The sequence below is a fragment of the Bidens hawaiensis genome, unplaced genomic scaffold, assembly GCF_021521415.1.
Source record: "Bidens hawaiensis isolate Kalapana, Puna unplaced genomic scaffold, B.hawaiensis_p1.1 tig00008566_1, whole genome shotgun sequence".
NCBI lineage: Eukaryota > Viridiplantae > Streptophyta > Magnoliopsida > Asterales > Asteraceae > Bidens > Bidens hawaiensis.
In genome coordinates, this window is record NW_027491617.1 from 636,371 (window position 1) to 780,549 (window position 144,179).

At 36.4% G+C, this 144,179-nt stretch overlaps 8 protein-coding genes, 1 non-coding gene and 1 pseudogene across 9 annotated transcripts; 7 read left to right on the forward strand and 3 right to left on the reverse strand.

Moving 5' to 3' along the window:
- The first annotated feature begins 1,467 nt into the window (after window positions 1-1,467).
- Window positions 1,468-2,457, forward strand: LOC143529563 (uncharacterized). The gene has a single exon (XM_077025331.1). The coding sequence runs from the start codon at window positions 1,468-1,470 to the stop codon at window positions 2,455-2,457; it is 990 nt and encodes a 329-aa protein (XP_076881446.1).
- Window positions 2,458-5,523: 3,066 nt separating this feature from the next.
- LOC143529527 (ribose-phosphate pyrophosphokinase 1-like) lies at window positions 5,524-7,283 on the forward strand. The gene is made up of 7 exons (XM_077025304.1): window positions 5,524-5,708; window positions 5,790-6,038; window positions 6,138-6,281; window positions 6,371-6,538; window positions 6,620-6,689; window positions 6,756-6,837; window positions 6,909-7,283. The coding sequence occupies exons 1-7, from the start codon at window positions 5,625-5,627 to the stop codon at window positions 7,087-7,089; spliced, it is 978 nt and encodes a 325-aa protein (XP_076881419.1). The 5' UTR covers window positions 5,524-5,624; the 3' UTR covers window positions 7,090-7,283.
- Window positions 7,284-27,466: 20,183 nt separating this feature from the next.
- LOC143529549 (type I inositol polyphosphate 5-phosphatase 2-like) lies at window positions 27,467-31,094 on the forward strand. The gene is made up of 11 exons (XM_077025322.1): window positions 27,467-27,623; window positions 27,710-27,815; window positions 27,967-28,063; window positions 28,157-28,261; window positions 28,405-28,968; window positions 29,046-29,181; window positions 29,299-29,326; window positions 29,605-29,761; window positions 29,838-29,946; window positions 30,034-30,182; window positions 30,832-31,094. Exons 1-11 carry the CDS (start codon window positions 27,594-27,596, stop codon window positions 31,046-31,048), a joined length of 1,698 nt encoding a protein of 565 aa, XP_076881437.1. The 5' UTR covers window positions 27,467-27,593; the 3' UTR covers window positions 31,049-31,094.
- Window positions 29,468-29,540, reverse strand: TRNAK-UUU (transfer RNA lysine (anticodon UUU)). Its single transcript has one exon. It is a non-coding gene; the product is annotated as a tRNA-Lys (tRNA).
- Window positions 31,095-42,084: 10,990 nt separating the features above from the next.
- Window positions 42,085-47,475, forward strand: LOC143529550 (AP-2 complex subunit mu). The gene is made up of 12 exons (XM_077025323.1): window positions 42,085-42,362; window positions 45,069-45,246; window positions 45,445-45,535; window positions 45,626-45,720; window positions 45,837-45,975; window positions 46,045-46,183; window positions 46,254-46,370; window positions 46,456-46,546; window positions 46,616-46,758; window positions 46,829-46,943; window positions 47,018-47,062; window positions 47,140-47,475. The coding sequence occupies exons 1-12, from the start codon at window positions 42,280-42,282 to the stop codon at window positions 47,218-47,220; spliced, it is 1,317 nt and encodes a 438-aa protein (XP_076881438.1). The 5' UTR covers window positions 42,085-42,279; the 3' UTR covers window positions 47,221-47,475.
- Window positions 47,476-65,344: 17,869 nt separating this feature from the next.
- Window positions 65,345-66,811, reverse strand: LOC143529528 (AT-hook motif nuclear-localized protein 23 pseudogene; annotated as a pseudogene).
- A 7,497-nt stretch (window positions 66,812-74,308) lies between these two features.
- Window positions 74,309-74,746, reverse strand: LOC143529564 (uncharacterized). The gene has a single exon (XM_077025332.1). It carries the CDS (start codon window positions 74,744-74,746, stop codon window positions 74,309-74,311), a length of 438 nt encoding a protein of 145 aa, XP_076881447.1.
- A 17,566-nt stretch (window positions 74,747-92,312) lies between these two features.
- LOC143529551 (mitochondrial carnitine/acylcarnitine carrier-like protein) lies at window positions 92,313-94,982 on the forward strand. Its single transcript, XM_077025324.1, has 3 exons — window positions 92,313-92,321; window positions 93,100-93,491; window positions 94,327-94,982. The coding sequence occupies exons 2-3, from the start codon at window positions 93,100-93,102 to the stop codon at window positions 94,898-94,900; spliced, it is 966 nt and encodes a 321-aa protein (XP_076881439.1). The 5' UTR covers window positions 92,313-92,321; the 3' UTR covers window positions 94,901-94,982.
- An 18,410-nt stretch (window positions 94,983-113,392) lies between these two features.
- LOC143529552 (abscisic acid receptor PYR1-like) lies at window positions 113,393-115,103 on the forward strand. The gene is made up of 2 exons (XM_077025325.1): window positions 113,393-113,875; window positions 114,590-115,103. The coding sequence occupies exons 1-2, from the start codon at window positions 113,443-113,445 to the stop codon at window positions 114,922-114,924; spliced, it is 768 nt and encodes a 255-aa protein (XP_076881440.1). The 5' UTR covers window positions 113,393-113,442; the 3' UTR covers window positions 114,925-115,103.
- Window positions 115,104-139,905: 24,802 nt separating this feature from the next.
- LOC143529565 (putative F-box protein At3g51171) lies at window positions 139,906-141,865 on the forward strand. The gene is made up of 5 exons (XM_077025335.1): window positions 139,906-140,882; window positions 140,999-141,128; window positions 141,226-141,261; window positions 141,680-141,714; window positions 141,796-141,865. Exons 1-5 carry the CDS (start codon window positions 139,906-139,908, stop codon window positions 141,863-141,865), a joined length of 1,248 nt encoding a protein of 415 aa, XP_076881450.1.
- The last annotated feature ends 2,314 nt before the right edge of the window (window positions 141,866-144,179 follow it).

Below are 144,179 nucleotides of genomic sequence, written 5' to 3' on the forward strand. Positions count from 1 at the left end.
CTCTTAGTTATGATAGAAATTCTAACTAATATTCTATCTAATACCGGACGAAAGATACTTCATACACAATCCTATTGAGCAATTCGTTTTGTTTTCATTCAAAAGTATTTTTAATCAAATATAAGATTCAGTTTTTTTAATCAAGCATTACATTATTCATTCAAAACAAAGTTTAGTGAACTTTTGACTCATGAATTTATGTTTTATATATATATATATATATATATATATATATATGGGATGGATCTTGCGAGAAGTGATATTACAGCGAGAAGTGCGAGAAGTGAATGTGTAACTCCATTAATCCCTAATTTTTCACTCTGTTGCTTATGATGTTACCTACATGTATGATTTCAGGTATTGGATCATTTCAGAAGTTTTTTAAAACAAGTAGGTAACATCATAAGCAACGGAGTGAAAAATTAGGGATTAATGAAGTTACACATTCACTTCTCGCACTTCTCGCTGTAATATCACTTCTCGCAAGATCCATTCCCTATATATATATATATAACTTGAATTTCAACAAATTAAATTTAAAACCTATCACAATGATTACATGTTTTTTTCTAAAAAAACAAAAATATACATGGTTATATCATAGAATAATTAATTTCGGTTTTTGTCCATGAGTGTTAACCAGTTCAACTACTTGAGTATCAAACCTATTCTTTTCTTAACGATTTAAGGCCTAAGGTTTCCAATTATATACCATGTACGTCCTTTTAGCTAACTTCGTCAGACTTCTCTATTGAATGGGGAGGTCGGTTTTTTTCCAACTTCGTTATATTTTTCTGTTAGGATTCAAATAGATAAAAATTGAAAACGTTAAGCCTTAAATAAATAAAAACATAAACATAAACAATTTTTTGTTAATTTAATGAATATTTACACATTAATCCATTATTTCAAACTAACTGCCCCTTCAATATTTAAAGGACTGTAATTTTTTCATACGTTAACATTTTCAAAAAACAATAACATCATAAAACGAGTATATTATTCTTTTTAATTTAAGTATGTTATTGCTACAGTTTTTAATTTTTAAAAAATTAACATGTTACCTCATTACCTGTTAGGAGTGCCAAACATGAATCATGAGTTAGAACTGGTCGATACAAAAAGGGTTAGTTTGGTTCGGGTCGAAAGAGGCCAAGTAAGAATGAGTTTTGAGTCGATGAACGTGTGTCCAGTGTCGCGTAACCCAACCTTGTTCCGCACGAGTAATCAGCATGAGTTACACATTAGATGTCGGGTTACATGCTTACACGTGTTTGAAACTGGGTTGCACACGTATTAGCATTGGTAACGCGTCTAATGTGATTAGCTCAACTCGAGTTTAATTTGAAGCGTAGCTGAGCCAGCTTGGAATGAAGTTCAAGTCGAGTTCGAGCTAGACTAATTAAAGTTCTTCTTCACCTTCAAATCAACAAAAGGCTTCAATTTTTATCCTTTGATCAAGTAACCATGAAAGTCTCTCTAAAACTCGACGAACAACAAAACCTAAACCCAATAATCTTCAAAGCCAAAATCCCAATCGCCGTCTTCAACCTCCCAGTTCTCTCCGCCGTCACCGCCACCCACCACCACCACTCCGCCGTCGCCGCCGCCGCCGCCGATACACTCTCCTTATCTCTGCGTACCCACTTCACCGCTGGCCCATCTCTCAAACTCTCCTACAACGCCGCCGCCGCCGTACCGGCGGCGGCGACGGCGGCACCACTCACCGTCACTTTTAAGTCAGGAATCAGTCTTTCCGGCTCACCCACCAATTCGCCGTTGATAATATCCGCTAATTTCTCGTTTTCGCCTCAAAACCCTAACCCTAACCCTAGCTTTTTAATTCAGTTTAAACCCAAATTGGGATCGTTTAGCTTTCGTAAATCAATATCTTCTGTAATTACTAACGGTGGTAAGAAAGTTAATGGTGAAGATTCGATTAATTTGAACGGGTTTGTGTCGTTGGATCGGGCGAGTATATGGAAGGGATTGACGGTGGAAGCTGGTGCGAAAGGTTCGATTTTGTCGGGGGCTTTGGTGGCAGCGGATACCGAGTTGCCGGTGGGTAGACGGGTGAAGGTGGGTTTGCGGTGGGGCGTGGGCGTTCCGTCGGGACACGATAAGCAATTGCCGTATTTGAGATTGAATAAGATTAAAGTTGAGAGGGTTGATGACGTGGACGATAATGTGGGTCGAAAAGAGGGGAGTGACGTGGAGTCGGGTGAGTTCGAGATGTTGAAGGGGATGTGTTCGTGGATGGGTCGAGAGTTGGGTGATTTACGGAATGAGAATCGAGAGATGAGACGTACGTTGGAGGAGGTTAAGTTGAATCGGAGCGGGAGGTCGGGTGGGTTTAAGAAGGGTGAGGCGAGTGTGAAGGAAACGAAGAAGAGTGGTGGTTTGACGGATGTGGAGAGTGAGTTGCAGAAGGCGATTAAGGCTGCATCGTCGGCTTAATGAGGTTTAGACTTTAGATTACTTGTTTGATTTTGTATGTGTATAGATGGTTTATGAATAATATTGTTTTGAGTTGAGTACATTTAGTTCTATAGAACAATATTCGACGACCTAAATGGGAACGATGGCGAGTAGTTTATTATGCATTGGTAGTTTGTTATTTGGTACGATAAACTTCATGTAATCGACAACCTAAATGAGAACGATGACGAGTTATCAACTTATTATGCATCGGTAGTTAAGTAACGATGAAAAGTAGAACTTATAAATCTTGTGGCTAAATCATTTTCCGCTTTCTGTTATAAGTTTTAAACCCAAATCGGTTTGGGTTGGTCAACTCTGGGTCAAAACCGGTTTGGGTTGGTCAACTCGGGGTCAAAACCGGTTTGGGATAGACCGAATCGGGTTGGAAACCAGCTTAGAGGCAAGAATGTTCAGCCTGGTTAGACCGGTTTAGATCGGGTTGAAACTAGTATAGGACAAAAAAAATCGGTTTGAGAGGAGATTATGAACTGGTATACGAATTGGCGGATTGGGTTAGGTCCTAACCGGTTTGAGCCAAACCGGTTTTTTTTAGTGTAGTGGGTCGATTTATAAACCGGGTTCACGGCCCCTTTGGCTCATTTATCACATAATTTACTATCAGATAACAATTTCGACCTCACTAGTTACTTCAACCTAAACGATTTTACTGGCTACGTTTGTTTGTTTTCATCTCGAGTCTAAATATTGAATCAATACTAAAACAACTTAATTACACACTTGGTAATTTGTTACTTAATACCATATATTTCATGTAATCGAATTTTTCGGTTAGAGAAAGGAGAGCTAAACATCACAATCTCTGCATGAATATATAGAAGCTAGAAGTTTGTCATGTCGTATTTTATGATTGGTGGAATTTGTGTCGATTAATCGTGTTACTCGTTTATGTTTAAAAAAACGAGGCCTATTGGAGATATGAACACAATTCTTCTCAAAAGCTATGGACCATTATGGTAGCCGTGGGTGTTTATATTTGACTCCGTCTTGACAGTTGATGCATACATGTTACAAAACACATGTTTCACATGTCTCTACTACCATTGTTATTTGAAATGATCTTCTGCATATAACACGAATGCCTTGTATGTATCGCGGTGTATTATGAATATATTTCTGTAGAAAATGATGTAAGCCTGGGCAAAAACCAGTTCAGACCATCGGATCGAAACTAACTTGAATATCGTTACTTGGTTTGGTCATTGGTATGCATATATATGATTTTCAGTTTTTGGATTAGTCCAGAAGCATATTAGCCTCGCTCTATTTAGCTGTCTCAGTGTCTTGTAATAAAATATCATTCTGACCATATACATTTCAAAACTACATTTACACTAAAATGCTAAATCGCTACCGGGCCATGTAGCCTTTATTGAGTGGACTAAAAGTTTGTTTTTTTTCCTCGTAAACCAATTTATGTTTCTTTGAGTTATCACTGAATTTTAATAGAGTTATCATACGACCCTAAATTTAAGTAACTTTTTTTCTTTAAACAATTTAAGTTACTGGTTTCCATCAGGATTCCAACACCATCTCCGTTTTCTTTGTTTTTTTCTTTAGGCTTATTTTTTCGAGTTTTTTTTGTGCAACGATTCCGACCAAATTCCAACATTCCCGTCGTAACATGTGGGTTCGCTACTGTTACATACAAAGCAACGATAACATTAACAACATAGCCTTTGTATAAAGACAAATTGCAAACTCAACAAATTCTATCCACAAACAAATCTCATCCTCAATTTGGTATTTTCCACTTCCAAGTAGGATATACATATCAAATACAAAACAGATAAAGTCATAAAACTATATATTATACTTTTGTGTATATACAAAATAAGATAATTTTGTTACTAAAAATATTATATAAAAACTTTGGAAAGTAATTTTACAATTTCAATAATTAAAATCATATTTTGATAAAGTTTTGAAAAACTTAGGGCTCTAAATAAAATTAGGGCTCGTTAAATACATAATGACCGGGTTAAACGATTTTACACTAACAACCCCCGAATTATAAACACCACTATATCTGGTTCCCAATGGTTGGTTAAGGTTGCTTGTCCACTTTTGTGCTTTTACTCTTTTAGAACCCAAAACGACATCGTTTGGTGGATGTCATTGCCACCTGGACTGATACCTACATATATTATAATATATCAATTTACAACTAACTTATCATCATAATCATCATCGTACTCAGTATATCTCACCAATAGCAAAGCTATGGTAGGGTCTGAGGAGGGTAAGATGTAGGCAGCCTTACCTCTACCCCATAGGGATAGAGAGGCTGCTTCCGGTGAGACCCCCGGCTCGATAGTAGTTTTGCATCAAGCCTTGGACATAAGGCACATAACACTCAATCATTGGGACACCGGCTGATCGGTGCATGTACCCTTATCTTTCAGCTATCAACGCCACTACATGATGCCTGATTAACCGTCCGTCACTTTTAACGTTATTTTCACGAGATTAGTAAAATAAAGTCAAAATTAGTGCAATTTCACTTTTGCCCACCCGAGAGTTCACACATACATACACGTCATACGTGAGCACCGCAAGCAGGGCTAACTTATAACAACAAAGTAGCGCCATACAAATTTCATTTCACAAACTCACAAAGTTTACTCTTCCATTCCATGTTTCTTCATTGGCGCCAGCCCAATGGGCCAATAAAACCCTAACCTTATTGGGCTAGGCCCGGTTAGGTGTTACCTCCACAATCCACCCAGCCCAATGGGCCAATAAAACCCTAACCTTATTGGGCTAGGCCCGGTTAGGTGTTACCTCCACAATCCACCCAGCCCAATGGGCCTTAGTTAGTAGACAATAATAATGTAATAAATATAATACCTAACTCAATAAGTAAAGGGTCGTACCAGAGATTTAGAACCCTATCTTCACAATATATGAACTGCTCGTTTAGTTTTTAAAACATAAACATGCCCATATTCTTAATGAAGGAACATGAACAAAAAAAAAATTGTACAATCATATGTTCGTTAAACAAAATTCTTTGTTTTTGCAATAATCTTCAATTTTTGTTTTCATAGAGATGTGAAATTTGTAAATCACTGAGTCGGAAACCATTTGTACCAATTATTAACGATGGAATCCTGCCCAACTTCATGCACCCCGGACACCTGAATCATACTGTTATTAACGGACAGCTTAAAATTTTCTCCGGCACTGCAAATACTGAACTTTCTCAGGTACTCGGTACTCCACATTTTTGTTCATAATCCTTATATGCATAATTTGCTTAAGTCTATTGTATTTTTATATCCTTTTAGGAAATCGCGAACTACATGGGCCTTGAACTTGGAATGATTAAAATAAAACGGTTTGCAGATGGTGAAATATACGTTCAGCTGCAAGAGAGTGTCCGAGGGTGTGACGTGTACCTTGTGCAGCCTACCAGTCCTCCTGCTAATGAAAATCTCATGGAGCTTTTAGTAACCATTGATGCTTGCAGACGAGCGTCAGCCAAGAACATCACAGCTGTTATCCCTTACTTCGGTTATGCTAGAGCCGATCGAAAAGTAAACTCAAATGTTTATTAATAATATTTAAGTTTATGTATGTATGTATGTATGTATGTATGTATGTATGTTATGCTAACATGTTTATGATTGATTTAGACTCAAGGGCGTGAATCGATTGCTGCAAAACTAGTAGCAAACTTAATTACAGAAGCAGGTGCAGATCGTGTTCTTGCGTGTGATCTTCATTCGGGGCAATCAATGGGCTATTTTGATATTCCAGTTGACCATGTTTACTGTCAGGTAATAATAAATAATACAATATATTGGTATGTTTGGAAACGTGTTTAACGTTTTAACTGATAATGATATGTTTTCTTATGTTCCACAAGCCTGTTATTCTTGATTATCTTGCCAGCAAGTCAATTTGCTCCAATGATTTGGTAGTTGTGTCACCTGATGTTGGTGGAGTTGCTAGAGCACGCGCGTTTGCCAAAAAGTTATCCGATGCGCCTTTAGCCATCGTTGACAAAAGGCGTCAAGGACACAATGTAGCCGAGGTAGTTAATTAGTTATAGTTTCTAACCACATATAACTATCTATTAAATGTTTTATTTTATTAAATCAAAATGTTATTTCAGGTAATGAATTTGATTGGTGATGTTAAAGGAAAAGTTGCAGTGATGTTGGATGACATGATCGATACCGCTGGTGAGTCATTTAATCGTGCAATATTATTATTTGTATCTTTTATAACATTTTTTTTTATTTTTTTAGGAACTATGTCTAAAGGTGCAGCATTACTTCATGAAGAGGGAGCTAGGGAAGTTTATGCATGTTGTACTCATGGTGTATTCAGGTAAAATATATACATAATATTATTGCAACTTTATGGAAATAAACAATGTTTTTGGAATATTATTATTGCAGCCCGCCTGCAATCGAGAGGTTGTCGAGTGGACTTTTCCAAGAAGTGATTGTTACAAACACGATCCCGTTAAAGGAAGAACATTACTTACCACAGTTAACAGTTCTGTCAGTAGCGAATCTTTTGGGCGAGACCATTTGGCGTGTTCATGATGATAGCTCTGTAAGCAGCATCTTTACATGAGTTTCGGCCTTTGGGAACGCGTATAGACAAACAAAATTGGAGATGAGGTTCATTTTGTTATGAGATATAGATTGGTTTCAGGATAAGTGAGCCTTGTGTAACATTGATGCATATTTTATTGAAATGCTCATGGTTGAGTTGAAACTAGCCTTGTAAACTTTGTGTGTCCATTTTTATTATTATGAAAGTTGGTACAAAGATGTGTATATCTACCAAGTTGAGGGTTGAAAGTGTAAATTGTAGTTGTTGTGGCTAAAGTCTAGATAAGAAGACTTGAAGGGTTATTTGTGATAATCTAAAAATCTTCAATTAACACCCTTGAGATTTATTATGTTCTTAAAGTAGGTTATAAGGATAACTGCATAACTAATAATGCAGAGGTGCTTGACATGATAAGAATAGTTCAAACAAAATAATAATGATTTCGGAGTTGGATTTTATTTCGCTACACACAACTTAAACACGTATCGTTCCAACTTTCATACGTTTGGATGTTGATTTCTTATTATATGGAGTGCTAACAAGTCGAGCTGCTCACGAACTACTTGTTGGGTTTCAACAGTGGTCCGAAACAAAAACGGATAAACTATTTGACCCGTTTTATCAATAATTTCGTTTCGATAATTATTAATCCATATTAATAATCAAACTCATAAACGAACAACAAAACGCAGCGGATATAAGACAAAATAAAACGAACCATAAACCGAAACCCGAAACCGGATCCAATTACAACAATACGAGTACGAATAAACGAGTAAATAAACAACCATAGTTAAGGTTTGTCGATATACCTCGGTTATACACAAACCGGGAAGACACCGAGGGATTAACGAAAATGCTAGACTTGGACACAAAAAACAACCCAGCAATCACTTCCGGCGGCGGAAGGCGGCAGCGGCTCAACCCAGCAATCACCTCCGGCGGCGGACAGCGGCGGAATGCGGGGGCGGCTCGTCGGATCTTGCAGCAACTAGCTTGTAACAACACAGAACGGCAGCACCGAATGCTATACACTAGCGGCGGTGGTGATTAGTGGTGACACAAGGTGGTGGCGGCCAAAAAGGTACTCGCCGGAAAACCGAGGTTGGCCGGAACCGTACTGTAAGAGGACGGATGGAAGCCGGGAACAGCACCAGTGGTCAATACGGTGGTGGTATGCTATTGAATGGCCGGAGAAGATGATTAATGCAAGATTCCGGCGGCCGGAATTTGTTGCCGGAAAAACGATTACCGGAATTCGGCGCCGGAAAACATGGCTGCTAGGGTTTAGATGTTTTTGGTATATCTCTAATATAATAATAATATCATATCTTATATATAGAAGCTTTATTAGGGTTTAATCAAATTAAACCAATTGGGCTTGAGCCCAATTAACCAAATAAAGCCTTTAACCATCTTCCGGTCCATCTAGTCTTTCGTGTCGAGCCCAATTAACATTTAAATGCGCTTATATATTTCGTTAACCCACGGTGTAACTCATACCGGGTCGTATTCGGGTTGGTCGCATTGACTTGACCCTAACCGACCATTAAGTCCAACAGTCTCCCACTTGGACGGATTTGGGTCAAGTATCACAACGCTGATAGCCAGAGGCGTTCTAGCTACACATAGCTGTCCCCAACCGAATATGACATTTTAAATTCATAACCAAAGTATCTTGGAATACCTTATTGCAAGATAATGAATTTATAGTAATCGTTGTCATCTATCCTTTCTGTATAAGACATCAATTGAACAATGAGACATGGATCATATCAATCTCATATAGTGTTCAATTATTGTAGTTCTCGATACAGAGTCAAAGTGGTCCAATCAAACACACAGTTAGTTTGGGTGAGGCCTCACACTTTACCAGTTTGAGTCAACGAGGGCGCTAATATGTCTAACTGTTACATTTTAATGTAAGAGTACAGAATCCTATCTTGACTACATACAACTCCCACTAAACTCCAGAACATTCCCAATCAATGCCTTTATGGCTGGCAGTTACGCAACGGCGGTTGACATGATCAAAGAATATCCCTCGGTAAACGAAAGTTCTAATATGTATCTCAGGTCTAAGGATACTAAATGAGCATACTATTATCAAAACATCTTATGATCAAGATCCATGAAGATGATTTGATGTGAGTTACATCCAACGTCATTCATAATGAGGTTTGTGAGTTTGGAAGTCAACTGCTTGAGTCCAAAGTCAGAATAGTCTTAATTCAGAATCGCTCCCACGAGTCTGACCGACTACAGATAGTTTAGAATATAATATTCATGGATTAAACGTATTAAAAGGAACACAGTTGTATCATTCGACGTTTGCATTTAACCATTAAATCAAAGGTGAACAGAAAAGTACAACTGTTTGAATGTTCATACATCCAAATACTAAATCAAAATAAATTACTAGCAAGTCTAAGCCCGATAGCATCTCTATGCTGATCATGTTTGTCCTGAGTCATTGGCTTAGTGAACGGGTCGGCTAAATTTTGATTTGTGTTTACTTTGCTTATCACGATGTCACCTCGTTCCAATATTTCCCGAATAAGATGGAACTTCCTTAGAATGTGCTTGGTCCTGTGATGAGACCTTGGCTCTTTGGCTTGAGCAATAGCACCTGTGTTATCACAGAATATCTCGATTGGTTTGTGGATACTCGGAACCACATCAAGATCGGTGATGAACTTCTTCATCCAAGCAGCCTCCTTAGCAGCATCAGATGCGGCTATATATTCAGATTCGGTGGTAGAATCCGCTACTACACTCTGCTTGGAGCTCTTCCAATAAACAGCCCTCCATTGAGAGTGAAAATGAAACCTGACTGTGAGCGAGAATCATCTCGGTCAGTCTGGAAGCTAGCATCAGTGTAACACTTTACAGTGAGCTCCTCTTCCACTCCCCCAAACAACAAGAACATATCTTTGGTCCTATTCAAGTACCTTAGAATGTTCTTCACAGCAGTCCAATGGGCAATGCCAGGACTCTGTTGAAAACGACTAGTCATGCTCAAGGCATACGAGACGTCAGGTCTAGTACATAACATAGCATACATGATAGAGCCAACCGTTGAAGCATATGGAATTGCTTGCATACGTTTAGATTCAATGTCCGTTGCCGGAGATTGCGATTTGCTCAACACGGTTCCCTTAGTCATTGGAACAGCTCCTTTCTTGGAGTTTTCCATTGAGAAGCGTGCCATTACTTTGTCTATGTAAGTACTTTGACTAAGCCCTAGAATCCGCTTAGATCTATCTCTATAGATCTTTATTCCCAGAATATAAGCGGCTTCTCCAAGATCTTTCATTGCAAAACAAGATTCCAACCATAGCTTAACTTGTTTAAGCATAGGAATGTCGTTTCCAATGATCAGTATATCATCCACATACAAAATGAGGAATGATATAGTGCTCCCACTAGCCTTTCTATAAACACAAGGTTCATCTTCGTTTTTGACAAAACCAAACTCTTTGATTTTCTTGTCAAAGTGAAGATTCCAGCTTCGAGATGCCTGCTTAAGTCCATAAATGGACTTGTTCAATTTGCAAACCTTATTAGGATATTTTGGATTGACAAAACCTTCAGGCTGAACCATATAGACATCTTCAGAAAGATGTCCATTAAGGAAAGCGGTTTTGACATCCATTTGCCATATCTCATAATCATAGTATGCAGCAATGGCAAGCAATATCCTAATTGACTTAGTCATAGCAACGGGCGAAAAAGTTTCCTCATAGTCAACACCTTGAGTTTGAGTGAAACCTTTCGCGACTAGCCGTGCTTTGTAGGTTTGCACATTTCCATGCATGTCGGTTTTCTTCTTGAAAATCCATTTGCTCCCTACTGCCCGACAATCGGGGGTAGCTCAACCAAGTTCCAAACTTGGTTATCATGCATGGACTGCATCTCAGCATTCATGGCATCTTGCCATTTCTTGGATTCCGGATCCAAGATAGCAGACTTGTAGTTAGTAGGCTCGTCCCCAGACTCGGCTACTAATAAGACTTCGGCACCATCTAGATGACATAAGTATCTAGCATTTGGTACGGGAGTCCTACTACTTCTGCGAACGCTTGTGTTCACGTCTGATGTATCAGCAACAACAACTTGTTGATCAGACTCTCCAACTTCCTCAGCAGTTGGTTGTGGTTCTTGAATTTCTTCAAGATCAACAATGTTACTTATAGTTCCTTGACTAAGAAATTCTTCTTCAAGAAAGTAGCCTTTCCTCCTGACAGAAATCGTATTTGTATCAGGATGAAAAAAGTAATAACCGCTCTTGTAGTAGTATCCGACGAAAATAACTTTTTCGCCGCGGGGATCAAGTTTGTCATCAGACTCACTTGTGATATAAGCATCACATCCCCATACTCTAAGATAAGACAACTTGGGTTTCTTTCCCTTATGCCATATCTCATATGGAGTCTTGTCTATCTTCTTAGTTGGAGCTAGATTGACAATGCGAGCGGCGGTCATAAGGGCGTAACCCCAAAAGGAGTGAGGCAAGTTGGTTCTACACATCATCGATCGAACCATGTTTAGCAAGGTTCGGTTTCTCCTCTCGCTCACGCCATTAAGTTGGGGTGTGCCAGGTGGAGTGAGCTGTGAAACAATTCCATGCTCTTTTAGACGAGTGATGAACTCTGTGCTGAGATACTCTCCACCTCGATCTGATCGAAGTATCTTAATGGTTTTGTCAAGTTGGTTTTCCACTTCGCTTTGAACCTCTTTGAACTTTTCAAAAGTTTCGTGCTTGTGTTTCATAAGATACACATAAGCGTATCGACTATAATCGTCGATAAAAGAAACGAAGTATCTTTCATGGTTTCTAGTCATTGTTCTAAAAGGTCCACATACATCAGTATGTATGAGTCCTAATAGATCACTTGCTCGTTCACTTTTATTAGTGAATGAGTCTTTGGCGAGTTTGCCAGCTAAGCAAGATTCACAAGTGTTAAAAGAGTCCGGTCCTGAGTGTTCAAGAATACCTTCGGATTGGAGTCTTTTAACTCTTGCCTTGCTTATGTGGCCAAGTCGGCAATGCCATAGAAAAGTATCGTTGACACTAGTCTTGATACGTTTTGAAAGATGATATACGTTATTGTCAGGTTGAACATCAATCTCATAAATACCATTTCGAGGTTTAGCCTCAAAATAAAAGATATCATTTAAGTAAGCATAAATAGCCATGCCATTAAGAACATACTTAAATCCTTGTTCAAATAACAACGAAACTGAAATGATGTTTCTGGTCAAGCCAGGAGCATACAAACAATTATTTAAAGGAAAAACTAGGCCAGATGGACAAGTAGAATGAAATACTACAGTTGCCAGAACTGGTACTCTCTTCCCATCTCCAACGATGAGTTCCATGCTGCCTTTATTCAGTTTCCTCCACTTCTCAGGCTCCTGCAAGACATTAACGATGTGGTAACCACATCCGGTATCAAATACCCATGTGTTGCTAGAGACAGTGAAAAGTTCAATAACGTATATGGAAATACCTCCAGAAGAGCCTTCACCATTGGCTCTCTTCTTTCTGATCTCAGCAAGGTGCTCGGGGCAGTTTCTCATCCAGTGCCCCATTTGGTTGCATTTGAAGCACTTGCGCTCCTCAAAGGGCGGCGGCTTTTTCTTTGCAACCACTTTGTTAGTGTTGGTGGCAACATGGGCAGCAACAGTAACTTTCTTCTTGCCTTTTCCCTTAAAACCCCGATTATTTGGTTTTGGCTTCTTGACACCAGCAGATCGAATCATCAGAACTTGATTGGTCCTAGAAGGAATGTTCATCTCAGCCGTCTTGAGCATGTTATGAAGCTCCGGCACTGTCTTCACCCAACCATTCATGTTGAAATTCATTACGAACTGGTCGTATGAGTTGGGGAGAGAGTTGAGAATGAAATCCGATGCCATCTCATCGGGCATGGGATAATCAAGTTTCTTGAGCTGATCGATGTGCCCCTTCATCTTTAGAACATGAGCACTGACGGGAGACCCCTCTGCCATCTTGCAACTGATGAGTTGTTTCATGGTGTCGAAACGTTCTTGACGGGCTTGTTTCTGGAACATGCCCTTGAGTTACTCAAGCATCTCATAGGCACCAAAGTCTTCCAAGCCTTTAGCAAGCTCAGAAGTCATGGTGGCTAGCATAATACAGGAGACCTCAGCCGAGTCATCCTTATGCTTGTCAAGAACCTTTCGTGCAGCGGCTGTGTTGTTTTCAGGCTCGGTTGGAACAGGTCCATCGAGAACATACAGGCGCTTTGCCATGGTTAGAACAAGTCTTAAGTTGCGGTGCCATTCGATGAAGTTGGTACCATTCAGTTTATCCTTCTCAAGGATAGTCTTAAGGGCGTAGGGTGAAATTTCGTTTGACGACATCTGATTAATTTAGCAAAAGTAAATTTAATTAGTATTTTCGATGTTGTAGTCCTATTATTAATGACCCAATAACATTAATTAATTAGGAGTATGAGAATCTGGCTTCCGGTTATTAAAGGCAGATGTAGCACACAACATTAATAAGTGGTTAGGCAGACTGACAACGATTGCCAATTGTGAATAGAGCACAACTCTCGGTTATGAGGCCTATAGAGACTAAGATTGTCTGTATAGATACGTTTAGCCTCATCTTTGTCCATTTTAAGTCTCCAGACAGCTTTAGCACGTAACAGGAGAGTAAAATAATAGTTGTCCTAGTACCGTGACGTGTGAAGGTGCCGGATGTGTCAACGAAGCACTTTCACCTTGATGGGATAGGCTAGAAAACAAGTGCGGTGCTGTAGCTCCAAATACTCGAAATTTCGCAGTATGCCTCAAGTGTGACTTGTAGTAGGATTGGCATAAACTATTGGTTTTAAATTGGGATAAATTTTAAAATTACCAAATAGAGTAAAAGTTAAATTTTACTGTATTTATTACCGCGACGCATAGATGAACCCTTTCATCTCTCAGGACACTTAGTTTTAAATAACCTATTAAAACTAAGTTTGTAGCGATACGACTAACCAATTTTAAGTTATAATAACTTATTAGTTTTGGAAATCAAAACGCTTTTAATTTGCAAAACAAAAATCGGTTAATAAAATGTTTATTTTCCAATTTATTTGGTATTAGGTTGGAGATATTATAATCCTATTATAAACAATCCAAGCAACCACAAATAGCAAATAACAATAATATGTAAATCCTTATGGCCAAAAGGTGATCGGTCTCGCTAGAGCCAATTAGGGAGACCGATCGGGTCAAGGGGTTCACAACACAAACAACCACAAGGATGGACTTCTCCGTGCATCCCGTCATCTTGTCCGAACTCCCACTAACTCCAAGGTGTCCATGAGCTCGTCCTCGGTTATCTTCGCGTCTTCTTAATTACAAATTTATAAACTAACAATAATATGTCCTATTACAAATTTGAACCATCTTTATGGCCAAAAAGAAAACCGAAATTAAATAATAACCTTTTTACAACTTTTGAAACAACCGTATGGCCAAAACAAGCTCAAACACCGAACACAACCAATCAATCACATAGGTCGGGGCCGGATTTACATATTCACAATAAACGAATTTCAGGTCGTTTTGACTTGGTCAAATAAAATAAACAAAACTTTGACCAATCCAAAATCACCCGAAAATAATTATAGATCTATAAACTTTAAACGATTTAAAGTTTAAGATGGAGATCCGGTTTTAAACGAACCGGTATTGACTCGTACGTTGTAACCGCGGCTCTGATACCACTGTTGGGTTTCAACAGTGGTCCAAAACAAAAACGGATAAACTATTTGACCCGTTTTATCAATAATTTTGTTTCGATAATTATTAATCCATATTAATAATCAAACTCATAAACGAACAACAAAACGCAGCGGATATAAGACAAAATAAAACGAACCATAAACCGAAACCCGAAACCGGATCCGATTACAACAATACGAGTACGAATAAACGAGTAAATAAACAACCACAATTAAGGTTTGTCGATATACCTCGGTTATACACAAACCGGGAAGACACCGAGGGATTAACGAAAATGCTAGACTTGGACACAAAAAACAACCCAGCAATCACTTCCGGCGGCGGAAGGCGGCAGCGGCTCAACCCAGCAATCACCTCCGGCGGCGGACAGCGGCGAAATGCGGGGGCGGCTCGTCGGATCTTGCAGCAACTAGCTTGTAACAACACAGAACGGCAGCACCGAATGCTATACACTAGCGGCTGTGGTGATTAGTGGTGACACAAGGTGGTGGCGGCCAAAAAGGTACTCGCCGGAAAACCGAGGTTGGCCGGAACCGTACTGTAAGAGGACGGATGGAAGCCGGGAACAGCACCAGTGGTCAATACGGTGGTGGTATGCTATTGAATGGCCGGAGAAGATGATTAATGCAAGATTCCGGCGGCCGGAATTTGTTGCCGGAAAAACGATTACCGGAATTCGGCGCCGGAAAACATGGCTGCTAGGGTTTAGATGTTTATGGTATATCTCTAATATAATAATAATATCATATCTTATATATAGAAGCTTTATTAGGGTTTAATCAAATTAAACCAATTGGGCTTGAGCCCAATTAACCAAATAAAGCCTTTAACCATCTTCCGGTCCATCTAGTCTTTCGTGTCGAGCCTAATTAACATTTAAATGCGCTTATATATTTCGTTAACCCACGGTGTAACTCATACCGGGTCGTATTCGGGTTGGCCGCGTTGACTTGACCCGAACCGACCATTAAGTCCAACACTACTTGAGATTTTATTGATAAAAAATTTGAAATGAGTCTGGGCCTCAAATAAAGTTCGTTTGGTTATCAAGCTCGAGCTCGATCCTTGTATGGAAAGCTTGTTCAGGCTCGTCTAGCCTTAACAAACCTTTTGTCTATTTTTTAAGTTTTACCTCTTTTGAACTTATTTATCAATTTGACACCGCACACCCAAGTTCGAACTGAGATTTGACTTGTTTAAGATACTACACGAGCGTAAACAAGTCGAGCATAAGCCGAGCTCAAGCTTAATAAAACGATGACTCACGAGCCAAGCTTGAGTTTTTATAAAAGGGATTAAAACCAGCTGAGCTCAAGCCCATGCACTCGTAAGTCAATACGAGCCAAGCTTGAGCTTGATAAAACAACTCACGAGCCGAGCTCGAGGCTTGTCAAGATCGACTTACACACTACAAAACATGTGGTTTTAAAAAGTTGAGTAAACTGCGGTTTTCGTCCATGTGGTTTGTCTAAATATCCAGTTTTAGTCTAATAGTTTCAGATTTGCGATTTTCATTCATGTGGTTTCATTTTACTTGCAATTAAACCCAAACTTATTAACTCTGTTAAGTCTGGTCGTTAAACCCATCAGCGTGCCCCTCACGTGAGGGGCAATTTTGTCCGTTTTCTCCTCAAATAAACCCAATCCTAATTCGCAAGCCCTCTCACGTGAGAGGCTGGGGTGTATTTAGAAAAAAAAGGGACAAAACGACCCCTCACGTGAAGGGTACACTGCTGGGTTTAACGACCAGACTTAACGGGATTAATGAATTCATGTTTAATTGCAAAAGAAATGAAACTATATGATAAAAATCACAAATTTAAAATTATTTGACTATAACCGCATATTTGGACAAATCACAAGAACGACTAATCCAGATCCCACTAAAAAGTTAGATGTGAGCAGATAGTTAAAGAAGGGACTATTAATGTAATTTTAATTTTTCTGGTAGCATTTTGGTGGTGTCATTTTCCCAAATTGATTTATAATAATAATAATTTCTGAAATCGGATATAAAATACATAGAAATAAATAAGGCTGAATCATCAGTCAGTAGTTGCTCAACTAATATCCATTCGGATTATTATCATCGTCGCCATCATCGTTCAATCCACAATTTTAACAAGGTTATTATTATTATTATTATTATTATTATTATTATTATTATTATTGCTATCCTCTGTTTGTTATAATTTATTTTACTTATCCAATATCCTTAGTTAGTTATTCATTCTATTCGCTTTAGAGTTTAATAATTTATGACACGGACCAGTTAACACGACACGAAGTTAATATAGTCTGTGTCGTGTTAACCGGTCCGTGTATGTAAATTAAATATATGCCTTAATTAGTTTTTATATGCCACTAGCCTTACTGTCTTCATCTTTAGTCTATACTCGATAAACAATATCTAAACCCTAGTGATTAGGTTTGTGCACGGTATGATTCGGTTTCGGTTATTAGCCTAATTCGTAACTGAAGTAGTCGTTTAGTTTAATTTGTTAAGCAATTGGTTTTCGGTTAATCGGTTCAGTTTATTCGGTTAGTTTGGTTCGGTTCGGTTAATAACCAAAACCAAACTTTGGCTAAAGTTTTTGCTTACGAAATACGTAAAATAGAGGAATATATGTGTGAAATGGAGATATAAATACATGAAGTGGAGGAATAAATGCGCGAAATGAGGATATCAAACAAGTAATGAAGGCATAAAAGCTAGAAATATAAGAAAATATGAATGGTTCAGTTCGGTTAATTTTAGTTAAGCTTGTGTAAAAAAAATAAAAAAAAATTGATAAACGATTTTTGGTTAATATCGGTTCGGTTTCGGTTAACGGTTCGATTATTGCACACCTTGACTTTTATTCAGTTAGTTTGGTTCGGTTAGTAACCAAACTAAACTCGGGCTAAAAATTTTGCTTAGAAATACGTGAAGTAGAGGTATATATACATGAAATGGAGATATAAATAGATAAAGTGGAGGAAGAAATACGCGTAATAGGGATATCAAACATGAAATGGAGGTATAAAAGCTACAAATATATGAAAATATGAATGGTTCGGTTCGGCTAATTTTAGCAACCCGAGTGTAAAAAAAAAATAAAAAAGTTGATAAACGATTTTTGCTTAATATCGGTTCGGTTTTGTCGGTTTTCGGTTGAGTTTTGGTTAACGGTTCGGTTATGGCACACCCTGCATAAACAGGTTGTGTCGTGTAACCTGTTCTCAACAGGTTCGTGATCATGTTTGTAAAAATGAAACGATTAGTTATCGTGTCGTGTTTGTGTCTAAAAGCACAGGTAATCGTGTCGTGTTGTATCCGACCTGTTATGCAAATCCTGAAATTTTGTAGGATGATTTGTCTCCCTAATATTTGCAGTTTCTAACATGTTATCTTGTTGTGTAACATTGGTGGTTTAATCTGCCTCAGGGTGAATAGTACAAGATGGCTTTTAAGGGGTTTTTGGAATGCTTGTTAAAGCTTCTGAACTTGCGGGTTTGGCCATGGTGGGCTATGGGATATACTTGTTTGTTATGTACAAACAGGAAACCGATCGTGTTCATACTGTACAGCCAAATGATGGGTTGATAGAGCTTGGACGCCCTTTGCTGTTGGCTGTGGCACTGCCTACCGCCAGCTTTTATGATAAGTTGCCTACTGCTTGGTAATTTGCTTACTCATTTGCGCTTGATGTTTTTGTATTTTGAGTATCATTCCTGCATGTGGTTTTCTGTATCTGTTTAAATAGTTTTTCGTATCATATTGTTATGTTTTATGTTAGGTATGGACTTTTGTGATGTGTTTAGTTAAAAGAGACGACTGTTAAAACTCTGTAAATATGTTACACGATAAGAATTTAGGTTATCATTGTTGAGTGAAAATGTATACTCAGTTTTCCTTAAGATGGAAATTAGTAAACAGAACGATGTGGGATTTGCCTAAGGTGTCACACATACTATATAAAACATGCAGCTTATTGCTAAATAATGAATTTAACGATAACTAAAGACTGACTAAGAAAGTTTGATCAGTTTGTTGATGCATGATGTGTTGAGTAAACGGTAGATTACGATTGAAAGGTTCAAGAAAAGAGCTTTAAGAAGCTCCTTGAACCAAACAAGCCACAAGCCGAGATTGAGTCTGAGCTCATTTAATTTAAACGAGTTGAGCTCAAGCTCGGCTCATTTACACCAGTCAATTCCTTGTAGGCGACTATCTCAGCAATGCTATCAATATTTCCCATGTTTATTACCTTGTTTTTTGTCCACATTTGCGCAACACACACATTGTTCGCTCGCCAGTAAATGTAGTTATTGACAATAACAAGTAGTTTGTTGTCCTTTTGTCTGCAGAGCTTCCCTTATATCATATATCTATGTTGAGTGAAAACATAATTTATTATTGTACAATGTGTATAAAAATAAATTTTTATGGAGCTGAAATTGGATTTATGTAATATTACTTAGTTTTTGAGTTCATTTGCAACTTTTAATGAGGATCTATAACTTTTATTAGTTTTCTTTTTTGGTCATTTTACATGTACGTTCGTTAAGAATTTATTGGATACATGGACGATTTACGAACACATAACAAAATGGAAATTCTTGTTCGTGTTTGCTTATTAAGGAAATGATCTTGTTCGTGTTCTTTCGTCTTTTTCATAAACGGGCACAGACAAATATACACAAACGAACATATATTAACTTGAAAAGCAAAAAATCAAGTAATCAACAACTCAACATTAGACATAATCACTCAAAATAAATATAAAGTTAAATTACTTGATATAATTATCTAAAAATACTTAACACAATAAACTGAAAAATATAAAATATCCTTTTATGACTAAACATGAACAAACACTAACGAACGTAATTGAACGGACATTAGCAAACATAAATGAACAATCATAAATAAACACAATACCGAGCATTCAGTGACACCATCACATAATGAACGAACACATACCCCTGTTTATGTTCATTCATTAAATCAACCGGATATAATTCCTTGTTCATATTCGTTTATTTATTAAATGAATGTGTGTAAACGAACTTTTCACATAACGGTTCGTTGAACATTCATTTCGTTTACAACCCTAAGTCTCAGCTCATAGATAGCTGAGTTGACTTATTTTTTTTTAATTCTATTTATCAGATAAGTTAACATCAATATCATATTTTATAAGTTTTAAATAATATAGAGTAGGAAGAATCTAGGCACCTAACTATAAATTTGCTATAGTTGAAAATATTTTAAATTAATTAATTTATTATCCTAATTATTGTGGCTATGATTTTTGGTTATGAACTTATGATTACCATATTATTAGCTAATTACGTATGTTACTAAAACAATATAAACAAAAAGATCAAGGGGCATATTTGGAAAGTTGGTTAGTGCAGTTCATTTTCAAAATTGATAAATCAAAATCAGGGGACATTATAATTATGTTACATGGGATACAAATCATTTTAAAAATATCTTTTTAAAGTTAAAAAGTTTTTAATTCTATAAACTACAGACTTGACACATGCATTTTTGGCTTTGGATTCTAATCTTTGGTTTCTTTTAAAGGGAGAATATGTTGATCATTTGACAAAAAAGCATTACAAATATACCCAATAACATTATTCAAGAACGAATTTATATAACTAAAAATCGTAAACAGTGAATTTTGATCGAATAACTCCCGATTTATAACCAAAAAGATATAACTCTATAGTTGATTATAAACTCTAAAACTCATAACCATTATCAAAGTTTTGACTAGGTTATATAGACCATGACCCAATACAATTAGAGATAGGCTCAAGCTCCTAATTAAACAAATAATAAAACCTACACGTTTATATACTATATAATCTAATTAGCTATTATAAATTCCTATAAATTAAATACAACTCGTTTAATTTATCCCTAACTAATTTAATTAATTGACCCAGTTTTATATCTCGAAACCGGCCCACTCGACCAAACCGGACATCGTCTTGAGTTCGAGAAGGAATTACGTCCAACATCACACGATAGCAAAGCTATTGGTAGGGTATGGGAATTGAGAAGGGTGGATATAGGCAAACGATACATCTATCTAGGGATGGCAATGGGTTGGGTTTGGGATGGGTTTAGGTATTCCCAAACCCATACCCGGTTATTAAAGTCCATCCCAAACCCGACCCAAACCCGCCGGGTTTTAATCGGGTAATTACCCGTCGGGTTTCGGGTTTTCCCATCGGGTTTCGGGTTTCCTATCGGGTTTTGATAAAATACCCGTCGGGTATATCCGGCTCAAAACTCGCCGGGTTTTGACAAAATATAACTAATCAATTACAAAGATTGTTACCATAAAGATAAAATATCTTAAATAATTAACATAAACAAGTTTCGACAAATAATATATTTGGAATATAGTGTGTATATATAATATAATAAGCTATATCGGGTACATCGGGTATAAAATCGGGTAAATGGGTTTATGTTATCGGGTAATCGGGTCGGGTAATCGGGTATATTAGAAATCCCAAACCCGTGAAAAATTTTAAAACTAATCCCAAACCCGTCCGAAACCCTAATGGGTCGGATATTACCCATCCCATTTATGTCGGGTTTCGGGTTTTCCCATCAAGTTCGGGTTTCATTGCCATCCCTACATCTATCTCAAGAGAGAGAGAGATTTTACTTCTAGTAAGACCCTCAACTCTAGATAAGACTTGCATACAAAGCAGACTACCAAAATATATAGTGCTAGAAATGTTTTATCCAAACTTCAGAATAAGAAAACTAACATTAACAGAAGATGTATAATAAAAGTAAAGGTAGTCATAGAGACACCTTAAAGGTCCTTATTCTAATCTTACGTCTTCATAAACTTCTAACTTAAACCATGTTCTCAGATAGACGCAACTCTATCAAATCTCAGCTAACCCTCTCATTCCAAGTGAGTCTAGGTTCACATATACTCTTCCTCCCCTCCAATTTCCGCTGCTTTAACTGCCGTTGTCACATTCCTCCTATTTACATGCCCAAACCATCTTAATATCTCATCTCTTATCTTATCCAATATGCTAGCCACTTATAGCCTCTCTTTAAAAACCTCATTTCATGTTAACTTTATGTGGCCACACATCCGCCTTAGCATCTCAAAACATTAAAAGTAACCATAGAAATTTAAAAGGGGGGGGGGGGGGTGTATGAGGCTGTATAATATGAATATAAAATTTATATAGTGAATATATAATAGAATATCAACTAAGTTTAAAAAATGTTCCAATTAGGTCATTCATACATATTTTTTTCCAAATCGGGTCACTAAATCTTCAAATAGAGTCTCCCCGATTTTTTTGTGCGTCAAGAAAGAAATGGAGGATAAGATGTGTGGGGTCGGAATTTGGTAGTTAAATTTAGAAAATTTTAAAAAACGTTAATTATATTAAAATTCAAAAATCAAAAATAAAATTCACGTCACCATTCAACGACAACATAAAAAGATTTCCTATGTAAAACAAAAAAGAAAAGGGCCAAAAAACATGTTAAAATTTTAATTAAATAAAATATGAAAGTTGAGTGACCTAATTAAAACGCTTTTGAAACTAAGTTACTATTATATGAAATTGCCCTTATATAATAATATAATAATAGATTACATCTTTTAACATATTAATTAGTTTTAACACTATAAATAGTCCATTTTGACGGATCAATCTTGATATAAAATGATGTGGCATCATTTACTATAGTTTTTTAATTTACAATTTTATGTTCTTTTTGGTAGGCATCATGTCATTCTATTAAATAAATAAATGTAACATAGAGATACAATAGTGCTATTCGTACAAAAATAATAATCTCATCCACTATGATCAAGATAATAATTATTCTATTGTTGACATTAAATTTTGTATTTTTCTTATCATGTTCATATCTTCAATATTACATGATATCATGGACCCATAGTGGCTTTTTATATTCACTGAGTCTGATTTTATTTTTTTAAACACTACTATTTACTCGAGATTGACTCGTTGAAAATTTACATTCTTAAACGAGCTCAAGTCTAAACTAACGAGGATGGACATGAGTTGCATACACTGAGTTTGATTAAGCTATGAGCTTAAGCGAGTATGTTACTTGTGTAAATATAATAATTTTGATATCACGTGATAAAAATATAACTGGATATGTCGAACTATAGTAAATACACAATGAATCGAGTGAGTTTGGGTGAAGCTCAAGCTTTTAAAATTACTAACAAAACGAGTTTGAGCTTTAGGCACGGTGTCATAGAACTTGAAAGTAGTAGATGTCAAATTTAGTCGAGCTTCACCCTAGCCCAACACTTTTGGGGAATTTCATGACAAACGGCTGGATAATCTGAGAGTTGTATAAGACATCTCCGGATCGATTTATTTAAGTAGTATACCCGAAAATTCAATTGAATAAATATCTGTGATTTGACAAGAACTTGGTATGTAAATTTTTGTTAATTTAGACACGACGAAGAAGACTCAATATGACCAATTGACCATGGAAAATTTTACGGGATCAGATTAGGTTAGAGAAACTATCGTAGACACTTAACTCTTTGAATTTTAAATTTTATTTAAATTGCACCTATTTTTACACTGTCAAAAATTTCAAAATTTTATTTTCTAATGAAATTTTAATGAAGCAACAATTACCAGCTAAGGCTCTGCCCCTTTGACCTGTTACCAGGGGAGGGGGCACTGCCACTGTTCCCTCGCCAAGGGACAATCCCCATTCGTTAGGAGCTTCGCCTCAACATCGTAATAAACTCAAACAAGTGTGCACTTCCATGGTCCCACCTCCTAACTTTTTAATGTATACTATGATTCAAATTAGTCAACAAGTCAATTCAACTACACTAAAATATCTAACATACACTTTTACTTACTTTCTAATATCTTATTCTATTGAGGATATATCATATATCTTAATCCACTAGGCATCATGTTTATGATATTTGATTGTCACTACTTTCCTATATATATGAGGCGAACTTCTAATGATGTCGACAAAGTTTATCGAATCAACTTGAGAGATTAAACGAAAATATAACATGACATGAAGTTACACAAATATTTATCGTTACATATGAGATGTAATTAATAACTTATGGTTTACGTTTTGTCTGAAGAATATAATCTTGATTTAACATATGAACAAGGGTTAAATATGAACAACTAAGAAGCAGAAGGGGGTGAGCAGAATTAAGAATTTAAAGATAAAAATTAGAGAATAAATTAAATAATTATTGTTAGAGATAAAGTTTATATTAATTAGTATATTTAGTTTCCTAAGGAGTTATGGTAAGCAAAATTATAAATAGATTGTTAAGGGTTATTGTATTTTATGTGGTTTTCGTTCTTAATAATATTGAACAAGTCGTCATGAGTTACCACAGGATTACCGATGTTGTTCGTGTTGCTCGATCCAGTAAAGTCCAACGTTTTCATTATTAGGGTTCCACAACGAGCTAAGATGATGTAAAATGAATAAGATATCATTAACTGATGCAATGAAGCGGGTCGGCCCTGGGGAGGCCAGCAGTCGCAGGCCCAATCATCCACGGAAATTTAAGCTTGTTTTTATTTTATTTTTTAAAAGTATGCACAACCTAAGCCATAACCCAATTACCCAATAAGCCTATTTAACAAGTTAATTGTTATCGAGTTTATATTTTACTTATGACCAAAAATTTTACTCTCCCTCGGCCCAAAAGTTTTTAATGGATCTCGGGGACGTACCTGCAACGAGGTAAAGTGGATCTAGAGTCGAAAGTTTATGTGTCAGTGCATATAATATATGGAGGTGTTACCTCTGTCGTATTAAGTGTCCGGTGGCGCTTACGGTCCTTTTGGTGGGCCCGGTAAAGTGTTACTTCTTTTAATCACTCGAACCCGTTTTGGCCCAACCGACCCGTTTAACAAGACTTGTTTGAAAGTACAACTTGGATGTATGCTATGAAAATATTATGACAATGCTATCTGGTACCTATTTTTCAATGTGATGTAAACAGTTGAGATGATAGATTTGGTCACTTAAAATAAATGTCAAAAGAAACATGCTGCAGACTAAAATTGCAGCTTGAATATGATGCTGAAAAGTGAAAATGGTTGTTTAGAAGTCTTGTTGGCGGTTTGAATTATCAACTGTTGTTTGCAATAGAAGTCTTGATGTTAAGTTTTGCGGCAGACACAAATTCTCTACGTCAAGTTACATAGGGTTGTGCACCAAACCAGAATAACTGAAGGAATTATAAGCAGGATAATCAGCGCAATCAAACCGAAATAACGGAAACCAATAATAAACTGACAGTTCGGTTTTATGTTTTTCAAAAAAACTGATTCTTAGGTTCGGTTTTGGTTTTGCAGCAACAAAAAACTGAGAAAACCTATCCGAACCAAACGAAAAAAAAAAACAATTTTAGTAATTTATAAGAAATTAATAGATGATCCTAAAAATTTTAGGTTTAAATGTGTAATCACTTAATCAATAATTAATAAACAAAATTTAGGCCCTTTAGGGCCAAATTCATTATTTGGCATTTTTTTAGCCCAAATGATAAAACTGAAAAAAAAAATATGAACCGAACTCGATATAAAAATTGAAATCAACGGTTTTTAAAAACCCCAAAACCGAAAATTTTGTTTTTTACTTCGGATTAAGCCCAAAGTAATCCAAGATTCCAAACTGACCGATACACACCCCTTATCTAATAGTAAGCGAATGACCTTGTTTACATCAAAAGACTGAAACCAAACCAAACCAAACCGAAACCAATTTTAAATTTTAAGTAATTTACATGCTTGGTTATAAATGAGGTGCCCAATATTGAGGCCCCTTAATTAGGCATTAATTAACAATCAAAATTTAAGTTCAAACTTTCAGGCCAATATTCATGAATGTGTTTTTTTTGTTTTTTTTTTTTTTTTGTGTCGTTTCAAAATTTTCAAGGCCAAATGGTAAAATCGAGCCTATCCCGACCGTTTTTAAAACCCAAAATTTTAAAAGCAAAATTTCCAGTTTTTGGTTCGGTTTAACCGACTTATGCGAAAACCCTCTTTTATTCAAGATTATATCAGAAAGGATTTCAATACTAAGAACCCTCTTTTATAACCTCCACATATAGTGCTCCTAGAACTTTCTTTTATTGATTCATTCATTTATGGGTCCATTTGCTTTTATATAATTCAAAGGGTCATTTTATGTGTTCATGGGTAATAAAACCAGCCAACCAAACACCATACAGCTGTGCAACCTGATATCTTTATAAACACCAAATTGACTTAAGCTTGTTATGATGATAATAAATATCAAGTTAGTTTTTTTTTTTTTATTTTTTATTATTTCTTACTTTGCCTAACTATGGTTGGTTCTGCAAGTGGGCTCTATAAATCTTTACTGTCATGCATTATTTTTATCAGTATTTATACTATTGGTCTATTTATGTCTATATTAGTCTATATTAATCTATATTAAATGTAGTTTAATCTAACTGATTACATTTTTAACGTTAATATAGACATTCTGTTAAACAAAGCCTAATTATGTTAGCTGGATGACCGGTGACATAACATAAGCTTCGATTGGGACCACGATCAAGATATCGTCGGTGTTTTGTTAATTCCGGCGGACCAATATGTGCCTAATGAAACTTAATTATTAGCTAATCAATACCAAGTTGATAACTTTTTTGGACTTTATTGTGTTTATGTTGATTAAATAAAAAGATTAAAAAAGTCAAGTGATTTATGTGAAAGTTAAGGGTTTGAGTTCCATCAATCATACAATTCAACTATTTATTAGTTGTAGTGAAAGTGATGTGTTCTTTTGTGGCTTGCTTTCTTCTTTGTGCTCAACAAGATCATGTTTTTTATTTATTTATAAAATGTTAGTAATGAAGGTTAGTTTTGACTTTTCATGCTAGTTTGAGATGATAACTAATGCACCATTTTGTTTAATCCAAATTTTTAAGAATAACTATCCTTCAAGAATCATAGATATTGACTTAGGGGTGTGCAAATAACTGAAAAATCCAATCCGAATTCGAAAAACCCGAGAAATCCAAACCGAACCGAAACAAAAACTGACGGTTTGGTTTTATGATTTCATAAAAATCGAACTAGCGGTTCGGTTTTGGTTTTGCATATAATAATAACCGAAAAAACTGAACCGAATACCTAAATTTTTGTTTTTTAATATTTTATATTAAGTAATTTATAAGAATTTAATAAACATGTAACTCAAGTATTTTTGGTAAAATATTTAATAGTCTATTATTTTACAATTAACAAAAATTTTTATACTTAAATTAATTATTTTTTGAAAACTTTCCTTTGACCTAAAATATTCAAGATCAAATAGCAAAAACCGAAAAAACCGAAAGCCGAACCGAAACCAAAAAAACGAAACCGAACGGTTTCAAATACTCCAAAAACCGAAGTTTTGGTTTTCGGTTAGGTTTTTACCAAAAATCGCACCGAACCGCACCACGCACACCCCTAGATATTGTTACAAGACATTAACCACCCAGGGGTATAATGGTCTTTTATGATTTATTATAAAATATGTGGTCAAGATGTGCATTAGAAAAAATGGTGGCCCCTCCTGATATTTTCAAGGAGTGACATCCTACATACATATATGCATATATATTTAGAGGGGTGTTCATACACCTTTCTTAGTTGCAAATCTACAACAGAAAAAAATTGTGTTCTTGTTTTTTTCGGAGACTATGAGAACCCGAAGAGGAAAGCGTTCTCAGGTACGTTTTTAGTAATCTTTTATCGCTTCTAAGGTGTAACAAGGCAAAAAGTTATGATCTTTTTTTATGGGTATGTTTATTTCTAGGCATTTTGGCCATCAATGGTGATGAAGAAATGGTTAAACATTCAGCCGAAAAATAATGACTTTAGTGAAGATGAAGTTGATACCGAGAATGAAAGCGAAGATGAAGGTAACAATTAACTATGCAAGTTGATATTATACGATTTCAAAGTCCTTGAAGTTGCAATAACCTATATGGCATCAGTAGCATTCGGTTTTGGTTCGTTTTGCTGGTTTTTTCGTCCATTTTAAATTATTTACGTTATTATTTTGTAAATTAGGGATGCCTGCAAAAGAGCCTGCAAAAGAGTTTGTAAAACGTAATAGAAGGAAATCGGAGACCATGCGTGTTGATTATATCAAAACAAAAGATGTGAGGTTTGGCTCTAGAATATCAGAAATACTAGTTTTCGCCTTTTCGGGCTTTCTTGTAATATAAGCTCTTAAAAAATGATTTTTTTACGTCTCCAGGATAACAATTGGCACATGGAATGTAGCTGGAAGGATCCCAGATGAAGATCTTGAGATTGATGAATGGCTTTGCATGGATCAACCAGCTGATATTTACATTCTCGGGTAAGAGTTTGACTTTAAAAGTCAAACTTACAAAATTTCTTAAAATTATACAGTTTGTTTTGAAAATAGAAACAAAGTCGGTTGATTTTGTAGAACCCGTATGAAAACGAGTGAATCAAAATTTATTTTTTAGTCTTTTACAGTTTTCAGGAAGTTGTTCCTTTAAGTGCTGGGAATGTTTTGGGAGCTGAAACTCGAAGGCCGGTATTAAAATGGGAAACGATCATTCGAAACGCTTTAAACAAATCACCCGAGGAAGTGGCGATACCTAAAAGCTACAGTGCACCAGCTTCTCCAAACAACAATATTATTGTGGGACCCACCAAGATAATCGTTCCAGAACTGGAAGTTATAGATGTATTAAACTGGCCCGAAAAGGCCTTGGATGTAAAACCGAAAGCTCTTTCTTCTGGTGGGAAACTAAGAAGGGTGTTAAGTTTAACTGGCTCTGCAAAAGTAGGTTCTGATTGGTTAGCGCCACTAGATGTTGGCAGTCGGTTAAAACGGGTGCACCATAGCTCGGGTGACTTGAGTCTGCTCTGGACCGAGCAGGGAAAGAGGTTGACCAGGGTCGACACACTTGATGATGTGGCAGAGCAAGTGTTGGAAGAAGTTAAAGAAGAAAAAGATGAGTTCTTTCAAGATCCGATAGAAATGGAGGACGAAAACTCGCTTTTTCTTGATGATCAAGAAAACTCAAATCATAAGTAAAGTTTGCAACTTTATTTTTTATTTTATTTTTTATTTTTGTTCTGTTGACTAATTTCTTGAGGTTATACAACAGGTATGTACGAATTGTTGGTAAGCAGATGGTGGGCATATATATTTCACTCTGGGTTCGAAAAAGGCTAAGAAAACATATAAACAACTTAAAAGTCTCCCCAGTCGGGGTCGGGCTAATGGGATACATGGGTAATAAGGTAATTTCACTCGGTTAGCATGTCCTATAGTCAAACAAGTCAACTTACCACCAGTGATGACGAGTTTGACTTGAAATGTAGTCAAAGTCAAGATTGATCAATATTTTTATGTTTCAGGGATCGGTTTCCATTAGCATGTCTCTATCAATCAAAAGATCCCTCACTGCACACTTTAGATATCTGTTTCCTTCCAATCAAAGACGGCGAAGCGCCTCTAATCTAAAGGCCAAAGAGTGCTCTTTGCGCTACTACGCATCCTTACTCATAGTATAGTGCAAGTTAGGTTTGGGTATAGCAGGACTTGAACCTGCGACCATTAGGTTAAAAGCCCAATGCTCTACCAACTGAGCTATACACCCCAAAAAATATGTAGTAGTAAATAAGGATTGGTGCGGAAAATCAAAGAGGGCGGGGCCCCTCTTCATCATATAAGGTTATGCTTCGTTTGTTCTCATTTGACATCGGGTCACAAGGTTGGGGATGACGAGAAACGAAACGCAAATGTGTCTGAGATCTTAAAACGCACTCGTTTCTCGTCTATTTTAAATCCTGATCAACCTCAAACAATCCCATGTCATGAGTAAGTATTTTTTTTCCCACCTTTAATGTTGTTTTCTTCTTTGATTCATGATTTAAGTTTCGGTTTTCTTAAACAGTCAGATATTCTGGTTTGGCGACTTGAATTATCGTATCAACAAGCCAGACGAAGAAGTCAGAAAACTAGTTGCCATGAAGCAGTGGGATGAACTGCTTTATAACGATCAGGTATTCGACTTGTAAAAGTTTTATAAACCTTTAATATGTTAAACAAGATTTAAAAAGTAACCAAATTCATGTAACTGTGTATTGTAGCTTTGTAAAGTATTGAGAAGTGGGCAAGTTTTCAACGGATGGAATGAAGGCGTTATCGACTTTCCACCAACATACAAGTATGAAGTCAATTCAGATCGATATGTAGGCGAAAATCCAAAAGAAGGAGAGAAGAGTAGAACACCGGCATGGTAAGTAGTTTGACTTTTGAGGTCAAAGGCAATATTTTTCTTAATACTAAATTGAAGTATATAATAGGATCAGGATCATGTGAGAACTATTTGAAAAATGAGAACCATGAGAACCATTTTAGACCACAAAAAACCCAAAAAAAAAATCATAAAACAAAAAAAAACGCAAAAACGAAAAAAGTAAAAAGACCAAAATTCTTATTTATCATCCCGGTTTCATAAAAAAAACGTATCGGTTTAGCTAAATTATACATATATGTATAATATGTACATACATGTTTTTTTATACATATATGTACGGTTTAAGGTAAATGATAATGTACGTATGTGTACATTACGTAACTAGAGATTAAATGAAATTATACACATGTGTATAATACGAAGTTTTTTTTTATGAAATTAGAATGAAATATAAGAATTTTGGTTTTTTTACTTTTTTAAAATTTTTGTTTTTTTTTTGTTTTATGGTTCTCTAAGGATCTTTACCCGTATATAATATATGTGATAAAAGGAAGCTTAGGAATAAGATTTCATCACTATTCACAAAGTTCATAAAGATTTGTGCTTAAAAGTAATATGTTTGACCTATAAAGTCAAAGTGTGTATCTATTTGATTTTCTTGTGTACTAAATCGACTCAAACTACGCAGGTGTGATAGCATACTATGGTTAGGGAAAGGCATAAAACAGCTTTGTTACAACCGAGCAGAGATACGGATGTCGGATCATAGACCAGTGAGTACGGTGTTTGCAATTGACGCTGAAGTCATTGACCCAAGAAAGCTGCGCAGAGCTCTCAATTTCACCAGTGCGGTGGTTCACCCGTTGATCATTTTGGATGAAAATGAACTGGAAGCCTGGAACTAATACATTCTTGATCTTCATTTTTTATAGAATTAGAATAATGGTTTTTCGATTTGTCAGCTTTCTTGAATTCTTGTTATACAAAAAGAGTGTCTTTTTGTGTAATCGGTTTGTATGGATATTATATGAAAATCAAGAGTGTTAAATGTCAATGCATTCTATTATACATTCTTGCTCTTTTATAGAATTAGAATAATGATTCTAGTCTTTTACAGTTAGCTTTCTTGCTATACAAAAAAAAAATATATGGTCTTTTTGTGTAACCGGTTATATGGATATTGAAGAGGTAGGTCCCAGCAGAGCCCAGTTGGACCCGCAAGACTCACCTTAAACAGGGACGTCTGCGCAGAGACCAACTGGATCCGCAGGACCAACCATGCTCAGAGACGTAACGTCCTTACGCGCAGTACGCAAGCTGGTCCCGCAGGAAATGCCTCCCAATGGTGAAGGACTCCGCCTGTCCCCGCAGCCTCGGATACAAGCCATTAGGGAAGGCCACCCGCGCAGCATGGCTACACGCACAAGGCACTTAACTCTCCCCAGTGTCACCTGAAGGAATGAGCAAAGGCGGGAGGGGGAAAACTCCCGCCTAAATGAGCCAGTCCGTATGATGGAGGATCTTTTGTGTGATACCTGACGAGGTACAGACAAAAGATCTGACCAAGAATGCGACAGCTCACTGACAGCAGCATGGCAGACAGCACGCCACAGCACTGTGACCAATAGCCGCCGCCTACCCACCAACTCCTGCCATACCACGTGCCTAGCCTGTAGTTGGCAGAAGAGGAAGAGTGCACGACACGCCTGCTCTGTGTCAGCCGCTACCTATCCACCACTCACAGGCAGGGCACGTGCATAGGTTACAGTTGGTAGCGTGTTGGGCCGGCTAAACCCCTTGGAAACCTACCTTCGGCTATAAATACCCCAATGGTATGATCATCTTACAACATCTTATCTTATCATATATACCTGATATCTGCTCTAGCAATCTCTTAATATACTTTTATATTTAAAGAGCAATCTAGTCTGATTCTCACGCCGGAGGGTGGTCACAAGGAGGAACCCCCCCTTCTCAGTGACGAGCTCACGGTGTCTGTTTTGCAGGTTATCAGAAGAACCATCTTCCAAGGGTCTAACCCCTCGTGGGAAACAGCTCTCCAACCCCCAGGTTACCAGTAATCTGCCCGGGGTCTGGTTAGTGTTTCTTCATTGGCGCCATCCGTGCATAAAGCTAGAACTTCATTTTTCTCCAGTTTTTCAAACTTCTAGAAAGATGGTTAAAGAAACTCCGGTAACCACAACCCCAGCTACTGGAGGGAATACCGGCAACACAGTTTTTACAAACACTACCCCGGTTACCCAAGCCGGGGCAAGTGAAGTAAATTTTACGAACACTACCCCAGTTACCCAAGCTGGGGCAAGTGCAGTAAATAATCGCCCACTGGGATTCACCGATACCCAGTTTAAAAAACGAACAAGACTCCCCCGCCAAACTCTCGATGAAGTTAAGGCATGGGCGGAGGCACGACAAAAGGAATTCCAAGCTGAGTTGGACGAACGCTTGCGTTCCGTCCAACAGGCCGACGAATTCGAAGAATACTTGGACAATGACTCGGAGGAATCCGACTCCGACGCGAACCCTCGCCATAGGGCAAAAGGGAAGCGTAAGGAAACGGACTCCCAACCGAGAAGGCATTTTGGACAAGCCTTCAAACCAAAAAGCACAGGTGGAAGTTCACGAGACTTCTCCAAAACGTTCAGACCGAACGTTGCAAATGCGGGAACGTCCAAATTTGCAAGGGACATTGCGGAAGCAATTGCCCCAAAAAGTGCCAAACAAATGCCCAACATAGGCACTTATGATGGTATGTCCGACCCAGACGACCATTTGAACAGGTTCATAGCAGGGGCAACCGTCAGCAACTGGACGGAACCCACGTGGTGTTACATGTTTCAAATGACGCTGGTGGGGGCTGCTAGGGTTTGGTTTGATCGTTTACCGGTTAACCACATTTACGACTGGGCAGACTTCCAGCAAAAGTTTAGCCAACACTTCAGCCAGCAGCGAAAGTATACCGAGGAGCAATGGACAATCCTCAAATGCATACGGGAAGAAGATGAATCTCTGCCAAACTTCATCACTCGCTTCAACTCAAAGAAGTTAAGTTTGGGCAATATCAGCGAGGATCTTGTTCGCGCAGCCTTCATCCAGGGCGCGCAGGACCCAGAGCTTATCCGCACCCTAACGGGTAAAGATGGAATGCCATCCACATGGGATGGCATCATGACAGCAGCCAAACGCTATGCGGAAACGGAGAAGCAACTGGGTAGAGACCATCCGCAGAGCACAAACCTTTACACCCAGAGGACGAGAGAGGACAACGTCCTCACCGCCCGATTGAACAAAAAACGGAAGCAAGGCATTTGGCAGTCAAGGATAAACTTTGACACCTCATCCGGCTTACAGCACCGATTGGGTGAAAGGGATAATGTAAAGCTGCACCGGAACTCCAGATGGACGCCACTTACCAAAAGCGTCACTGACATATTTGCTACTGAAGAGCTCCCATGGCCAAAGCCTCCAGTAATCCGACATCGTCACGATGCTGATCGGAGCAAGTACTGTGACTATCACAGAACAAAAGGCCACAACACTGAAGAATGCATAGACGTAAAAGACATGGTCGAAACATTCGTCAGAGATGGGACGCTCGCACACCTCGTGGCGAAATAAAAGCTAAGTAGGCAGGCAGGTGCGTGTGGAACCATGGCTGGGGTAAACATGAATAAAAAATCAGCTTCAATATGGAGACTACATGCTGCGTAAAGAACGAGATCCCGAAACAGGTGCGTGTCGGCTCGATGGCACTCCTGTCCCAACATAGAAGGGAGTTCAATTACACAGTTTGCATGTAATCAATTCCAATTTGTACAGAAAAGGCCAAGAGCCACTTCTAATGGAAATGATTCTCTTTCAAACGTCGAAGCTGATGATTTACATCTATACTTTTGTACACACTAATATGCCGGTTTTCACCGCATAATTACAAAAAACGTCATTGCATGGGAAGGCGGTCCTACCCGCACGAACCCAAAAAGCATGATAAACCTTCACGCAGGTCAGTTGAAGGGGAAAAAAAAAAAAGTTACCATATGAAAGTGCTGGTCTATCCGCATGAATCATTCGAGGGAACTGCACCAACCTATCAACAACCGCGCGTGGGACGGTTCAAAATTCTTAAGAGGAAAAGGTAAACCTATACGCAGGTCAGATATGGGTAAAGTTATGCCATCCTACTAAGTGCAAGTGACGGGTCTACCCGCACAATCACGAAAGAGGAAGCAAAACTTCACACCTATTATCAGCCACGTTCAAAGGTTAACTTATCCTCAACAGGCAAACCTTCACGCAGGTCAGTTGAAGGAGGAGTTCAATTATTCCATTAAATGAAAGTGCCGGTCTATCCGCATGAATCATGAAAGGAAAATGAACACTAACCTATCAACAACCGCGCGTCGAACGGTTAAAACTATCCAACACTGGTGACGGCATTCACATTATGTGAAGTCGTTGCGTGGGAAGGCGGTCTTACCCGCACGAACCCAATAACATGGCAAACCTTCACGCAGGTCAGTTGAAGGAGAAGAGTTCAATTATTCCATTAAATGAAAGTGCCGGTCTATCCGCACGAATCATGAAAGGAAGATGAACACTAACCTATCGACAACCGCGCGTCGAACGGTTCAAAACAAAATTCTTAAAAAGGTAAGAAAAACCTACACGCAGGTCAGGTATGGGTAAAGTTTTGCCATCCTACTAAGTGCAAGTGACGGTTCTACCCGCGCAATCACGAAAGAGGAAGCAAAACTTCACACCTATTATCAACCACGTTCAAAGGTTAACTTATCCTCAAAAAGTAAGAAAAACCTACACGCAGGTTAGATAAAAGTTAAAGTTTAGCCATCCTACCAAGTGCAAGTGACGGTTCTACCCGCACAATCACGAAGGAGGAAGCGAAACTTTAACCCACTATCAACCACGTTCAAAGGTTCTTATTCTAAACACTTGGAAAATTGCTATTTTAAACTAAGTATGCAAGTCATAAGTTTATAAAGCAAAGAATCCAATGAAAGGAATAACAATCGTATATTTCAATGATATATTACAACAGTGGCCGGGTAACTACCCGCCTAAAAGAAATCTATACAAAGCTAAGTCTACCCTAGCAGTGGGAAGGGATCTTCAGGATCAGGCTTCAGGGCCACCTCCGCTTGGACCAGCACCGTCAGAGAGCGGCTGCCCAAGGAAAGCCTTAAGGATGTTTAGCCCATCATCAGCAGCAGCAGCTTCATTCACCTTCTCCACCACTGGATGCGGGAAGGCAGCGTACTGGTTCACAGCTTGGTCATAAGCAGCTTCAGTATTAACATTGAATAAAGGGAAGTTGGAGGGCGGAAAGCCTCTCTCAGCAAACCCAAGACCAAGCAGGAAGCCAGTCTTCTCCCCATCCTCATGAGAAGCGTTGAGGGCTGCGCTCATCGCATCGTCATAAGAGGTCTCTGAAAGGACCCGACGCACAACCTACAAAAGAATACAAGTTAGAACATTTTCTAATTACGAGCGGAAAGCGTAAAGAAAAAGATAAAGATACCTGAGGCAACGCTTCTCGAAGCAGCCATTGGAGGGTAGCTTGACTTTCTTTGTAAGCACGTTCGGCTCCGCTTTTATCAAGGTTGGCAAGTTGAACTTCCTTGGCGGCAGCCTCTTCGACGCTTTTGAGTTTCCTTTCAGTGCGGTCAAGCACCCCCCTCTGGTCAAGGATCTCCTGCAGCTTCTTGGCATCTTCCATTGCCAAGGCGTCATGAGCATGCTGAAGAGCCTTTAATTTGCATTTAAGCTGCTCATTTTCTTCGCGAAGCGGCTCAGCAACAGCTTCAGCCTTGGCAGCCCTCTCAGTTGAGTTCCGCGCAGTCTCCTTAGCCAGCCGAAGCTGTTCATTCACAGCTTGGGCAGCCTTGGAGCGGGCCTCGAGTCGCGCCTGGACTTCAACCTCGAGGGCCTTGAATGCTCTCCTTCTCGGCGGCGGCAGCGGCCAACTGCCGGTTCTCCTCCCGCAGAGCCCGCGTCTCAGATATTTCTTTGGCGCGAGCTGCTTTTAACTTGTCGTTTTCACGACAAAGCAGCTCGACGCGGGGCTGCATCCGGGCTTGGAGAACCCGAAGCTCATTGGTTAGCCTACCCTCCTGGTAGCTAGCCATGGCTTCCCCCAACGCACCATGAGGAGCAGCGTGGCGAGCCCAATCCACGCACTCCACAGGGGTGCGAAGGGTTGTTCCTCGGCGTATGTTCCATCTTGGAACATACACTTCATTGGAATCCGACACTGCAAAAGAAACAAAGGCAGTTAGGAAAAGATGACAAAAATATACAAAGGAAAAAGAACCCTACGTACCTGTAGGGTCAATAACAGGCCGATAGCCGCCAAACCCATCACCTGAACCTAAAGGAAATCCATCCAACAGGTCAGGCAGATGGGAAGGTGGCATAGATCGGCGGGAAGCCCGGCCCGTACCTGATGGTCCGGCCGTCGGTGCCGGTGGCGCAGGTATAGTGGCAGCCGCTGTGGTAGCCATTGTTGGCGTCGCCTCCTCAGCAACAGTAACCGCCGGCTCCGTGAAAGATGCTGTAAAAATTGCACTCACGGCCGGCGGAGACACCTTCTCAGCTGGAACAGCCTCAGGAAGGCTGGAACCAACGGAAGCAGGCGCAGACGCCTGGGTCGACGCCTCGGGAAGGCTGACCGAGCCTTCCCCCATTGGCGGGGGAATACTTGCTCCAACTCCACCATGGAATGCGTCAACATCCACACCTGCACAAGCAAAAGTGTTAGAAAAATTTATTTGAAACAACAAATCTAGACAAGAATTATGGGGGTACTTACGGGGTTTCTTGAGCTTGAACGTACGGACGAGCGGGGGCGAACCCGATGGAGCCGGCCTCTTGACACCGGTAACCGTCGTCGTCGCTGCCTCCCCGGAGGTAACAGCTACAGCCTCCGGAGCGGTGGTCTCCTCACCACCGGGCTTCCCCGCCACCTCTGCACTATCTGACTCCGAGTCAGATAGGACTACCGGGTCGGCCGTAGAGGCCACCTTCTCCTTGCCTTTCCCGACGGCAGCCTTTTTCTTCCGCACCAGTGGAGGACCTTCTGCGGATTCCTCAGAAGAAGAAATGTCAACTCCAGCAGCAGGCACAGCATTGAGAGGTTCAGGGTAGAAGATAGGCTTACCTGGCCGTCGGTGGCTCAGGATCTCTTGGCCTGGCGGGTAAACCTCCACAAACCGACCCGCGGTCTGCTCTAAGATGGGCAACTCGTTCTCGTCCAGAGCACGAGTACCCATCCGCGCGGGACCATCTTCCTCCCGCGGGTTCAGGAGCGACTGAAGATCGTTCCCCTCTGAAATCAACAAGAAAGTTAGAAAAAATCGAAGTCAGCAAAATGAAACAAGACGTACCATAAGGGACAGAGTTCGAACCATATTCAAGGACGATCGGAACCTTATCCGCATTCGCCGCCTTCCACACCCGGCTCATCCCCAGCATCACCATCGCCGACTCCGGAAAACGGAAAACCGGGGACTGGACCCGGGATATCTTCGAGAACCATTCCGCCTCCTCGTAGTTGAGGGCGGGAAGGTTCGGAAGCGCCTGGCCATTCTTGAACTTCATGGCGATAGGGATGGCGCGAGCGGATATGAAGAAGAACTCTCTTCTCCATGAGCGAAGACTCCGCTCGGTGGTACAAATCTTTAAACCCTTGATACGGGTTGTAAGAGTGTACCACCCCTGGATGCACCTCCAAGTGTAGAAGGTCATCAGACGGTCAACGAGGGGCTCAAGGCCCAGTATCCGGCACACCCACTCAAAGTGCCGGACCTTGGCAATGGCCATGGGGTGCACCTCTGTCAGGTGCACACCGTGCCTCTCCAGGACACGGTACACAAACTTTGTCAACGGGAACCTAAGGTTTCCGTAGACAAAGAATGCAGCATAAACCCCGATCTTGCCACTAGGGGCATCGTACACAGTATGGTGGGGTTCAGGAAACTCAGGCTCGAGAGACTCGAGCATGAACTTCCTGACGATATACTGGTACAGATCGACAGGAAGAGAGCACTGGCATTCGCCAGCAGTCTTCTGGTCATCAGCATCATGAGAAGACATGGTGGAAGAAAGATGAAAAGAGATTTCAGGGTAATGCTTTACTGAACAGAAAAATTCGCCGGAAATTACTTGAGAAGAAGAGATGAAAGTGAAAAGTGTGAATTGCAAATAACCCTCTCCCCCTTTATATAGTAATCGCAATTAATGCGATGAATTTAATACGGAAGAGAGAGAAATCAAAGGTGCAATGAAACTAGGACGCGTGGCAAAAGCAAGCTGGCAACATCTGTCACAAGGACGTATGCCAGAGATTTCGCGGCTACGCGCCCGAAATCCCGTGCCCACGCGCCTGAAAAAGCAACTGGAATGACCATGTTCTGTCACGTCACCATAACTCCCTGCACGTCCTGACACAGTCAGAAGAAACCGTCGCACGACGTTTCAGAGGTTTGGACTTATCTTCTCACCAACTCTTCGAATTTCAAAATTCAAAATTCGAAAATATTAAAAAGTAAGCGGGAAAATACCCCTTACCCCTTGGCAAGCAAGTAACCGTAAGACGGATGCGGGTACAGTGTAAAGGCAAAACCCTTCACATACCTAGCACCCGCAGGGAATTGAAGCCAAATAAACCTTGGCAAACAAATAACCGTAAGACGGCTGTGGGTACAGTGTTAAGGCAAAACCCTTCACATACCTAACACCCGCAGGGAATTGAAGCCAAGAAAACCTTGGTGAACAAGTAACCGTAAGACGGATGCGGGTACAGTGTTAAGGCAAAACCCTTCGCATACCTAGCACCCGCAGGGAATTGAAGCCAAGTACCTCGGCAACCAAGTAACTATAAGACGGGTGCGGGTACAGTGTAAAGGCAAAACCCTTCACATACCTAGCACCCGCAGGGAATTGACGCCAGGAATACCTTGGAAGTAAAGTAACCGTAAGACGAGCACAGGTACAGTGTTAAGGCAAAACCCTTCACATACCTAGCGCTCCGCTGGGAATTGAAACCAAGAAGGATCTTCTGGGCAATGCTTGCGGAAACGGAAATAACATCCCCGCATAGCGGGAACGTCGAGAACTACGTTGTTTGAAGCTCCAAGATGGAATTGGTGGTCTTAACATAATTGATCACTATGTTCAAAACTACCAAAACCTCATGGAAAATACATACAACTGGGACTCAATGCTCCTGACTTGCGAGGAGGTTACAGACCTACCCGCATCATACCCAAAGACCAAGCAGGAAACTCGGGCATTTCTGCAAGTGACAAGGACTTCCGCGGAAAGAATCCCCATGGAAAACCTTACAAAACCCTTTTCAAAACCATTTGCTCAAGTCCAAAAGTTCACCTCATTTTATTAAACACTCATGAGAAGAACATTGGACTGGGGGGACTTGAAGAGGTAGGTCCCAGCAGAGCCCAGTTGGACCCGCAAGACTCACCTTAAACAGGGACGTCTGCGCAGAGACCAACTGGATCCGCAGGACCAACCATGCTCAGAGACGTAACGTCCTTACGCGCAGTACGCAAGCTGGTCCCGCAGGAAATGCCTCCCAATGGTGAAGGACTCCGCCTGTCCCCGCAGCCTCGGATACAAGCCATTAGGGAAGGCCACCCGCGCAGCATGGCTACACGCACAAGGCACTTAACTCTCCCCAGTGTCACCTGAAGGAATGAGCAAAGGCGGGAGGGGGAAAACTCCCGCCTAAATGAGCCAGTCCGTATGATGGAGGATCTTTTGTGTGATACCTGACGAGGTACAGACAAAAGATCTGACCAAGAATGCGACAGCTCACTGACAGCAGCATGGCAGACAGCACGCCACAGCACTGTGACCAATAGCCGCCGCCTACCCACCAACTCCTGCCATACCACGTGCCTAGCCTGTAGTTGGCAGAAGAGGAAGAGTGCACGACACGCCTGCTCTGTGTCAGCCGCTACCTATCCACCACTCACAGGCAGGGCACGTGCATAGGTTACAGTTGGTAGCGTGTTGGGCCGGCTAAACCCCTTGGAAACCTACCTTCGGCTATAAATACCCCAATGGTATGATCATCTTACAACATCTTATCTTATCATATATACCTGATATCTGCTCTAGCAATCTCTTAATATACTTTTATATTTAAAGAGCAATCTAGTCTGATTCTCACGCCGGAGGGTGGTCACAAGGAGGAACCCCCCCTTCTCAGTGACGAGCTCACGGTGTCTGTTTTGCAGGTTATCAGAAGAACCATCTTCCAAGGGTCTAACCCCTCGTGGGAAACGGCTCTCCAACCCCCAGGTTACCAGTAATCTGCCCGGGGTCTGGTTAGTGTTTCTTCAGATATCGAACGAAAATCAAGATTGTTAACCGTTCAATGCATCATATTATACATTCTTAATCTTGATTCTTTATAAAACTAGAATAATGATTCTGGACTTTTAATTAACTTTCTTGTTATACAAAAAAAGATAGTCTTTTTGTGTTATCGGTTCGTATGAATATTGAATAAAAATCAAGATTATTAATTTCGTTTAATGGTAAAACGAAATTATTAATCAAACTTTCTTGTTATACAAAAAAGATAAGTCTTTTTGTGTAATCGGTTCGTTTGGATATCGAATGAAAATCAAGATTGTTAACTATTCAATGCATCATGTTATACATTCTTAATCTTGATTCATTATAGAACTAGAATAATGATTCAATACTTTTAATCAACTTTCTTGTTATACAAAAAAAGACAGTCTTTTTGCATAACAGGTTCGTATGAATATCGAACGAAAATCAAGATTGTTAACCGTTCAATGCATCATATTATACATTCTTGATCTTGATTCTTTATAGAACTAGAATAATGATTCTAGACTTTTAATTAACTTTCTTGTTATACAAAAAGATATAGTCTTTTTGCATAATCGGTTCGTATGAATATCGAACGAAAACCAAGATTGTTAACCGTTCAACGCGTCATATTATACATTCTTGATCTTGATTCTTTATAGAACTAGAATAATAATTCAAAACATTTTGACAACTTTCTTGTTATACAAAAAAAAGAAGTCTTTTTGCATAATCGGTTCGTATAAATATCGAATTGTAACACTTTATATTATGCATTACAAAGCAAAATTATGCATTACAAAGCTCATATCAATTATCATCATTAAAAACCAAAACTGATAATACAAACTATTACCTCTTATTCATTAAGCCTGCGAAGCCGCTTTCGTACTCCTGAAATCCTTCTTAAGATCCGCAACTCGTTTCATACATATTGACTTTGAATAAGTATAAATAAATATTTTATTTTATTTTTTTGAATGAATACTAATTATAAACTTTATAAATATAAATAAACCAGAAATAATTTAAAAATTAATTTTTAAAGATTTAACTAGAAAGTATCTTAATAAATTAAATATTATATATTATTCTAATGAATTTAATTCCTGAATATGTCGAGTACTCGCAACTCCCTAGTCGACCGACCTGACGGTACCTGGCGAACCAGGGGTGTTCAAAGTCGGATTTTTGGACTTTCGGATATCCGGTACCAATCCACTATCCGAATCCAATTTCGAATAACCGACCGGAAAGTAAACAGGATATTCGAATTATCTGAAAAAAAATAATTATTAAAAAAAATTTTAAACTACTTTTAAAAATATATCGGATATCCAAAGTATCCGAAATATTCGTCCGAAAATTATCCGAAAACTACTCAAGCGAGCCGTGAGCCCGAGCTTTTTGAACAGCCTTAAAACCGCGTCGTCCAGAACCTATTAAACTCGTTAATACACGAATTGTCAGCTATACTCACCCAGTCGAACTCTTTAGAAAAAATAAACTCGAAACGAGAGCTTTAGAAAAACACATAAAAAAAATAAGCGGCGTTTATGTTCAAACGGAGCTGCCTCAATTCGTCCGTTTACAACAGCAGCAGCTGCTGCAATTCAACAAATCTGAAACTCAAACCCTAATTTCTTCTATAAAACAATAGCTTCCAGATCTGATCGCCACTGTGCAATTGACTTATTATTATTATTATTATTACTTCACCGGCGATTGCTGTTAAGAGATGCCGGTGGCTGCTTCTGCTATATACTTTTTAAACCTTCGCGGTGATGTTCTCATCAATCGCCTCTATCGCGATGACGTTGGGTAACTTATCTATCTATATCTATGTGCTCTTATTAGTTTAATTATTGGTTTTGTTAATTAGGTTACGTTATAGAGTTTATTGATTTGGTATATTGTTTTGCCGTAGGCTAGAAGGTTAGTATAAGTTATGTTGCTAGTTAATAAGTTAGGTTATAGAGTTAGTTTAGAATCTAGGTCATGTATTGAATTAGTGAAGTTAGGTGTGTGCACGATTCGGTTCGGTTATTAGTCTCAATTAACCAATCGGTTTTTGGTTAGTCGGTTTGGTTTATTCGGTTGTTGGTTCGGTTAATAACTAATACTTGAAATGGATGCATAAATACATGAAATGAAGATTAATATAAGTTACTAATAAGTTAGTTTTGTAGAGTAAGATTAGAATCTAGGTCAATGTTTTGAATTAGTGAAGTTAGGTGTGTGCACGATTCCGTTCGGCTATTAGTCTCAATTAACCAATCGGTTTTTGGTTAGTCGGTTTGGTTTATTCTGTTGTTGGTTTGGTTAATAACCAATACTTGAAATGGATGCATAAATACATGAAATGAAGGTATACATACATGAAATGAAGATTAATATAAGTTACTAATAAGTTAGTTTTGTAGAGTAAGATTAGAATCTAGGTCATATTTTGAATTAGTGAAGTTAGGTATGTGCACGATTCAGTTTGGTTATTAGTCTCAGTTAACCAATCGGTTTTTGGTTAGTCGGTTTGGTTTATTCGGTTGTCGGTTTGGTTAATAATCAATACATGAAATGGATGCATAAATACATGAAATGAAGATATACATATATGAAATGAAGATTAATATGTACTAATAAGTTAGTTTTGTAGAGTAAGTTTAGAATCTAGGTCATGTTTTGAATTAGTGAAGTTCGGTGTGTGCACGATTCAGTTCGGTTATTAGTCTCAGCTAACCAATCGGTTTTTGGTTAGTCGGTTTGGTTTATTTGGTTGTCGGTTCGGTTAATAATTAATACATGAAATGGATGCATAAATACATGAAATGAAGGTATACATATAGATGTAATGGTGGTGGTATAAAACATGAAATACATGAAATGGAGGTATAAAAGCTAGAAATATATGAAAATATGATTGGTTTTGTTTGGTCTTCATTTAATGAGTAATTCAATAAAAGAGTTCGGAAAGTTTCGTAAGGATCATGTTATATCCTTGATTAGAGATTTCTCTATGGTTAATTTTGGTTAACCGAGAGTAAAAAAAATAATCGATAACTTAGTTTTGGTTAATTTCGGTTTGGTTATTGCTCACCCGGTCACCCCTAGTTTTTGTACGACTAAAATGTGTATGCTACACAGACTAATTTGAAGTTAGCACGTGTGTATATTGCTAATAGGATTATTATGAGAGAGAGAGAGACAAAGAGAGTGGATTATGCGATTACATAATCGCCTTCTGTATCACAATTAACGCAACACACCAACACATACATGCGTTATTTAACTCATTTTTTAACCTAAAGTTGGCCTATATAAGAGAAGGAATTGTTTTTTTAAAGCAGCTCTTAGAAACTTATCTAGTATGATGTCGGTCAGTACCTGAGTATATATTGACAGCAAGATGAGTAGTATTAAATCATATGGTTTGGTTTACCGATGGTCTTTCATGTATGTGATTACCTTCTATGTGTAACCTAGTATCAATGAGATTTAGAGATTAAATACGCAATCTGTCTGGTTTTCTTTATTGCTAATTTATTACTAACAAGTTAGTTTTATAGAGTTAGTTTAGAATCTAGGTCATGTTTTGAATTAGTTAAGTTAGCTAATGTTTTTGTAAGGCTGAACTTTGTAAATACATATACTACTTTGATGAGAGAAGGTGAGTGGGTTATGCAGTCACACAACCGTCTTCTGTATTAGAATTAAGCAATGGCTACATGTGTTTATGAATGCATTTCACTACCTAAAAGTGGTTCTTCTACGTATGTTTTGAGAAATCGATTATATAAGAGAAGAAATTTGCTTTTGAAAGCAGTTTTAGAAAGTTTTCTACCATAAATCCTGTCACTACCGAATTTTTTATTGTGGGAAGATGATTAATACTAAATTATATGTTTTCTTTTAGCGCAAGTCTTTGCATGTTCGTGATTACCTTCTACATGTAACCTAGAATCAGTGAGATTTAGATGTTGAATATGGCAATTTGCTATCTGCCTATTTGCCCTTTTTAATGTTATTAATTCCATGTGTCTAGTTTATGTCTTCATCGCAGTTTCCTGTTTTATTATCGTCTATGTTGTATCATGTATACGTTATTTGCCAAATTTGTTTTTGAATTGAATTATATGTGGATCTCGTTGAGCAATTGTATTACAAGGTCTTTTTTTCTTCATTTGTTGTAAATGCATTATGCGTGCATATAGTGTTATGCGTGGCATGAGGGCATGAGGCATTAGTCAATAGTCACCAATAAGCAAATGGTAACCTGAAATGTTGATATAATCCAAATTGAGACCATGAATGTGGATCGACCTAGGAAGTGCCACGTCAGAAAATCAGTAACAAATTGTCAGGAGTGCATGTTATATGGAAGAATTATGAGGGAGAATTGATTAAGCTTATTGTTAGAAATTATACTTATTGTTCACTTCTCACCTCATTTCCGTGCCGTCTTTATCTTTCATATAAATGTGTTCATTTATCTTACTGTTTTTATTTATTATTTACTGTCACATCTTTTAGGGGAAATATGGTTGATGCCTTCAGACTGCACATAATGCAAACAAAAGAACTAGGCACGTGTCCTGTTCGCCAGATCGGTGGTTGCTCTTTTTTCTATATGAGAATTAGCAATGTCTACATTGTCATTGTTGTCAGCAGTAATGCCAATGTAGCATGTGCCTTCAAATTTGTTGTTGAGGTAATTCTTTTTCCTGTTCAAGCTTCTATTACATTGATATTTGTTTCACAAAAGAAAGATTAAGACTTGTAGATATGATATTTAGAATTTAGAACCTTTTAACCTCTTAATTCAACAATAAGGTAGTAGACCAAAAACTAAGTTTTTGTTTTAAAATCCTAAGATTGATGTTAGATAATTATTTCTTTTCTCATGCAGGCGGTTAATTTATTTAAATCATATTTTGGCGGTGCTTTTGATGAGGATGCCATCCGTAACAACTTTGTTTTGATATATGAGTTATTAGATGGTATGAGTTGCTTTGTTTATTTCATATTTCATTAGGTTTAGTCACACTATATCATGTTTCACTCAGCTATATATGTTGTTTTATATGCAGAAATTATGGACTTCGGTTATCCACAAAATCTTTCACCAGAAATCTTGAAGCTATACATTACTCAAGAAGGCGTACGCTCACCATTCTCATCCAAGGTTACATGTCACCTATTATCTATTTTCAATCATCTATAGGGTAATAGTAATTTTTATATAGAAATTAAACTTTTTCTTAACTGCGGTTTGTTTTTTTCCCCAATGAATGTTAACAGCCTACAGATAAACCTGTACCCAATGCTACTTTACAAGTAACTGGTGCGGTTGGATGGCGCAGGGAAGGTCTTGCTTATAAAAAAAATGAAGTGTTTTTGGATATTGTGGAAAGTGTTAATCTTCTCATGTCTTCCAAAGGTACAAATTTAATTACATGTGTATATGTTTAATATTTAATTCCCTGAATATTTACTTTAATGCTAATAGGTAGTGTACTACGTTGTGATGTAACGGGCAAGATTCTCATGAAATGTTTCCTTTCTGGAATGCCTGATTTGAAGCTGGGATTAAATGACAAAATTGGACTAGAAAAAGAATCTGAAATCAAGTCGCGCCCTACTAAGAGGTAATTTGTATTCACATATTATTCATGTTTGTTCCAATTTAGTTACAACTAACTTTATTGTTTAATGCAGTGGGAAAACCATTGAGCTGGATGATGTTACCTTCCATCAGTGTGTGAACTTGACCCGATTTAATTCAGAGAAAACCGTGAGCTTTGTGCCACCAGATGGTGAATTCGAGCTAATGAAGTAAACATGCCTTTTTTATAATATTTAAAGCTTATATCAACATATTGTAACATTTATGTTAATAAGTTGATATTTTATCTAACAGATATCGTATTACCGAGGGTGTAAATCTTCCATTCCGTGTATTACCAACCATCAAAGAATTGGGCAGGACACGCATGGAAGTTAACGTTAAGGTTTGTAAAACACTAAATTATGACCTAATTTACTTTGCATTTGAATATTATTAACACTTGTTATTTCAGGTAAAGAGCGTTTTTGGAGCAAAAATGTTTGCACTCGGTGTTGTGGTTAAGGTTCCGGTACCGAAACAGACTGCAAAAACAAGTGTTCAAGTGACATCAGGACGAGCAAAATACAATGCTTCTTTGGACTGTTTAATGTGGAAGTAAGTATCTAATCATTGTGTGTGTGTTTTATTTAATATAACACGTGTTCTTATTATAAAATAATTGCAGGATACGCAAATTTCCTGGTCAAACAGAGGCAACTCTGAGTGCTGAAGTCGAGTTGATCTCAACGATTGCAGAAAAGAAGTCATGGACTAGGCCACCGATACAGATGGAGTTTCAGGTAACAATATTTAAACATTAGCTCATTTATCATTAAATAAATCATTTAAAACTCGTATTTTTGTCATTTTGTAGGTTCCAATGTTTACAGCATCTGGATTAAGAGTCAGGTTTCTCAAGGTACAGTTTCTGGTTTACTTGCACCATACGGTTATCCCATTGTAGCGAAATAACACATTTTGGTCTTTTTTTTGTAGGTATGGGAGAAGAGCGGGTACAATACGGTTGAGTGGGTGAGGTATATTACCAAAGCGGGTTCATATGAGATAAGATGCTAAATTCAAACGGCATTTTAGATTTGTTTCTCGGAGTTGTGTGGTGTGTGCTATATCAACGTTTATAGAAATAATCGGATTTGAGAATTTGTTTTTCTTGGTGTTATAAAGGGATGTTTATTGATTGTAACTCATGATATGCAGGAGTATTTGTTTTGACAAAACTTGCAGGATGACGGAATGTTGTATTTACTTGAAAAATTTGAATGTAACGAGCATAATTCACCGTTGAGTTAACTTCTTTGATGTTTTGATTCATGTTGTCGTCTTCCTGTCGAAACGTCAACATTTGGGGAGTAGAAATTATGGCATTGTGGTGTATTTGGATAGTAAGAAATGAAAAGACGTTTTAATCCAAGAAGATACCCTTAAATTATTCGGTGATATTTATATCAAAGCTTTGTTTTATTTATGGAAAAAGAACATAAACCAAGAATACTAACATCAATTGGTCTAAGTGCAATTTCAATTTGTTGCTTTAGTACTATGTGATGTTCTAAAAAACGAGTCAAAAGTTTTAAGTCTTGCATGGAAATTAAAGGAAACTATAAAAAAAACACTTGTATATAATTATTTTTTCTAAGTTTTATTAATAAAAAGTTAGTTCAAATGTAGATGAAGAAAGATGGGGCATGGATGATCGGTACTGGCGGCGGGAGCACCATTCAGTTGGTTGTGATACAAAATAAAATGTTATTTTTAACGGGTTCATCAACACGGGCTCCAGAAAACATATCACATGTTCACACCTATAATTGTTATTATAGTAATATTATTATTCTATATTATTTCATTTAACATTAATTAATAATCATGTTCACTTAAAAAAAAATTGTATTCAATTTTTGTTTATATATTTTGTCAGCATTCAAATATAAATTTTTTGTCATCATTCAAACATAAATTTTTTGTCATCATTCAAATATAAATTTTTTGTCATCATTCAAACATAAATTTTTTGTCATCATTCAAATATAAATTTAAGTGAAAATTGAATTGCATTCATGATAAAACAAATCCCCTAAATAAAATAGTAAAAACATAATTAAAAAAAATCATAATTTAAAATATATAAAAAAAAACAAAAGAGTAAAAACAAAAAAAACTAAAATGTTTCCCTCTTCTCTTTCTTTCAAAAAAGCAAAAAGAAAAAGACATAACGACGAAAAAAATAATCATCGTGCACCTTTATTTATCATTTTTTTTTTGTTTTTTTCATCATTGATTGTGTATTTTTCTTTAACATTGCGTCTTTTTTCCTCGATATTACGTTATATTCCTCAACATTCTGTTATATTTTGCTTGGAATTGTGTTATATCTTATAATCTATTATCTTCTTCTATTTATCATAGTGTTTTTTGTTTATTTTCATCATTACGTCCTTTTCCCTCAACACCGAGTCTTTTTTTAATAAGGGCAACGGAGAAACATTTTAATTTTCTTTCTTTTTGTTTTTGATTTATATTTTAAGTTATAATTTCTTTTTTATTTTTTTAAAGGGTTTTTCCGATACCACAAACCACTTCTTACGCTTTTCACTTTTGTCTCCCTTTATATTTTAACATTTTCTGATTAATATATATGCATTATTTACTACATTCATAATTGTATATTATTTTAATGTTAGTGAGTTGGTTATCAGTTTGAACTAGTAGATCAATGAACTAGAAGTTAAAACACAAAAACATATCTGAAAAAAAAACAAACTTTTAATGTACTTTCATTAATAATATCCCAACAAACCCTAAACTCCTATATATCCTCACATTCTCACTCTCAACATTCTTCCAACATAACAATCTGAACAACTGCAAATGGCTTCTCCAGGCGACCACTTCTTCACCTCATACTCCACCGATCAAGTCTTCAACATGGTTGCTGATCAAACAAACAACAATACTCAACATGCAAACGTAAGTATTAATAACCAAGTGATCAGTAACATGACTTCTGAGCACCAACAGCCCTTTGAGTTTGGTTCTGATCACTCCGGGGATGGATCGGAGGTTGTTGGGGCTGGCGGGATCAGCGGTGAGTCCGAGAAGAAGAAGCGTGGCCGGCCGAGGAGGTATACGTTGTTGCATGGCCAAAATGTTGGTGGGAATTCGTCGGATGCCGGTGATAATTCGGATTTGGATTCGTGTAAGAGAGAAAGTAGAGGGAGGCCTGCTAGTTATTTGAAGATGCAAATGGATGCTTTGGGTATGTTATTATTATTATTATTATTATTATTTAGGTTTATGTGCTTTGATGAGTTTTATGTTAATTGTTCATTTTTAGGGTGATTTTGTTGAACGTTCGGTGAAATGTTTGGGAACAATAATGTGATAGTTTACTTCTGATTATGTTCGTTAATGTTTGTTTGTTTAGGTATATATTATTAATATTTAGTTATATGTGTTTTGATGAGATTATATGTTAGTTATTAAGTTTTAGGATGCTTTTAATTATCGTTAGGGCTATAAATGGACGTTTCGTGAACTGTTCATGACCAAAAAAATTTGTTCGATTAGTTAAATGAATAAACGTTAAAAGATCTAGATTGTGTATGTTCAATTGTGTTTGTGAACGTTTGATATTGTGTTTGTTTAGGTATATATTATCAAGATTTAGTTTTATTTGTTTCGATGAGTTTTTTTTGTTAATTGTTAATTTTAGGGTTCTTTAATCATTGCTAGGGCTATAACCGATCCGTTGAACCGCACGTTCATGTCCGTTTATGTTCATTAATGTTTGTTTGTTTAGGTATATATATATTATTCATGTTTAGTTTTATGTCTTTTGATGAGTTTTTGTGTTCATTGTTAATTTTTAGGATTCTTTAATCATTGCTAGAGCTGTAAAAGAGAACTGTTCATTAATTGTTCGATTATGTTCTTCGTCTAACAAATGAGCGAACATGAACAAGGAATTTTGTTCAATTAACTAAATGAACGACCACAATTTTTCGGTTCAATCGTGTTTGTGAACATTTTATAATTAATGTGTTTAATTAGTTATATCTGTTAATGTTTATTTGTTTAGGTATTTATTATTAGTATTTTGTTTTATGTGTTTTGATGAGTTTTAATGTTAACTGCTAATTAATTAGTTTTTAGGATTCTTTAATCATTGATAGGGCTGTAAACAAACTGAACGAAGTGCTCATGAACGCTCAATAATGTGTCCAACTATGCTCGTTAATGTTTGCTTGTTTAGGTATATATATATTATTAATATCTAGTTCAATGTGTTTTGATGAGTCTCATGTTAGTTGTTAGCTTTTAGGATTCTTTAATCATTGCTAGTGCTGTAAACGAACTAAATGTAGTGTTCTTGAACATTCGGTAATCGGTAATATGTCTGTATATGTTCTTTAATGTTTGTTTGTTTTAGTATATATTACTAATATTTAGTTTTATGTGTTTGATGAGTTTCATGTAATTAATTTTTAATTTATAGGTGATTTTGTTATTGTTATAATGTATATTAAAGTTCATAATTTTATGTGATGAACAGGGCCACCTGGAGTTGGTTTTACCCCTCATGTCATTACGGTTGAACAAGGAGAGGTAATGTTTTTTTTTTATACCTAATTTTATGAAATTAACAATCTTGTTTCGAAATTTCGTTATCAATTATATGTTTGGTTAATGAATAATGAGAGTTGTACATAATCACAAGCTTTTAATTTGCGTGTTCGCTTGGTTGATTTAGTAAACTAGCTGATGTGATCAGTTTAATATGCAGATAGTTTTAATTGCAGTCTCTTGAAAGAAATATTATTATATCATCTTGATGATCTTAAGGCGTGTGATTCAGTTAATTTATCGGCTATATGATAATCGTGTATCTGTTGCACGATAATATTCATTTAATTTATATAAATTCCATGTATATGATTAGTAGCGAGACGGTTACATTTATATGCATGTAGTGTCTATTGCTGCAACTTTCATGGGACATAAAGGAGCAGAGCATGTATTACAAGTGTTGTCGTTTCACCGAGTTTAATGTTTTCTGATACATTATATTTTGTTGTTTATGCCATAATAGCGATAATACGTACATCATAAAGGTAACTGTAATCGCATTTTGTTATTTACTTTGTTTGGTTATCTTTCTGTTATGTTACATCTTGGATTTGTATCTTATATGGAACACATCTAAGGTTTCTTGATTGTTGTATTAATTATTTTAACAGGATGTAGCGTCGAAGATTGTGTCGTTTTCTCAAGAGGGAGCTAGTACGGTTTGTATTTTATCTGCTACTGGCATAATCAGCAGCGTGACGCTTCGACAGCCGCCATTATACGGTGGTGCTACAACATATGAGGTTTGCATCTTTAGTATTCATCTGTCAAGTTTACACTTATAAAGATTTTACGGCCTCGAGTGAACTTATAAAACATGCCTTGTTGATTAATAAAGTTTACTGAAAGAACTCTTAATATATATAAAACAATCAAATCCGTTTAAACATTCTCGTGACATAATCGATCTATATTTGTTGTCGAGTTTTAAGTCTTGTAAATTATGATTGTTAACGTTATTATAATTTGTAATATTAGCATCTGATAGCATGTAAGATTGTACAAGACTTATAAGTTATAACTAGACATTGTGCTATGTACATAATTTGTCTTTAAATTCATCATGAATAGTAATTTTTCGGCTCCTAAAATGGGCCAAAGCTTCGTTTTTAATAAGACTGGATTTGCTATTCAAAAGGTCGTCACCGCGCAGCTTGTTGTCCGTTTACCTGCCATTTTATTGTAATTTTTTTTAGTTAAACAATGAATAGTTTGGGTGATTTTCTATCCTTAATTGTTATATTAGACTTTTTTTAATAAACTGCGCTTTTCGTCCATGTGGTTTGTACAAATCTACGGTTTTAGTCCATAATTTCAAATTTGCAATTTTCGTCCATGTGGTTTCATTTCACTTGCAACTAAACCCGAATTCACTAACCCCGTTAAGTTTGGTCGTTAAACCCATCAGTGTGCCCCTCACGTGAGGGGCAATTTTGTCCCTTTTCTCCCCAAATAAACCCCAGTCCTAATTCACATGAAGGGTTGGGGTGTATTTGGGAAAAAAGGGACAAAACTGTCCCTCACGTGAAGGGCACGCTGATGGGTTTAACGACCATACTTAACGAGATTAGTGAATTCGAGTTTAATTGCAAGTGAAATGAAACCACAGGGACGAAAATCGCAAATTTAAAACTATTGGACTAAAACCGCAGATTTGGACAAACCGAACAAAAACCGAAGTTAACTTTTTTTTTTTTTTTATTATGGAAGGATCTAACAAACTGACCTTCACCTGGTTTTATTTTCAGGGCCTATTTGAGATACTAACATTATCAGGCTCCTTTGTGCCTTCAGAAAGTGGTGATCTTACCATCAATGGTCCTGGTTTAAGCGTTGCTCTTGCCGGTGCAGATGGCCGTGTTTTAGGTGGCTCGGTTGCTGGAATGTTGGTGGCAGCATCAACCATACAGTTATCCAACCACTTTCACACACATACAAAATATTTGTAATGTAAATATTAACATTTGGTTTTGTGTAACAGGTTATTGTTGGTAGCTTCATTGCATGTGGGAGGAAACCGAAGCCAAAAGCATCAAGCGACTCTTCTGAGAGTGGCGGCAGCTCAGCTGATATGTCGCCGCCAAGGTATTCAAGCTTTGGACGCCCGAGCTCTGCCGGCAACTTGCCACCCAACTGATCATAAATGATCAACCACCACCATGCAATAATATTGATATTATGATGATAATGGTGGTGGTAAAGGTGGTGGCTGCATTGTGTGCTTGAAAACTTGTTTTTTTTTTAAAGAGTTGAATTAATGTTTCTTATAGACTTATAAATTTGGATAGTAATGCTTCTATGGAAAACTTAATAGTTTGGGATTATGATTTGAGTGTGCTTCTTGTTTCATAGCCTTAATTAGAGGTGTAAATTCTAACCGGTTAGCCGAAACTGGTTACTAATTGAAAAGTGAGAATCTGGTTTGTTTGTAACGGATTCAAACCTTAGGTTAGGAACCAGTTTGGCATTTTGAAGGAGGAACCGGTTATTTTTGTTAGGTAAACAACCGGTTATGAATTATGTTATATTTGTGTGTATGCATGATACATGTATGTATGCGTGTGTAAGATATGCGTTTTGTATGTATGTATGTATGTATGTATGTATGTATGCGTGTGTAAGGTATGCGTTTTGTATGTATGTATGTATGCATGCATGTATGTATATGTACGTGTGTGTGTTTGTATGTATGTATGTATGTACGTGTGTTTTGTATGTATGTATGTATGTATGTATGCATGCATGCATGTATGCATATGTACGTGTATGTATGTATGTATGTATGTACGTACGTATGTATGTATGTACGTACGTACGTACGTACGTATGTATATGTACGTGTGTATGTACATACATACATATGTATGTATGTATATGTATATGTACACGCACGCGCATGTATATGTATGCTATGTATAACATTAATTCTAAAATTTTAAAAATAAATAGAATTAGAACTTTACTAAGTTTGTTTTTATATATATTTAGGGGGGTGTTTGAGATTGCTTATTTTATCTCCTTATAACTTACAAGTTATAAAGTGTTTGGGAAAGTTGAACTTTGTGAGTTGATAAGTTATAACTTACAACTTTTTAACTTCTAACTTACTACTTAATATAAGTATAAGAAGGTTAATTAGAAATCCCAAATACCCCCTTAGTATTCAATTGAATTGAAAAGAAAATCAACTTATATCAGTAACCGGTTCGGTTATTAACCGACTCGGGTTCATAGGTTAGATTATTAGACATGTTAAAACCCATTGCTTCATAGATTATATCGGTATTTACACAATTGCATCTCTAGCCTTAATGTTTTAATTGATGGACAGGCCGAAAGGTGGTCCAGTTATTAAATGGGCTGGGTTAGTTAGTTGGGCCTTTTACACTTTACTTCATCAGTCCATTGATCTTTAAATTTGGGAGAGTTTATAACTTTATATATATTCAGATTATATATTTGTTATGAGTGTTGCAAATGAGTTCTCAATCCTTCATGTTTTCATATATAAAACTAAAGATGGGGTAAAAATATTTCTTTATTGAAAGTTTTTTTAAAGCGAAATCGAAACTGAACTGCTGGTTTGAAACCAAACTAATCATTTTTCCCGTTATAAACCGATTATGAACTGAACCAAGGCAATAAAACGATTTGGTACTTTCCACATCCATCGTGGTTTCTCTTGTAAACGAGCCGGTATATCATTACTTTTTCGTGCTATGAACGATATAGAAATATTGTTTAGTTTCTAATGTTAATTAGCAAATCATTATTAAAACACGGAGTTTGATCAATGACACTTCTAAAAATCGATATTAAGTTTTTTTTTTGTTTTTTTTATTTTTTATAGGACTTTTTAATGATAGGAACCCTATGTGAGTATCTTGACGTGTTAGAACCTAGTGAAAAGCCACAATATGTGCATGATAATTGAGATGATTAGCAGCCATTAGTAGTAGCCAAAAAAGCTTAAAGCTTACATCCAAGTAGTCAATCCAATACCAAACAACTTACTTTAGTAAAAGTTTGTCTTTTAAGCCCGATACCATATTAAAGCAAGTTAAGATTATATATAACTTTAATTAGCACAATAAGCGACCAAAATCCCGTAATTAAAGCATTATTGTCTTGATTTTATCCTTTCCAGTTAATCTTGAAGGCTCGGGGACAAAGAACTGGTGTAATCATTCAAACTTGATCTATGATATCTAATGATTATCTTTACATCACGGTAAACTTGTTTTGTTTTTAACACGATTAGACATAAATGATGATCATGATCATACTATTTAACTTGAGAGTAGTCCATGAACATGAAACCTAATAAATTTTGATCAAAACATGATTAACCTCTTTGAATGTTGTTATATAGAGGTGTGAGCAATTTACAAGATAACAAGATAAAGATAAAAAATCAATAATGACTAATAAGCAAACTTAAAGATAATTTATTAATAAATGATGAATATTATAATAAATAATAAACTCGGCTAACAAAATTTATCTCCTTGCTATCAGGGTCGGTCTTAAAGGGTGGCAGGGCAGTCGACGGCCATTGGCCCGACACACCATTAGGCCCGATTTTTTTTAAAAAAAAAAATATGTACTTTTATGAAAAAAGATATGTATAATCAATGTTTCAACACAATTACATAACCATTAGGTTGATCTAGTGGCAAATGAGTATGACATATATCCAAAAGGTTGTGAGTTCTAGTCTTAATTGAGACATTTTAATATTATATTTATACAAAAGTTTTTTATACAACTCAAATCATAAGCAAGTATGCCAATGTAAAATTAAATTGTTTAAACTCAACAAAATATTCCTTCTACTTGAGGCAAAAAAAAATATGTTTTCTCGAAGTCGGCCCTGCTCTGATAATGTAACTAGTGATGCATCCCAGATAACAAGTATACATCCGAATTGATTTTCCAAAAACTTTCTTAGTTACAATAAAATTGCAATTTCCATTTATGAAACCAACAATCCTTCTTTAAAAACGTAAGGAGGCGCGGCCTTCATATAAGTGATCGGGTTCAACTAGGAACATAACTCACATATTCTTCTGAATTATATGTATCCGCTTGACTTATTTGGAAAAACGATAGGTGTAAGTATATCTAAGAAGAAACAATTTTGATAGGAAATATCCCTTTAGTGACTTCAATGTGAGCTATTGCAGTAAATGGAATCTATAGAATTGTGATCAATCAAATATTGCAAAATCCCGGTATTTATTACCAGTCAGAATTAAACGATAACAGAATTCGATCTATATAACCATAATATCAGATTGGGTAGGAAGATTATAATTAGATATTGATAGACAAGCAAGGATATGGCTTCGTACGTAACAACCATTCGGGTTTGGCATTCAAGTTGCAATTTGGTTCGTGAACCCGATGAAGCAGAAGGCGAACGATGAAAAAGCATGTTTGGGTTTTAATTCAGGTATTCAGAACACTGAAGCAACCCAATCAGATAAAAATGAGTTGACATTACATAATTAGTTGAAAATTACGTTCACATATACTTTTGGGTATTGCATCCCTTACATCACCCTAAGAAGGTGTTGTTTTTGGAACAACCAACTTTTAAATGTCAACGTTTACATGTTTAAGTAATTGTCAAACGATGAAAGTGTACCTATCATCCGATGCCAAAGTGCATTCTCATGCGTATCATCTACATTAAGTCTTTCCAACCTGAATGGATATTGTCGTCATAAACTGAAGTCAAACCTTATAATTAACTAATTAAAGTAAAACATTTGAGAAGTTTGTTTAATTTAATTATATATATTAATCTCAAAATGAGTAGGTAGCTTTGCACCAACCACTCCTTTAATTCAAGGAATCATATTCTCAACCTCTTGCAAATTAATGCCACTTCATAGTCAGACTCTGAGCTATATATGTCTTTTAAATAGTTTATACGATCAACTGGCTCTTAATAAACAACATTTTTTTTAAGATTTCGAGTGTTTAAGACGAATATAAATATTAGGCTTTATATAATTTTTCTTTTTCATATTTTGATTCAAATAAACATAAACAAACTATTTATTAAATTACCAAGTCTTTTTTCTAATTTTTATGGACCATTTAAACACAAACAAACTATTTGCTAAATTATTGGGCCCGATTTCACTTGTAAGTAGGGGTGTTCATGAAATCCGAAATCCGAATAAAACCGAAATCCGAACCGAAACCGAAACCCAAATACACCGATCCGAATTCTTATTCGGATATTCTGATCGGATCAATCCGAATATCCGAATAACTAATTCGGATTCGGATATGAAATTTTAAAAAATTCGGATTGTTCGGATTATTCGGATATCCGTTTAATCCGAATAAAAAACATGTTTTAGTGATATTTTCCGGTTTGGTATATTAATTAGACTATTATTTGAAGTTAAACTTTAAATTTGTGTTAAGAGTAATTCGTATTTTCCGGTTTGTATGTTTATTGTGATTCTAAACTATTAAATGTTATGAACAGAAAAATATGAAATTTTTTTAGGCTTATTTCGGATTATTCGGATAATTTCGGATATTATCCGAATCCGATCCGAATTGAATTCGGATAGATTCGGATCGGATAGGAATATTCCTAATTCGGATCGGATCGGATTTCGGATAGGGTCCAAAAATTCTCATATCCGAATAACCCGAACCGAATAACCTGAATAATCCGTTATCCGATCCGATGAACACCCCTACTTGTCAGTGTTTAAAAATAACTGTTATACAAATAAAATAAAAATAAAAAATATGTGCCCGTATATAAACTGTGTCATAAACGCCTATCGAGCCCAGGATGTGATCTGGGTTGGCCATAAATGTTTTTAAAGATAAATTTAAAAAATTATAAAGGACCAATCTTTTTCTTTTTATCGAGGCTTAAAGCTAGCTATGCATTACTTCATCCAAACTTATTCTTGGTAAGTCTAAAAGAAAGTTACACGACTATCATTAATACATTAACAAGAGTCTTGTAGTACACCACAAACTTTAAGCAAATTAAAGATTTACCATAATTAAGTCCATAACCCATGTAGAATATGCTTGCTTATATATATATTGTTTAAGGAATCGAAAGCAACGCGATATGCACGCTAACTATGGCAACTTGCTAGTTCCTTTCGACTTCAGTGATGACATATATATGTGATCAGTAGATGCAAATCCATTTGTAATTATACATCTTTGTAATATGAAATGTTGTGGAGAATAAAGCATTTTGTATTAATATGAACCTGTACATTTGTTATATAAAGAATAAAAATGGCTCTCGTGTTTTATCTTCATACTGCTTGAATGGTCAACTCCAATATAATAAGGAAAAATTCTCAAAATAAGCGTTTATGAAAACGTTTTTCAGGTTTTAGGTGTCATTTGCAAGAAATTTCCAAAATAGGTATTATAAACTAGTTGTGATGAGTAGTTTATGATTACACACGAGTAGTTTGTCGAACCAGTTAAAACTTGCCACGTGCCCTTAAATTAACCGTAACGAGCAAATTCACTAATCATTTACTCGCCATGACTAAATAAGTTTTATGCATCGTAATCAACGCCCACGAGTAATTTATACGTCCTTTCGTCGCGGCGACTAGTTTACCTGGTTTACATTACATACACGATTGGTTTATTAGTAGTTAACTCGCCGCGACTAGTTTAACTTTAGAATCTACTCGTTGCGACTAAAGAACTTATGAATTACTCGTAGACGTTGATTACGAGGCATAAAACTTATTTAGTCGTGACGAGTAAATGGTTAGTAAATCTTCTTGTTATGGTTAGTTTAAAGACATGTTTCAAGTTTTAATTAGTTATACAAACTACTCTTCACGACTAGATTATAATACATATTTTGAGAATTTATTGCAAATGACACCTAAAACCTGAAAAACGTTTTCATAAACGCTTATTTTGGGAATTTTCTCTTATAATAATTTGAATTAATTATCTGTACGTATTTATTTTTCTAATCCATTAATGAACTTAGGAATATTGTGTTGATGCAAGCAACTTTCCTTTGATTGTATATACGAGTTGATATCAGATAGAATGTATAGTTAAGGTTAATTATAACAAGGTTGTGACATACGTGTTATTATTGATTTTTCTTTTATATTTTAACTAGTAGATGATATATGTGTTATTCATTTTAGAAAGGGTCAAGTTTATAGAAACAATAGTTTAAATTAATTTAAAGTTAGGGGTGTTTTATTTTAATATTTCTATTTTAATAAAAAATGCCCTGAAACTCGCCCCCACAAGGCTTAAACCCATTCACGTCCAGGTCGGCCTTGAGGGTGTGTAAGCCGCACCTTCAGCTGCCCATTTTTTTTTGTGTGAGGTGGGTGGGGGTGGGGGGGGGGGGATTTTTTTTATATATTTTTAAAATTAACTCTTATGTATTAGGGGGAGGGGGTGGTTCATTGTGATGGTTTTTTCATCACTTTGACCACCCAATAATAATGTCTCACCTCACCCTAACCAAATCCATCACTAGCGATAAAATTTAGTGGAGTTGGTGTTGTGGCGTGATGGTTTTATTTATTTTTTATTTTTTTATTTAATAAATACTAAAACAAGGTTAAATTAAATAAAAAATAAAACAAAATTAAATAAATGTTACAAAGATAAATAAATTAAAAAAACCGGAAAAAAAAAATCTACGGCCCGGCCCAGCTTTATTTGTCGCATATCTCGCGTTTGCGTTGAAGTAGAATCGATCTAAAGGGTTCGTCAAGATGTTCGTGCGGATGTAGGAGGAATGTTAAATCAGTGTTTTTTGGTTTTCATTCAAATGGTTGATATATGTCTCCTCACGTTTCATTTTTAAAGCATGAGCTTCTTTCTTTCGCTCATTCGCCTCGGCCATCTCCGCAACTTAGCCGACTTGTATTCTGCGAAGTCTTCGGCCACTGCTTCCTTTCCGAATCTTGACAATTCCCCACTTTTCTTGTGATGCGGCCGTGTGGGTGTGAGTGTGTCTTCGTCAAGGATCGTCTCCGGGTTGCTCGTTCAAGTTAGTGTTCGGCATGTTGCTTGACAAGCCGTCGGTAGACGTTGTGTAGTTCCAGGACTCGGAAGTTTTTGATCTTTTTGAAGAAGATCCTTTCTTCCTTGGAGCCGTCAATCCGTCATGTTGACTACGGGAATCGGTTCCCACTTCGGGTGATGTCTCGCAACCTCCCACGCGTCCATGTGGGGAAAAGATTTATGTCGGTAAATCTTGACATAACCGCGTAAGGCGTTCTTTATGATAGTTGTCTCGCTCTCGCCGCTTTGTGGATTTCGGGCTTACAAAACATTTAGAAAAATATATATATCAAAATTGTAAACATAAAGTAATAAATTATTAAAAAAAATAAACTAATAAATTTTAAAAAATAGTTAACAATTAGACGAAGCAAACATTAAATTTAGACATTTTTCGATTCAAATCTTCCCACTTGGAAGTCATTTGATCCATGTTTCGGTCGGTTGACCCGGGAAGTTTTTCGAAATGTGCGATAACACGTCTCCATAACGCGTCTCTTTTTTGTTGGTTTGCTTATTTTTTTTGTTTCGAAGGCGTGTAATTAAGCCTTGGTCAAGGCGACCTCCTCCGCGGACGACCAAGGCTTCTTCATGACGGAGTCATCCTCCCCCGCGGGTTCATCTTCATCCGCATTGTCGTCTTCTTTATCCGCATCCGCATTATCATCGTTATCGTCTAGGGGATCGACGGACATTTGAGTCGGTTGAGATTGAAACATTTGAAAAGCATTATTTGAATAATTTTGGGTAGAAAAAGGTGGAATAAAAGGTTGGTTTTGATACGGTTGAAAAGATTGCGATTGAAAAGGTTGGTTTTGGGACGGTTGAAAAGGTTGTGGATGATAAAGTTGTTGTTGGAATGGTTGGGTTGTGTCGGGTTCATCTTGTAACCGAAATCTTGTCTGCTCGCCTAGATTTTGTCGAGCCTTTGGTCGGGTTTGGGTTTTCTTTGAACTCGAGTCACGTTTCCTAAAACCCTCCATTGGTGTGATGTTAGAATGCTGTTTGTAGTAGAAGATTTGAGTTGGATTTGGAGATGGATTTGAGTTATATATAGGTTAAATAAAAGTTTTTTTTTTAATTTAACCCCCTCCCCCAACGGTCAAAACCCTCCAACGGTAACATTTCTAGGAAGAAACAACGTGATGGGTATCACGAAACCCCCTCGTCACGCGTGATGAGGGGGGGTGGCGGCGGTGTGCGTGATGGTTTAACGAGTGATGGATGGTCCATCACGGACCACCCCACTGACCTTATAATTGGATTTTGATCCCTATTAAAATTATCGGGCCCAATTTTTTTTAATCATAATCTATTAGATAAAATTTAGGTTATTTGGTCCAAATCAAAATGGTAAAATCAATTATGATAAATAATAATAATCAGTTAAAATAAACGCCGATCAAAATAAGGCCTTTGGGCTTTGGCGATGCTTCGGCGTTGTCATTCCCCATCCTTCTTCAGTTTTTTTTGTCACTAGTCACAACCATCTTCAACAATCCACCACCATTGGTGATGCCGAACAGAACAACGACCACCAGCACACCAACTCAATGACTCACCAATGTATATTTTAAGTTTTAACTATTTGAATATTTTATTTTATGGTTGTTCCGCTATTTGGCCGAACAATTGGATATTCAGATAATTAATTGAGTGATAAATATTCTTTATTAGTTCGTACGATTTTAACTATACAAAAGTTACAAATCATTGGTAACCATTAGCTATTATTGTATTTGATTTTATTAATATTTTTTTGCTATTTTTATTGTTATAATGTTAATGCTGTTCAAAAAAACTTAGCTTAGATATTTCGGAACTCGCGGACAATTGGCGGAAGTTGATGAGCAAAGCTGCTTGAAGTGGCCTGGGAAGGGGAGAATGGTCGAGTGGTCAAATCGACATACTGTAAATCTCAATATTGGTGTAATGTTAAGAGTTTGTGCGACATGAAGACACTGATAGCTATATGGGGGAAGTAATAGAGAGATTGTAGGACCTATGAGCCTTTTTCTTTCAGCTCAACCGAGGTATATAAATTCTCGAATATGACCCTGCCACGTCTCAAAGGTTGCAACTCAACGGCTTTAATTACCACACACCACCTGCGTTTGTTGATTAACAAGAAATCCTTTAACACTTTGTGTTTGCATATATATTAAATCACTTGTAGGTGAAAAAAATAGTGAATGCCATGTGACAGTCACATGTTGATCGTGTTACCGTAGCAAATGAGGCGACATAAGTCTCCTATATATAATAGTATAGTTATCTCATAATTTGATCTAAGATATGATTTAATAAAGGTTTTTTTATAACTATTATTTGTGTATTAAATTGATTGTTTTTTTTTCTCTTTTGTAAGTATTCTTATTATATCCTTAGAGATAGTTGATTAATAATATCTTACCTATAAGGTTTCCATTATTTAAGATGATGTTAGAACTTTAGGGTTCTTGCATGTGCCTCTTCTTTTCCTTTCCACCTCTACCCGCCGCTTTTGACAATAGCCATCATCACTTTCGTCCCCTTTGTGTGACGATTTTTTTCTCTGATCCTCTCCTCCTATAGTATTGTTTGGGGACACATTGTATAAATATATTGAGTGTGATGGGCTAAGCAGTTAATGCGGAAAAATATCGGATATCGGTCAGGATCGATATCTGAGATATCGGTAATTTTAATATCATGTAAAATTCATATATATAGCAATTTAACACTAATAATTCAGTATAGTTTCCCACCATTAAAAAATTAATATTTTGCAAATTGCGAAACACTAACAATCGTAGCAAGTAAGAATTGATTAAGACTTAAAACACTAACATTAAACACTAAAAGTTGATAATTAAGACTTAAAACACTGATATCAGGAATATCGGTCAAATATTAGTTCAATATCGGTCAATATTATCGGTACCGATATTCTGAATCAATATTCTGATTTATATATCGCAAGGAATCGATAAACAATATATCACTGATATATCGGCGATATCGACTGCATAGGTGGTGGGGCACCATTTGCAAAACCCAGTTGGATAGTTTGGGCACTTCTGGAACACCACCGGCCCGCTTTGGTCTGTCAAACTCATTCGATGAAACAAATCCGGTAAAATTACTCGAAATGTTTGCAAAGTGTATCGTGTACTTTGGGAACATCATCCCTTATGAATCAAGTACTTTTGAGTGAAATCCGGTAATTAAAAGTGAAGTTTAAGCCATTCATAGGCTCTTTGAGTTGGGAAGTTTGGGTAAATTGGGGATCAACCCTTATCAATATATTTATTTTTGTAGTGTTACACCGGTAATCTTGGAATGTTTTATGTTGTCGACTATGGCTTCATGTTTAATTTTAGTGAAGATGTATTCTCGTTTTTGTATATTTTTATGTATTAGGGGTGCAAACAAGACGACCTGTGTAATACTTAGCCTGCTTAATAACACTATCCTCTAAGTGACCTTTCAAATCTTGATAATACTAAACCCATGAGTTGAACCTGAATTTAATACCTAATGCAGCGTCTACCCTGCGTTAGCACCAAAAATGCATCGTCAACCCTGTGTTTTGTCAACAAGTCGTCGGCCATGAGATCTGGGAAGCCGTCGCCGATGACGTGTACACCAGTGTTAGATATGGCAGCCCGGCGTTGACGTCGAGAACAAGAACATGTGTAACATATCGTTTGCGATAAAATGGGCTAAAGAACACATCGTGAATGACCTATTCCGGCTAGATTCCGGCCACATGTCATTATCCGGTTTGTTTACTAACACATCGTCGGTGTTCACTATCATGCAGCCGAAGACGAGATACCAAAGAGACAAAGTTAGAAACTTGAATTAGATGGGGCAAATTTGAAATCACATTCTATAAATGAACTATTTTAAAATTTTTCCTTAATATTTTCTTGGTGTATTAGCCACCAAACCCTAGCAACTTAAGTACTTAATTAAACATCCATGACCACTACCACCAAGTAGCAGTCAATAAATGAACATGCATGTGCATCATTGGTTTGAATTCTATGACTTTTACACATGTTACCCACATGGGCCAGAAAGATTACTTTTGTGTAAATCTGCACAAAGTTCGTCAACAAAACAAAAGTTTAAACATAGAATCAAATTAAGCATTTTGAATATTAATAATAATAATCTGGTAATTACTAACTATGGTTAAACTGCCAGTTTGTTATAACTTATAAGGCAGCATGACTGCATGGAAGCTATATATCTTTTCAACAAATCTCCGTATATATATGAATAACAATGCTAGCTAATGTTCACGTGTCAGGTGCGTGTGTGTGTCAGATAGATGGCTAGACATTTAGGCATGGGGCTCAGATCGACAAAATAAAAAACATTTAAAATAAATAAACGAGGGAGGTGTGGATTTAGATATAGAAGAAGGTTAAAATTTAATAATAATTATAGGTTTAGCAACGACAACAAACTTATACTTTAAATTAATCATGTAGTGTTATATACTGTAATTAAAATACTCTAATCAAAAGACACAATAAGTTATAAACTAATGTATTTTTTAAAGAGAGAAAAGTATATATTTAGCAAAACAAATGAGGCTAAATATTTATGTTTCTCAATTTTTGCTTGGTATTAGTCTATAAACAAATTGAACGTTCGGAGGAAAATCCGTTTATGTTTGTTCATTTAGTAAACAAGCAGACATAAAGAAAACATTTGTGTTTATTTAATTAAACGAACAAACATGTATATTTGTGAATTTTCGCTTATGTTCGTTCATTAATGTGTTTGTGTTCATTTATGTTTATTCATACATGTTCAATAATGTTTGTTTTTCTCCATTCAATTATGTTCATTTATATTCGTTTAAGTTCGTTAGCTGTTCGTTTAGATTTTAAATTAACGAACATAAACGATCACAAATGTGTTTGTCTTTTTAAACAACTGAACATGAACAAAAATATTTGTTCAATTAAGTGTTCGTGTTCATTTAAAGTTAAACGAACGAACACGAGCATGTTCTTATATATATTCATTCAATTCATGTACAAGCATACTTGGTATGGTTAATAGTACATGGAAAGTCTATTCCTTTTTTGAGGAGGAAGAAACATATTAATCATAACAAAAACTTTTAAAAATTGCTTATTAGTTTCATTTTTAAGATTGTTTTAATTTAATTTCTGTTGCTATATTTATTATTCTTGCTGAAAACAACGCAACATAAACAAAACATCCCAGTACCCCAAAACCTTAATTTCCATCATTAATACTTGATTATTAGGAAACATCAACTCTTAGTGTCATCATAATCACCGGTGAGTCAGTGACACATTCCTGAAAATCACAAATCTTGAAGAAAGAGATTTGAACATATGAAACAAATTTATAAAATAAAAACCTATTCTCATATAAGATGTTATAAATTAAAAACCCCAAGAAAATAAGTAAAAAAGATGAAAGAAACAACCCCAAGATAACAACATAAAAAATTAAAGTAGTGATTTTTAGTGAACATTGTTTATGATCCAAAAGAAGCTAACTAAACCTTGAAGAAAGAGATTGACCATGGAAATCAAACACAAATTTATAAAATAAAACCTATTCTCATAGAACATGTTATAAGTTACAAACACCCCAAGAAACTAAGTAAAAAAGATAAAAGAAACAACCCAAAGATAACAAGATAAGAAATTAAAGTAGTAATTTTAGTGAACATTGTTTATGATCCAAAAGAAGCTAATTAACTAACCCGATCCGTCCAAGGGACAAGTGGGGTTCAAATCCTGCAAGATGCAGATACAGCAATAACACGAATCCATATTAAAATGGATTACCATTATTATTCCGTCTGTAATCCGTCGGTAACTGAACATTCGGACCCATAACTGGTAGGTTAAAAAATGGTAGTCCGGAAGACGGATCCGGAAAAGGACCACCCCCACCCCCACCACCGCCATCGCCATCGCCATCTGTAGCCGGCGCTTGCATTTGTAACCCTCCACCTTCCGGAACCTCATCATCTTCAAGAGGCAATCTTTCATAAGCAACATTAGTAAAAGAAGAAGCAATAACAATAACCGGCCCCGCTGCGGTCAACTCTCCGACGACGTTCCCACCGACTACTTGCCCTTGTCCACCGGATAAAAATATAGTCAAACTAGTAGCACCCGGTGGCGCGGGTGGCGGCAGGAAAGAACCGGTAAGAGACAATATTTCAAACCTTCCATGAAGAGCCAAAACAGACCCTGCAGCCGCCGGCTGCCGGAGGCTAACATTTGTTACAATACCACTACCGGATAATATACATATCCCCTTTTGTCTTCTTCTTGCATAAGTTGCTATGCAGTCAAACACATCACACCCATTACCAATTTCCAATATATGTGCTCTTAAAGTATTAGCACTTTCTCTTGTGATAATAACCGGTGGCTTTGGTTTGTTTTTGGACCCTGCCGGACGTCCTCTAGGTCTCCGGCCAATAATATCACCACCACCACCACCAGAGTTAGGTGAAACAAGTTGTTCATGACCTTGTTGATGGTGGTCTTGATCATCTTCTTGGTGGTTGTAAAGATGATGATGAATATTATTATTATTATTATTATTATTATTATTATTATTATTATTATTTTCAGGTTGAGTGGTGTGAAGTTGCAAGTCCGGAAGATGTTGTTGTTGATGATGATGATGATGGTGATGAATATTATTATTATTATTATTATTATTGTAACGAGAAGCAGTACCTAAATCCAAACCAGCCATGATAATATTATGATTATACAATTATACAAACATGAAGGAGCTAAAAAAAACAATAAAATGATTAAAAAAGATGCAAGAAGTTATATAAAAGTGAGGACTTTTGATTAATTATAGAAAAACAAAGTTGTGGAAGTTGAACCCTAAAGAAAGGATATATGAGTACAGAAATGGGAGAGAGAGAGAGAGAGAGAGAGAGAGAGAGAGAGAGAGAGAGAGAGAAGGGGGACAAATGCAGTCATACCTCACAACCTAAAATTGAAATAGGTATAAAATAAACCCACACTTGTGCCATAAAATAAATTAAATAATGCATTGCAAAGTAAACATGTATATGTTTAATAATGGCAAATTGGCAATATGTTTTGTTTGTTTTAAATGTAATAATTCATTGTTTGTGTATATATATATTTAGAGCTTATTAAAATACTTTTTTATAGTATTTCATCTTCCAGTATATAACAAACACACACATATATATATATATATATAAAACTTCCAATACAATAATATTTTAACATACAATAGGTACGTGAATCCCATTTTTTCACGAAATCGATCTACGAAATCACATCTCAACATCTAGGAATTGTCAATACATATCTAATTAATCATTGATTCACCGAAAAACAGTTTTGGATCGTTAATCGATCAATTTTTTTTACCTTTTTTCATGAAAACCGTTTTTGAGCGTTTTAGGTTTTTGCTAGGCGTTTTAAGTTTTCGGTTGAGCGTTTTTGAGCGTTTTAGTATTTTGCCCTTGTTTTTTTTCCTTTGAGCGTCTCGTGTACCTATCGTACGTTAAGACATTATTGTTCAGTATCTCGACCAAACCATATAAATGATTAATATAAGTCACAATGATTAATTAGTTAATATCGTTGTGTTACATGATTCTTGATTATAGTATTATACAATTTTTTTGTTATTAAAAATTGCAAGTGATACTTTAAAACGAACTCCTAACAACATAAGAAAACTTCATATTACCAACTTTAAATTATAACATCAAATAAACATGAAAAATGAGAAATTACCATAACAATTAAGCATTTTAAGATGGATAAGTGGTTTTTAAGAGCACCTACAAAGGATTTTAAGAGCACCTACAAAGGCTCGTATGTTAAAAGGTCCGATTCTCAAAAACCACAACTCCGGATGCCGTTATTGTAGGTGACGTTCGGTTGGCAAGTTTGGGAATCCAAACGAGCTCCGGACGAGTTGGTGGGCCATCTCTCTCTCACACACGTGTGAGTGTTTTTCTATTATTTTAATAATAACTTGTAATAGTTTTGTGAGGTTTGTTATTATAGAGGAAAATAAATGTTTTTTAATTAACTTTGAAATCAAAGATTTGTTGTTATGAATGCTCAAAGATTATCAAATGAATTATAGATAGAATTGAAAAAATATATATTTTTAATGATAACCGGTTCCAAGAGTTATTAGAATATTGCTACATTAAAAAAAATGTATCATTAATTAGTTATATAAAAAACCATAATGAGAATGTTAGTTATCAGTTAAACTTTAAAACTAGATTTAGGTAAAAGAAAGGAAAAATATCATATTTAAGAAACCCGAAATATATATATATATATATTGATTATTAAATGCATTAACGTTTTATCACACATTGCGTATAAGACATGTTATGCTCTTTATTTCAAATAACACATGGTAGCAAAATTGTAAATTCATACAATTCTAGTTAGGATCAAATTTGAATTTAAGACCTTGAAGCCTCTATTCAAAATATTTACTTTCTCTCCGATATTAATTGGGCTAAAGCTTATTGACAACTCACAATACGTTATGCTATATAAGACTATAAGTTATGCTATACAAAATAGAGTAGCATGAGTATTTGTTTTAAAACAGTTAAAAGTCGTATTAAATCAGGTATTACGTTAAGAATGAGTAATATTTTGATGTTTTGTTGACTGATAGTTTTTAGACGATAATTATTAATTATATTATATAGTCACTTTTACAAATAAACTAGTGGCATCCTCTTAATGTTACTATTATGTATAATTTTTCAATTAAAAATTGTAGGCTTAAGATAAGATAAGTTTAATAATTGGGTGGACGTGTATTTAGTGGTGCTAGCGAAGGTTAATGGTCATGGGAATGGGATTCTTTATCGGAACAGCCTATCAAGTCACCAATTAGGCAAAGATGACCATTAATTTGTTAAACTGCAGAATATATTAAAGTAAACCTTTTATGAACTTTGTTAGAAAATCATGCTGATTGTATATGTAGTGATTGTGGTCAAACAGTCCGTTTATCATACACGAATTGAAACGCGTTAGCAATTTCGTAAATAAAAGGAAAACATGAGAGGGTATTGCTGTCAAAATATATCTAAAACGAGAGGTAAAACCAAACCTAAGGTAATTTTGATACGTTTGACATGCAACTTACATAGTTTGCGTATAAATCATTAATGATGGTTCTAACTAATCAAACTATATATGGAAAAACTTAGTTATTAAACGTAATCACACGACAAAAATGTAGACGTAATTAGTATGTCAAATGGATATGGATCTAAATGAGCAGGCTGTTCGAGAGGTACTTAATATTGACTCACTAAAGCCCATATCATTGTATAAAGGCTACTTAGTTTAACCGAGCTTGAGCCTGATCCAAAGATTCACTTATCAAGTTTAAGTAGACTCATGAATATAGACGAGCTTACCTATTCATACAATAGGCTCTAGCAAGCTAGCTCGAGCTTCATCACGACTCATTTACAACCCTACACACATATGGAATATGATTATATACTTTTTAGTAATAAAACATGGAAATGATATCATGATCTTTAGATAGAATGAACCAACAAGAAAGTAAGTGTCGACAAGATCACAAGAAACACTTGACTACATGCAAAAAACAAATAACCGTGAAGAGAAGTTGTCTACTCTAGTCAATACACATGTCTAGAATATTTCAAGTTCCGCTTTTCCTTTCTAGCTCACGTTATTTTTTGGCAAATCCCACAGGAACAACTAGGCATCAACCGAGCTCGAATTTAAAAGCTTGATACGAAACTAGTCAAGGCTCTGTCATTTTAAACATTTTTTTAAATAACCAACAAAAGCTTTTATTTATATAAACATGGTAGCAAGAAACTAGACACACACAAAACAAACACCAAAGTACAATGCGCACCAACAACCAGGTAATAATCCTAACATCTGCCATACCCCCACCCCAAAATTACACCCGGAAACTACTCCAATGACACCCCAACTAAACATGCCCTACTCCTCATCCATCAAGTTGGTTAATTGCATCGAAGACTCAAGTACCTATTAATTTAGGTAAGAGAAATGGTGCGGTTAAATAATAAAATAAAAGAAAAAGGAGAGTAAGAGAAATGATCATGTGTGGTCACGTGTGAAGTAATATTGGGAGTGGGTGAAAGGGAGTAAAGTGAGGCATTGAGGCATATGAGTCCCTTCGGAGTTCGAAATTTACTACTTTGAGCCCTTAAACGTTAAACCTCGCCCTCAACTAAGTCCACTCTCATTCACTACACTCCTACTTTAACCATATATATATATATATATATATATATTTTTTTTCTATTACTTATATCTTCAAATAGTTATATTATAATATTATATGTTTACTTAGTTAAGCATCAAAGTGACGAAGCTAGGATAAAAACATGAATGAAGGAATTTAAAGTTTTGAAATCTCTATAATAAAGAAGAGTATATATAAAACTAAAGTTCACCTCTATATCTAGAGGGTCATATTCAACCCTCTATATCTAGAGAGTTAGAGAGTTAGACGTGATAGGTTTTAAAAAGTAATATTTTTTTTAAATTTTATTTAGTAAATTTATAGATGTATAGATAGAGGCTTCAGTATGATAGTTCTTATATATATTAACTTTTATTGTGTAAGTTTAATATATATGAAGAATAAATCTTAACCGTACGCTTTACTTATAATTGTTCTTACGTTTTAAATTAATTCCCTTTTTTACACTAATATGTCGTAAACAAAGTAATTATTTTAGCAAATTGTATATCACCTTTTGGTTGATCGCCTCCACCACCATATTCACCTTTTGTTTGATCATGCATTTCAAGTTTGGTTCGAATTAGGTTTATTTGTTTAAACTCCATGACTTCATATTAGGTTAATCGAATTTGGTTCATCAATGTCATATCCCAAGGTTTCAAATTTGGTTCATCATCTAGGTTCGTTGATTCCAAACATTGAGGTTTCTTCGCCTACTCCTAGTTATCAGGTTTTGATACATTTCAAAGGTATTAACAAGTTACTTGCTTTATAATTTCTTTAAAGTTTTTCTCCAGGTTGTTTCGAAGGTTCTATGTAGGTTCTTTGATTTTCTCATTTCTTCGAAAGATGTATATGAAACACATTCAAGCTATATGTAACCATGTAATGGACTACGATTATACACATGAATGATAAGGCAAACTATATGCAGTGACGGACCCGGGAATTATTTTCTTGAGGGACGACATCAAGACTTAACACTAATATTAAGGGGGGACGATCGGAATTTTTACATACAAATAACACTAAAAAATAAAATTTAAGGTGGGCGGTCGCCCCCCTTACCCTCTACATAAGGTGTACATACCACTTAAATTTGGGTAAGTGGTATGAACACAAACTATAGACTTTGCTAGTCGATTGAATCCTTAAACTGTTGCAAATTATATGATCAAGTTGTTTTTGTATCTTACTAATTTTAAATATGTATGTTAATTGTATCCATCGCGCATACGTGTTGCGTATTACCTAAAGCATGTCTCTCAGGTAACTGTTAGGATGAAGAATGACTTAAGACTCGAGGATTTAGGAAGATCTTCCAAAATCCAAAACTTCTATTTTTAGACAAAAGCTAGTAAATACTTTTATTATTGTGTAAATTTTAGTGGTATTTTGATTTACCTAACTAATTTGTATGTTTTTTTCGTTATGATAATTATTTATATTCTTCATGTCGGATATACACACTCTTCTTGACCTCGTGATCTACTGATCTTAATTTTATGTCATTTCTTGTCATTATGTTATTTTAAACTATTAATTTAATTTTATATATTGTATCTAGCTATAACATTTTTTCTTTATTCCAAAAATATTAAAATAAAACAAAGTAATAAAGTAGGGTCATTACACAAACAATATGCATACATCCAAAGCACTACGTATAAATGTGTTAAGCAACTCTCTCTAATTTTAAATATTCTAAGGTGGGTCATATGTGTTATATATACACACATATAGGACGGGCTAATGTATAAAATGAGAAGAATGATGCAAAACACACTAAACGAAGACAAAAAAACGTGGTTGCGATTTTGTATAATTACATTATAACAAAATAAACTAGTGTAATTATTATGTTAGCTCAAAAACATTGTAGCGTAATTATTTGCTGAATAACACAATCAAACCACTAATGTTACCAAGTGTTTTTTTTCCGTAAGATAAGGATCCATATGTATTTGATTCAAGCTATATATATATATGTATGTATATAGTATTTATTTTTAATTTTAATGGTCATTTTTTTTTAATAATGTTTGGGACTACCTCCATTAATAACCAAGTGAGCCTTTGTAAAATAGAATGTCAATCGTTTATACTGATTTTAATGTTCGAGATCTGATTAACCAAGAAACACTATCAAATAATAAAACTCACTACCATAAAAAAAACACTTTTAAATCAGATTTCAAACCTAATATATTCTAAACATAAACTTGAATCAAAAAGCTAATTGCAATGGGTCCTTTGTATAATACACACACGCTCCTTCACCTCGTGTAATCATGTGTGTTCCCACTATTACTCAAGTTGCTAGTTTCAAAGTCATTTTCTATCTTCCATTAAAATAATTACGAATATCTTATTGATAATCTCAATGACAACATCATGCATTTTTATATAATTAACTTTGTCTTCGGACCTTATTCACTTATTAACTATTATCACTAATATAGGAATAAGTCCGTGACCCAACACGCTTTTATTATTTAAATACCATTGCTAAAATTATTGATTACTTTTTTATATGTATATTTTATTTATTGCAAATAAAGATTAAAGACACCCCTTACGATCCATCTTTTATCTTTTACGGGACTTAAACACTCATCATTCGATAAAAGACGCTTCTTTAGTGTATTTGTATCTCTAAACCAAAGACCTTTTAAGTCTTGGTAATTCAAATTGTGTTACGTTTAAATATTGATTATTTGAGTAATGTTCCCATTTTTAGCATAATCGATGATTTGTTGTGATGTTTGATGTGAAAACCAACTTTATAAAGTTAAAGCAATGCACCTTATAACTTATTTTAGACCAAGAAATGAGCCATGACTAGTTGACTAAAGGTGTATAAACCGGTTTAAAATGATCAAAATCGGTTTTGGTTGAAACTGGTTCGGTTTGGTCAACAAAGGTCAAAAACTGTTTATGACAGGTTTCGGTTTGGGTTGAAACCGGTTTCTTGATCAGGTTACGATTAGTTTCGGTTCAGGTTTTAGTTCAGGTGTTGACAGTTTTTACCCGATTTTGCTCGGTTTCGCCTCCATTAACCGGTTTGAAACCGGTTTTAGTGGAGAAAAATTACAAACTGGTTCCGAACCTACGGTTTCAATCGATTCCAAATTGGTTTCTACATAATCAGTTCCAAACCGATTTGGTTTTGATTCGATTTTCGGGTCAATTGGTTAACTGGTTTATTTGACACCACTATTGTTGACTGCCACATGCAATTACCTTTCCACTCCCCCCCCCCCCCCTTAACGTCCCTCGTATTCAAATGCAGATCTAACATAGGCTGAGAGGTAGCCTCTCAACTTTATTGGTATATATTTATTCATTTTATGTATTGGCTACCCATAAATAAAACTTTTAGTTCGCTTTACCCTTTAACTTTTCTTTTAGATTAACCACTGTTCGTATTAAAATTGATACCAAACAAGTATATTTTTAATTTCTAACTCCATGTATAATTTATTTTTATGGACTTTAAAATTTTTGAAAAATTTACAAAACATATACGTTTGTGCGTGTCAAATGAATATTCTTGCTAGTATTATACTTGAAATAAAAATATTGAATTTTACAATTAAAACATAGTTGATAAATCTTGATAATTAAATTCGATACGAAAATCTAAAACATGGAACTCTGAATAATTCCAAAAAAGTTGTCCTTTTGAGTTAAAACAATTAAATAAATGGGCATGATAACATGTGTTTTTTTATTTGGTAATTAAACAATTTGTTAAGAATCACAATATATTTTTTTACTTGTTAAAAACATGAAACATCTAAAGAGTAAAGTGCTTTCTATTTAATTACCCCACATAATATTTTGTATAAAATAGATGTATAAATTAATACTTTTATCTAGATATGATGTTGCTTGTAGTTTAAATGCACTATTATATTATTTTATTGTTTTTATCTTTTAAAGAAAAACCATAAACTCTCTGTTATTCTAAATTATATACTCGTGTATAATTATAGAACTTGAACCGATACTATTTTATAAACAAAACCGAGTCTTATTTTTTTTTTTCGAACTATGAACTTTTATAAACAAACCAACACAAAGCACACAAAAACGCCCAAGCAACAACTCCACAAGTTGGAGAAAGCTCACAACACCAAAACAAAAAACAAACAAATTACATGAAATCAAATCTACACCAATTCATCCACTCTATCGATCTATTCTTTGACTTGTTTTTAAACCAAAGAAAGCCAAGAGATTTAATATCTCCTATGATCTCCTCCAAATTAACCACCTTACTATTGAACACCTTTTCATTCCCCGCTTTCCGGATTCTCCAACAAGCCATGATAACTATCCCGTGTAACGCCTCTTTTTTAGTCTCTCCAATCTCGATGGTCTTGTAAAGTTCCAATAAGTCTCTAACCGAAAAACCGAAAATAGGGGGAATTTTACACCAACGACTAACATGTTCCCAAACAACCGCCGCAACCAAACACCCCGTGGTGATATGATCCACCGATTCTATCCCTATCTCGCGTATAACACAAACACTATCCATAATTCTTATATTCCTTTGCTTAAGCGCCTCCCAAGTAGGAATCCTACCCATTTCGGCCCTCCAAGCATGAATGTTACACTTCTTCGGGACCCATTTAATCCACTTCATAACATAATTATTCCCCACAAATTTCTTTTTAACTATCAGTCTTTTAACAGAGCCTATCGAAAATTCTCCACCTTTATCCCAAGCATCTGACCCCTCCTTCCAAGCTGCTCGATCCAGCCATTAATTTAAGACATTTCTCCCACTCTTCCTTAATTGGCCAGGTAGTTTGTTGCTTTCATATGTTAAATTAATTTAAAAGTAATCACGATTTTATATTACGACTTTATAAAAAAAATACTCCATTCAATCATTATATAAGCAATACTTCATTCAATTATTTAGATCACTTTCATTCAACAGCTTGCTAGAACACTGAAGTAAATAAATTAAATTGAGTAATTGATAGTGATATAACAGCTAATTGAATTTATAAGATTTATAAAGGCTGCGGAGCATAAAACAACTATAAAGTAAGCTAATCCTAAGATTTTAAATATTAAATTAAAAGTAAAAAATAAAAACTTAAAAAGCAAAAGTTAAGAATATTGACGTAGTCTCATCATCTAATGTTGAATATTGTCGTATAACAATATGGTATTAAGTTTTCCATCATCATATATCCAAATGTTAACACACGTTACATAATTTTTTTGAAACGTCTGTATCATTCAAAATTCAAAAAGCGAAAAAGGACCACTTAAAGTAGAGGCCGAAACGTACTAGGAAATAAATTACAAAATACAACTGAACAAGAACAACTTATGATTGGAAATTAACAAAATTAAATCTACACCATTTCTTTCAAACCGGACTAGAACGTTTGCTTCTATTCTTTCACCCATAGTAATAAGGAGACCGTGATATCATTCACCACTTTGGACACCAAAAAGAAGACTCTAAAAAGTAATGTCATTTATCGATATCCAAATCATCCAACACGTGACCGTCGAGATGATTGTAAGGGCAGACTTGTCAGAATTATTAAGTTAAGTAGTTAACCCATATATTTTCAAATTTTTGTTACTTTCTTTTTCTTCGAATAAGAGCATGAAAAACATGGACCGAATATAATCTCTAACTCACTCTTGAAATAAAGTAAATAAATAAATAATTGTCCCATTGAAATAAAGTCATGAGAATGAATAAAAGGTTGAAAACAAGCTTGACATTTGAGTTCACGTGACTATGAGTCTATGACTATATAAGATTATAAGTTGATATTCGATGGGCTCGTGATATGAACAAATTGGGCCGTTCTTGAAATATATATATATATTCACTATTCAAACTAAGATAAACCGAAGTTAAGTTGTCATTTTAACCCAATTTAATATAATGTTTGTTAATCTTATTTAGCCAATTCAATAACAAATCATTGTAAAAGATGCTAAAAATTAAAAAAAGAAAATTTATTTCGTTTTAGTTTACGACCAAATAAAATACCAAACCGAATCAACCCAAATGGAATAACTTCAAAACCGAAGGAAACTCATAGAAATGGTGGATTGAAGAACGTACACAAGCCCATCGTTTATGGAGAACCATATGTTTACTCGAATAGGTCGTAAGTATTTTGATTTTGGATCTGGACCTAGATGCGGATTGAGGCCGATGTTGGGCCCACATAGTTCACTAATGGGCAATCCGATAATGTTAGAGCGAGGAACATTAGATAATGGGCTAGCTAATGGATTTGTTGAGTCTGCATCACACAATAGAGATGATCAACAAAACCGGTTTCTGGAATCGAACCGGTGGACCCGAACCGGACCCGAACCGGTTCCTACCCGTTTTTTGTAGGAACCGGACCCTATCTGATTCAACCCGATGATCCGTGACCGATCCTTGCATTTCTGAGTGGGGGCGGGTAGGAGCCGGAACCGAACCGGAACCGGTTCTGGAACCGGAACCGGTTCCTAACCGTTTTTTTGGCCGTTTTTTGACCGTGGGGTCAAAAATAGCCGTTTTTTGACCGGTTACGGTACAGGAACCGGGTTAGGAACCGGTAAGAACCGGTTAGATAGGTTAGGGGTCCGAAGGTGGGAGAACCGGTTCGGTTCCCTAACCGGTTCGAGCCTGGAACCGGTTTAAAAGGTGGTTTTGAATATAGGAACCGGTTAGGAACCGGTTCCGGTTCCTAGTCCCAAACCGTTTTGAACATCTCTATCACACAATAGTCATGTAATCATCTTATTACCTGGGTCCAAACTTTTTACTTTAAAAGTACATGTTGCTCTTGGTCATGCCAAAAACTTTGTCGTGTTTGGTATGTGGGAATGACAGTGGTGGATAAAACGGATTACAATTTGTGGGTTAAAATGGATTAGTTATAATATAACAAGTGATAGATAAAGCACAAATGAAATTGAAACTACATAATCATTGAAAGGTTAGTAATAAACTAAAGCCAAATTTCGAAACTTCATTTGTTTAAGTTGTAACATCTTTTTAGCAATTAAAAATACTCTAATATTGCACGCGACCGTTAGATTTCATTGTCGATCGGCAAACGATTTTAAATATTGATGAATCCATCTATGTATGCACTAGATTTAGGGCTAAAGAGATTGGAATTGGCTTTGGGATTTGTAGGGACCTTTTCTAAAACTATGAAGATGCCTAATACTTTTTGGGTTGATTTTAAATTGTTAGATGTTGAATGGGCCTGGGCCTTGAGACTGGGCTTCCTTTGGGGTCCACCAATGTAATATTTGTCATACTTTCATTCCTTGATCATTATCACTAGTAGATTCCTCACGCGTGTTACGCGGGGTACTCAGCAACGATGGATCCAATCTTCCACTAGTCATACATCACCATCTGGCTGTGCTCGCCTCTTCCAAACCATGGAACCGCCTTTACTCCTCTCTAGAAACACTTATCACTATCGCTTAAAACTACCATCACGACATTTTGTCTCCTTAGACTTCTTTGACCTTGTAAATCCATTTGCAAGATGCTAGCTTTGATTTTTGGGTTTAACTACCAACACCCAAGTTCCATTATGATACAAAGACTTCATTTCTTCATCCATATCCTTACACCATTTAGCCATGTCTAATGAGTTAATGACATCCATATAGGATAAAGGCTCACATGTACTCGCTAGCTCTGTTGTCATAAATTGCACAACAAATATATCTTCATTGTCTCCATACCTCAAAAGAGGTACAATCTGTCTCTTGTATGATCTCTAGCCAAATTGTTACTGTTTTCAATAATTTCATATCTACCTTTGGACTGTCTAACTTCCTTTTCATGTATAGTATGTGTGTGTAAATATATAATCGTTACATGAAAAATTGTAAACACCTAATCATCCGGCCCGACCTCACCTTCAGCCAACCATGCCTTAATTTCGTTAGCATTTTCTTACCATGTTTGTAAAATTTGTGCCTAGGTGCATTACTAGTTGGTACCCACACCAACTAGTCACTGATCTAACGATCACTATTCGGTCAAAATCGGTCAAATTGAATATTTTATATATAAAATTTGATGTATATATGTGTGTATATCTGAAAACTATAGATAAATTCTAGGCTGATAATCGCTAGTCCTTATCCCATTGCCCCATTAGCACCTAGCAAGTTCTACAACACTGCCACTTACAAACGTAGGCTCCTACGCATGTCAGTTGTTTGCCGCACGCCATACATGCTCTTATTTAGTGTCCTTATTTTTAATAGTAGGAATAATAATCTAAACTTGTACATATTAGGGTCGGCCCGAAAAAACCCGAAGAACCGGCCCAAAAAAACCCAAAACCGAACCGACCCTATTTTTTAAGATTGTCAATCGGTCCTTATTATATACTCTGATCGGTCTCGGGTCGGTCATAGGGTGAGGCAGGGTAGTCAACGGTCATAGGCCCGACACCCTGCTAGGCCCGAAATTTTTTTTTTAAAAGAAATATATATGTATTTTTATGAAACAAAATATGTATAACCAATGTTTCAACACAATTACATAAATAGCTTGGTCTAGTGGCAAAGAGGTATGACAAAGAACCAAGAGGTTGTGGGTTCTAGCATTGTTTGAAACATTTTTAAGTTTATTTTTATACAAAAGTTTTTTACACAACTCAAATTCTAACCAAGTAAACTCACTTAAAATTAAATTGTTTAAACCCAACAAAATATTTCTTTTACTTAGGGCCCAAAAAAAATTCGTCTTTAGCCCAAAAAAATTTTCGTCTTCTCGGAGTCGGCTCTGAATAGAGGGGAGATGAGGTCTGATATCCAGTTTCCTAAACATATGTGAATAAAGATTGTGAGAGATGATTAGGAAAGAGAAGGGAGAATAGGAAGAGAGAGGAGAGAGGAGAGAGAATCACTGTTTGAATGCTGACTAGACTTGTTCAGTTTTTTAATGCATTGTGGATGCTCTAATAATAATTTTACTTAAAACTCAAAAGCTACATACATTCCAAAAAGAGTCTAAAGTATCAAGAATCACCATGTTTCTCTAAGTAACTTCCATGGCAGAAAATGTTTGAAGAGACTTCATTGTTGAAGATGACTTAGAGTTTGAAACGACTCTTAAGGATTTGTCTCTGGTTTCCACAGTCATTAACATGAGTTTAAGCAACAACATCGGTCCTGGGTTTTGATAGCCTACCCGAAGAACCGAACCCGACAAAGTTCATACCCGAAATTTATATAAAGGTCCGATCTTCGGTCATCAATTTCATATGATTCTCGTTTTCGGTCCGGGTCAGGTATGACCCGGTTCGGTCCGGTCTTTTTCATATGCACAGCCCTATTTGTACAAAACTAAAAAAAAGTTGTATATGTTAAGAGGGTCCAGAAAACTAAAGTATTTATTAGCTGGGCCATAAGACAACCGCAAAGATAGAGTTTCTAATGGTAATAATTAATGCAAGCAAGAGGGTTGAATTGAACGCTAGAGAGATAGATACCAATTTGTGGACCAACTATCAACATTTGCAACTACACACAAACCCAATGGTGGTGACAGCAAATTAGACAATTGTCTATTTATGTATGATTTTTGCTTCCAAATTGTAATCATTTTTCTTCTTGGTCAGAGTTAATGTTTTATTATGCAAATATTTACACACAAAAAAAAATATCAAAGGAAAGCATGGAGATATATTCACATAATCTTTTCAAACAAATTCGGCAAAACATTAAAACCACGGTTATTTTACTTTATAATCTCTCGGTGAGGCGAGCTAGGGTTATTTTACTTTATAATCTCTCGGTGAGGCGAGCTAGGGTTCGAATAACTATGCTTGAAGGTCACACACCCACGTCAGATCACCCTTCGTGGTTATTGATAAGGAGTTGACCCAATAGTTAACAGTCTTTTATGTATCTAAACGTGCTAGAGATAGATATAGAAAGAGAGAACGATGACAGAACATGCTTAAATTTAAAAAAAGCATACCTCGATCGGCCTATGAGTGAATCGAGTTATGGGGCTCATAGTCTTAACGAGTTAGTCATGTGGCAAATAAGGATAAGCGGTTTAGCCCAACTATAGGACACACATATTCCATCAATTAGGGCTTCAATTTCGTCACCTACTATTATCTTTAATTTTATCATTTTCGTATTCTCTTTTTTTTTAGTGTAAAACGCGTAAAAAACTATTGGTGACAATTTACACATTTACGTGTATCTTTAATTTCCTTATCATGTTACACTCTTTATTACATATATAAAGGCACGTAATGTATCACTTAAATTTATTTTGAAAAACCATGTTTGTTCGAGTCACTACGACAGAAAATTAACAAAATTAAACTTACATCATTTCTCCTGCTCCAAACTCGATCTTTACTACAATGTTTTACCCATTGATGAGTTAACTTTAATGTCGTGAACCAACTATGGAACCGACAAGGGTTTGTTATTGACGATGATTCCATTCCTTGTATTCCATATCATCCAACTAAACATAGTTAATTATCACTATAAACGTTGGGACTAAATTATATCGAAAATCACGGATTCCGAAAAAAAAAACATTTGCAGGTAGAGATACAGCTAAGTAAACGTAGATAGGTCGACCTGCAAGTTTTTAAGTTCTTATGGCAAGACAAATTGGTCCCCTCTTCTGTTTATGTAGTCATCACATTATCATTTTTCTTGAATTATTCACTAACACCTTTGAACAGCTTTATACGATCAGATTCACTTTTAATATAGTTTTGCTTCATAACATTAACCAAATATATACGCAATATATAGTGTAACCAATGTAAAAAGTATAATGTAAATTTGGATGATAATTAAAGTCCTAACTTTTTGAGTTTTTCTTAATGGCTAGTTTAAATAACAAAATGTATAAAAAAATAATTAAACAAATTGTGTACTACCGATTCGTGTTTGTTCTTTTAACTTTAAACAAACATGCGTGAACACGAACAGTTAATATTTGATTCATGTTTATTCGTTTAAAAAATCAATATGTTTGCGTCCGTTTATGTTCGTTCGTTTAAAATCTAAATGTGCATTTCACGAATCACGAACATGGATGAATATTTATGAACAAACATAAATGAACAAACGTAAATGGAGACAAACAAACATAAGTGAACACAAAAGAACAAATAATTTGTAATTAGATATTAGGGTAATATAAGTTGTAAAATACAGATAACGAGCATAAATGATCAACGAACGAAACATGTGTTCATGTTCGTTTGTTTGTTTAAATGAACATGCACACAATTTTGTTCATGTTCGTTCACGAACTCCATGCCAAACGTTTCACGAACAGTTCAATGAACGTTCGATTTGTTTACATGCCTATGTACTGGTTGTGGTTTTGTAAGTTATAAAATAAAAAATTCAAAATCTTATTAATTTAGCCCTTTTGTTCGTATTTTAATATCCAAACATTCTCCACCATATAATGTTGTTTCGTTCACTACAAGGTGGTTGTTGATATGATATTCTTGTGTTTTGTCAACAACCACCAATAACCCTAGTGTCCTCTTGTGGATGTGGAACCCTAATTCAACAATAAATGACTCTCTTGAGGAAGAAGATGAGTCATGGGAAGTGAAAGCTTTTGCAAAAGATACCGGAAATGTTACATGGCCACCGCGGTCCTACACTTGCACGTTTTGCCGAAGAGAGTTCCGGTCAGCTCAGGCTCTTGGTGGTCACATGAATGTGCACCGCCGCGATAGGGCTCGGCTACATAATACACAAGTTAATATGAAAAACCCTATCTTATCTGAATGTGTTGTATTTTCTTTACCTAACCCTAATGTTGTCTTCAAATCTTCATCTTTAAATCATTTGAATGGTAACAATGAAGCATCAAAGGCGATGGATTATAGAGCTGGTCTTGAAAACAAGAAAAAGAAGACGGATTCGGTAGTTGAAGGTATCGATCTAGAGCTTCGTCTCGGATGCAGCTCATCAGGTTCTTGAATCACATACTTGGTCATGTGTTTATTTAGAATTAAGCTTCATTCTTTGTTACTTCTCTTATTGTTGTCTATGATTATAGTAGGATAATAATATTGTATATCAAAAGAAATATAGAGCTAGTTTTTTATTTTCAATTGAATAAATTGAGTTAAATAAAAATGATCATAAAAACTTGTAATGGAGTGTCATTATCTAGTGCAGAATCATTTCTTTTCTACATCTATCACATTTTTTTAGTGACACAGTTATTTCATTGTTGATAATTAATAATTTGTCTTGATCAATTCTAAATGCAAAGAATCATGTATGAATTGTTTGTGAACTTTACCTAAAACAGGCTAGAAATCCATGCTCAAGATTGGTACTTTTGAACCACATGAAGTATATACTAGGTTTTAGGAATATTAATGAAACATAAAAGACACATTTGACAAGAAAAAAGATAAATGCAGTTTCAAGATGATCACTACAAATATAGAGCATAAGGTTCAATCCAAATTAATTCACTTGTCTATCCTTCACACTGTGAAACTTATAATGATTCAACGAATACGTGTCCGTCAAAAGCTTTTTGGTCATTGTCGATCCTCTCAGGGCTAGGGTGTCTGTCGGTAATCTGGTAACCATTGTACATGGTTTTCATACACCCTCAAGGGAAAAAGTCTAGATAAAAAAGAAATGATTAGTTTGTACTGAAAATTAAAAAACCTTTATGATTCCTAAAATAAAAAGAAGGGTATATGAAACCTCAGTCTATCTGGTAATTAACTTTGGATTAGTGACAGGACCTTTTAAACTATTTTATTTTCTTATTTGCCTTTTTTTATTTAATCGATAGGTAATCATGGTTTCTGTCTGTTGATGATTATATACATGTGTGTGATACTTCATTGTGTAGTAAACTAGTAATGTCATGTTACATTTATTACTTACTAGGGATTCGAGCTGGATTTTTTTCTTGATTTAGGTGGGTTGAAGAAAAAAAGGTGTTTTTAGGTAGTGTACTAGAATTTAATTGTCTTTAGGTAATCCTCCATCTGAGATGGCGGGTTATATGTACACGCAAGCATGCTTTCCACATGTGTCTCTAAGTCGAATGCCATGTCAACGGGTAATACACGTGGAATCCTCTATTTGAGATAGAGGATTATCTAAACTCATTATACCACCATTTAACGTGGACTTACCATATGGAGTCTCCTTTTTTACCTCCTGGACATGTGTCACAACCCCTGAAATCCTTCATCTCAAATAGAGGATTGTCACACAAGGAATGTATGTTAATAACTCTCATGAATGAATTGTATTCAACATTTGGAATAAGTAAATGTCATATTTGTCACCATGAAAATGTATTCAGCTTTCTCGTGTATAAAACCTTTTTTTTATGAGTGAATTATCTACATTGGACTTTTAAATTGTAATCCTAGGAATTATCCATCTTTACATTTAAAGATAGGATTATAACTATTCTTTACACACTCTTAATACAATATTAATTAACTTCTAATGTCAACGAATATGTTACATTGGTACAACTATACAGAGATTGTCACTAGCTAATTATTATGTCACTAGCTAATTATTATGAGCACGTAACTTGTGATTTTCCATCATTAACTTCCGTCCCAAAATAAACCTGTGCCCATTGTAATAACCACTTTTGGTATGTACCGACAAGAGTGTTACATTTACGTATAGTTGGTTAGGGGCTGAGATAAAATAACAATAGATTTTATAAATTCTTCACTTCATTTTTAATATAATATATTATTTCATTTTTAATATGAAAAGCCCTTCTCATGTGGGTTTTTCATACATTGTTTTTAACATATTCGTTGACATTAAAAGTTAATTAATATTGTATTAAGAGTGTGTAAAGAATAGTTATAATCCTATCTTTAAATGTAAAGATGGATGATTCCTAGGGTTACATTTTAAAAGTCCAATGCAAATAATTCACTCATGAAAAAAAGATTTTATATCCGAGAAAGCTGAATACATTTTTATGGTGACAAATATGACATTTACTGATTCCAAATGTTGAATACAATTCATTCACAAGAGTTATTGACATATATTCCTTATGTGACAATCCTTTATTTGAGATGGAGGATTTCAGGTTTTGTGACATGTGTCCATGAAGTAAAAAAGGAGACTCCATATGGTAAGTCCACGGTAAATTGTGGTAAAATGAGTTTATGTAATCCTCTATCTCAGATAGAGGATTCCACATGTATTATCCGTTGACATGGCATCCGACTTGGAGACACACGTGGAAAGCATGCTTGCGTGTACATGTAATCCGCCATCTCAGATGAAGGATTATCTAAAAGAATTAAATTCTAGTACACTATCTAAAAACACCTTTTTTTTCTCCAACACACCTAAATCAGCAAAAAAATCAGGGATTCGATCCAGCCAAACCTTACTATATTCAGACTCTCATGACCAGTTGTCCACTCCATTAATAAGTCAGTGTACACCTTCCAGTTTTCCTACATATTCTTTTGGTCTTCTCAAAACACATCTAGACTCTAGAGTATAGTCTCTTCTCAAAAACCACTAATTGTCATGCCTATGCTAAATAATTTGTTCTTGACTTCATGTCTTCATATATGTCATCAACACTTTGGTATAGTGGTGATAGAGATTTTTCCTAACGGTTTTCTTTACGGGCAAATCATGGGTTCGAGTCTTGAAATGAGGAATATTGATAACACTCCTTATAAGATTAGGAGTATAGGTTGTTCAAATAAAAAATCCAGTTGTAACATCGCTAAATAAAAATATTCGTAGCTATATATTGGAAGGTAATCCTAAAACGTGACATGAATTGACAGACATTTTTAAAAGAAAGTGAAAGTCGAAAGAGTATTTTATAAGATTTTAATTAATTAAGGAGTATGATTTAATTAGTAGTTCGAATGTTTAGAATTATCTATTTGGTTTATTTGATTTGTTTTTCAAGTTTATCTTTAGTTTGTTTGGATGTCTAGAACTTAGGAGTCTACGTTCGAGTATTTTAAGGTTTCGTTTACAAGTTTAAATAGAGTTTGTTGGTACATTGATCATTGATGATTTAATTTACTTGTTTGATTCCCGGTTCAATCTTTGTGTTCATGTATTATTTTCTATATTGTTGAGTCTCGTGATCAAAGTTGGGGCCAACAAGCTATTCGGAAATGGGTCGGAAATAACATAAATATATGGATATGTTTGGTTGAAAGTAATGAAATGAGAGAATGAACAGGGGAATGAAATAGATCATTATCATTCCTTTGTCTTGTTTGTTTAACCTATGAGAATGAAATAAATAATTATCTTATGTTTTTTTGCTATCCAAAAAAAATTGCAGTAAATGAAATAGAAATAATAAAAATATTCATATCCCAAAATATATATTTTTTACTAAAAAAAAATCTGAAGCGGCGACGGTGGTGGTGGCAGCTCCGGCGACGAATATGGTTGTGGTGGCGGTCAGGCGAGGTGGTTGTGGTGGTGGGGTGGCGGTCGTAGCATTGGTAGTGATGGCGATAGTAAGGTGGCGCGACGAAGGTGGTGGTCAGGCAGCGACAGTGGTGGTTGTGGTTATGGTCAAGTGGAGGTGGCAACGCTGGTGGTAAGGTGGTGGTGGCGGTGGTGGTGGCGAAGGTGGTGGCGTTTATGGTCAAGTGGAGGTGGCAACGCTGGTGTTCAGGTGGTGGTGGTGATGGCGGTACGTAGTGGTGCTGGTGTTGAGAAAGTATGGTGAGGGAGGAATGGAATGAAAAAAAAGAAGGGGGTAGAAAGGAATGGTGTTGAGAAAGTAGGGTGAGTGATGCTTCCATTTCATTGAGCAACCAAACACCACTTTCTTCATTCTCACGTAATAAATCATTATATTCCCCCTGTTATTTCTACATACCAAATGCTACCATAGTGTTTACTTACCTCTTGAGTTTTGTGTAGTATAGACCTACAAAGGCTACATATTTTCCATCTCCAAAACATTATCTTTCTTGATAAAACCCTCTTATATATGCTTGTTTTCAGATCTACTCGTGACTCAAAGAAGGGAAAAGTGTGCGATCCACATTTGAATTCGGATCCATTCAACCTAGATCTTTACATAGTTGGCTCATCATCACCAATGAACATCGAATCACCATCTCTAACCATTCTTTCAACTCTTCTTTGTGATTATTGATTGTATTCAAGTTCTCTTAGCTCAATCACTCCGTCTCGGATCAGTCCCTTAGTCATATAAACTCGTGTAACGACGCCCTTAGTGATTATGGTTATCTATCAAGCAAACGACAGTCTTCATTGATCTTCACCTATTTATTCATATTCTTTGCTCGATAAATTGTTCAATGTTATCAACAAGTTCTATCTCTTCCTCTTCAATTTATCTTCAAACAATTGAAAATTACGAGAACAATCCACTCTCTTTCTTGCTACTCGATTACAATCACACATATTGTTCCAATCAAGACGACACATGAACACACCAATCATATCGTTGAAAAGCACTACCCCAACTATTTCTTACTTCCGATCACCCAAACAGCAGCTTGTTTTGTCCTGATCGTTGATTGCGACCCTTTATGTTGTGACATTATATTTACATCGTACATCCTTTCGAACTTTTGATCAACTCCACCATTCTTCTTGGTCTTTGATCTTCTGAAAGCCTACTCTTTAATGATCTTAATAGCAACAATTGCATTTGGCCTCTTCCTCAGAAAATCAAAGAACCAAGATGACTTGGATTAATATTTTGTTGTCTTCTTCTTAATATGCCGTGTTTCTAATTCCTTGTTATTTGCCAATTGCGTTTCTTGATCAGTGCTGAGTTCTCAATTCCTAGATGTCGTATGTTCTTGATCCTTGGTTTGTGATTTTTCTATGTTTGTTTCTTATGATCAACATTACTTCCTTACCCAACTCTGATATCAATTGTTGGCCTAGACTGTTATGGTGAAGATTCAAACTAAATGAATGATTTGAATATTAACCCGTCCCGAACTCTATTTTAATTAATTAAAACTTGACACGCAGAAGATGGTTGCAAAGTCCTATATATATTTATACCAACCATTTAACTAATTAAATTCTTACAAACTTAACAAATAAAACTAGACATTTTATTTAAAACAATAACAATATTGTCCCAATTTCTTTTCTCTTGACTTATCATGTTATCTTTTACTCATTTTTTATGCATGAGAGGAGTCCATTTATACAAAATTGACCAAGAGCGTTATGGATATTGGAAATTTATTTTGTAGAGAGGTTATAAAAGTAGGGTCATGATAGAAGCATAAGTCATAGTCCATTGCATGGGCCCTAAAGCCATAATGATTACCACTCTATCTTGCAGTGTAACAAAAACGACCCTTGTGCATACAACCAAAACAAGAACCACGTATTTGTGTAAATGAACATGCGCAAACCGCTTGCATACCTGGCGGTCACACCGATTAAGAATCTATTGTGAATGCCTAGTCAAACTATAACATCATTTGATTTACTCTGAGACACGTGATTTAATTACCTCTCTCATATTGGTTATGAAATAAGAGGCGACCCTAAATCCAGACGCAAAATAAGTTTGGTTGCAAAGCAGGCGGAAAATTAAAAATATTATCAACGATTTGTCATCGAAATTTTAGACCTATATTAATATATTATCACGGTCACAAATACTCATATTTTCTAGCACTGATGGGACTTTACAATAATGTCGCAGTGGTGAATTAAACCTTGAGAATTTGGGTCAGTGTAAAAAGTGGCTTTTATTTGGTATAACAGTACGTGTAACCTGCAATTTCGTCTCATATGTAATTCATTTTTATATATTTTTAATTTGTTATTACATTTTATATTTATAAATTAAAAAAAAAAAGAGAAAAGAAATTGAACTGCTATTTTATCTTTATAAATTACTAATAAATCATTTGTTATAGTAAACTCTTGTTTTTAATACACTGCATTAAGTATTATAGATAATTTCTAAATATTACATAAGTTGATAAGTACCCCTAATTTTAAATGAATTTAACAGAGTTAGTGCATTTTACGGAAATTTGTAGCTTATGAAAATCATGATGACGAAAATGCTAAAAAAAAACATTTTGGTCCAAAAAGGCAAGAGTGGCCAAATTATATGGATGGTTTTGACGGTTCACTCCAAATTTTATTCTAAACCAATCGTTATAAATTTCACCGCATAATTTCATCAACGTCATCCATTGCAACACTCGATATTACATTTAACAGTTAAAGTAAAAAACAAAACACTTAGTTTTTGGAGAATTTTTTTTAGTTACTAATAAATAACGGAACCATGGATAATTTCAAAGCATACGAGTATGTAACCAACCTTTATTCAAGAACAAGGGAGCGGTGCGACGGACCATGGTATTCCGGACGTCTGATGGAGCCGAAGGAGTGTCTTTTTTCCTTCGGCCCAATAGCTACAAGCTCAACTATTTCTCCTTTTTGTTTTGGTCCAAAACACCTTTTTTCTTGTTGTTACTTACTTGTTAGTTGAATAGTTGTTACATTGCCTAACGCTTTTTCAGTTCTTTCTCAGCCATACAAAAGTTTTTCCCTCCTTTCTAATCATGTTTCTTTGTGCTTTTTTCCTTTTATTTTTTGGTAGGAATTAATATTTTTATTCACCAAATAGTTTAGAAGTCAATCAGTCATGTACTACATGAGATGAAAAATATGTTATAGGTGAAAAGTTATACTACATGTACAAACGACTTAAAAATAATAATCTAAAACTAGGTTTCAAAAACACAATATTTGGGTATTAAGGTGTTGTTTGTTTTTTAATACAAAAATTGTCTGCAATCTGATTTCATCTGATTTTATGTCTGCAATTGAAGATGTGGTCTGAAGATTTGTAATCTGAAAATATAATACTGTTTATTTTATAAACTAGATATCGTCTGCATAAGCTGAAAATTAGTTACCTATCATATATATCACAATAGATAGAAGTCATTTAACGTTTGTGGACTACTAAAATAATTGGTGGTGTTGTACGAACTATGGAAGTGGGTAGTGGTGGACGTTTGGTGGTAGACAATTGTGGTTGGCGGTGAACGATGGTGGTGGACGGTGGGTGGTGGTGATGGACGGTTGTGGTGGGTGGTGGACGGTGGTAGTGGACGGTGATTGGTAGTGGTGGTGGGTGGTGGACTATGGTGGTGGTGGACGGTGGGTGGTGATGGTAATGACCGGTGGTGGTGGTGGCGGGTGGTGGTGGTGGTTGCAGACAGTGGGTGGTGGTAGTGGGTTGTGGCTGACGGTGGGTGGTTGACGGTGGTGGTGGCGGATGGTGGGTGGTGGCGCACAATGGGTGGTGGTGGTGGACATTGGATGTTGGTAGGGTGATAAGAAGTGTGAAGTGTGAATATGTTGGATATTAACTTATTATTTAAGACCATATAAACAGTTTTCATATCTTTTTCTTTTTTTAAACAAACTGCCTTCAGGAACTTATGTCTGCGCGCCCATAGACATAACCCTTTTGCAGACGTTTGAAGCAAAAACAAACACAACCTAAATGAATGTAATTTGATTTCCATTTACTATTTGACTGAAAATAAAAGTTACATAATCATATTTAAAAGTTTATTAAAATGAGGGATAACTTAAAATAAATATGTTTTATTAGTATAATTAGTATTTAGTTTTAAAATATATCGTTATTAGAAAAAGAGGTGTGTATTAGTACTCGTATATGCGTTCACGTCTCTCATGTGGACATAACAATAGAGAATACTCTACGATTTTCCTAAGATGGTAAATTCATAACATCTAGCCTCTCGTACCTCTAATATTGTTTGTTTGCTCACAAGAAGCTCATAGATCTGTATTTGGTTGTCCTTGTAGACATTGTCTAGAAGTCACCCGTTGTGGTACTACTCTTACATAAGCAAACTATACTGTGTAGTTTTCCTCTTATCCACTGTCATTAAGCCTAAAACATGGGGTTGATATTTGATGTGTGAATTCCTTATGGCAAAGTATACCTCATTTGGTTAGCTTTGCATGATCATGATTATGGCTTCTTGATTTTTGTGCACCCCAACCAAGGGCGGCTGCTGCTTTCTTCCTTTTTCGATACTGTTCGTTGGCCTCCTGCCTTGCGTCCAAGTGAAAGACCTCATATCCCTCAAACCTACTTTTTTGAAAGGCCACTAATATTAAAGAAGGAAAATGTGTTGCTAACAAGACGTGAGAAGTCCAACAACGTATAAAAAAGAAAAATAAACCTTACAAGACGAAAACATACTCTTGATTTTTTTAACCAAATTGTAGGCCTTGGATTTGTTCATACTAATTAGTCCAAACCAAAATAAATGGGTAACCATTTAATATTTAGGGCCGACCAATCATAATGACTTATGCCCACGTGAATTCCTTAGAGCACCACTAGTGTTAATTTTTTTCATCATATGTAGTGAATTATTATTACTAATCAGCTTCTTCTTTTTAAACTGTGAACTTAAGGCCGGAGCCAAAAGCACCCTCCACAACCAGAAGGATAGCCGAAACAAAGCAAGACAAGACAACTACATCAAGAAAAACTTACACCAATCTGACCAACAAATCGATTTGTATTTAGATCTAAGTTTGAACCAAAGAAAGCTTAACGATCTGATGCCGCAGATTATATCTCTTATGTTCGTCTTTTTTCCTTCAAAAAGCAAAGCATTTTCGGGCCCTCCATATTTGCTAGCAAGCAATGATTACGATGCCTTTGAAAGCTTCATTTTCCTTGTGTTTCATCCCCACGTGGTTATAAACTTCAAATAAATCCTTACCCGAAAAGGCAAAAAAAGACGGGATCTTGCACCAAGAGATTAAAGCGTCCCAAACCTACGTGGTCACCAAGCAATCGGTGAAGACGTGCTCAGTAGACTCTTCAGCGGCATTGTAGAAAACGTACGAGGAGTCCGAAACAGAGATGTTTCTTCTTTTAAGAGCGATCTTGTTGGGGATTTTATTCATTTATGATCTCCAAGCGTATATGTTGCACTTAAACATGACCCATTTACTCCAATTCAAGACATAAGAATGGTTGTAATCCCAACAAGCGCTGATAACTTGTTTAATTGACCTAACTTGTTTACTAATAAGCTTCTATTCTTCAATCAAATATAATTCCTAATTTTAGTTCGTTGAAGCTTCAAATTACTTGCGATCATAAAAGAACTCATTGTAATATTATTCGCTATATATAAACAATTAAAATACATAATAACACACATATACACATGATTTATTCTTGACCATCATCAGCCCAACCCAAAGCAGGATTAGGCGGATTCAAAAGTTACATATAGGCCTGTTAACGAACCGAACGAACACGAAATGGCCTTGTTCATGTTCGTTCGTTAAAAAAATAATATGTTCACGAACGGTTCACAAACACTTGCCGAACGAGATTTTATGTCCGTGTTCGTTCATTAAGGAAATTAGTGTGTTCTCGAACGGTTCATGGACACAAATAAAAGCAACAAATTCTGGATTGATGTATTCATCACTGTGAATAATGAAAGTCTATAAACGAATCGAATGAACACGACAAGGGCATGTTTGTGTTCGTTTATTAAACACACACTTAATCGAACCAATGTGTTTTTAAAATTCTAAAATTTAAAATGACCTAACTTTTATAGATAAAACAAAAAAGGTAAAAATACATAAACCTTTCACAGAATTTGATATTTAAACCATAAGTTACAAACAAAAAAACAAAACATTTTTGGTAAATAATAATGAAGATAATAATCCCACTACCAAAAGGTTGTTTGCCACAATGTCACGAATCTTTGCTATTGGTCATCTTTTAGACAGCCAACCCAACTCACACCACCAACAACAAAACAATTGCACTAAAATACATTATTATTCCTGAGGAACACAAGATTCATCAGTGAATCTTGTCCTCAATTCTTGTTCTGTGTTATTATCTTCACATCACATATATGTGGCTCTAACATCTTCAAGATTTCAGTTTCACACAAACCCTTTATTATTTTCTTCAACTAGTATCATCCTTTTGCATCTTTATTAAATAAAGATTCCATTTTTAAATATATTCAACAAGATCAAGATTTGCTAAGGTTATCATTTCATTATCAAGATTATTTGCAAAGGTATGATTTTTTACTGTTGAAGTTAACTTCAAATTTGGATCTAATGATTTATGTTAGGCTGTTAGCCGAGTTTAATAACAGAACTATGAACTATTGGTCGATAATAATCCATACTTACATTTTGCTTTTACACTTTTGTTAGTTACCATGAGCAATACCAATAGCATAATCATCAAAGATTTTACACTCGGTATACATTTGATGTAACTCGATTTAGTTTGCACATTTCACCATTTCGTTCATAATCATCATTGTGAGAGAAATCGATTAAATTCAAATATTATTCAAAAAGGGGTTGCGGCGCAGCTTGTTGCCTGCTTACCTGCCTGTCTTATTGTAATTGAATCTTTTTTTGTGAAATTTTATTATAAGATCATTATGCTACTGGGATTGCTTTTAGCAACAAAAGTGAAACTTGGGATTATCATTGGTTAAACTGTATGTATAGATTATTATCGACCACATCAATTATTTTAAAGTTTATTTCTTGGTCATTATATTATTTCTAGTTTGATTATCAGAATAGTTATTGGCGTTTAATCATTATCATTAGTCAGTTAGCTTTATCAGCATTTGATCATTATCGTTGGTTGGTTAGCTTATCAACAGTTTGTTTCGAGTTCGAAATCGTTGTTTAAGCTTTCAAAAAAGTGACTAATACATTGAACTTGGACAAACTCTTTTCTTACCAAACAAATTTGTGATCTTTAATATTTAAGTTCTTAAATCATACATTCATACTTTAGGAATAAGCTGTATTGGTGTTATCATTTTGCAGATGGGTGATGTGGCGAAGGACTTAACCGCCGGAACCGTAGGAGGTGTAGCCCAGTTGGTAGTTGGACACCCTTTTGACACTATCAAAGTCAAACTCCAAAGTCAACCTACTCCATCACCGGGTCAACTCCCCAAGTACTCGGGTGCTATAGACGCTGTTAAAAAGACATTGGCAGCTGAAGGGGCGGGCGGGTTATATAAAGGTATGGGGGCCCCACTTGCCACGGTGGCAGCCTTCAATGCGCTTTTGTTCACGGTCAGGGGTCAGATGGAGACTGTCTTGAGGTCTGCACCTGGTGCACCCCTGACCGTGAGCCAGCAGTTCATTGCTGGGGCAGGTGCTGGAGTCGCAGTCTCGTTCCTGGCTACCCCAACCGAGTTGATCAAATGCAGGTTCGTTGTTGGTTTGACTTTTTCGGTCAAACTATGCGATTAAAAATATATTTGGGTAGGACTAGCAAACGGGTCGGGTCGGGTTTGGGTCACGGTTCGTAATGGGTTTGGTTCAGAACGGGTGAGATTCAAAAAAGGGTTAGGGCTGTTCACGAGCCAAACCGAGCGAAGGCTTGCTCGTTTACAACCGAAGTGAACCAAACGGCTGAAATTAGAACCGAGTGAAAACCGAAACGAGCCAAAATGGAATCGAGCTTTTTTTGATCGAACATCGAGCGATTTCGAGCATTATTTATTTCTTTTTTACTTTAAAATTTTCAATAAGAAACAAATTTGAAGGTTGTAAATAATATATTTTATAAATAAATTAGTAGTTTTTAGACAAACATGTAATATATTGTAAATTTTTATTAAAAATAAGTTTGAAGTGAGATATAATGGTCATGTAAACAAACTTCTAGTATTCTAAAAACTTGAAGCGAACAAATAAATCTATAAAATTGACGGAATATGAAAATTTTAATGGGGTATAAATAATTGTAAGCTTATATTTATATTTATGTGTTTTGTCTATATATTTAAATATTTGTTCATATATAATTATATATAATATAAATTAAAAATATTCGAGCCAAACCGAACCAAGTAGACCTTTGCTTGTTGCTTGGCTCGTTTACAAACCGAACCGAGCAGAGTGGCTCGTTTTCAATCTAGCGAGCATTTTCCGAGCGGTTTGGAGGGCCCTAGAAAGGGTTAATTTGGTTTGGGTCGAAAAGGGTCGGGTCAAAACGAGTTGGTTCAAAACTGTTTTTTTAATAAAGTCTTTTCGGTACAGATTGCAGGCGCAAGGTGCGGGTGCAGCTGTAGTGGTGGAAGCCAGTGCAGCTGTAGTGGCGGAAGCCGGTGCAGCTGGTGCAGCCACCACCGCAGCCAAAGCCGCCACAGCAGCGGTGCCAGTAAAGTATGGCGGACCAATGGACGTGGCAAAACAAGTTTTAAAATCCGAAGGCGGGATTAGAGGTTTATACAAAGGATTATTCCCCACACTAGCCCGTGAAGTCCCGGGAAACGCAACAATGTTCGGTGTTTACGAGGCAATAAAACAGTACATGGCTGGTGGGACCGACACATCCGGGTTAGGCCGTGGCTCGCTGATGTTGGCAGGTGGGTTAGCCGGTGGTGCATTTTGGGCTTCGGTTTACCCAACCGATGTGATCAAGAGTGTGATCCAGATTGATGATTATAAGAACCCGAAGTATTCTGGGTCGATCGACGCTTTCAAAAAGATTCTTAAAGCCGAAGGAGTCGGTGGTTTGTATAAAGGGTTTGGACCCGCTATGGGTCGAAGCGTACCCGCGAATGCCGCTTGTTTTCTAGCTTATGAAGTCACTAGGTCTTATTTGGGCTAGATGTTACAAGATCATTGTTTTTTAATATTCATTGTAACAAATAATTTAATTACTTTTTACTATTTACTGTTTAAGCATTTATATTTTATATATATATATATATACATGTTTGATTCATTCTTTTGACTGAGTAATAAACTCTGCACTAAAAACTCCATACCTTTAGTTCAGTCTAACAGATAAAAAAGGGTACACTTTAACTGAATGCACACTGTATGCGCGTCTGTATATATATTGTAAAAAATTATATACACACGCGCGTCCAGTATTGTAAAAAAGTTAAAAATGGTTAAAGTGAATGATGAGTTACAATCTCAGTCATCAATGCCACTACTTTCAAAACCAGATCACATGGAGTGTTTTGTAAGCCTTATATCTATAATATATGGTTTGTAAATTGTATGTCATAAGTATTAATATTTATTTTTGTTACATTTATGTAGATGAAGCAAGTCACAAGGAACCCAAATGTATCGAAATGGCGATGCATATTTTTGTTCGGTAAAAAAGATAACGAGTGTGTACGTTTAAAGACGCCCGTCGCAGAGGCGAAAAGTAAAACTTATTTGCTAGATCAGATTGAGTCACTCGAAGATCGGCTTATTCAGGGTTTTTTAATTTTTTAAATTTTTTTATGGTTTATGTCTTTATGGTGAAACTTTTTTTTTTTAATTTTAGCTTTCGTTAGAGATTGAAAGTCGAAGAGCGACACGCGTTACGAACACTGAGTCGACGGGTTCTGGGGTACGAGCGGTACCGGCTTCTTCGTACCCGGTTTTTAATAATCATAAGCACAAATGCAAGCATGCATCTTCTTCAGATAGCCTACCTCTTAGCACTGGTGGTGAATTACAGGTTGATTACTTTTTTTTTTAGAAAAAATGGTATTTTATAGTTTATGTTTTAATAGTTTCATAGATTGTTATATGGTCTAGATCTATGATAAAAATGAAAATATAATAATAATAATAATAATAATAATAATAATTATTATTATTATTATTATTATTATTATTATTATTATTATTATTATCTTCTGAAGTTTTAAGTCAAGAACTTTGGTTATAGTGATAAGTAGAGGGTGTTAAACAGGTCGGGTTTGCTGATTGACGTAGATTTGGACATAAAACCCGGTTTTGGACTTGACCCGGAACCAGACCCGTTGTACCCGCCTCGCGGGTACAAACCAAGTTTCAGTTTCTTAGAAAAACCATACCCGGACCCGAAACTAACCGGAACCGGCTCTACCTCTATCCGGACCGGACCTGGCCAAAATCCGATAAAAACCCAGCAAAACCGGTCAAAATGTGACGATACCCGGAACAGGACCCGTTCCGGGTCCAAAGAAGGGCCTCTAGTTTGACGGGTCCAACCCGAAACAAATCCGAAAATTTGACACGAACCAGAACCTGGCCCGCATATTGCGGGTTGACACAATTATAGGGGTGTGTGTGGTGCGGTTCAGCGTGCTTCTCGGCTAAAACCAAACCAAAAACCAAAAATTTGTTTTTTGAAATTTTTGAAACCGTTCGGTTTCGGTTTTTTCGGTTTCGGTTTTTGTTTTGGTTTCGATTCAGTTTCGGTTTTTTCGGTTTTTGTGATTTGAGCTTGAAAATTTTAGACCGAAAAAAAAGTTAGCAAAAAATAATGAATTTACGTGTAAACAATTTTGTTAATTGTAAAATAACATACTATTATAGATTTGACCAAATATATTTGAGTTAAATATTTATTAGATTCTTATTACTTACTTAATATAAAATATAAAAAACAAAAATTTAGGAATTCGGTTATGTTTTTTTTTAGGTTTTTATTATATGCAAAACCAAAACCGAACCGTTAGGTCGGTGTTTACAAAAATATAAAACTAAACCGCTGGTTTTGTTTCGATTTGGATTTTTCGGTTTTTCAGTTTCGGATCAGTTTTTTGGGTTTCTTGAACGCCCCTAGACACAAGCGCGAACCCGTTTGATCCGAAAGTTTTTTTTCTTTTTTATTGTTTTCACGTATTGATATACTTTAAATTTAGATCTTTACATAAAATAAAATCTATATTAATCTTGTGTGAATTTACTTTTATTTGATATATATAATGTTAAATTTATATGAACAGGATGAATCTGAAACATTAAAACAAAAGCAAAAGCAAGAACAAAAACAAAGACAAGAACAAAAACAAAGACGGAAAAACAAAAACAATAACGAGGATAATCCGAAGACATTCAAGAGCTGAAGAGGTAGGTCCCAGCAGAGACCAGTTGGTCCCGCAAGACTCACCTGGAACAGGGACGTCTGCGCAAAGGCCATCTGCTTCCGCAGGACCCACCATGCTCATAGGATCTTACGCGCAGTACACAAGCTGAACACGCAGGGAAAGCCTCCCAATGGTGAAGTACCCCGCCTGTTCCCGCAGTTGCGGATACAAGCCATCAGGGAAGGCTACCCGCAGACAGCAGGGCTACACGCACAAGACACTAGCTACTTCAGTAGTCACATGAAGGAATGAGCAAGGCGGGAACAATCCCGCCTAAATGAGCCAGTCTGATTCTGAAAGATCTTTTGTACCATACCTTGATAGGACAGACGATCTGACCAGAACAGCCCATGAGCCAATCACAGGGTGACAGCTCATCGACAACAGGGCGAGGAGGAGCACCCTCTAGTACTGTTTGTCACTATTAGCCGCTGCCTACTCACCAACCCTTACTGAGGAGCATGCGCGGCCTACAGTTGGTGGAATAGTGTTACTGTTGGCCGTAACCTATTCACCAACCAGCATGGCCTGCGTACAATCCACAGTAAGTGGGACGTGCATAATCTACAGTTGGTGGAATAGTGCAGCCGACTTTGTTACTGTTGGCCGTAACCTACCCACCAACCAGTATGGCCTGTGCATAGTCCACTGTTGGTTGAACAGGAATACTATTCAGCCGGCTGTACCTTCTTGGAAACCTACCTTTGGCTATAAATACTCCAATATCTTGGAATGGTAAGATGATCTGCTATCCAGTTATCTAGCAATCTCTTAATATACACTTATATTCAGAGCAACCTAGTCTGATTCTCACGCCGGAGGGTGGTCACAAGGAGGAACTCCCCCCTTCTCAGTGACGAGCTTACGGTGTTTGTTTTGCAGGTCTCCTGAAGAATAGCCTTCTCAGCTAGACCTCATCCGTGGGAAACATTACTTAACCCCCAGATTATCTATAATCTGTACCGGGTCACTTAGTGTTTCTTCATTGGCGCCATCCGTGTATAAAAGCTAGAACTACTTTAGTTTTTTCACAATTTCTGAAGAAATGGTTAACGTTACTCCGGTTCAAAGGCCAGTAACCGACCAAGAAACCCCGGTAACAACCCCAGCAACTGGGGGGAACACCGGCGGTTATACAATCCTTACGAACACTACCCCGACTACCCAAGCCGGGGCAAGTGGAGTAAATATTCCATTGGGGTTCTCCGATACCCAACTGGAAAAACGAACGAAGGTTCCTCGCCAAACACTAGATCAAGTGAAGGCGTGGGCCGAAGCACGGCAAAGAGAATTCCAAGCCGAATTGGACGAACGCTTGCGTTCAGTTCAACAGGCTGACGAATTCGCCAGTACTCGCCAACACCTCAATATGAGCAGTGACTGCGAGTACTCAGACGACGAGTTGGAATCCGACACCGACGCGAACCCTCGCCATAAGGCGAAAGGGAAGCGTAAGGAAACGGACGTCCAACCAAAAAGGAATTTTGGGGAAGCCTTTAAACCAATCGTGGAAAGAAACCCGCGTGACTTTTCCAAAACCTTTAGACCAACTGCTACAAATGCAGGGAAGTCAAAGTTCGCAAGGGACATTGCGGAAGCAATCGCCCCGAGAAGTGCCAAACAAATGTCCAACATTGGCACTTACGATGGTCTATCCGACCCAGACGACCATTTGAACAGGTTCATTGCGGGGGCTACCGTCAGCAACTGGACGGAACCCACGTGGTGCTACATGTTCTAGATGACTCTGGTCGGAGCGGCCAGGGCATGGTTCGATCGTTTACCGATCCACCACATATATGACTGGGCGGACTTTCAGAACAAATTCAGCCAGCATTTCAGCCAACAGAGGAAGTACACTGAAGAGCAGTGGACGATCCTTAACTGCGTGAGAGAGGAGGATGAATCTCTACTAGACTTCATCACTCGCTTCAACTCCAAAAAGCTTAGTCTCGGCAACATAAGTGAAGATCTGGTTCGCGCCGCCTTCATCCAAGGCGCCGAATACCCAGAACTTATCCGCACATTGACGGGTAAGGATGGCATGCCATCAACTTGGGATGCCATCATGACGGCGGCAAAGCGCTTTGCCGAGACGGAAAAGCAACTGGGAAGAGATCTTCCCCAGAGTACACACCTCTACACGCAGAGGACCAGAGAGAACAATGTCCGGATCGCCCGGCAGAACAAAAAGAGGAGGCTAGGTATTTGGCAGTCAAGGGTAAACTTTGACACCTCATCCAGCTCTCGCCCTCTTGTTGGCGGAAGGGACAACACACACCCTTCAAACCGAAAACACCGGTGGACGCCACTCACGAAGAGCGTCACAGAGATATTTGCCACGGAAAAATTGCCATGGCCTAAAGCCCCAATGATCCGGCAGAAACCTAATGCGGATCAAAGCAAATCCTGTGATTTCCACGGGACAAAGGGTCATGGTACTGAAGAGTGCACATCCTTGAAGGATATTATTGAGACATTTGTCAAGGACGGAAGGCTTGCACATCTTGTGGCATCGATCAGGAAGGGAGGAAGGAATGACAACCGGTACAGAGGTAACGGACGAAAGCCCGTCGATATCAGCATCAACATGGTTCATGGCAAGGTCAGAGGAAGAAAAAGACGGGTGGCAGAACCATGCGCGTGGAAAGAAGCTGAGGTGCGCTTCCCGCGAGTGCCAGGAGGCCCCAGCAAAGAAGGCCCCATCGTCATCAGAAGCCAGCTGGGGCACTACATCACTTCACGCACTCTTGCTGACAACGGCGCTTCGTCGACAGTGATGTACAGACAGTTCTTTGATAAGCTGGATGATGAAGACAAAGAACGCTTGGAAACGGTCTACGCTTCAATGGAAGGGTTTGACGGAAGTACAGAAACACCCCTGGGTATCCTATCTTTCCCCGTTACTCTTACTGATGGGAATCATTCACGCACAGAAGACGTGGATTTTGTCGTAATGAAAAAGCCACATCATACGTACGACATCCTATTCGGAAGAGACGGGATGGCAAGATTCAACGCCGTGGTATCTTCAGTCCACGGCATGATGGGATGGCCAACAGCTGAGGGTGTAGCAATGATCTCTGGCATTCCCCAGAATTTGGTGAGCGATAACGGCACCAACTTTGCTGACAAAAAGCTACAACAGTGGCTAAAAGAACTTCAAATCACCCACACCTTTACCTCAGTGGCACACCCGCAAGGAAATGGTGAGGTGGAAAGAGCAAATAAAAGCATCGTCGAAGGCATAAAGAAAAGACTCTTGAAACACAGATCCGGCTGGGTGGACGAGCTTCCGCACGTCCTTTGGGCAAACAGAACGTTGAAGAAGGCCAGTACGGGAGAAACCCCGTTCAGCCTCACTTATGGCACTGAAGCCATGGTCCCGGTCGAAATTGGTCTACCCTCACCAAGGGTCTTGAGTCAGCCAAAAGACAATGATGCGGAAAGACGGTTGGATCTTATGCTAACCGAGGAACGCAGAGACTTAGCCGCAGTGCGTGAAGAGAACTACAAACGACAAATGCAAAAGTACTACAACACGCGGGTAAAACTCTGCAACTTCAAGGAAGGAGACTACATACTGCGTAACAACGAGGCTTCGAACCAAGAACGCCCAGGAAAGTTGGCCCCGATCTGGGAAGGGCCATACGTTATCAAACAGGTTCTGGGAAAGGGCGCATACCGGCTCGAAAGGCTCGATGGCACTCCCATCCCAAGAACATGGAATGGAGCTCAATTACGCAAATGTTATATGTAGATCAATTCCAAAACTTGTAAAGAAAAGGCCAAGAGCCACTTCTAATGGAAATGATTCTCCTTTCATAATGTGTTTACCTTTATCCTTATGAACTCCCCACTGGTGCCGGTATTTACCGCATAAATGAGGAGAAGTAAGTCATTGCGTGTGGAAGGCGGCAAAACCCGCATAAACACAACGTTAAAAATAAGGGAAACCTACACGCAGGTATGATGTAAGTAAAGTTTAGCCATCTTTGTAAGTGCAAGTGACGGTCTTATCCGCACAATCACGAAAGAGGAAGCAAAACTTTAACCCACTATCAACCACGTTCAAAGGTTAACTTATCCTAAATACTTAGAAATTTCGAGGAAAAATGAGGAAAACCTACACGCAGGTCAGATGACGGTTAAAATTTAGCCATCCTACCAAGTGCAAGTGACGGTTTACCCGCACAATCACGAAGGAGGAAGCGAAACTTTAACCCATCATCAACCACGTTCAACAGGTTAACTTATTCTAAGAAACTTGGAAAATTGCTAACTTAAACTAAGTCATGAGCTTATAAAGCAAGGAATCCAAAGAAGGAAATAACAATCTTATCCGCAAAAAGATTTATATTCCAATGATATATTACAAGAATGGCCGGGTTACTACCCGCCTGAAAGAATAAATCTATACAAGTCTCTTAGCAATGGAAAGGGATCTTCAGGATCAAGCTTCAGGGCCGCTTCCACTTGGACCCGCTCCGTCAGAAGAACGGGGTGGTTCGAGGAACGCTTTAAGGACAGCTAACCCATCATCAGCAGCAGCTACTTCGTCCACCTTTTCCACCACTGGATGCTGGAAGGCGGCGTATTGGTTCAATGCTTGGTCATAAATGGCTTCGGTATCCACATTGAACAAAGGGAAGTTGGAAGGCGGGACGCCTTTCTCAACAAACCCTAGACCAAGCAGGAAGCCTGCCTTTTCCCCATCCTCATGAGAAGCGTTGAGGGCTGCGGTCATAGCATCATCGTAAGAGGTCTCTGAAAAGACCCGACGCACAACCTACAAAGAAAAAATACAAGTATTAAAACCTTTTCTTACAAAAGAAAAGCGAGAAGATAAAGCTAAACATACCTGAGGCAACGCTTCTCGAAGAAGCCATTGGAGGGCAGCTTGAGCTTCGTTATGGGCGCGTTCGGCTTCGCTCTTGTTAAGGTTGGCAAGTAAAACTTCCTTTGCGGCAGCCTCTTCGACGCCCTTAAGCTTCCGCTCGGTGTGGTTAAGCACCCCTCTTTGGTCCAAGATTTCCTGGAGTTTCTTGGCATCTTCCATTGCCAAGGCATCATGAGCGCGTTGGAGAGCCTCTAATTTGGCCTTGAGCTCCTCATTCTCCACACGCAAAGGCTCAGCAATGGCTTCAGCCTTGGCAGCCCTCTCGGTTGCGTTTCGCGCAGTCTCCCTGGCCAGCCGAAGCTGTTCATTCACAGCTTGGGCAGCCTTGGAGCGGGCCTCGAGTCGCGCCTGAACTTCAACCTCGAGGGCCTTGAAGGCCTTCTCCTTGTCGGCGGCAGCTGCCGCCAGCTGTTGGTTCTCCTCCCGGAGAGCACGCGCCTCAGATACGTCCTTGGCGCGAGCTGCTTTCAACTTGTCGTTTTCACGACAAAGCAGCTCGACGCGCGGCTGCATCCGGGCTTGGAGAACCCGAAGCTCATTGGTTAGCCTACCCTCCTGGTAGCTAGCCATGGCTTCCCCCAACGCACCATGAGGAGCAGCGTGGCGAGCCCAGTCCACGCACTCCACAGGGGTACGAAGGGTTGTTCCTCGGCGTATGTTCCATCGCGGAACATACACTTCATTGGAATCCGACACTGCAAAAGAAACAAAGGCAGTAAGGAAAAGATGATAAAAAACATAAGGGAAAAAGAAAGGAACCCTACGCACCTGTAGGGTCAATGACAGGCCGATAGCCGCCAAACCCATCACCTGAACCTAAAGGAAATCCATCCAACAGGTCAGGCAGACGGGAAGGGGGCAAAGATCGGCGGGAAGCCCTGCGCGTACCTGATGGTCCGGCCGTAGGTGCCGGTGGCGCGGGCATGGTGGCAGCCGCCGTGGTCGCCGTTGTGGTCGCCGCCGCGGTCGCCGCCTCCTCAGCAGCAGCAGTAACCGCCGGCTCCGTGAAGGATGCTGTAAAAATCGCACTCATGGCCGGCGGTGACGTCATCTCGGCCGGAACAGTTGGCTCAAAGGAACGAGCAACTGGACCAGCGGATGCAAGCGCAGGCGCCTGGGTCGACGCCTCAGGAAGGCTGACCGAGCCTACCGTCATTGGCGGGGAGGTACTCCCCTGCGCTTCACCCCGGAATGCGTCAACATCCACGCCTGCACAAAGAAGAAAGTGAGAAATTTAAGAAGTAATAAATCTGCAGACATTATGATTGTACTTACGGGTTCTCTTGACCCTGAACGTACGGACGGGCGGGGAGGAACCCGATGGAGCCGGCCTCTTGGTACCGGTCACCGTCGTCTTCGTTGGTTCCCCGGAGGTAACGGTCGTAGCCTCCGGAACAGTGGTCTTCTCACAACCGGGCTTCCCCGCCACCTCTTCACTATCTGACTCCGAGTCAGATAGAACCACCGGACCAGCCGTGGAGGCCTTCTCCTTCCCTTTCCCGCCGGCAGCAGCTTTCTTCTTCCGCACCAATGGAGGAGCATCTGAGGATTCCTCAGAAGAAGACAGGTCAAGAATTCCAACAGCGGGTACAGCGTTAAGGGGTTGAGGAAAGAATATCGCCTTACCTGGCCGCCGGTGGCTCAGGATCTCGTGGCCCAGCGGATAGACCTCCACAAACCGATCCGCTGTTTGCTCCAGGATGGGCAACTCGCCCTCGTCCAAAGCACGAGTACCCATCCACGCGGGACCGTCGGCTTCCCGCGGAAACAGAAGCGACTCCAAATCATTTCCCTCTGAAAGAAAAGAAACAGTTAGAAGACAAACTTGTATCAAAAAAGAAAAACAAGACATACCATAGGGAATAGAGTTCAAACCGTATTCGAGGAGGATGGGAACCAGAGATGCATCTTTCCACACCCGGCTCATCCCTAACATGACCATCCCGGACTCCGCAAACCGGTAAACCGGAGATTGGATCCGGGATATCTTCGAAAACCATTCCGCCTCCTGGTAGTTGGGGGCGTGAAGGTTCGGTATCGCTTGGCCATTTTTAAACTTCATGGCAAGGGGGATGGCGCGGGCAGAAATGTAGAAGAATTCCTGCTTCCACGCGCGAAGACTGCGCTCGGTGTCGCAAATCTTCAGACCCTTAATACGGGTCGTCAGGGTGTACCACCCTTGGATGCACCTCCAGGTATAGAAGGTCATCAGGCGGTCCACATGGGGCTCGATGCCCAAAATCCGGCATACCCACTCAAAATGGCGAATCTTGGCGATCGCCATGGGGTGCAGCTCGGTCAAATGGACACCGTGCCTCTCAAGGACAAGGTAAACAAATTTTGTCAATGGGAATCTAAGATTCCCATAGACAAAAAATGCAGCATAAACCCCGATCTTGCCACTGGGGGCATCGTACACGGTCTGGTGGGATTCAGGAAACTCAGGCTCGAGATGATCGAGCATGAACTTCCTGACAACATACCGGTACTGATCGCCGGGCAGAGCACACTGGCACTCACCAGCAATACCCCTGTCGTCAGCTATAGCTTCAGCATCACGAGAGGACATTTTTGCAGAAAGAAGAGTGATTTCGGGAAAATGCTTGCCTGAAAAAGGGGAGTATTTGCCGAAAGTTTTTTTTCTTTTTTATTGTTTTCACGTATTGATATACTTTAAATTTAGATCTTTACATAAAATAAAATCTATATTAATCTTGTGTGAATTTACTTTTATTTGATATATATAATGTTAAATTTATATGAACAGGATGAATCTGAAACATTAAAACAAAAGCAAAAGCAAGAACAAAAACAAAGACAAGAACAAAAACAAAGACGGAAAAACAAAAACAATAACGAGGATAATCCGAAGACATTCAAGAGCTGAAGAGGTAGGTCCCAGCAGAGACCAGTTGGTCCCGCAAGACTCACCTGGAACAGGGACGTCTGCGCAAAGGCCATCTGCTCCCGCAGGACCCACCATGCTCATAGGATCTTACGCGCAGTACACAAGCTGAACACGCAGGGAAAGCCTCCCAATGGTGAAGTACCCCGCCTGTTCCCGCAGTTGCGGATACAAGCCATCAGGGAAGGCTACCCGCAGACAGCAGGGCTACACGCACAAGACACTAGCTACTTCAGTAGTCACATGAAGGAATGAGCAAGGCGGGAACAATCCCGCCTAAATGAGCCAGTCTGATTCTGAAAGATCTTTTGTACCATACCTTGATAGGACAGACGATCTGACCAGAACAGCCCATGAGCCAATCACAGGGTGACAGCTCATCGACAACAGGGCGAGGAGGAGCACCCTCTAGTACTGTTTGTCACTATTAGCCGCTGCCTACTCACCAACCCTTACTGAGGAGCATGCGCGGCCTACAGTTGGTGGAATAGTGTTACTGTTGGCCGTAACCTATTCACCAACCAGCATGGCCTGCGTACAATCCACAGTAAGTGGGACGTGCATAATCTACAGTTGGTGGAATAGTGCAGCCGACTTTGTTACTGTTGGCCGTAACCTACCCACCAACCAGTATGGCCTGTGCATAGTCCACTGTTGGTTGAACAGGAATACTATTCAGCCGGCTGTACCTTCTTGGAAACCTACCTTCGGCTATAAATACTCCAATATCTTGGAATGGTAAGATGATCTGCTATCCAGTTATCTAGCAATCTCTTAATATACACTTATATTCAGAGCAACCTAGTCTGATTCTCACGCCGGAGGGTGGTCACAAGGAGGAACTCCCCCCTTCTCAGTGACGAGCTTACGGTGTTTGTTTTGTAGGTCTCCTGAAGAATAGCCTTCTCAGCTAGACCTCATCCGTGGGAAACATTACTTAACCCCCAGATTATCTATAATCTGTACCGGGTCACTTAGTGTTTCTTCAAGAGCAAAGAGAAAAAGGCGAAGTTATTAGGTAGCTAGTGCTTTGTTAATTTTATTTTTAGCTTGAATGTTTAACATTGTAGTAGTATGTTTATTATATAAAGTTCTCAAAAATAATATCATTAGCATAAAATGGGCATTTTAAATCTAGAGTTTATCATGGTAATTTGAGCAATGTGATTTAATTCACATACATGTTTATTTACATCTTAAATAATGTGACCAAATTACCATTCTAACATATCTTAAGTGGATTTACAACTCATTTGATATTTTCACCTAGACTAATGAAGGTCACCTGAATTTAAGGTTTGATTTTATTTTATATGCATCAACTTCTTTACTATTTGCACTAAATGATGTGTTCAAATAGAATATTTTTGGGTATCATAAGTTAAACTGGTGTAGTTACTATACAAGTATTATGGCGAACTAAATCAAGTTCGACCAAACATCGGTGCTAGTAACACTTGATATTCGTTAGTGTCTGCATTGTACTGATACTATAACGAACCAAACGGATACCAACCGAATATCGGTGTGGGGATCGAAATTATCGAAATCGGTATTGGTATATGTTTTTATTATTTTCGGTTAATGTAAAACAGTGTCGATATTCTTTTGTTCTAACAACTTTATTTTTAGGCTTTTAACATTTTGTTTTGCTATAACACTGGAATCCCACTAGTTATTCATATAAAATTATAAATCATATTTCACATAATTAACTCCTTTAAAAATAATACATTTTCTTGAAGTGCGGAAAATTTACTTAAAAAAACTGAATTCGATATTTTATCCACAAATAACTCTTTAAAGGCACACACGTGTATCATGTCAATTTCTATTCTAAAAAAATAAAATTAATTTGCTTTGTCAATTTTGGTTCACACATTTTATCTTTTATTTTTTATAGAGAAAATAAAGCTCTTTAAATTCAGTTTCATTTTAGTGTGTTTTACATTTTAATTAATTCTTGTAGTATATTAAACCTGCCGAGCAAACTAGAATTGGCATTTATTTAAAAAAATACAATTATAAATGATTAAACACTCCATTGCCTTATCTCAATATCTTGAAGTCAAAGGACTCATTGTGTAGTTTTATGAAGTATAAGGGTTTAAAGAGTAGAGTAGTTCTCGTGCCTTCAAGAGACTTCTTGAACCCAATACTTTAAATATTATTATACACCTTTAAGTTTTGGACTTTTGGTTTTTATGATTTTTAATCTAATGAATATGCTGCCAACTTAGGTAAATAATATGGGTGCTGCTAAACGTACCTCATCCCCATTTATTTTTACTAACCATACCCCCTCCTTTAGGTTTAACATTAATATGATTTAGACCTTTTTATTGTTTTTTTGTCATTTTGTTATCTTTTATTACCATTATTATTTTTATAAAAGCATATTCTATTTTTATTTAACAACTTTTTTTTTCTTTTTTTCTTTTTATGTATATTTAAAAGCCTTTATTAAAAACATATTTTTTTCTTACCTAGAAAAACTTTTTTTCTTATCTAATAAACATTGTTTTTCTTGTTTTAAAAAAATATTTTTTTCTATACTTGTTTTAATCTTTTTTAAGAGCGTTCTTTTTAAATTAAGAGAGTTTGCATTCTTTTATAAAAAATCATATTAGTTTTTATAAATAAAAAAGGTTAAATAACATACAACTTGATAAACAAATTTGACTCTTTTCTCAAGTAACATTAACTCATGTATCTAAACCTAACAAAAAAAATCAAATTGTTTTGAATACATTTTATAAATGAAAAAACAAAAAAACTAGCTAGAGAAAACATACAAAACTTTTTGATACATATAAAATAAAAATAAACAAACTTTTAATAAGATCTTAATGAAATAAAATAATAAAATCAATAACAAAAATATATAAAAAAATTATAAAACAAAAATAAAAACTTAGTAGTTTTTATATGATATTTTGAGAGAATTATAAAATAAAATAAGAGGGACTATAATGTCAATTATAAATGTTAATGGGAAATGAAAGTTCAAGAGGGGTGTATGGTTAGCAAGGGAGGGGGGGTACATTTATCCTGACCCAAATAATATTCACTAAAAATAGCAAATTTAATAGTTTTTTTTTCCTAAAAAACATAAAAAGGTATCTTTCTTTTTCATATGATCCAAAACTTGTGAATTGAAAAAAAAAATTAATTATATTTACTAGTATACCAAAGTATATAAAAACGTATGAATATTTCCATCCATTAATATTATTTTCACCTTGGGAAAATTGGTCTCTCTTTAATTTGTAGAGTCGTGACGGTCTTGTAGGCTCATTTGGGTTTCGATCAGTTTTGTGATGCTTTTGGTCGTGTTGTTTTTGAATGGTTGGTGTATCTAGCGTCTTACTGGTTTTATTTTAATGTAGTTATTTTGTTGATCATTCAAAAATATATATACATATATGTTATTTTCACAATATGTTTAAAAAGAGCATAATCAGGGTCGAAGGAACTTACAAGTTACAACATATAATTATTTTGGAGTGTGATGGCCGACATCATATTACTTTCTCAAAGGCTCATAAATATATATAAACAAAATTATAAAATAAAGGTAAAGTGGGCTAGTGAAATATGAAGTAATCCTAATAAAATTAAAATTAGCAACTTGCATGTTAATGGATGACTAAACACTCCATTCATGTCCACTCCCATATTACATTACATACTTCTATTATAACATTCAACCCTTGACCTAAGTATTTAAATGATTAATCACTATAATAGATGTTTTTCATATATTATTATTGTATCATGTAATTTATATTATGTAAAAAAGGTGATTGGTTCTTTTGATATATAATGTCGGTTGTTAATACTCACTCAAGGATCTCATGAATTTTGGAGGGTGGAAAGGAAAAATAAAGATAATATTAAAAAATGAAATGCAAAACACAAACTGGTGTTAAATTAAAAGCTTTGGCTGGTTGTATTGTCTAGCTGGATCAGCCATTGAATGAGGTGGAAATGTTGAATCACCTTTCTTTTATAATTAGTTAGTTAATTACAACTCACTTCCTATATTTGTTGGTTAATTACTTATGAACCCAGAGTATCCTACAATTATCTATTTAATACTAAAAGACCAATCTTTGGGTCCAACTTATATTTTTACTAAAAATACTCACTTTTTAACATATATCTTGAATCATATCACATCACTTTATAGTTTATCTTCTAGGGTTTTTTTTGGTATTGATCGTTAATAATATTTGTACTCCGCTCGTGAATATACATCCATACAAGCAACTTTTCTTTAAAGTTTACTTGTATGGAGGACCGAGCGCATAAGTATAGTTCATAAGCATGTATTATTTTCAGATATTATCATATCTCGTAAATATATATGTATGTATGTGTGTGTGTATTTTTTTATTTTCATTTTTGAACGGTTATATTATTTGTGAACAATGCAAAAATGTGCGGCCCAAAAAGAAACCAGACATGAGCCTAACATAACAGAAAGGAAAAACAGAAAAAGATAAGATTACAAAGTTACATGAACATTGGATCTAGACTTAATCCAAAGAGAGATGTCTTCCTTAATCATCATTAAAATTAAAGTCTCCCGAAGCCGCTTTTTATTGAAGACCGATTTATTCCTACTCTTCCGCAAATTCCAAAAGGTAATCAGAAAAACCATTTGTCACCACTCTACTTCCAAAATTTAGCATTTCCCTTACGGCCAGTATAAAAACGTATGATTTTAAGTTGTTAACATGACTTCACAGGGTTTCCTATGTAATTAGGCTATAATCTAGAGGACCAAGATGCACATAGCTCTATTCTCTAAAGACATGTAGGGCTCCATTCACGAGATACGACATATGATGTCAATGGTTCTTATCATTGTATAATTTTGGTATGTAAAGATTCATATATGGTATTCGGCAGCTTGGTAGTTGACTAGTTGGTCACCAAACCCCTGAGGTGTAAACTGTAAAGACAGGCTTATTCTAGCCTTATATGGTGCCTTTAATATACACAAACACAAATGAAAAGGCTGTATGAAAATTACTTATATGTCTCATACCATTAGGCACCTGTTACTTTTTACCGGCCTGAGTATATTGTAACAAGCTTACGTGGTTAAAAAATTCATGAGTAAGAAATCATTTTGAATCAACGATAGAGGTGTAAATGAACGAATCAGAATTATCTAGGCTCAAGATTTTCATGTTCAAGGTTTCAAGCTTTATGACCAAAGCTCAACTCATTAACCCATATCAACCAAATATATTAATATCATATATAATCATATAAAATATACACACAGTATGTTGAATTTGCTAGAATCATAAATTATTAGTTTGTAAAATAGTTATAAGTGTAGCTGAGTATTTGATATTTCAAACAGGTTTTAGAGAGTTTAAAAACTCAGGATTTAATCCCATAGAAATGATAAATCGATGAATGAATTACCTATTTTGAGCATGGATACCCTAGCAAGTAACTTCTAATCACATAAGACTATAAACATGCATATGAGATACCACACAGTATACCCGTGAACGTGATGGGTAATGAGTCGCGTTACTCAGCATATATGATAAATGGTTCTATAATCGTGTAGACGAATGAAAATTAGCATTACAAACTATTGTCATCGTTGCTTGTAAGTGCATTCATTTACCATTCCCGATCTCTTATCCTTATAGTCTGTCTCTTATAAATCCTTATAATCTAGAGAAAATTTTAAGGTCTTTATCTAACATGATACTCCATCCAATTATCTTTACCATTATTTAGCAATCTAATGTGAGTGAAATTTAGTATTCAATTTTATATAACTTTTAATGCATATGCTACAACCATCTTATACAACTTTCATTATTATTTATTTATTTGACAAGCTATATAAACTATATATGTATAACCCTTAATTTCATGATATATTTTTAGATTTGTCCCTTATAATATTGGTAACAATACAAATAACCCTTACTGTTTTTTGTTTGAATTATATTAAACCCTATATTTTATAAATTTAGTTAACTAAGATCTTTTACTTTATAAATTATTTAACTACTACCCATACTTTATAACATTATATAAATAAACCCCTATACTTTGTAAATTAACTTAACTATTATATTATTATTAAATATACTTTATTCATTCAAATCTTTGTCGGTGTGATTCCTTCAGTTTTATTACCTCACCAAAACAACCCTTACTCTTTTTCTTTTCAAAATCCAACTCTCTTCAATTGTGTATAAACCTGTCTGTCTTAATAGTGTTTTCCTACAATGAAGAGTTTTGTCTTGAGTCATATATGGACGTCCAATATCAACATTTAACATCTTTTCCCTTTTTATAACGGCCAATGAACAGGGCTTTCGAGAAGGCGGAAATTTTTTTAAGTCAAAAGCAAAAAAAAATTTTGGCGTAAAGTGAAATGAATATTTTATTGGATTTAACAATTTAATTTTAAACGAGCTTATTTAGTTATTATTTGAGTTGTTTAAAAAACTTTTGTATAAAAATAAACTTAAAAATATCTCAAATAAGACTAGAACTCACAACATTTTGGTTAGATGCCATACCTCTTTGCCACTAGACCAAACTAGTGGTCATGTAATTGTGTTGAAACATTGATTATACATATTTTTTTTCATAAAAAAATATATATTTTTTTATAAAAAAAAGTTTCGGGATTAGCGGAGTGTCTGGCCTATGGTTGTCGACTACCGAGCCTCTCCTCATGGCCGGCTCTGCCAATGAATCATTCAAATGAACTACTGGCTAAATCACAACATCGGGATACACTCGCCTTCTGATCCGGGAAAAACCCTCACCTAAGGCAAATGTCCGTGAACACTTGCCCAAAGGCACGACAGTGTGATGAGATGAACCGTCCAACTAGTGAACGCCATCTACTCGCATAGTCTCCAATTATCTCCCTGGTGTCGCCGAAACTAAATGTTGAAAGCAACAATCGAACCTGAGTCGTTTAAAACACCAAGTTTTTCTCTTACCACTCCACCACCAGTTTACTGAGATTAACATATTTCCTAAAACAAAATTGGTGTACATCCAACTAAGGGTGTTCACGGTCCGGTTTTCGCAGTTTTAGATTAAGCCATGAACCTAACTGTGTGTAACGGGTTTTGATTTTCGTAAACCAAAACCAAACCGCTGAACATTTAAACCGAACCAAACTGAATCATGTGTAACAGTTTGGTTCTGATTTGGATTCATGGTTTGAGCTTGTCGGGGTTTTATATAAAATGTCCAAAATAATTTATGATATATTTATTGCATAGCTCTTAACAATTTATGGAATTTAACAAACAAATGATTTTGTTGTCGTTTCTTAAATTGAATGGTGGATTAAACTTTTTTGCGTTTTAGACTTGGGCTTAGCCCACCTTTTTTCTTTTACTTACCGTCAATATCAAGAAATGTATATTTATATACATATATATATATATATATATAATACTAGTTTGATTCTCCCGTGTTACGGGAGTTTATTTAAATTTTTGTTTTTAATCGTTTTGTTATTTTATGATGATTTATTTTATTTTTTAACGTAGTTTGTTTTAATTTAGTACATATATATTAGTTTGTTGTTATATTTTTTTGCGTTTGGGTATTTTCAATTAAGATGTGTAGGTTTTTTAGATTTTTAACGAACAAAAATACACGAGCACAAACATTTTGATTTTTTAAATAAACAAACATGAACACAAATATTTGTTCAATGAAAAATGGGACGTTGATGTAGTTAATTATAACGGGTAGTATCAGAAGTTAACCGGCGATGGAGATGATAGACCAGCAATGGATAACATGTAAAGAATATAATTAAATTAGGGTTTGATGATTAAAGTATTTACCAATAAATAAGATCTTATAACCCATTTGAAAGCTATTAGGGTTTGGTAAGACTCATAACCCGTGGAAATTATTCTTTGATGATTAAGAGGTTATTTCACAAATAAATGAGATGTTATAATCCGTTTAAAAGTTATCCGGGTTTGGTGAGACCCATGACCCGCGAAAATTATTGTTTAATTATGAAAGAGTTTCACAAATAAATGAGATGTTATAACCCATTTAAAGACTATATGAATTTGGTAAGACCCATACTCGTGATTTCGGATCAAATGCATGAGAAACCTTCATTTAGAAATCAAACAATCTGGTGGCTCTATAGAATGGGGGTGGGGGTGGGGGGAAACCTGAGAGCGACACACATGATTTCATAGTAGACAATTATATAGATAATATTATTAAACCATACGGTCCAGTCTGGTTTTATACCGTTGGTTTTTCGGTATAAACCGTATAAAACTTTCAAACCAACCAAACGCAAGTTAAAAAAAAAACTCAACCATAAAACCAAACCAATAACCGATTAAACGGTTTTACAGTTTCAAACTAAACCATAAACACGCATATATCCAACTCTAAACCATGACTTCCAAGTCCAAAAACATTAAAATAAACCACAAATGTTTTCCTACTTTACCCTCACGCTACCTCAAAGTCACCCATCATCTTTTTATAAACTAAAAAAACTAAACACAAATCCAGTCCTTATCTCTCCCCCACCTCTCTCTCTCTCATCTCTCTCTCTCTATACACCCATGGATCAACCCACCACCACCACAACCCACCACCACCTCACGGTCCCACAAGGCTTAACCGAACATGAGTTCAACCAACTCAAACCTTATGTAACCGACTTCCACACCTACCACTTAACCCCTAACCAATGCTCTTCTCTACTAGCACAACATATCCATGCCCCAGTTGACACCGTCTGGTCCGTGGTTCGTAGGTTTGACAAACCACAAACTTATAAACATTTCATCAAAAGTTGTACCGTTGGTCAAGACTTTAAGATGGAAGTTGGATGCACACGTGATGTCAACGTCATCTCAGGTAAATATGACGATTTCAGTTAATCGGTTTTTACTCTGCCTAAAATAAATAATAGGGGGCATTTTTTGGGTTTGTTTAAATTTGTTGTCGCAGTCCAAAGGTTTAAAATTTGTTATTTTCGTTGCAGCTATTTATTGTTTAAATTTGTTATTACAGTCCAGAAGTTTAAAATTTATTATTTTCGTTGCAATTTTCGTCCATGCAATTTGTCGAAACTACTATTTTAGTCCGGAATATGTTTTAGCAATATGGACGAAAATTGCAACGGAATAAGAGAAAAAAAGACACATTTTAAACTTTTGGATTGAGATATAACAAATTTGAATAAACCATAGGAATGAAAAATATTCATGTAATTAATTTTAATTTGGTTTAGTTTTGGCGAGTCTAGAAACCTTGTTAACCATAGCCGACCTAGTATTGTTGGGTATTAGAAAATCATTAAACAAACCCATCAGTTTTTGGTACCCTTAGGTTATATACTTATATTATGGGTTTGGATCAAATACAAATGAAATTAACGTGCTAAACGTGAAAATCAAGAAAAGTAATTATATATACAAGTATATGATCATTATTCTATGATGTAAGTAGATAATCACTCTACTTGATTCTCACGTTTAGCACGTTAATTTCATTTATAAGTTTATATTATATTGTAATCTTGATTAATTTGGTTATGGGTAAGTTAATTCGATTTTCTGCGCACCCCAGGATTACCTGCAGCTACTAGTACGGAACGGTTAGATTTATTGGACGATGAGAACCATGTGATGGCCTTTACTATTATTGGAGGAGAACATAGGCTACGAAATTATCATGCTGTCACCACCGTGCACCTGCACCAGGTGGTCCCAGAGGATGGTGAACGGCCTGTGACAGTTGTTTTGGAGTCATATGTTGTTGATGTGCCCGAGGGGAATACCGAGGAGGATACACGGCTGTTTGCGGACACGGTCGTGAAGTTAAACCTTCAAAAGTTAGCGTCGGTGACGGAGGCGATGGCGCACGACGGTGGCGCCGGTATTAAGAATCTGAATCTCCAGTGATGGGTAAAGATTTTAATCACACGAAATAAATAAATAAGAAAAGAATTTATTTCAGCCACACTTTTATCTTTTTTTTTTCATTGAATTTAAAAAAAAAATTTGTGTTTTTTTATTTAATGTTTGTATGAAATGAAATTACAAAAGCACCCTTTGAGTGTAATGATGGTTGCCTGTTGCCACTGTCAATTGTATATTGGGGGCATTTTGGACATGAATGTGTTTTTTTATATCTTATTTCATGAAATTTGTGACAAAAGCCTTTTTTAGTTATTTTTAATATGGTTGGTTATGTTTGGATTTATTTAATATAAAGTATATAATAATATTGTAATTAAGAAGTTTTGTATTAAAGTCATTGTAATCCATTGTTAATTTAAGATGCCACATCAGAAATTAATGCATCTCTATCATAAACATATTTATGCACACTTGCAAATAATTATTGTTGTTTGGAGCACTTAATCTTATATTCTAACTTTATATTATATCCAACCTTCTTATAATAACCTCAATTTGTCCCCCTAAAATTTTGATTAAGCTCCGATTGCCCTTCATGAAAAAAGAAACTTGGGTCCGTTATTGTATTTCGTTCACATGTATTGCATCAACTTCATACTCTTAAACTATGCCAAGAGAATAATCTATCATATATCAGAACAATCGTTTACTTCTTTTATACTATATCAAGAGAATAATCTAATCATATATCAGAATAATCGTCTGCTTCTCGCTTCATATCAAATTTTGCTATTGTGGATATTTAAGTATGTAACTAGCCATATGATTCGTTCACCACTTTGCTTCATTTGGCTTAAAAGTGAGCCGCTACAAGAAAAGATGAAGATAGTGACCCCTTGATGTCACCTTTACTTTCACTTTGGATCCCTTTAGTAGTTTAGTTGACTTGTTGCTAAATTGGTTTTATAAGTTATGCAAAACTTAAAATATTTTATGGCTCCAAATAAGAGTCAAATATTTATAAATTCATAAAATATTTTATTCAAAGTGACAAGGACCAGTTTTACAGTTTGTACAATGATGGAGGGCTATATGGAAACATAGTTGTGTGAGTGGGGAATAATAAGAGGTGGGGATGGAGTGTGACATGGATTATGAGTATGGCCCACACAACAATCATCCACGACCAATTGCAATATTCTTTTGCTCTTCTTAGTTTAATTTTGAATATGGGTTTGGTTTAGTCAAATGATTAATAAGTAATTGTACATTGTTATTGTCTTTCTAGTCATTATGTCACCAAAGGTCCAAAATAGCATACATGACCATTTGGCATAAATTCCACTTTTATCCTTTCAATTTGTATGATATTCAAACATGGACCTAAGTAGCAAATAATATAGGGCTCCCGTTCAGACACTTCCACTTTATATCCACATGAACAGATGTGTATCTATACAACTCGTACAAGGCTATATGATTCGTATATGTTTAGATTTTAGACGAACATTGTTGATCGTTAAATATACGAGTCGTACAGATGTATATGAGTCATATTATGGATCCATGACAGACTATACAAGTCGTATAGGGCCTATGCAAGTCGTGTAATTCTTTAGTGACGAACCATATTCATCTCATATTATACAATATGTCAAGGTCTATACTGCTCGTATAGGCTAATACGAGGCGTATAGTCGGGTCAAACTACAGGCCTGACATTTTCAAAACATTGTCATTCATGTGATCTCTGTTCGACTCGTATAACAAGTCGTATAAGCCCTGACGAGTTGGTGTCGGCGAGAAAGGACTTGTGTCTCGTTATCTCACAATGCACGTTTATAAAAAGTAAATATATGAAAGGAACTTCTCTCTCATATTTTGTTGATATATGACAAGATTCTATGAAGGTCTTAACTTGCCAACTTCATGATTAGGACTTGGGAACCTCTAGTTTTGTCGAATGTAGGAAGATGAAAAAAGATAGGAAATTCCATTTATACCCTCATTGCTTTGGTATATTATAAAACTAGGGTGTTTATGTTGACTTTGTGTAAATTTTGAGTTATTGTTGAGTAGAATATCTTTCAATGTATCTTCATTGGTCGAATTGAAACCTTAGGAGGGGCCCATTTTTGGTGTTACTTTCTTTTTTGTTGATTGTGATTGTCCAAGGAAAGATGATGGTGTTAAATGTGTAAGGGTTGCATGTAAGAGGTTATCATGCATTATATGGAAGGGATGGACCTACACTTATGATGTAAAGATAAGTCGTATTTTGTGGAAAAAACAGTTATATATGGTAAAATCTCGATCGATCCATATGCTATATTGCCAACAAGCCCCTCTGACCCCCGTGAGGAAATATCTTAGGGTCCGCCACTGCACTATGGATTATAACTTATCATGGCCTACAAAAATTAAACGATCCTAACCTTTAATCTAACTTCGGTGAATTATTTAGTGAAATTCTTGTTTTTGTTTGTGTATATAAAACATGCATGAACAAACATTAACATAAGTTTTTGTTCATTTAACTAGCTAGACGAACTATCTTGACTCCGACTAACCATGCATCTTGTTAGTTATTAAACGTGCACGTGTGGGCGAATATGTCTTTTGTTATTAAATTTTAATATATAATTTTAATTGATTATTTTATATTAAATTTATGTCATTATTTACTCTCTTATCTCTACCTCAACATAAACATAATAATTAAGATCATACTATTTCACCACCCATTATCCCCACATCCAGCAACCATAGTCACAATTCCCTTTTGCCATGTGACCACCACCATCATTTTGTCTCTACATGACCACAATCCACCATAAAGCCTCACCCAAAATGATTTAAAGATAAATTCAGATAAGATGTGGGAATCAAACACCAGAATTTTTGAAATTTTCAAGACTTCGACAATTAAATTATGAATTCCCGAAATATAAACTCAGTAACTCATATATAATTTACATTGTTGTAACAATAATAAAAAGGCAAAATATATATATATATAGTAACAAAATGATCTAACTTATATACTTAAACGAATTATGAAGCTCCCATAGCATTTTTAAAGTAAAGCTCTAGATGAACTCTTTGTAATCCATATCCATACTCTCTAATAAATAATTCTCAAAAAACAATAATAATGATTCATATGAGCTAATGGTAATAGTATAATTATGATTTAAATGGACTAATGATAACGGGTACAGTTGGTTACCAGGCCACTGGGACTCCGGAAGACTGGGAGCTAAGCGCTCGTCCAGCTCGCCTCTCCTTTGGGCCGGCCATAATTACATGATCCATATAACACCTTATGGTTGGTATATATCTAAGACTAATTTTAGTTTATGATATGTGTTTTATAATTTACATTCTTAAAAGCATGTATTTAAGGTCAAGTTAATCTTGATTGTGACATGATATTGATATGTTTCACTTTCTATAAAGTATTAAAGTTTGGTTCACGTACTGTTTTACTTTTGAGTTCAACCATCAATTAGTAGATATTTATGAAACTGAATTTGAACCACTACTTCTTTTCTATTTTATTATTATTAAAAGTTTAACTAATATAGAAACTTCTACTCACATCATTTTGTATTTGAGAACTAGCTTTTGAACCTGTGTATTACACGAGATTTGTCAAATAATAAAATAAATTAGATCATTTATTTCACTTGTGATTCTTAAAATACTTATAAATTAATTTTAAGTAGATTTAATGAAAAAAAACAAACGGGTGGTTAACAGAAAATACTAAAATAGCACGGTTTTAATGGAAACGTCAAGAAATTTAAAAAAAAAGTATTAAAGTTGTGTAATTGATCAAACCTCAAGTATGAAAATGAAACTTAATTCAGTAATGAATAAAATCAACACTGTGTTATAACCCACTTGACAAAATGGTTTTAACCCATGACCCATGAATAGCTAGAATGAATAAGATGAGAGATTAGGAATTAGAAGAGATGTAGACTTGACACCTAAGCTTCAACATTTTCTTTTATTATTATTGTAAGATTTTCTTCCTAAGAGAACATTTGGTCTGATTTTTAAACGTTATTTATCAACATATATTTATACTTCTGTTATAACGTCGATTATAGTGTGAAGTCATGCATCATACCTTGTCGAATATATTCCACATTTGTGACTTAGGTCCAATATATATATTTTTTAACGAACGGTTAAGCTAGACCATAGACAACTATTACACCCAAATACATGCATACATGATTACACAATCATTAACTAATCGAAAACGAACATCTTCTATACGAATCCATCTCTGCTAACTTCCCCCTATTTTTCATCCAAAGGAAACTAAGCTTCTAATTGTTTTCTTTGATTTTATTGATGGATGCTCGTTTGTTGTCAAATACGACTTTGTTTCTTAATTGACTTCCATGAACACCAACATGTTGTACTAATCAAATTGTTTTACGTTTAACCTTATCATAACCACCATAGTGGTGGATTTTGAAAAGATCACGTACACCGGAGGGATACCGCACCAACTACAGCATACACATAATTTCAGTTCATCCAACACAATATGAACTAGTTTTATACATGTTCAGTGGACGGAATATTAATACTGTTATAATGGCATACGTATTTAATCTTTATATTCTAAGCAAATAAATTATTCTTTTTAAAAGCAGCCAAAGTATTGATTTGCTAACTTATTATAACCAAACGTTTGCCACATTTTAAAATTTTCACTACTAGATAAGTTAAAGGCATAGAGCATGTATATAATATATAGACAACGTATAAGATTTGGTTGAGATTATTGACAAAACTACTATTATCCAGGCAAAGCCCATAATGTTTTTTTCTAAAAGAATGTAAAAACCAAGCCTCATAGCAAACACCCTTCTTCAAATTATGAACCTTGAGCTGTCTCTTTTTTCATCCCATTCACTGTATGATTCCATATGAATTCGATATTTGGTAATCGTATCAAGAGTATCCGAGTGTTTAGCACTTTAGCTGACTCTTGTTTCATGTAAAAAACGGCCTGCATATTATATTGAGTTGTGATGCTTCCTGTGACATGCAAGTGATTTGAGAGACATTTTGCAGCATACTTTGTCGAATTCACACGCATAGGCGGACGATTGCATGTTTGCATTGTCGGAGAACTTTCCAAACATGAAGTACCACATTCCTCCCACCATTTTTTATTGTTGCGTATTTAGAACACGAGGAACTACATGAAGCAGATATATGTGATAATCAGTTCTCTGTGTTGTTTATTTTAAACATTTTTTTTCCAAAAATAATCACTCCATGAGTATTGCACAAAAATAAGTAAGATTATATAGCTTTATTTACATGCTACCATCAATCTTTTGTCTGATATGTGCTTCTTGCATTAGAAAATAAAATGATCAGAAAATTTTCCTTTCCTATTTTTGTGGCAAATACCATTTTTCCTTCAATTGATATGATAATGTAATTATATCAACCTAAACCAAAAAGAAATGTTCTTACAAGACGGCATTTTCGAAAAAAAAACATAGAAGATTGCCGTAGAAATGATCAGTCGTTGGTTAATAGAAATTTGTTTAATACGAGCGGGTGTTTAATACGAGCGGGTGTAAGGAACTATTAGGTGAGTAGCAAAATAGTCTCAAAAGATGTAGGACTTGATTGAAGCCAAAATTAATTTTTATTAAACCTTAGAAGATACATTGATTCAAACAATTTTTTGTAAGAACATCAACTTAGATATACTTGGTAAAATCCTTTAGATATACACAAATGACTTTACGAATCGAAAATTTGTAAATAACTGTAGATACGAAATTATATGTATAGTTTACATTTGCGTAAATGAAATATATTAATAGTTAATAAAATATACATAGTTGATTGAAAATATGAAGAGTATGAAAAATGGTGGGTATGAGAGTTTGGATACGTAAGTTTCAATTGATCAAAACGCAGTTGAAAGAAAAAAATGTGTAGAGGACTGTGGTGAGTGTAGCGGGTACGCTTGGTAGAAAAAAAAACAGGATTGAACATCGGCTTAGGTAACTATCTTGAGTTTGAATAGTTTCGTGATATGTTTTGCTAAGGTGACCAAAATGGTCCAAAGTCGTAGCATTGGCGAGGAGAAATGGTAGCATCATGATGGGATTTTGCGTGGGTCGACGAGAAATTATCCGTAGGGTATTCCCAACTTTTGGGTTTGATTTGATAGATCGAATGTGGGACATTGATGAGACACAAGAGGAATATGGAATCATGATGCTTTGGGTTAAAGACCAAAAACTTTATAAATTGTGAAAAAATAATTATGGAGGTTGAGTTCTTGAGATAAAGCATAACTTGCTATGACAAATTAGAGTAAAGTGTCGTTTTTATCCTTGTGGTTTGTCAAATAATGCGAATTTAGTCCAAAAAGTTTATTTTTTGCATATGGACCCTCCACGTTTCCCAGTTCTTGCCAATTACATCCAAATCATTAACTCCGTTAAATTTAATCGTTAAGTCAGGGGTAGACATGTCTTTTCACTATTTCTTTATTATAATACTTATTTTTGTGAACTGCGGTTTTCGTCCTTGGGGTTTGTCCAAATCTGCGGTTTTAGTCCAATAGTTTCAAGTTTGCAATTTTTGTAATTGTAGTTTCATTTCACTTGCAATCAAACCCGAATTTATTAACCTCATTAATTTTGGTCGTTAATCCATTTGCGTGCCCCTCACGTGACGACCAGTTTTGTCGTTTCTCTCTTCAAATAAGCTTCAGTACTAATTCGCAAGCCCCTCACGTTAGGGGGCTGGGGTGTATTTGGGGAAAAAGGAAAAAAAAAAACAAGTAACAAAACTGTCCCTCACGTGAAGGGCACACTGATGGGTTTAACGACAAGACTTAACGATATTAGGGAATTCGGGTTTAACTGCAAGTGAAATGAAACCATATGGAAGAAAATTACAAATTTGAAACTGCTGGACTAAAACTGCAGATTTGGACAAACTAGAGGGACGAAAATCGCAGTTCACTAAAATAAGTATTATAATAAATAAATAGTGAAAAGACATGTCTATCCTTGACTTAACGATTAAATTTAACGGAGTTAGTGATTTGGATGTAACTGGCAAGAACTGGGAAACGTGGAGGGTCCATATGCAAAAAGTAAGCTTTTTGGACTAAATTGGCATTATTTGACAAACTACAAGGACGAAAATGGCACTTTACTTGACAAATTATGTTGAGTTGTAGATGATCCTTACGTAATCACAAGAGTTCGGAGATTTTATGATACACATAATTGGGTTGATTAACATTATGAAGTCGTGAAAATAAACCATGGTTTTAAATTGCGAGAAATCATACAGAATTTGAGATTAGGATTTATGAGATTTGAAACCATAAAGTTTAATTCTTGGAGTAAAGATGTAAGTGGATGAAATTATGAAGGTGAGAAGATTTAAAATCCAAAAATGTTATTGATCTTGAAATGAATTGAAAAACTCACAAGAAATATTGTTGAGCTTGTGTTGGTGATGAACCGTAACCAAGTTTGAATTTGAGATAAATTGTCGAAATGACATGACGTATTGAAGAGTTCGAGATTGAAATAAAGTATATGAAATATCATTGAGTTTGAGATTGAGATAATGTCAGATATCATGAGATAAATTTGACAAAATAATATGAAATAACTTGATAAAATACCATGAGGTAAATTGAGAAAATAACATGAGGAAAATGAGGAAATAGCATAAGGTAAATTGAGAATGAGAAAAACAAAACAAAAATAACTGCATAAATTGTTTTGAGATAAAATTAAGGGTGTGTTTTGGATTCCTTATTTAAGTGAAAAAGGACTTCTTGTTAAAAGTCCTTATTAACTTATGGATTTTTTAAAAGAAGTTTTTAAAAAATGTTTGGATTAGCTTATGTGTTGGAGAAAACCAAAATGACTAAAAAGGACACTCTCACTTAAATGAAGTGTAATGGGTTTTGAGGGTTAAAAGGGTGTAATAGGTAAATCAAACTCATTAAGTTAATAAGTTAGAGTTTTCTAACTTTTCAAAACCCCTTTATTTTGCCTTGCCCATAAGTTAAAACCCATAAGGCCTTATGGTTTGCCAAACATCTTATACACCTTATTAACTTTTCAAAAAGTTTATAAGTTATAAGTTGATGAAAATAAGGAATCCCAAACACCCACTAAACAACAAGCTTCGATCGATCAAAATGAAAATCGAAAAATATCATATTTAAATTGATAATTCACAAAAATCCCATGAAAAAAGGATTGAATTTGATGTTGAAATATCCATGAATCACCATAGATTTTCATATTTCAATGAAAAATCAATATCTAAAAGAAAATCGAATTTGAAATCGACTATTCATGTTATGATCATTCATAACAAGCCTTTATTATTAAGTTTATTATTTTGTATTTGTTGTACACAACTTTCCCAAATCCAAAATTTCTTTCTAGGGTTAAGCCGTCACTCATCGCACCGCGATCGAAGAACACAATGTCAGACTATATACCATTTGAGATCCAAGACAAAATCATGAAATTGCTTCCTGTGAAATTACTCATGCAGTTCCAGTCAGTCTCTAAGACATGGAAGTCTAGGATAGATAACTCAGATTCCGTTCATACCTATATCTGCCAACAGCACCATCTATTGGTAAAGTATTATGATATTGACCAGATACAAAGATTCATCTCAATTGTTGATGATGACACGTCCCCACTCAACAGACTTTCCCTTAACCATCCCCATTGCTTTTTAGTTAACGATCGAGAACACTTTATAGTGATCGGATACTCTCATGGCTTGTTGTGTTTCTTTTCTTTTACTAAAGTTGGGGGTATGATGGTAATCTGGAACCATAGCCTACACATATGTATTTAATATTAACAAAAACATTCTAATGGCGTATGTTAAAATACACATGTGTAGGTTATATACATTTTCGTATAGCTTATATATATTTGTTGATGCTAAAATCCATATATTTGTCATAAGGTTATGTGTACATCATATGTTTTTATGCAAAAACACAAGCATAAGATATACGTTTTTGTATAGACTGTATATTTTTATATGTTTTGTATAAGCTATGTATTTTTGTTGATATAGAATGTCACATGTAGAATATTAATTGTTGTGTAGTTTATATAATTATTGATGCTGAATTTTATAGGTAGATTGCATGTTTTTGTTTATGTTATACGTTTTTTGTGCTAAAAACTAGTATATGTTATATAATTTGTCAAAGTTATATTTTTATTGTTAATATTTAATAGACACATATGTATAATGTATATACCTCTGGTAATATTCATCATAGTGATTTTTGTAGGTACGTAAAGTGAGAAAAAAATATTTATTGACGACTATTAAAAAATGTTACGCGTTAATGAATGCTGATAAGCTGAGTTGGAAGAAATTGTTCTTTTTATATAATTTGTTATTATTGTAACTGAACACATAAGTTAGAACATCATGAAATTTTTTATTTTAAGTATCCACCCCATATTATACATCTACTAATCAATCTACTATCAACGGTACGTTCATTGCTTTAAAACTATTATAAGTCTTCGTGTGACTCTTGCGTTTTCAATCCAATTTCATTCAAAAAATATAAAACATATGTAAACGATCCAATGATACCATGTCAAAGTTTACAAATTGTTCGAATATACAAACATGTTTTCATATTTGCATTTTACAAATTATTCGAATACTTGGGTGTCTAACATAGCATATCAACTATTACATACATCACGTATGTGTGAGTGTATACATATATATATATTTTTGTGTCACAGCCCCCGACCCCTATACCCCGGGAGGGGAGCCGTGAACATTGATTGGTGGTATCGGTGTTTATTAAATTATTTTGCAGCGGAAAATTTCATCAGAACCGTAGTTAGGAAAAATGATCAGAGTTATAAAAACACCATGATTATTATTATGATAAAACGGGAACTTAATCCCTTTTGATACAAACATAAGTATTATAGGGTTAAACCCATATTTACAAAACACGTTTCTTTATTCTGGTGACAAGCCACTTATCTAAGCTGGAAGCCCGCATGCATCATTCCTTTGTCTCTAACAAGTCACCTAAAACATGTTTAAAATATTTGATCAGCAAGATATACTGGTGAGTACATTCATTTGTAAATGACACATTTTATAGTTACAGCATTAAGATGTTTTTACACCTGCCTGCTTACAAATTACCGAAAGGTACTTGTCACTCGACCGTATCTATGACTGTGGTCATATTACTTATTGGCTAACACTTGTCCAATAAGTAACGTGTAATAGCCCAGTAGGCAAGCCTTGTATACAAAACCCCACAATACCAGTAGTAACCATCCCGTAAGTCTACAGAGACTTAATCACTGTAATGTATTTAAAATACTTTAAAAATATATTTGAAATCATTTAGACCATCTGTCATGAGTTTTATAGGTTTTGAAAATCATCATGACAGTGTCGAAAAAACAGTTGTCTCACGCAAATGTGAGTGGTACAAAAACTCGAATGTCTCACCTTGCAAGTTTACAATTAAAGAAAGCTTCCTGGTATTAAGCACCTAGGTTAAACATAATGTAGTATAACTAGATTAGTATAAAACCAATAATCATAACGATAATCACGAGAGTAGAAACTTTACACGATGGCACAATGTCATACCTTAACAGGTAGAGCTTTTGGATTCGTGTATATTAGTTTCTTTCGATCGGATAGGATATCGCTACGACAACTCGGTATTATACCCTTAATATATATATATAATATGTGTGTGTGTGTTTTCAGAGAGGAGAATTTTGAGCGAAGAAATGAAGTCCCGATGCCTTTCTATTTATAGCAGATTTTGGACCCCATCGCGGTACGCGATGGCCATAAATAGAAAGCCATCGCGTATCGCGAAGTAGCTTGTAGCTATGATGAGTCAACCCTAGGCCTGCTACGTGGAACGCCACGTGGCAGGCTATAGGCGGCCCTTAAGCGGCTCGCGGCGATGCGAGCGTGCGAAGTGCAAAGTGCGCCACCAAAGCGCCACATTGCGCCCATCGCCCGAGCCCGTGCCCGTGCGCGTTCGGGTGCTTCGCACCCTCCGCTAGGACCACTGGGTGTGATATGTCTTATAAGAACATTAACATAGGAATTTTCTTCCTTATAAAGTGCTCACTAGTTTTATCATCTAGCGATGTGGGACAAGAAACTTACAAACCTATTTATACTAAGGTGGAAGGCTCTCATTTTCTTTCCTCCACCAATGTGGGATGGAATTTTCCTTCTTTCATTTCCTTACTTTTTCCTTCTTTTGTTCCTTTATTTTTTTATGGTTTGTTATAGTCTCCCCTCCTTATTTTGAATCTCGTCCTCGAGATTTGGTTGGAATAAGTGTGGGTACTTTCATTTCATTTCAGATTCCAATTCCCAAGTATATTCTGGTCCACATTTTGAATCCCACTTCACTTTGACCAGAACTATTCTTTTATGCTTGAGATTCTTGATCTTTCTATCTTCAACTTGCAAAGGTTTCTCAACGAATTTCAACTTTTCATTTACCTTTATATCTTGAAGGGGTACTTCTAGTGTTTTATCAGCTAAACATTTCCTTAAGTTACTTACATGAAATACTCATGTATACCTGACATTTCCTCTGGTAATTCTAGCTGATAGGCTACTGGTCCAATTCGTTTGATAATTTGAAATGGTCCAACAAATCTTCGACTTAACTTTCCTCTCTTACCGAATCGGATTACTCCCTTCCATGGGGATACTTTCAGTAGCACTTTGTCTTCAACTTGAAATTCCAATAGTTTTCGTCGATGATCCGCATAACTTTTCTGACGATCTCATGCAGTCTTTAATCTTTCCTTAACTTGATTTATCTTATCAGTACTTTCTTGTACAATTTCAGGACCAGATAATTGTTTTCCTCCTATTTCTGCCCAACACACTGGAGTTCTACACCTTCGTCCATAAAGGGCTTCAAATGGGGCAGCGTTAATGCTTGTATGATAATTGTTATTATAGGAGAATTCTATTAGTGGTAAACGGTCATCCTAATTTAAACCAAAATATATTACACATGCTCTTAGCATGTCTTCCAATGTTTGTATGGTCCTTTCACTTTGACCATCAGTCTGTGGATGGTATGCCGTGCTCAAGTTTAATTTTGTTCCCATAGCTACTTGGAAACTTTTCCAAAAATGAGAAGTAAAACGGCTATCCCGATCCGATACAATGGATAATTGAATTCCATGTAATGAGACAACTTTGTCCACATACATCTTAGCTAAATGTTCCATTTTGGAAGTTTCCTTCATTGGTAAAAAATGAGCTGATTTTGTTAATCTGTCCACAATCACCCAGATTGTGTCATTACCTCTTCTTGGGGTAGGTAATTTGGTAACAAAATCCATTGTTATTAATTCCCATTTCCATTCTGGCATTTCTAATTGTTGAAGTAATCCGGATGGCTTCTGATGTTCTGCTTTAACTTGTGAACAAGTTAAGCATTTTGAAACATAACTAGTTATGTCCTTTTTCATTCCTATCCACCAATAGATTTTCTTCAAATCTTGATACATTTTATCTCTTTCAGGATGCATTGTGTATTTGGAGTTATGGGATTCTTCGAGAATCTTTTCTCGTAACCCTCCTATGATTGGTATCCAGATCCTGTTTCCCATTCGGAGAATTTCGTCATTTCCTTTGACAAGTAGATCAATGGTACCATTTCTTTTCTCATTAGCAATATTATTTTCTTCTATTGCTTGTTTCTGAGCATTCTTTACTTCATCAATTAATTTGATTTGAAGTTCTAACCTTAGAGCTCGCACTCTTTTAGGTTTCTCATGCTCTTTTCTGCTTAATGCATCGGCTACTATATTTGTCTTACCTTCACGGTATAGGATTTCACAATCATAGTCGCTAAGAATTTCCATCCAGCGTCTTTGCCTCATGTTAAGCTCTTTTTGCCGAAAGATATATTTTAAACTTTTATGATCTGTAAATAATGTAAACTTACTACCATATAGATAGTGTCTCCAGATCTTTAGGGCAAAAATTATTGCTCCCAATTCTAAGTCATGTGTTGTATAATTCTCTTCATGCTTCTTTAATTGTCTAGATGCGTAAGCAATAACTTTCTCACGTTGCATTAGTACGCATCCCAATCCTGATTTAGAAGCATCACAACAGACTGTGAAATCTTCAGTTTCTTCTGGTAGCGCAAGTATTGGGGCATTTGTTAACTTTTGATTCAAAGTTATGAAAGCTTCTTCTTGCTTAGGTCCCCATTCAAACTTGACATTCTTACACGTTAACTTAGTTAACGGAACTGCTATTCGGGAAAAATTTTGAATGAGGCGTCTATAATATCCTGCTAATCCTAAGAAACTTCGAATTTCTGTAGGAGTTTTAGGAATTTCCCAATTAGTAATAGCTTCTATTTTGGAAGGGTCCACGTGAATACCTTCATGGTTAATCAAGTGTCCTAATAACTGTACTTCTTGTAACCAGAATTCACACTTTGAGAATTTAGCGTAAAGCTTCTCTTTTCTCAATAGTGTCAAAAGTGTATGAAGATGTTTAACATGATCTTCACTGGTTTGGAATAAATAAGTATATCATCTATAAAAACGATTACAAATTTATCCAAATATGGTTTACATATTTGATTCATCATATCCATAAATGCAGTTGGTGCATTGGTTAACCTAAATGGCATGACTGTAAACTCATAATGACCATATCTTGTCCTAAAAGCTGTTTTAGGAATATCTTCTTCTTGCACTTTTAATTGGTGGTATCCTGAGCGTAAATCAATTTTAGAGAAATATCGAGCTCCTTGGAGTTGATCGAATAAATCATCAATTCTCGGTAAGGGATACCGATTTCTAATTGTGACCTTATTCAGTTCTCTATAATCGATACACATACGCATTGACCCATCTTTCTTTTTGACAAACAATACTGGTGCTCCCCAGGGTGATGAGCTAGGTCGTATGAAACCCTTTTCTAGCAATTCATCTAATTGCTTCTTTAATTCTAACATCTCTGTTGGCGCTAATCGGTATGGTACTTTAGCAACGGGCGCTACTCTTGGTATTATATGGATTCTAAATTCAACTTCTCGATCAGGCGGTTGTCCAGGTAAATCTTCTGGAAAGACATCAGGATATTCCGATACTACCGGAATTTCTTTTAGCTCTTTTCTTTTGGCGCTAATGATTACAGAAATCATATACTACGCCTTGTTTCCTTAGATGGCTTGCCGCTTTCATTATTGATATGAACTTTCTAGGCTTGAGCATCTTATCTCTTTGGATTGTAATAATTTCTCCTGTTGGCGAGCGAATTTCAACAGAATTCGTATTACAGAGGATTCGAGCATGATTGGCTGCTAACCTGTTCATTCCTAATATAACATCAAATCCAGTCAGATTCATTGGGGGTAAATTTGCTTTAAACTGGTGGCCTAGTAAGTTTATGTTTTCTTCCTGGAGTACTTCATGAATATGAATGAAATTTCCATCTGCCGTCTCTACCGTGCAGACTTAATGGAGTTTGGTTAATGGTTGATTTAAGGCTTGGCAAAATTTCGTGTTTATAAAACTTTGGTTTGCTCCGGAATCAAACAATACTTTAGCGTAAACGTTATTGATAAGGAACGTACCCGCAATGACGCCTGGAATCATTGCTGCTTCTTGTGCAGTAACCTGAAAAGCTCGTGCATTCTTCTTAGGTCCATCTGTGTTATTTGTTTTATTGTCAGGCGCCTTTATCAGCTTTGGACATTCTGGACGGATGTGGCCAGGTTCTCCGCAGTTGTAGCAAACACGACTTTCCTTTGTTCTACATTCTTCATCCGTATGACCAGCCATTGTGCAATAATTGCAATACTTGGTTTTCTTAAAAGCGCATCTCCCTGAATGCCTTTTTCTGCAAGTTCTACAGAAAGGATGAGCATAAGATTGCCCTATTCCTTTCTTCCGAAACTCTTGGGAAATCTTTTGGGCTAATTCTTTCTTTTTATTTTCTTCCTGAGTTCGGACTAATCCATATGTCATGGTATTCGCTAGCTCGACTGTTTCTTCAATAGTCTGAGGTTTAGCTGACTTTACCAGATCACGGATTTCACTTACTAATCCCCAGATATAACGAGAAATTAGTACTGATTCTGGCGAAGCCAAAGCCGGTACCATTTTTGCATATTCGAAGAATTTTGTCGTATACTCACGACACTTCACACCCTCCATCTTGTGGTTTAAGAACATAGTAGCAATCTTTTCTCTTTCATGAGGAAGACAAAATTTCCTTTCTACTATTTCTTTAAATTCTTCCCAGGTCATAGTATAGACTACGTGACTTCCTTTTGATTGGAGAATCGTGTTCCAACATTCCATTGCTTCATTAATGAAGAGGTTAGAAGCATATATTATTTTATCTTCTTCAGCACACTTACTGATTCTTATTATAGCTTCTGTCTTTTCTAACCAGCGTAGTGCTGAAATGGGTCCTTCATTTCCAGAGAATTCGGTTGGTTTACAGGCTAAGAAATCCTTGTAAGTACAACCGTGGACCTTTGACTTTTTGGGTTGTGGGTTGCTATTCCCTCCATTCACGCTATGACTAGCCTCATTGTTAGACTTGCGTTTATTACTCTCGGTTTTATGTCTAATTACAGAAACGGGTTGCCTAATAGCATCAGCAATTAAAGGAATTGCTTCAGTGATTTTCTGAGCTATCATGTTTTCAATGGCATTCATATTCAGATGAGTTTCTGGATTATGAATTTCATGATTATGCTCGTTGTCATGATTGTGCTCATGTTCGCGATTGTGCTCATTTTCTTGATTGTGCTCATTTTCGTGATTGTGTTCGTTCGACATCCGAATTACAATTAAGAAAGAAATTATTAATATCGTAATCAAATAATAAGGTAGCAAGATATTAATAACACATAAGCATAAAATACACATAGGCACAGAATATGTCAAAATTGTCGATCTTTGCGACATTTACTCATTTTATATATATATATACACATCACTATATTTTACATCTACACACTATATATATGCGTCACTACACACCTTTGTTACATACATACACTCTTTTTTTTATCAAAGAAATTACGATAATGAACATATAAATATTATATATATATATATATAACTTTATATATAAGGCTCTCGGTCGTAGAACCTCCAGAGTAGGGTCTCCCCAACATCCCTCAGTCTATTGGCGTGATCCACCAATTCTTCCCCATAGTGACGGAGCTCTGTCGTCATCTCCGGTGTCATGGTGGGGTAGTTTGCGGTTTCTGCCTGGAACGGTGCATATGGGTTATTCATCATTGTTTGATATTGCCAATCATTGGTCCACCATTCCTCTATTTGAGCTTGGTTGATAATATCATCAGGGAGCAATGTATTATTTGGGTCCTGGGATGGCATATTCGGGTTGTTGGAGCTTCCTACACCAATATCATTGATTATGGGTTGAAAGATTTCGCATTCATCTAGGCATCTGCCTAGTCGCTCTTCCATTGGTATTGTTGACATGGGTGGTGGTTCTATTGGTTGTTCATGTTGTGGTTGAATTGGTTGTTCGAGTTGTGGTTGAGTTGGTTGTTCAGGTTGTGGTTGAGTTGATTGTTTGACTGTGGTTTTTCTTTTCTTATTTCTTTTCAATCTTTGTTGCCAGTCTTTGAGCCTTCTTCTTCTTTTAGGCTTTGGTTTCTCTACAGGTAGGGCTTGAAAGATCATGGGTTCAGGTTGTTGTTGACTAGCTTCTCCTTCTTCTATATCCGTGGAGTTAACGGATATGTGTTCAAAAGCTTCAACTAGCTCACTCATGCTGTTAATCAAAAACAATAAAACAACGAACTCCAAAAGAAAGTTGTTTTTATTTTCACGTGTGATTAGAATCTTATACGTATGGTTAACACATAGGTTAATGCATGTATTTCCTAACTTTTAATTTAAGGATTAGGTATTATTAAAATACCCATATTGCTTAAACCAGTGGCTCTGATACCATTTCAGCTGTCACAGCCCCCGACCCCTATACCCCGGGAGAGGAGCCGTGAACATTGATTGGTGGTATCGGTGTTTATTAAATTATTTTGCAGCGGAAAATTTCATCAGAACCGTAGTTAGGAAAAATGATCAGAGTTATAAAAACACCATGATTATTATTATGATAAAACGGGAACTTAATCCCTTTTGATACAAACATAAGTTTTATAGGGTTAAACCCATATTTACAAAACACGTTTCTTTATTCTGGTGACAAGCTACTTATCTAAGCTGGAAGCCCGCATGCATCATTCCTTTGTCTCTAACAAGTCACCTGAAACATGTTTAAAATATTTGATCAGCAAGAAATACTGGTGAGTACATTCATTTGTAAATGAGACATTTTACAGTTACAGCATTAAGATGTTTTTACACCTGCCTGCTTACAAATTACCGAAAGGTACTTGTCACTCGACCCTATCTATGACTGTGGTCATATTACTTATTGGCTAACACTTGTCCAATAAGTAACGTGTAATAGCCCAGTAGGCAAGCCTTGTATACAAAACCCCACAATACCAGTAGTAACCATCCCGTAAGTCTACAGAGACTTAATCACTGTAATGTATTTAAAATACTTTAAAAATATATTTGAAATCATTTAGACCATCTGTCATGAGTTTTATAGGTTTGGAAAATCATCATGACAGTGTCGGAAAAACAGTTGTCTCACGCAAATATGAGTGGTACAAAAACTCGAATGTCTCACCTTGCAAGTTTACAATTAAAGAAAGCTTCCTGGTATTAAGCACCTAGGTTAAACATAATGTAGTATAACTAGATTAGTATAAAACCAATAATCATAACGATAATCACGAGAGTAGAAACTTTACACGATGGCACAATGTCATACCTTAACAGGTAGAGCTTTTGGATTCGTGTATATTAGTTTCTTTCGATCGGATAGGATATCGCTACGACAACTCGGTATTATACCCTTAATATATATATATATAATATGTGTGTGTGTGTTTTCAGAGAGGAGAATTTTGAGCGAAGAAATGAAGTCCCGATGCCTTTCTATTTATAGCAGATTTTGGACCCCATCGCGGTACGCGATGGCCATAAATAGAAAGCCATCGCGTATCGCGAAGTAGCTTGTAGCTATGATGAGTCAACCCTAGGCCTGCTACGTGGAACGCCACGTGGCAGGCTATAGGCGGCCCTTAAGCGGCTCGCGGCGATGCGAGCGTGCGAAGTGCAAAGTGCGCCACCAAAGCGCCACATTGCGCCCATCGCCCGAGCCCGTGCCCGTGCGCGTTCGGGTGCTTCGCACCCTCCGCTAGGACCACTGGGTGTGATATGTCTTATAAGAACATTAACATAGGAATTTTCTTCCTTATAAAGTGCTCACTAGTTTTATCATCTAGCGATGTGGGACAAGAAACTTACAAACCTATTTATACTAAGGTGGAAGGCTCTCCTTTTCTTTCCTCCACCAATGTGGGATGGAATTTTCCTTCTTTCATTTCCTTACTTTTTCCTTCTTTTGTTCCTTTATTTTTTTTATGGTTTGTTATATTTTGACATGTGAAAACAATAAAAATAAGGAGTTTCATAGGAATGATAAAAATAATAGATTTTTGACATGTGACATTAGAACCTATAGTGAAAGAACAATTTTAGAAAACTATGTCGGTTATAATGGTGAAAGAGTAATTATAGCAAATTATGACGGTTTATGGTAATTTTAAATATCAACCATTGATTTACATGATCAAATGACTGTGTTTTATTCCTAGTCTTCCTAAGAAACAACTGTGTGTGTGTGTGTGAGAGAGAGAGAGAGAGAGTTATTGTACAATAAAGACTTATCGTACATTACGTACGCAATCATTCTGAGCGTCAGATTACAAAACACGCGGTGACAGTTTTGTAAATAACCCAAAAACTAGTTCATGGTCAAATTCATCGATTACAAAACGATTCTGATCCAAATTCTAAACTTCTTGCTCTATCTCATCCAATTTTTTAACTCTAATTAAAGCTTAAAGTATGAAATCTCAAAAGTCAAAAACCTAAATAAAAAAGAACGACGTCGAAGTTCAGGAAAATCTTCAAATTGAAAAAAAAAATAATGATTTAATCAATCAATTTGATGTGTAGAAGGATTTAGATTCATCAGATTATGAAATTGCAGAAATAATACACTCAATTTGTAAGGCCCCGTTACCGGTAGCCCTACTTTCGTGTTGGATTTACTCATAAACGCCGTTCTAATATCAGAGTTAATTAAAATATTCGCGGAATATAAAAGCTTTCATAAAAAATTTCATAACAAAACACATCTTGTCTTAAAACAACATCTTGTCTTCCAAAATAAACAAAACGTTAAACTTAAACGTCTTGAGTCTTCCGATGCCAGCCTCTTATTCAGTGCCACGTGTCTCCTCAAGCGAGCTGCCTCATCCTACTCACCTGCGTGCATACTAAAAGTCAGCTACGCTGAGTGAGTTCTAGTTAATCATACATTATACAATACACACAAACTTATATTCTTTCATTCATACTTTCATACTTTCTTTTGTAATAACTTGCTTTCATATCTTACGTTATAAAGAGCATTACGCCCTACATTCCTCGAGTATTATTAGGGCTCGGTACCCTCCTTCCTCGAGTATTATTAGGGCTCGGTACCCTCCTTCCTCGAGTATTATTAGGGCTCGGTACCCTCTTTCCTCGAGTATTATTAGGGCTCGGTACCCTCTTTCCTCGAATATTAGTAGGGTTCGGTTCCCTAGTTCTCGAATATTAGTAGGGTTCGATTCCCTCTTCGTTACCATACAACCATACATCATACCTCGAGTATTATTAGGGCCCGGTACCCTCTTCGTAACCATACAACCATACAACCATCCTTTCCTTCTTTTATTAACTTTATCCCATTCATACACATAAGCATACATATCATACTTACCATATACATAGCGTTACTACCTGACAGTACGTGCAATATCCGAAGATCGTTCACGTACCATCAGGCAATCATTCATACATTTCACATTATTCACATAAGGCATACACTTATCTCTTAGGATAAGCGTATTAACAAACATATTGAGTATGCACACAGCCCCGAAAACATAACACATAAATGGGGCTAGAAACTAACCTGAATCCTGTTACGCTCTCCGTTAATCGTTATTCCCTTCTTGAGCTGTGCACGACTAACTGTATAATATTTACACGTATCAATTAACTACTACTACTCACATTGTATTTCTATCTTTATATAACCCACAACGAACGGGGGTCCGGGGGCAGCGCCCCTGGCAGCGGGGTCTAGGGGCGGCAGCCCCTAGCAGGGTCCAAGGGGCAGAGCCCCTGGCTGGGGTCGAGCTTATCACATTTTTCATTAGGTTTTTCATTAGGTTTTTAATTTTTTTTCTAATTCGCTAACTCCAGCGAACTTATCATTAAGCGAACTTAACATTAAGCGAACTTACTGTAAACGAACTTAGTGTTAAGCGAACTTATCATTTAAGCAAACTTATCATTCAGCGAAGTTAAGCATTCAGCGAACTTAACTCAGGCGAAGTTAGCATTCAGCGAACTTAACTTAGGCGAAGTTAGCATTCAGCGAACTTAGCCTTAGGCAAAGTTATCATGGGCGAACTTATCACCAGGCGAAGTTACAGTTGGGCGAACTTGACCTTAGGCGAAGTTAATCTCAGCGAACTTAAGGTTGGCGAACTTAACAACGAGCGAAGTTGTCAGTTAGGTGAACTTGCATGAAGGCGAAGTTAGCTTGCAGGCGAAGTTATTCAGCCTTCGCCTCTGTTCTATCTTAATCACCAAAATCACCCTTATTTCATCGAGGATTTCTAGGATATTACGTTAACTAACTCCGCGATCATTCCCATGACCTAGTTCAGGTAAAACCTAGCCCGGAAAGACATAAAGTTTGGAGCTTTCGGCTTAAAACGTTTAATAACAAGTCGCCGTACATAGCCATAGGTTTGTCAAGTTCATTTCCAACATCAAGTTTGTTACTTTACGTTTCGTTTAGACCCTATTTACTTTATGTTTAAGTTTCAAAGCTAACCGATCCTAAAAACGTAAACTTTAAGGTAAAAGGCATACCTTTACGCGTTCGGTGTGGTCGCGGTTTGCTTGGTTATCTCGTATCTAGCTCGTATATCGAAGGTCTAATAATGGTTGGCTTGATTTTGGACTCGAGTCCCGTTCTCTCTCTCTCGCGGCCGTGTGAGGTGAAGGATGTGTGTGTTATTGAATGTGTAGAGATTAAGATGGAATGAAATGAGGTTTAGGGTTTTATGGTGGTTTAGGAGGATATTTATACCTCTTGAAGCCCGTGGACCTAAAGCCCATTACCACTTAATCCACCTTAATTAATCTAAGTCCATGATCCGTTCTTTACTCGATACTAAATAAATTAATAACGCGAAATCACTAAACGTAACTTTCTTTATTTAACATTATAATATTTTAGGATGTTACACAATTGGGCTCTGATTAGGATTTAAAATATCACGTTTAAATGTTCTGAACAAAACCGAAGACACTATGTACATTTAAGTGTTTTGGCCAAAACGAACACCTTTAAACGTTCAAATTTAGAAGTTCAGAAAAAAAATCCAATAACTTCATAACAAAAAGTTTAGAAGTTCAGGTGAAAAGTTTAGAAGTTTTACTAAAAAAAGTTTAGAGGTTCTATTCAAAAAGTTTAGAAGTTCTATTAAAAAAAGTTTAGAAGTTTTATTTAAAAAGTTTAAAAGTTTTATTAAAAAAAGTTTAGAAGTTCTATTCAAAAAGTTTAGAAGTTTAGGAACAAAGTTTAGATGTTCTATTTATAAAGTTTAGAAGTTCGGCCAAGAAACTTGAACGTTTAAGTTTAGAAGTTCAACCAAAAACTTGAACGTTTAAGTTTTGAAGTTCAGACCTTTAAATGTGGAGTAACATAAAACTTGAACAAACCTTTATATATGAAATTTAACATTTGTAGCATGAATTGAACACTGAAATCACTTCATATAATCTCGTAATCATCAAACAAACATTAATTGACCATCAATTTGATCATCGATTCCATCATATGAACAAATATGGAACGTCTACAACTGGATTTCTGCAAATGGCGTATATCAATTCAATTCAATTGAAGTGTGTGTCTGCAAATGGCGTCGGTGACGATGGTTTAATCGACGCAATAGCTAATTAGGATGGAAACGATTTGAAATAATTTACAAATTTGTCATCGCATGTTTTTTGAAATATAGGGTTGAGGAGTTATGTACTATAATAGATTATTGTATTGGATTCTTTGTCTATATATATATACACACACACACACACATATAGAGCAAGGTTATAATAAGAAGTAGATTTTTTCTAAAAAGTATAGAAAGTGTATTTTCACCATTAGATCTAATAAAACACACCACATAATAAACACACTGCAACTAAAAGAAAACACACCGCACAATAAACACGCTTTCCATATCCACCGTTAGATCAACATATCTAACGCACAGATTACTTCTTACACTTCTTAGACACACTCCACTTGTAACATCCTGAATATTATAATGATAAATAAAGAAAGTTACGTTTAGTGATTTCGCGTTATTAATTAAGTAATATCGAGTAAAGAACGGATCATGGACTTAGATTAATTAAGATGGATTAAGGGTAATGGGCCTTAGGTCCATGGGCTTTAAGGGATATAAATATCCCCTTAAACCATCCTAAAACCCTAACTATCATTTCCATCTTTCATAAATCTCTACACACACAAAAACACACACATACACTACACCTCTTACGGCCGAGGGAGAGAGAGAGCGAATTCGAGTCCAAAAATCAAGCCAACCATTATTAGATCTTCAATATACGAGATAACCAAGCAAACCGCGACCACACCGAACGTATAAAAGGTATGTTTTAATCCTAAAGATTTCGTTTTTATAAATGTTTAGTCTTGAAACTTAGAACGAGAGTAGATCGGGTATAAACGAAACATAAAGTTGTAAACTTGATGATAAATACGAGAGTAATGAACCCGAAAATGGAAACGGCTCGATTAATGAAACCTTAACATTAGTATTGAACGTTTTTACCATAAAGGTCCAAACTTTACGTCATTCCGGGCTAAGTTTTACCCAAACAAGGCCATGGGAATGATCACGGGACTTGTTAACGCCATACCCATGGATTTCTCGGTAAAACGATGATGATTTTGGGGATTAAGGATGAACAGCGGCGGCTGCTGCACAACTTCGCCTACAAGCGAACTTCGCCTGCAAGCAAGTTCGCCTAACTGATAACTTCGCCTAAGGCCAAGTTCGCCTAACTGATAACTTCGCCTAAGGCCAAGTTCGCCTAACTGATAACTTCGCCTAAGGCCAAGTTCGCCAAACTGTAACTTCGCCTGGTGATAAGTTCGCCCATGATAACTTCGCCTGGCATATGTTCGCCTAGGGTTAACTTCGCCGAACACTAATTTCGCCTATGCTTAAGTTCGCGTTTAATGTTAAGTTCTCTTATTGTTAAGTTCGCTTAATTATAAGTTCGCTGGAATTAGCAAATGAGAAAATAAATTAAAAACCTAATGAAAACCTAATGAAAAATGTGATAAGCTCGACCCCAGCCAGGGGCTCTGCCCCTTGGACCCTGCTAGGGGCTGTCGCCCCTAGACCCCGCTGCCAGGGGCGCTGCCCCCGGATCCTCGTTCGTTGTGGGTTATATAAAGATAGAAATACAACATGAGTAGTAGTAGTTAATTGATACATGTAAATATTATACAGTTAGCCGTGCACAGCTCAAGAAAGGAATAATGATTAACGGAGAGCGTAACAGGATTCATGTGAGTTTCTAGCCCACTTCTGTGTTATGTTTTCGGGGCTGTATGCATACTCGATATGTTTGTTAATACACTTATCCTAAATGATAAGTGTATGCCTTATATGAATGATGTGAAATGTATGAATGATTGCTTGTTAGTACGTGAACGATCTTCGGATATTGCACGTACTGTCAGGTTGTAGTGTTACGTATAAGGTAAGTATAATGTATTTGCTTATATGTATGAATGCGATAAAGTTAACAAACGAAGGAAAGGCATGGTTGTATGGTAACGAAGAGGGACCAGACCCTAATAATATCTGTGATGTTAGGGACCAGACCCTTATAATATCTGTGATGTCAGGGACCAGACCCTTATAATATCTGTGAGGTTATAGGGCGAAAGGCTCTTTAAAACGTATGATTATGTATGTAAAGAAAGTATGAAGGTAAGAATGAAAGTATATGCACTTATGTGTGTATGAAAGAAAGTTAAGAGGTTAAGTATGAAATGTAAGAAGGTATTGTATGAGTATGTGATTAACCAGAACTCACTCAGCGTAGCTGACTTTTAGTATGCACGCAGGTGAGTAGAATGAGGCAAGTAGCTTGAGGAGGACACATGGCAGAGTTGGACGAAACTGGCATCTGAAGATTTTGCTATGATGTTTTATTTTAAAAGACTATGTTTTGTTTTTAAATGACTATGAATGCTCGATAAGACAAAATTATGGTTATGGAATGTAATGGTTTGAATGTTCTTAATGTTTCGCGAATGTTTTAATTAACTCTAATATTTAGAACTGCGTTTATGAGTAAATCCAACACGAAAGTAGGGCTACCGGTAACGGGGTCTTACACCACTTCTTATTTTAACCTCACCATATATATATATATATATAGATACACAAGTGTAAACATAAAACTGAAACTAAATAATAAATAGAAGATTGATGACACATTATGTCTATTCATTATGATCATCTATAACAAGCATTTTATTATTAACTTTATTATTTTGTATTTTATGTACACAATTTTCCCAAATCCAAAATTTCTTTCTAGGGTTAAGCCGCTACTCACCGCGCCACAATTGAAGAACACAATGTCCGACTATTTACCAATTGAGATCCTCGACAAAATCATGAAATTGTTTCCCGTGAAATCACTCATGCAGTTCCGGTCGGTCTTTAAGACATGGAAGTCTTGGATCGATAGCTCAGATTTTGTTCATACCTATACCCGCCAGCAGCACCATCTGTTGGTAAAGTATTATGATGCTGATGAGATACCAAGATTCATCTCAATTGCTGATGATGACACATTCCCATTCAAAACAATTTCCCTCAACCCTCCCCCTCGGTTTTCGGTTAACGATCGAGAACACTTTTTGGTATTCGGATGGTCTCATGGCTTATTGTGTTACTTTTCTTCTACTGAAGTTGGGGGCACGACGGTAATCTGGAACCCGTGTATACGAAGAGCTTTTCGGACAGTTGTGCCTAATCTAGCAACTTTAAATACGGTTATTTATTCCACCGTTTTAGGGTTTGGGGTTTGCCCGGTCACCAATGACCCCAAAATCGTCAAGATCGTTTACGTTCGCCCTCTGTCAGTTAACGTAAACGTAACTTCCATACCTTTTCAAGTTGAGTTGTTTACGCTGAGCACCGGGGCTTGGAGAAGTCTAAGCGGTAACCTACCACATATATCGGTTCAGTTTTATCAGAGTTTCTCTCATACCAATTATTCCGTAGCTGCAAATGGGTTTATTTATTGGATTGCTACTGATACGATGCGGGTGGATGGTGTGAGTCGTTTTTTGATTGTTTCATTTGATCTCACACGCGAAGATTTTGTGGAGGTACACCTCCCAAATAAGTTAGCCCGGTCCATAGCTCTTACCATGTATAAGGTAAGGGAGTCTCTAGTTATTCTACAACACGGCTTGGAACCTAGCAAAAAGGTGGTCGGATTATGGATCATGGAGGGTGGTCTATTTACGCAACGGTACACATTTAATTTAACAGACCGGTGCTTGTCTATGTACCAAGATCATATGGAAACCGAGCAGATGCTGCTGTTCTTGATATTCCAGACTACACATTCGAGTTTAAAGCACGTAAAGCCTCTATAATAGGATTCAGACAAACAGGTGATGCTATTATTAAATTAGACTATGAACTTGTTATTTGCAGGTTGATCTTGAATAAGCTCAATAATCTTGGACTTGATGGGATCGGGTATTCGCATCTTGTGTATCCGTACATGGAAACACTGTTTCTTCATGATCGTCAGAATCTTACTGAAGTGGTTCAAGGTCATTTGGTTTGATCAGTTGCTGTGTGTTAGAACTTAGAAGTATATGAATGATATTTGGTGCTACTGCAGTTTGTTTAAACTTGTTTTTTTTCTGCTTTATTAGCTTGATACAGTTTTACTTGCATGGACTTGTATGAATGTATGTTCTGTTTGTTTGTTTGGAACCAGTGCTCTATTATATGCAGCAGCAAAAATGGATTATTGTTATTATTATTATTGATAAAATGAGAGGCTAACAAATACAGATGAAACAAGGGCAATTCGGTTTAAATCTCACTCTTTGAAACATTTTTAATTTGATGGGTTCAAATATGTTGGTGCAGGTCAAAAGTTGTAGGAACTAGGGGTGCAAACAAGTCGAGCCCAAGCTTGATCAGGCTCGGCTCATTTACTATTTATTAATTGATTTTTATATATTTATAATTGTTTTCTATATTTTTTAATCATAATTTTATGTATAAAATAATATATATTATGAAATAAGATCAAATATATTTTATACTTAACATGAAACAGTGATAATCACTTTGCTGTTATTATTAGGTTTATTTTTATAGGTGTTGATGTTATTTGATGGTCGGGCAAAAGTCGTGTATATTATTATATTATTTGTTTAATTTTAGTTTAAATATTATGTGAACTTTGGCACTTCAAGTGTGTTTATGTGTTTCAGGATACTTGACGTTAAGGAAGCTTATCAGGATGAATTACGGACTTGGAACGAAGATATAGAAGACTCATGATGATTGGCACGTTTTCCTATGCAAATTAAATGAAGAAAATAAAGAAAATTCTGTCAGACGCCTTTAGCGCGGGGCTAAAAGGTCCTGATGGTGATGTCAGCGTATCTCTAAGATCATCAGAATTTTGAGTTTTTAGCGCGGCGCGAAAATCACACCCCTGGGATGTTAGCACGCGCTAAGATCCTCCTGGCGGGAAAAATAACCCTAACTTTGATATAATCAGTTTTTCAGCCCCCATTCGACCTATCCTTCATTCCTTCAACCAAGTACAAGCCCTAGGACGATTTTCCACCATCCCGAAGCCTACGGTTCGTCCGTTCATCGCATGCTTTCATCTTCTCATCAGATAAGCGAATCCTTCGTGATGCCGATGTCAGGCTAAACCACTGTATTCACTTTAGGCTAAGGTTTTGTGTAAACTAACTTTGATCAGATTCTATGTTTTGAATGAGTATGAACTTGATTAATTGTTTTTAATCTTGTTTTACATTATGAATTGATTGTTTAAACAGTTTATGATTTTGATTATCAAACTTTGCATCACTTTTCTGGTTGTGTTCATCACATGTAGGGTTAGCTCTTATGTCATTGAACCAATAATCGTTAGTCATTTCTTATAACTGATTTTCATATTTTAAACTGGTAATTGGGTAAATCGGAGTTCAGTTGTGTCAACAATTCGGTTAGGGTAAACCGGAGTTTGCTTGCACTTTCCACTGATTCCATGTGGAGACGACCTTACTTACCCGTACTAGTTATAGGTATTTAAGCTTAATAAATACTTGTTTTTGATTAGAGCACGATATCTACATCAAAATGGCGTCGTTGCCGGGGAATCAACGCGCAAAGTGCTAGTTTAGTGTTTTGTTTACTTTTAGTTTTATTTTATTTTTGTCAGTTTTACGTTTGGTATTTGTGTGTTTCATGTGTGCAGGTAACTCAGGATGACGTGGAGTTGGGTCTCTGACCCACATGAAGGATATAAGGCCGTGGAGGACGATGACTCGTACCGTACACATTCATATCATGGCCCACCTTCACCAAACTCTCAAGGCTTCTACGAGTCAGATAACCAAAGGAGCTTCAACCAACAGGGTCGCAACATGCGGTACCAAAATTATTCATCGCCTCAATCTGATTATAAGAGTTATTATGGGTCAACAACAGGTAACCATGAAAACTCGTATCAAAGCAATTCTCAATCTCAGAAGAGAATTAATTGTTACCAGTTTGAGGATGATTCGGAGTATGATAGTGAAGGGTCCGATACGCCAAGTTTTGTAAGTTATCAAGAGGAGGATGACTACTGCTACAATGAACATCCTCAACCAATATACGAGGAAGTCCCTCAACATTATAATCATGGTGGTACATATCAAAGAAATTATCAATAAGATCAAGAAGATTATTCGGGTAACAAAGAAGTGTCTTGGAAAGATGTTATGGATTTTCTGAAGGAGATGAAGAGAGATCAAGAAGCTCACAATCAGGCTTTAGATCAGAGGTTAGAACTCCAGGAGACGTTTAATGACGCTCAAGATAAACTGGTGAGTCAACTATTTGAAGAGGTGGCTCAAATTGAACGAGAACAAGAAAAGTTGGCTAGTGGTGCCATGGTTGATGAGGAAGTGATAGAAGAGGCTCTTGATCTTTCAAATAATGAATTTGAGGATCTGGTTTTGGAGAATAATACCGCATTAATTCCTCTAGTTACCGAAGAGCCAATAAATGCATCAGTTGTGGTTGATGATGAAGATATAAAGGGGGAGAGTTCAGATCTTTTGGGGCATGAAGTTGAATGTTTAGACCCGATTGAAGACATAGTAAACTTTAAAGAACCGGTGGCTGAAGTAACCCAGGTGAATCCTAGTCGTTCTCCCATTTTGGTCACGCATATAAATGAAGATTGGGGTGATGGTGCAAGTTCAAAGAAGAGGAAAGTGAGTTTGGAAGACCTTGAACAAAATATGGTGAAGTGGCCTTGTATTTGGTTTACACACATGTCCACCACAGAGAAGAAGGTATGGGCACATTTTTTTAATTACCGAGCATACACGGGAAATTCGGTGGGAAAATGTTCAGTTCGACCACGATCGAATCCTAGTGTTTTAATCTCAAGAAAGAGGGTGCGGGCTCGATGTGTGAATTACCGGGCATATGTGGGAAACGTTGAAGGTAAATGTTCATTCACACCGACTCATAATTGTTTATTAGACATCTTGAACATGAAGGAAGAAGCGGAGCCGAGATGTGTCAACTACCAAGCTTTTATAGGGAATTCGGTAGGGAAGTGTCTGCTTAGACCACCGTAAAC

Bases quoted from the DNA above. Each gene is read 5' to 3' on its own strand.
- LOC143529563 (XM_077025331.1), top strand. From the start codon at position 1,468: ATGAAAGTCTCTCTAAAACTCGACGAACAACAAAACCTAAACCCAATA.
- LOC143529527 (XM_077025304.1), top strand. From the start codon at position 5,625: ATGCACCCCGGACACCTGAATCATACTGTTATTAACGGACAGCTTAAA. The intron at 5,709-5,789 runs GTACTCGGTACT...ATATCCTTTTAG, and splicing joins CAAATACTGAACTTTCTCAG to GAAATCGCGAACTACATGGG. The intron at 6,539-6,619 runs GTAGTTAATTAG...ATGTTATTTCAG, and splicing joins AAGGACACAATGTAGCCGAG to GTAATGAATTTGATTGGTGA.
- LOC143529549 (XM_077025322.1), top strand. From the start codon at position 27,594: ATGAGAACCCGAAGAGGAAAGCGTTCTCAG. The intron at 28,064-28,156 runs GTTTGGCTCTAG...TTACGTCTCCAG, and splicing joins ATCAAAACAAAAGATGTGAG to GATAACAATTGGCACATGGA. The intron at 28,969-29,045 runs GTAAAGTTTGCA...GTTATACAACAG, and splicing joins CAAGAAAACTCAAATCATAA to GTATGTACGAATTGTTGGTA.
- LOC143529550 (XM_077025323.1), top strand. From the start codon at position 42,280: ATGCCGGTGGCTGCTTCTGCTATATACTTTTTAAACCTTCGCGGTGAT. The intron at 45,536-45,625 runs GTATGAGTTGCT...TTTTATATGCAG, and splicing joins GATATATGAGTTATTAGATG to AAATTATGGACTTCGGTTAT. The intron at 46,547-46,615 runs GTTTGTAAAACA...TTGTTATTTCAG, and splicing joins GCATGGAAGTTAACGTTAAG to GTAAAGAGCGTTTTTGGAGC.
- LOC143529564 (XM_077025332.1), bottom strand. From the start codon at position 74,746: ATGGGTAGGATTCCTACTTGGGAGGCGCTTAAGCAAAGGAATATAAGA.
- LOC143529551 (XM_077025324.1), top strand. From the start codon at position 93,100: ATGGGTGATGTGGCGAAGGACTTAACCGCCGGAACCGTAGGAGGTGTA. The intron at 93,492-94,326 runs GTTCGTTGTTGG...TTTTCGGTACAG, and splicing joins ACCGAGTTGATCAAATGCAG to ATTGCAGGCGCAAGGTGCGG.
- LOC143529552 (XM_077025325.1), top strand. From the start codon at position 113,443: ATGTTTTCCTACTTTACCCTCACGCTACCTCAAAGTCACCCATCATCT. The intron at 113,876-114,589 runs GTAAATATGACG...TGCGCACCCCAG, and splicing joins TGATGTCAACGTCATCTCAG to GATTACCTGCAGCTACTAGT.
- LOC143529565 (XM_077025335.1), top strand. From the start codon at position 139,906: ATGTCCGACTATTTACCAATTGAGATCCTCGACAAAATCATGAAATTG. The intron at 140,883-140,998 runs GTTCTTGATATT...TGTTATTTGCAG, and splicing joins GAAACCGAGCAGATGCTGCT to GTTGATCTTGAATAAGCTCA. The intron at 141,262-141,679 runs GTATGTTCTGTT...TTATTTTTATAG, and splicing joins TTGCATGGACTTGTATGAAT to GTGTTGATGTTATTTGATGG.